General features: G+C 32.2%; 2 protein-coding genes and 2 long non-coding RNA genes across 16 annotated transcripts in view; 1 reads left to right on the top strand and 3 right to left on the bottom strand.

Moving 5' to 3' along the window:
• The window catches only part of LOC139516161 (uncharacterized), a 2,381-nt gene extending 773 nt beyond the window's left edge, over positions 1-1,608 (bottom strand). The window contains exons 1-3 of one of the 2 annotated variants that reach the window (XR_011662922.1): positions 1,500-1,608; positions 953-1,019; positions 565-636 (exon numbers count right to left, since the gene is read on the bottom strand). This is a non-coding gene — a long non-coding RNA (uncharacterized lncRNA). Of the gene's footprint in view, positions 1-219; positions 637-952; positions 1,020-1,499 lie in introns of those variants that run through there. The other variant, XR_011662921.1, reaches the window with a different exon arrangement.
• Positions 1,609-26,628: 25,020 nt separating this feature from the next.
• On the bottom strand, positions 26,629-27,710 carry LOC139514826 (uncharacterized). The gene is made up of 2 exons (XR_011662717.1): positions 27,545-27,710; positions 26,629-26,780 (listed from the first exon to the last, which is right to left on the bottom strand). It is a non-coding gene; the product is annotated as an uncharacterized lncRNA (long non-coding RNA).
• A 34,476-nt stretch (positions 27,711-62,186) lies between these two features.
• Positions 62,187-108,241, top strand: LOC139516189 (sodium/calcium exchanger 3-like). Of its 12 annotated transcripts, none has more exons than XM_071306099.1 (10): positions 62,187-62,313; positions 65,172-66,977; positions 86,360-86,460; positions 88,732-88,773; positions 89,934-89,951; positions 92,384-92,499; positions 97,522-97,621; positions 103,749-103,859; positions 105,252-105,410; positions 106,247-107,323. In XM_071306099.1, the coding sequence occupies exons 2-10, from the start codon at positions 65,218-65,220 to the stop codon at positions 106,612-106,614; spliced, it is 2,775 nt and encodes a 924-aa protein (XP_071162200.1). In that variant the 5' UTR covers positions 62,187-62,313; positions 65,172-65,217; the 3' UTR covers positions 106,615-107,323. The 12 variants fall into 12 exon arrangements, with proteins under 12 accessions (XP_071162200.1, XP_071162201.1, XP_071162206.1 ...); XM_071306100.1 differs by having other exon boundaries at positions 62,187-62,551; XM_071306102.1 differs by lacking the exon at positions 62,187-62,313 and adding an exon at positions 62,645-62,946.
• A 10,160-nt stretch (positions 108,242-118,401) lies between these two features.
• Positions 118,402-136,111, bottom strand: LOC139516196 (blastula protease 10-like). Its single transcript, XM_071306123.1, has 10 exons — positions 135,970-136,111; positions 133,642-133,876; positions 130,302-130,455; positions 128,235-128,307; positions 127,363-127,572; positions 122,576-122,696; positions 121,712-121,831; positions 120,649-120,746; positions 119,149-119,267; positions 118,402-118,601 (listed from the first exon to the last, which is right to left on the bottom strand). The coding sequence occupies exons 1-10, from the start codon at positions 136,027-136,029 to the stop codon at positions 118,481-118,483; spliced, it is 1,311 nt and encodes a 436-aa protein (XP_071162224.1). The 5' UTR covers positions 136,030-136,111; the 3' UTR covers positions 118,402-118,480.
• Positions 136,112-144,179: the final 8,068 nt, after the last annotated feature.

Here is a 144,179-nt window from a genome sequence, read left to right as displayed (position 1 = left end):
CTTAAATCAAAACAGTTGAACTGTTCTTTTTGGTAAAACATTTACATATATACAGCATGTGACCAAGTTTGAAATAAACATAAGTTATCTACATCACATAGTTATCTTCATTGTCAGAATTGTGGCACATAAGAACCAGTGGCAGTCTTGATAATATACTTTGTATTTAAATTATAAAATAAAGTACAAATCAATAGTGTAAAATGTGGATAACTGTGACCTTCTTTTGCCTGGAAGCTGAGTTACTTACTGAGACTCTGAGAGTGTATATATAAGTTTGCATGATCTGACACCTTTTAGTTGCTGAGATATACATTTGTTGTATATGAAATTGGATGTTTAATGTAACCAAAGTCAGTGAAGTGGAAAATGTAGGTCAGTGACATCTGTGTACAAGTTTACATGATCCTACATTTTATAGTTGAATCTACTAAATATATTGTCCAAAAAGAAATGTTATAAATGCCTGCAAAACACCATTATCAGATTAAAAAGTCTCAAATGGAACCTAAGTTTTTTTTCAAAGGTAACTACATGTAATTATCCTAAAATGTATGTATTTACCATTGACAGTCATCCTTCATTTTTCTACAAAACTGCTGCTAATAACCTGCTGTTAAATGATGACCATGAGACCTACAATTGATAACAAATATAACAAAAATTAAATAAGTAAATTAATATAATCAGATAATATAGGATTCATAAAAAGTGAGAGTTTTATATTACTTTTTATCAATGTTGGTTGTTCAATATCAAAATAGTGAAAATAATGATAAAAAAAGCCATATTCCATATAATAACAAGAGCATTGCTAAGTATGGCATCCTCTCACCATAGAAGACTGTTGCTTTCACATGGGTGTTTAGAATCTACAATGTCCACTTTCACTTTGACATTTGGGAATATCTTTTCTATTAATAAAGTTAAAGTCTAAATTCTTTAAATTTACCTGTATTACTTTCATAGTTTCAACCAGTACCAAACATTTGCAATTCTGCAACATAACTAGCTTCAACCTAATGAAAAAAAGTGATAACAAATACATATAAATGAAAGTGCATGCAGTGTTCAAATACTATAGCTAAAACATATTACATTTAAAATTAACTGGAAACTCAGGCTGTTAACAATGAAATTTGTAATAATAATATGTATAAAGGCTTTCAAAACCAAATAGGTTTCATTAAATTTGTTGAAATTATACATTAATATAGATTTCATTTAATAAATTATACATATGTAACTAATTTTAGTTCAATATTTTTGTTGAAACAAATTCTGTCATGTTCTATACATGAAAGTCTTCAAGTATACATAACAATGCTTTACCACAAAATTGATTTGAAATATTGACCCTAAACTTGAAATTATTACCAAGATCTGTTAATTCATTTTTATGACTGCTTAAGTGCAAATATGAATATAATTATGGTCCTCATTATACTTTATATCTACTTAGGAAAACTTATGAATTATATGACTAAAGGTTTAATTACCTTCCAATTATTCATTAAATTAACCATGTTTAAAACTGTTTCTTCTTTTGAATTTATTTACAGGATTATTTTGCAACTGCAAATATTTTCTTTCCAGTTTTATTCTCCTTTTTCTTTAAGTATGGCTGATGAATTCACAGACAGTACATTCAATCCATTAGGGAAATTGTTGAAATGTGTGGCACAAATTCCTGCATGTATCATTCATGAAAAATATGATATGAAATGTCAGTCTGCACATGTATTGGTTAATTAGATAAACTATAAACTATTTAGACTTGAGTTCATAATTTTATTTGGAATATACAATTGATTTTTTCAATTTATATTTATATAATATGATTGTGAATTCATGTTTACCTTTATTCTTATAGATCACAGACTCACATTTATTTCTAATAATGTGGAATGAGGGTGGGTGCCCCCCTTCTTAATTTTCTTTTTTGCCTTCATGCATTATACTGCATTCTACACATCATTCTAAATGACTAAATATGTAAGGTTTCCGACCACTTGGTCTCTGATCACATGCAAAAGATGACTTAATATGAAAATTCTGATTATAAAATAAAGAAAACTAATATGTTGAGTTTGTAAAACATTATTTTTGTGAATGAATCATTGTGACTGCAATTGTTTACTTTTTCAATTCTAATTTTATTTATGGTTATATAATTGCTACCAAATAAGTATTTACAAAATAATCCTCTCCTTTTGGATGCAAAACTAAAAAGCCCCTTATGTATAGATGTCTTTGTGTACAGTACGGGTAGGGACTTATTTTTATGGATGTCTTAATCCGTCTAGTCGGATATGAATAATCGGACATTTTTATGGTAGGTAGTATGTTCATTAAACAACAGATCCAGGTGTGAATGGTCCTTTCATCTTAATCCGTGTTGCTAAAATTACGGTTCACTGATTTCAGAATCAGGTTACCTGTAATTTTAACCTCTCAGTCACTTTATTGATTATATTAGTTCTACATCGTATTTGACATAAAATATTTTTACAGGTGAAGTAATGGAGAAAACTTTGTTTAATAAAAATAGCCTATTTTTGTTAATTATGGTTTTGATATTTCAACTGTTAATATTTATTTTCTTTGTTCCTAAAAATTATTTTTATTTTATGTTCCTTTTTGTTTTTTTGTTTTTTTTTTGTATCTTTTTGTTATTTGTTTGCATAAATTGTTTAAACATATATATTTTTACATGTATTCTATTTCTTAAAGCTTACGGTTATTTTTATTTTACTGATTTATTTTCCACGTAAATCCATTGATTAGCAGAATGCTATCTCAAGTGCTGCTGCATACATTTTAGTTTGACGCGGTCACATGCAAAATATTTCTAAAATTTGTATTTAATATTCAGTCTGTTGTGTCAGTTCCGAGATAAAAATAATTACAGTGAGCAACACTTGTATATTATTAGTAGCTTGATGATTCTTTGTAGTTTTTACTTTTTACTGTAAACAAATATTGTCCGAAAGTTGGAGATGTATGACTAAAATAGAACGCAAATAATAACACTAGAAGAAAATATTGATTCTTCCCGGGCATAAGTTTATTTTAAGATTTCCGTGTTTGTTCATTATGCTAAATTAATATAATTGATCTGCATTTGGGGGTTGGGGGTAAAAGGGGTCCGGATCTCGAAATCCCGGGCTTAAAAACACGAAGTCACAAGGTCCCGAATTTAAATAAATTTAAATCCCGACATCGCGAAAAAAGAATTCCCAGATCCCGAAAGGGTTAATCCCGAAATCCCGAACTTATTTGCATAATATTAATTTACGCACAATCCATGTAACAAAGGAAACTTGTATGTTATATTTTTTATAGCAATCTAAAAGAAAAAATTCCATGATACACATATCAGTGATCAACAGCGTGTGCACGTGGTTGAACTTTAACTTGACTCCACTCACAATAATATTGAATGCTAATAAAAGATATTAAAGATCGATTTTGTCCACTGCACGAGATTTTTATATGGCGGGAAATTTCGTAACAGTAAACACAGGTGACCTTACTGACCGACCGTGGGAAAATTCATTCATGATTAAATTTGATGTGGAATGATTGACAGTATTGTGTTTTAGTTTTGAGGCTCTTGATCGATTTACCAGAATAGAAATTTAATCGATTTACATACATGTATAATAAAAACACGATTTAGTCTTCTTTAACTATTTTTTTGTTTTATTTTTATCAGTCATTACCCGGATTCCCATTGAAATAATCTATTTGGACACCTCCTTTAAACTTCGGAAATAATACAACATCGATTTAAAAAATCAAACTGACTGCGCGAGCTTTAAAATGACTAGAAGTACGACGAAAAAGTAAAGACAGCTGATCAGGACTAGTAGGACTAGCGTTCAACCCCATTGGGGTATAAATGTGCATTTAGTCAATAAACTATATAAGGTTAAACTTTGATTTTCGTGTATCGATTTGATACAATTTGTAAAATATATTTATAACACCCGCGATTTTCATAAAATATTTTAGACATGAAAATAGAAAGGCATATTATCTCGAGTGTCAACAATTTTAAATAAAATAAAAAAAATAGGAATCGAAATATGATCTCGGCGTTATAAATATTGTAGTAAAGGAAACCAATTGTTTGACTTTCAAAGAGATTAACGAGTGATCTGTCTGACCAAAATGTTTCACTTGCGAGAAATGATTGACAGGTGTGAATAGATGTAGAGGCTCCGACGGGGAAAGTTGTATCAAAAGGAAAATAACTTAATTCACAATGCCTATATATATTTCATAAATACGATATGTTGGCCTTATACTTAAAATTGAGTTTCTTATAATAACATATAAAGGAACAGGACGTTAAAAGCGGGAAATAATATAACCATCAACGAAAACTCGTATAATTTACGGGATTGAAGTCTCAACAATTTGATTTAACTTTTAACAGTCTTGGTTGTTATTAGGCTTATTATTTTGAATTAGATGAAATATTTACGGTTTACAAATACAAATACAAAATAGTTTATTGGCACAAAACTATTGAAATAATTGGCAACACAATATATTGTTAAAAATCGTCTTTATTTCATTTTCAAATTATAAAAAAAAAAAAAAATTATATTTAATTTTAATTTTTATTCTTATATTTAATTTTAATTTTATTTCTTATATTTAATTTTAATTTTAATTCTTTCTCTTTGAATACAAAACAATATTTTACATTTATCTATCCTCCATAAATACTAATATATCTGTACAGGTAAAATTTAATTGTAATCAAGCTGGTACAGATTGATTTACGACCTTCCACTTGGATATTGCACAGCAGGTGTTTATTACACTGGGACAACTGTCCGACCAGTCTGACATCTAGACGGATTAAGGCATCCATAAAAATAAGTCCCTACCTGTACTGTACATTGCAAAAATGATTAATAACTTCCAGGGGCAAAATTCCAGAAAAATTACGAAGTCCAGCTTCATAAAAAATTTGGGCAGCACTTCCCCTCAAAATAAAGCTTTTTACCCTCAAACCACATAAACCCCAGACCATAATAGAGGGGAATTAAAGAAAGAAAAAGAGAGGTGTGGGGCAGGTTCATTTATTCAAGACATGAAACCATACACCTTCTCCAACCAGTAAAATGTGTAAAGAGAATATATAATAAAGAGAAAATTGAACTCTCTTACCATGTCCAGCTTTTGAATTGATAACAAATCCACCAGTCCCATTTTCCCCCTCGTTTCTACACTGTCACACATGATATGCAGGTTACATGCACTGCAGCTACAACGATATGGTATGGACAAAATGCTCCACGGCCTCCACCTCCTGGTCCAAGCCTTGAAGGTCGTATTTCCGTTCACAGACAGTATCCGCAGGGGACAGTTTTGCATCTTAACGAACATATTCTGCGCTAGGTGATCATCAGAGCTAGCCGTCGACCTTCTTTCCAGGTTCCGTCAAACGAAACATCACTGTCTGTGATCGGACGCCGAATTTCTCCAACTCTCAAAAACTTATATCATATGATATTATAAGTTGAGAATCATTTAAGACTGTGTGAACTTTCAGGCTGAAGCTATTCATATTCTTTATTTTTAAAGAACGCATGCATTTATCCTTTATGATAAACCTTCCTTTCTTCTGAGCGATGAGCTGTAACTTGGAAGTTGTTTACACACGTTGACAACAGACGACATCGGAACTGTTACCGTGACCTAGATATACAGGCGATATATCCTAAATTTTTAAACGGGAACCAGTTTTACATCAGTAAAATGTTGTTATCTCCCTTAGTATCGGAAGTCACCTTAATTGTCTGCTTATTCTTTATAGCATATGATTTGATAAAATTAATTGAATTGACAAAAAAATGATTTCAGTGTTCTTCTTCTTGTGTTCTGGTTACATGTCAATTGTTTGGATATGTCCTGGCTGTCATCAACACATTTGATATTTCATGAGGAAGTCAAAGGGGTAGTCTCAGTTCCTGTATTTTTATATTCACACTAAACAGACTCCATTTAAAGATTTGTATTTTAACAGAGTTATGTGAAAAAATCGAAATTGATGTACTGAAAACTTTCGACGGGCATAACAAAAATTGGTTGACCGCTGCGATGTGTTTGTTTCTCAACTCACCAGCAACATGCTTTTGTGATATAAAATCTTTAGATACAAATTAGTTGTTCCGATCTGTAACTTTACCGATTGTGTCCTATTCTCGATGTTACATTTTTACTGAGTGTTAGATTGCATGGCGGTCGATGCATACATAGCGGGCTACGCTTAACCTGCCGAAGCACACGATCTTGCTCCTTATGAGTTCATGCAATTGCTCCAGTTTCTATTTATTACCTTTATCTGTTTCTTTCTAATCTATTAAAGAGATTTGAACATTCTCGGTATACTTATATCGTCTTGATTTTTATTTGACCTCCATGTTGTAATTTCCAAGAAATACTTCCTTTATGAATTGCGTGTTTGCAAACCAACAGTTCATTATAAAATATTCTACTCTCATAACATATAATCAAGATGTCAAAACTTTATGCTTATTAACTATCCATTTTTATAATCAAGAAATATGACTAAGTTCAGGGTAGCTCAGGTAGATAATATGAACGTACTATATGACTTAGGTTTTAAATCAATTGCAAAATGGATACTAGTTTTTCGCTTCCAAAGATAAAAGGTAGTTCTTTTGTTTCATAAAATGTATAACGCTATCAGATGAAATGCTTCCGCTGTCCATGTTTAAAAACTTGAATATTACAAAAGAGCATTTCTTTTACACGTTCATGCCGTAACAGTGTGAATACAGTTCGCAGCTATGATGTAAAAGTAAAGAGGACAACTTCTGGATAAAAGGAAGTTTTATCCTGTTGCTCAAAACTATATACATCCTTTTTTTCATTTCAAAAGAAGATTAATATCAATCAATATATATAAACAGGAACAAAGCGCAAGGTACATCAAGGTATACCATAAGTTTTGAAATCATCACTTCATTATTACTATCAGTTCCTAATTGGATACCTTATCATATATGTTGAAAACATATGGTTGATACTATGAAAGATTTGCTCAATGTATCAAGATAACGAAAGGCTTACAAATCATATATATCACTGGTATTAATGAGATAATCGTAACTGGAATTACGACTATCCCAATATGGCGACGGCAGATATAGGGAAAACCTTTACAGTCATTTTTCTCAAATGTAGCATGTTTTGTCAATAGTTACTCAGCTGCAAGGTTTCTCTATACCATTACATCATATTTGAATCGTAACGGTGTACTGGCATTGTCTAGGCGCTTTGAAAATTAACGTTGAAAAATTCGGGATGATAATCGTAACTCGGAAACAATAATCGTAATTATGGTATTAAAAAGTAAGAAGATAATCGTAACTGGATAGTGTTTTATTGATATTGCCACTAAAAAGTATATCTGATAACTGAAAAATGTTATGTGTTGGTGTATTTACGAAAAACTAAAACGAATGTCCAAATTAAGTACTTTCAAGGCTCATGGTGAATACGTATGAACACTTACATTTTACAAACAAGTATCGTTCATTTGTATATATTGTTGTTTCTCACATCTTACAAATTGTATGGACAGTAGACATTCGTGATGTCAACAATCTTATGTAAGCATAGACAATTCGGATTGAGACGTATATACATATATTGTGTAAGGTGAGAGGTGTGGAGCTGGCATCTCAGAAACTGCAAGTAGTCCTTTGTTTATACATGTATATCTCGTCATTTTGTTTGGTTTCTTTTGTTACTTATTCTGACAACAGACTCGGACTTGTTCTTAAAGAGGGGCGATTGAAACCAAACTCATAAATTGAAAATAAATTGACAACGCCATGGCTAAAAAGTAAAAAGACAAGCAAAGTTTGAAATGAGTTTTACTGTGCTTGTTGTTGTGGGTTTTTTTCTACATGTATGTTAAGTATGGTTGTAAAACGACACTTTTTCAACCGGGGATAGATAAGACTATTTAATTTGTAAGCTTTACTTGCATCCCTGAAATACAACTTTTACTCGTCATACTAGCCTGTTGTCAGAAAAACTAAACCTGCAACGTGAATTGTTGTGGAGAAACATATTAGAAATGTTCCTTGGGTGAACCCCAACGAAAACTTTTTGGCATTTTAAAGCATAAGGATATTAGTAAAGAGTATACACCTAAATGTAGTAAGTTATCAGGTCAAATGAATGCATGTACATGTCAGCATGTTGAATATTCGGACGATCAGACAAAACAACACAAAAAAGAATTACAGACGAGTAAAAAACATAGAAAGACATGTTGGCACCGTATGGTATAAATATATACCGGCTGGAAGGGTAGACATGTAGACAGATTGATGGACACATACACAGACTGGTGGAAATGTTTTCAGACTGTTGGAAATGTAAAATGACTGGTAAACATGTAGATAGATTATTGAGCACGGAGAAGAACTGGTGGACATGTAGACAGAATAGTAGACAGAATTGTGAATATGAAGTCAAACTATTAAACATGAATAAAGACTAATGGATACATAGACAGACCGTTGAAGATATTGACGGACTAGTGGACATATACATACTGATAAGCATATAGACAGACTTGTGGACACATAGCCAGACTGTGGAGAATGTAAACAATCTAGGAGACTATTAGAAAAACTGGTGAAAATAAAGACAGACTAGTAGACACATAGACAGATGACGAACAATTTTGTAAATTAAATGTAAATTGACAATAAATATTTGTCAGCAAAAAAAATCTAAATCTAACTCTATTGGATTTAATTTTCAGACTTATTCAGAAACTTATAATATATACTGAAATCTATCATATGGGGGTTAGATTTGCAGGGGGGGGGGGGTGGGGGATGACTATATGTAAACGTATTACCAAATTGAGTAAAACATGTATAATATTCAATAAAAGATGAATAGTAATGTAAAGACCTATTATTACTACGAAAAAGAAGTTAATTGAACTTATCGCATGTTTTAAAATTGTCCGTTTCTAAATTTTGAAATTATTAAGAAACTCAGGTTCCAACGCCCTCAGGCAAAGTTGGCTTTAGATAGATTTGGCTATTTATTTTAGGTAATTTTGACAGATAGCTCTTCAACGGTTTCGGTACTTATACATCTTCGGATTTCAAATGTTTGGCTATGAGCGTTCCCGGTGAAGGTAAATCCAGAAAAGCTCTTCGGACGCAAGAAATTATTAAACGTGTTGTTTTCAATTTTTAATCACTCGAACAAAACACGATCCTAGCCGCACACTATACCTACCGTCTAACAGACAAACACACCCCGCGATGTATATGTACACTATCAATGTATATAAATGTGGGTAAATTCAAACGTTCAAATGTTTAGTTAATGTCAGTGGTACGATTTGTTCAATGAAGTTAAAAGGATGGTTTGAAATTGAAAAAAAAAATTGTTTATAAATATAAGCCCCAATGATTGTAAAAACTTACAGGCTTGTAACTTGGTACGCATAACACACATTTTGCCTACACTTGATTTTAAATGATGTTAAACAAAACCACTGAAAAGAAGTAAAAACACACTCCTTGAAAATTTTCCGTCTTTGACTTTTTAACACCAAGACATTGAAAGGTATGAATTTTTGACAACCAGACAAAATGATTAAGCTGACTGCTGCTATGCTTTGTAATGCTATATTATATTGTTGTATGTGAGTACCAGGAAAGGTGGATGCATCAATGACTGCATTGTATACGCAATTCCATTATAATGTAAAGTAAATATATTTATTATTTCGTGTATGCTGGTTAGATTTTGATTCATTTACAACAACATAAACATAACATATTTGTAGTCATCAGCGATATAAGATTTATAATTTGATACACCGGAGGTTCGTTTTGTTTACTTTTTCATCATCAGTTGTGCTAGAAGGTAGGTTACAACTTTTCTAAAGATCAGGTGCAGAATTTTTTATTAATATACAACTTGAAGTATTTTTTTTGATTCTAATATCCTCAGCATTGTTATTTTTAAGGATATGGTAATGTTGTAAACGTTCGCTTGTTGAGTTTCTGTTTTGTGTCGATCTGACATTGATCTTGAAATTTTCAATCAAGTTTTGATGAATTTATACTTTTTACTATGAATACCGAATGGTTAGATTTGACATAATAACGATATTATTCTAGAAAAAAAGTAATTAAATTACTTTCAGAATCAATAGAATCATCTAAGACAAGTGTCTCATCTTTTCCTGTTGTTGCCGTAATTGTCTGTTTATATTTAAGAACATATGATTTGGGATTTATTAAATACGAAAAATGAGATGAAATTAAACAAAATAAATTTCAAAGTTCTCCTACCAGTGTTCTGGTGACTCGTAAATTGTTTTGATATGTCCTGACAGGCAGCAACAAATTTAAAATTCCAAGGGCAGGTCAAAGGGGTAGTCTCAGTTTCTGTATTTTTATGACATCTTTAAGCTACTCTTATTTAGTTTAAATATATTTATTTATAGTGGATTGGGAAACAAGTTTTGCAAATTATATTAATCCCTTACCACTTTGCGGGTTCGAGTGCTGCATTGTAGCGGCATTAGCCTGCTCTTTTTCGAAATCTACAAGGGTGTCTTTAACGTGCAAGAGATATTGCTCTCTCTTAAGACGGGTCAGCCATTTATCGTCCCCTTCCGAGGGACTATCATCGTTTTCTCGAGACCATACTCGCAAATGGTGTCAAGGGAGAGCCGAAAATTCAGTTCCTGAAATTTTCATCCCACACGGGAATCGAACCAAAAACCTTTGTGTTAGTAGTCCGAAGCACTAACCACTACACCATGGATCTCTTATTTGAGTTATGTGTCATGGAACTAGGCATTTTTTACTTCACAAATATTTCAATTTTTTTTTTCTCTTAAATGTCAAGATTTTCTCGATTTCATCAGTCATAATTGTAATACTAAATACCATTTAATTGATCTAATACCGGCGTCACATATCAGCGTATAGCTCCGACGTACGCCGGCGTGTTAAAAAATCATGTACGCTGCCAATACGCTAGTAACTTTGGATGCAATCAACCTGTCAATAATATCTGTAACGTGTGCACAACAAGCTTTGAGCGTGAATTGGGCGTACCAGAAGCGTACCAAAACGTTTATCGGACGTTCAAGTAGCGTATGTTGGCGTATGCCTGGCGTTTGTCTCACGTAGATGGAATGCACTCTACGAAGGAAAAAAGTTTCTTAAACGTATTTGAGACGCGTCCAGGTCGTATTTTGGGCGTTCTATTATGGGGTGTTTGTTACAAACACGCCCGCGTACGTTTAAGTTAAAGTCGAACGAGCTTGAAGCGTATACATCGTGCCTTAAACGTGTCTCAAACTTATCTGTAGCGCGTTAAACGCGCTTGTATCGTATGTATAACGTAGGTGTAGCGTACAGGTATACGCTAGACATACGCTTGAGCTGGATGGAAATTTGCAATGCTGCATAAAAATATCTTCGAGTTGTAGCGTTCACCAAGCGTATGTCTTTATATTTCGACGTACTTCAAACTTATGCAACGCGCGTTTAACGATTGCTTAGCGTTCCTCTGGCGTGCAACTAGGGTATACCGACTTTGTCAATTGTCTGTGTATGTTGGTGCAGGCCGGTCTATACGCCAATGAGTGACGCCGGCATAATACACCGTGTTTTAACGTACCATAATGATTGCTTCTTTTTGTTTATATCGATCTTAATATCGATACAAAAATGTCCGTTGTAATACAGATGTATGTTCCATTTACTCATATCAAGCAATATTCAAACGGAACCTACAATAAAAAAAAGTCTTCCACTTTCAGATATGTGGATGAATTTCTGTCACTCAACAATCCATCTTGCAATGAGGGTCTACATCTGATGTATTCATATGTATTTGAATTGAACTATTCTATCGAAAGTAGATGCGCTGCTACAAATTATAATATTTTTCATGATGATATTGACACTCATGGACGACAACAAACTAAAATCAATGACAATCGTGATGATTTCAAATTTTCAATTGTTAACTTCTCATTTCTTAGCTGTAACATACCTTCTGCTCTGTCGTTACGATGTTTATCTTAACTCACTAGCGACATGTTTTTGTGGTTTTATATCTTTAGATACAATCATAGTGGTCTGATCGGTAATTTTGCCGATTTTGTGACACTGTGACATATTTGCTGCATGGCGGGGAATTGCATGGCGGTTGATGCATACATAGCGGAAGACACCTTACTTGTCGAAACACATGATATCGCTTCTTTGGAGATCACGCGATCCTCCCAGATTCAATTTGTTACATTGATTTGTTTCTCCTGTATCGATGTAAGATATTTGAATTTCAGTTAAGTTTTGTCGCCTTAATCTTTATTCGACCTCTATCTTTATTTCTAAGAAATGCTGTCTTTATTAATTGCGTGTTTGAAAACCAACAGCTCATTATGAAATATTGTACTCTCATAACATATAATCAAGATGTCAACACCTTATTATTATACGGAAACATCCATTCTTTATAATCAAGAAATATGAACTAAATTCAGGCTAGCTCAGGTAGTTATGATTCGTGTACTGTATGACTCTGCTTCAAAAGAAATTTGCAAAATTAAAACTAGTTTTTCGCGTTCCAAAGATAAAAAGAAGTTGTATTGTATAAGGCAACCAGACTTAATGCTTCCGCTTTCCATGCTAAAGAATGTGTTAGACAATGAAGATTACTTAAGATCGTTTCTTTTTACGCTTTCATGACGTTACATTGTGAATAGATGAATACAGTTTCATCGGTGTGATGTAAAAGTTGATAGGAAAACTTCATCCTATTGAAAGGAATTTCAAAACTGTTGCTCAAATCCTTTATCCCTCCTTTGTGTTTTTTATTATTTCAAAAGAAGATTGATATCAATCAATATTCGAAGGAACAATGGGCGAGGTAGATCAAGGTATACCGTAAACTTTTAAATCACCATTCCATGTAAACTGTCAACATTAAAGTAGATGCCTTATCATATAGGATCAAGACAGAGCAGACAAACACACATGTGCGATGTATGTGTACACTATCAAGGTATATACTACTCGTTTAAACATCAACCCAACAATGTTAGATCTGTAAATTTGATTTCGCAAATTTTTTGTTCTTCCCTCGCCGGGATTCGAACCCATGCTACTGAGATATCGTGACACCAAATCGCCTGCACTGTAGCCGTCCCGCTAGACCACACGACCACCTTGGCTTCACAAATAATAAAGCTTTCGGTGGCCGTGTGTTACCTTTCCTCGTCATTTTTAATCTAGCGGCGTACTACAGTACATGATATATAAGGCATGGAGATGTGTTGATGAATTTATTATTTTTCCTCTGAATTCTGAAAAGAAACATTTTGACATTTATATGATATTATTCTAAGAGAACTAATACAATTACGTTCAAAATCAATGGAACAACCTAAGACAAATAAATTCCATTTTCCGTTGTTGTCTTAATTGTTTTTTTTTAAATTTCAAATAACATATAATTTGAGATTTATTGATAGAGAGAAAACTAATGCATTAATGGAATATGCTAAAATTGAACAACAGTTAAAGAGTTTTGTTTCAACTGAGATATTAGGAAAAAAACGAAGGATATTGACACTGAATAAGTTTCATGGTCGCGTCAAAAGTTGGTTGTCGGTTCCGATGTGATGGTTTCTCAGTTCACTAACGACATGTCTTTAGATACAAGAAAGGTGTTTTATCTTTAATTTTATCTATTGTGTCCTATTCTCGATGTGACAGTAATACTGAATGTGAAATTGCATGGCGGTTGATTCATTCATAGCAGGAGACGCTTAACCTTTCGACACAGACACTATCGTTTCTTTGGAGTTCAAGCGATTGTCCCAGTTTATTTTTCTTACCACGATTTGTTTCTTATCTATCGATGCAAGAGATTTGAATGTCAGTATAGTACTGTGACCTGAATTTTTATTTGACCTCCATCGTTATTTCCAAGAAACACTGTCTTTATAAATGACGTGTTCGTAATCAAACAGTTCATTATAAAATATTATACACTCATAACATATAACCAAGAGGTCAACACTTCATAACTATCCATTTTTATAATCAAGAAATGTGAGCTAAATTCTGGCTAGCTTAGGTAGAAGTAATGAACGTACTACCGGTATATGACTTTGTTTCTAAATCAATTGCAAAATGGATACTCTCTTTTATGTATTATATCAATGATCCAAACTAAATGTTGCCGCTTTTAATACATGCTTAAGAAAGTGTTTGGTATAGAATATTACGTAAGATAGGTAGATATTTAATGAACGTACTATATATGACTCTGAATCGAATTGTACTAGTTTTATCGCGTTCCAAAAATAAAAAGTAGTTCTTTTGCATTATATAAGGGAACCAGGTGTAATGCTTCCGCTTTCCATTTTTAAGAATGTGCTAGATTATGTAAGATCATTTCTTTTTACACTTTCAAGGCAGTACAGTGTAAATAGATGAATACAATTTAGCAAGTATAATGTAAAAGTAGACGGGGAACCTTCCTGTTAAAAGGAAGTTTTAAACTGTTGCTCAAAACCTATATTCCTCCTTTGTTTTTTGTTTTAATTTAAAAAAAAAATCAATATTCTATAGAGCAATGCACATGGTACATCAAGGTATACCATAATCTTTGAAATCACCACTCCATGTAAAAGAGGGACGAAAGATACTAGAGGGACAATCAAACTCATTAATTTGAAAATAAACTGACAACGCCATGGCTAAAAATGAAAAAAAGACAAACAGACCAAACAATAGTACACATGACATAACAAAGAAAAATAAATAATAAGCAACACGAAACCTACCAAAAACTAGAGTTGCTCTCAGGTGCTCCGGAAGGGTAAGCAGATCCTTCTCCACATGTGGCATCCGTCATATTGCCCATATTATGTAAACTGTCAACATCAAATTAGCTGTCTTATCATATACGATCAAGACTATATTACTTATATACTAAGATTTATACCATGAAAGATTGAATGTAAATTTTTAATGTATCAAACTCACGAAAGGTGTAAAAAGATCAGATGTGTATATAAAAAGCACATACATACAAACACACACGTGCGATAAAAAAAAAAACACTATCAAAGTATATTTATGTGTGTAAGGCCAAGCTTTTCAATTTTTATTTCAAGTCAATGTCAGTGTTACAATTTTAAGATTAAAAGTTAAAGATATTCCTTGTCAAAGACTCACTTAAATTTTTATTGTTAAAACTTATCAGATATCAAGATGGTAATTTGGTACGATAAACGCACATTTAGTCTACATAAGAATCAAAATTAAAACAGTAAGGAGCATTGAAATTCAAAAAACCCGTTGTTTGTCTTTCCCCTTTGACTTTGATCTCGTAGACATTGCACGGTCTGAATATTTGACGTCAAGTCAAAAAGCATGATCATGCTGACTGATGTTGTGCTTTGGAATGCCGTATGTAAGGTGGTTACATCATTTATTGAATTATATGCATTATGCATCCCACTACACAGTGAATATATCTATTTTTTTTGTATGTTGGTAAGATGTTGATTCATCAAAACAGCATTAATAATCGATATTGATAGAAAGTCAGCAGCGATACAAGATTGATTATTTAATACATCAAACGTGCGTTTTGTCTAAATTTTAATCATCAGTGGCGCAAAAATGAAGGTAACAACATTTGTTGATTTTCAAATGCAGAATTTCTAATTGAAATCACGTGAATAAACTCATCATAGATACCACGACTATTGTTTACTCATCTAATACTCACTACTGCTGTAGGATATGATAATGTTGTCAATGTTTGCCTATAATAGTTTTTCTGTTATGCGTCGATATGACATTGACCTTCAACATATCTCCAAGACTTTCTTGGCCTTCGTTCTTTTTTTATGAAATTATATTATTTCCTTTCAATATTGAATGGGTTTTTTTTAACATTAATAAGAATATGATCCTAAAGAAAAATGAATCATTTAAAACAAGTGTATCTCCTGTTCCAACATTGTTTCTGTTTATTCTTAAAAACTCAATATTTGAGATTTATTAAAAGAGGGAAAAGTAAAGGAATCGAAAAAAAATGGTGTTCTATTTGTGCTCACACATGTGATCTGGTGACATGTAAATTGTAATGATATGTTTTGAATTTAAAGAAGCAAAATTTTTTGAATTTCAGAGTTGTTTAAGTTTTTGTTTTTTTTATTACATCTTTAGGGATTACTTTTTTTGTCTTTGTGTGTTGTAATATTGTAAATTTGTAGTTTTTACTTTAAGTATATTTCGGTACTTAGTTTTTAAGTTTCGATGTACGTTTGATTTCAACGGCCAAACTTACCACAACTTTACTGAATAAATTTACTGGAATCAAAATATTGATATATGTATATCGAAATCCGTTGAAATATTTACACTGTTCCATGTACTCATATAGAGCAAAATCTAAACATAACATTCTCAAATACAAAAAGAAAAAAAGCTTTTCCACTTTCAAATGTATGGATGATGTTCTGTCCTCCTGCAATCCATCTTGCAATGAGGGCCTACATCTCACATATCCCAATGAACTTGAATCAAATGATACTACCAAAAGAAGACGTTCTGTTTCATATCTTGCTATTTTTCTCGATATTGACACGAATGGAAAACCATAAACTATAATTTTTGACAAGTATAATGCTTTCAAATTTCCAATTGTTAACTTCTCATTTCTCAGTAGGAGCATACCATTTGCTCCGTCGTATGGAATTTCAATATCTCAGTTAAGTTAATACTTTACGCTGGTGCATATTCACACAATACGGACTTCATTGAAGAAGTTGTGCTTCAACAGAGTTATGAGGAAAAACGACAGAAATCGAGACTGAATAAGTTTTACATACTAGTACATATTAAAATGGATCCAACTCACCAGCGACATGTGTTTGTGGTCTTAGATCTTTAGAAACTAGTAAAGTGTTCCGATTTGTAAATTTGCCCATTGCGTCCTATTCTCGATGTGACATTTTTAGTGATTATAAAACTGCATGTTGGTTGCTGATTACATACCAGGAGATGTTTAACCTTTCGACACAGGAAATATCGTTTCTTTGGAGTTCAAGAGATTGCCCCAGTTTATTTTTGTTACCTGGATTTGTTTTTTTCTAATGGATTAAGACATATAAAGATCCTCTGTAAAATTATATTACCTGATTTTTGTTTACCTCTATTGTAATTTCCAAGAAATACAATCTTTATAAACTGCGTGTTAGTATTCAAACAGTTCATTATCAAATATTCTACTCTAATAACATATAATCAAGAGGTCAATACTTTATATTTATATAAAAAAAAGAAATGTGAACTAGATTCTGGCTAGCTCAGGTAGTTTTAATAAACTTACTATATGACTCTATTTCAAAATCAATTGCAAATTTCCAAAGATAAAAAAAGTTCTTTTGTATAATATAAGGGTATTATATGCAATACTTCTGCTTTCCATGTTTTAGAATGTGTTAGATATTTAGGATTACGTAAGATCGCGTTACATTGTGATTAGATGAATAAAGTTCTGTCGGTGTGATAAGTAGACAGGAAAACTTCTTCCTGTTAAAAGGAACTTCAAATATTCATCCTTTGAATTTTGTTTGTTTCTAAAGAAGAATAATATCAATCAATATTCGAAGGAACAATGCGCGAGATAGATCAAGGTATATCATAATTTTGTTATGTGTTTGAGGCCGTTGAAATTATCATTTCCTGTAAATGTGAATGTTAAAATGTGTTCAATCAAATTCAAGAGGATGCCTTTGTTTAAAAAATATTGTATATTAAATAATACCCAATAATTGTAAAAACTCATCAAATAACCTGGCTTGTAACTTGGTATGCAAAACGCAAATTTCGTCTACACTTCATCTTCTAATCTGCTCATATGAACAGTAAAAATTCAAATCCAAACACTCCGAGGAAATCGTTTGCCCTTGACCTTTGACTTTATAACATACATACATTACACGGTATGAATATCTGAAGACTAGTCAAAATAATTATACTGACTGATGCTATGCATTGGAATGCTGCATGATAGAGTCGAATTTGATTTGAGGTGGGTGCATCAATGATTGCATTAGATACTTATTGTCATTCTAATATGAAGTGAATAGAATTTATTATTTCGTGTAAACTAGTAAGATGTTGATTCATAAAAAACGACATAACCATGATATATTTTAGTCATCAGAGAAACAAGACTAATAATTTGATACACCGAATGTGAGTTTTGTCTACATTTTAATCATCAGTTGTGCTAGAAGGTAGGTAACAAAATCCGTCGATGTTCAGGTGCAGTATTTCTGATTAATATGTAACTTGAAGTATTGTTTTTTTCAAACTAATATCCTCACCACTGTTGTTTTCAATGATATCACAATGTTGTCAACGTTTGCTTGTAAAGTTTCTGTTTTGTGTCGATCTCACATTGACCTTGAGCATATCTACAATGTATCTAGATTTTAATCCAGTTTTGATGAATTCATAGTTTTTCCTTTGAATACTGAAAAAGTAAATTTTGACATTAATATGATATCATTCTTGAGAGAACTTATATAATTACAAAATCTATGGAACAATCTAGGACAGATAAATCTTTTTTTTTAAATTACATATGATTTGAGATTTATTGAAAGAGAGAAAACTAATGGAATTTGCTAAAGGAGTAGGTCCAGTAAGACCCCTTTTTGGCCCCAAAATATAGCAGTTTTACAAAATTGTTAAAATGTAAACTTTTAGTCATTTATTGGATAGTAGAAAGGTTCTGTTACATAAATATGGGCTCTTTTTGACTATACAATGCACATATATTGAGAACTAGCACCATTAATTCATGCTAAATTACTGAAATCTTCACAATTCCAGCATTTTAGTTAAATTTTAGACGGTTTCCGTGTAAAACGAAAGTGGCCGCATTCGTGTTCATCCAAAATATTGAAATGGAAGTTGTATTTGATGATAATACATATCATATATAAAGATTGAGGATGAACACGGATGCGGCCACTTTCGTTTTTGACAAAAACCATCTGAAAAGTGAAATTTTTTCCCATATTTGGTAGATTTCTCATATTTGAGCCTGAATCGGATCGTTTTTAATGAGTAAATAAGTTAAAATCTTTCACATAAACTAATTGCATCATATGAAATAGACACTTAAGTGCTTAAAAAGTGGTCAAAATCTTTCGTCAGATGAAACTGAAATTTGAGGCCAAAATCGGTCCTTACCGGACCTACTCCTTTGAACATTATTAAAATTACGCCATTGCAAATTGCATTTCAACTTTTTTTGTATTTGCTGTTTCAAAGTTCATCGGAAGGTACCAAGACCTTGTTGATAAATATTCCGTATCAACTTCTCAAATAATACACGATGGTCTTGATGTATAGATTCTGCGTACTGATGTTGTTTATCATCTTAACAACGTGTTTTATAGTTCTTTCAATTGTCTTTGTTCTATTATTAATATTACTTTTACTGTTAAATGGTTTCATGTGATATTCGTTTCACGTGGCTCGGTACTTATACATCTCGTCAATGTGTTTGTATTGGCTTTAATTTTTTTGTGGTTTGTTTTGTATTTCTTTTGTTCTTATAACGTGACTCTGTACTTTAAAAGATCCCGTCAGTATGATATTGTTCTATTATATGTCATTATGATATATTTCTATTATGAATTACAATATACGTTGAACCACAAACGTCAAAATCATTCAATCGCGTAGTGGTATTAACTATTTTTGGATTCTTATAAATTCTATATATAACTTTTGGACTAGTTTAAATCTCGGTCTAATTCTTAAATTTATTCTTACATACTTTTGATTTTTTAACCCTGTATGCTAACATTCCCATGAAAATTTTAAAATTGTTTGTACGCACATTGAACGACAAATTTATGTGACGTATAAAATTTTCTGACGTCAGACACTCAATAAATGTGTTCGTAGATAGTAGATGTTTTTGTGTTCTGTTAAATTGTTCCTTTTAAAATTGTTAAACGATGATGACTGATGTACCCATATTTTGACTATTATATTTATTGTGTCTGTTTATTTAACGCATCAATGTAAAAATATCGGAAATTGATGAGACTGTCATTACAAAAGTGAGAGGGTTAGCGCTATAGAACCAGGTTTAATCCACCATTTTCTACATTTGAAAATGCCTGTACCAAGTCAGGAATATGACAGTTCTTGTCCATTCGTTTTTGATGCGTTTTGTTATTTGATTTTGCCATGTGATTATGGACTTTCCCAATTGATCTTCCTCTAAGTTCAGTATTTTTGTGATTTTACTTTTTTCATGTGTTTTGATGGCATGTAAATTGTAAGAAAATGTCATTCTTTTTCTCCTTCTTCGATGTCTGATTTCTTGTTGAAGTTTTTTTTCAATAAAGAGTTTACCTCCGCAAGTGAAACCGCAATTATCAAGTACGTTATATTACTCGAAATTAGTATTTTCCGTTGACTGGAGCAAATTGCATATAACTATCGTCGACAATGTCGTCTATAACAGGAAAAGTGAAGTCATCGAGTATGTCATACATCCTGGTTTTATTCGTTCATTATCGGCACTACCATATAATCGGGAGCTTTGGCTAGCCGTAAAACCAGGTTCAACCCACCATTTTTCTTAAAATGTCCTGTACTAAGTCAGGAATATGCCAGTTGTTATTAAACAGTCCGTTTCTATGTATGTTACCGTTTGTGTTTGTTGCATTTCGGTGTTTCCGTTCCATTTTTATCATCTTATAGTTGATGTCTTCCCCTCGGTTTTAGTTTGTTACCCGAATTTGTTAAGTTTTTATTAGTGACTTTTGAACAGCAGTATACTAGTGTTGCTTAATTTGACAATAGAGCATAGATATGGAGCATACCATCTTCTTCCCATTGCATCCTTTATTTCAAATTCATTTGGATATATGAGATGAAAATACTAACTGTAGTTAGGATTATTGAGTGAAATAATATACTATAGAATGGAAATGGGGAAAGTGTCAAAGGAAACAACCCGATTAAAAGAGCAGCCCCTCAGCAAAAATGTATACAGAATAGAAGTATGCAATACAGGGCAATACAGTCTGTGTGTAAGCCTGTTATTCTGTGTTCAACACAATGATTCAATGTTGCTCTGACGAGAAGCAGCAAATGATACACTCACCTGATCAGAGATGCGATAAACTACGCTACAATGAAATGGGGAGGGAGTTTTCAATATATATTTGCAGTTTCATTATTCCGCTTACTTGATAATTCCATTGCTATTTACTCTCTTATTGATCTCTTGACAAGTCTCCTTTTGTTTATGCCCAGCTTGTAATAAATATTGTTCTTAATTAGATGACTTGCACATTCTACAGGAGATTTAAAACATTTTAGGAAAGACCTGTAGTCTTCATTTGGTACAATTAATCTCATCATAGATACTCGGATTGAAATTTTATATTTACGCCAGACGCGCGTTTCATCTAAAAAAGACTTACCAGTGACGCTCGAATAAAAACAATGTTTAAAAGGCCAAATAAAGTACAACGTTAAAGAGCATCGAGGACCAAAAATTCATAAAGGTTTTACCAAATACAGCTAAGGTAATCTATTCCTGAGGTAGAAAAGCCTTAGTATTTCAAAAATTCAAAGTTTTGTTAACAGTTGATTTATAATTATGAACATGTCAATGATAACTCATGTCAACACAGAAGTGCTAACTACTGGGCTGGTTATACCCTCGGGGAATTCATACTCCACCAGCAATGACAACAGGTCTTTATTAATGTGTGTCATACACCATTGAAGTATCAGTATCGGGTTTAAGACTGACCTATTATATGATTGTAAGCATTTTTCTAACGTTAAGTTTATTTCGTCCTTAAATAATTCCAGGATGCTCCGACAACTCTATTCAGCCAATGAATTAAAACAGTACTTTAAACCCAATGAATGTGTATTGAAGAAAATTAACAACGTTCGCAGATCTGTATTTTTCTGCATAGCAAAAACACATATTACGATCGAATAGTTTCTGACAAATTTAGATACCCGGTATATTATAGTTTATTTATGCTGCAATGATAAGCTTATAACTTTCTTAACAAATGAGTTCTATTTTGACATAACTCAGAAGCGGACTACAAAGAGGACAGCAAACTGAATTATAATGTAACCAATCTTTCACAAAAGAAACAAGAAATAAAAGAGAATCTAGAAAATTGCTAATTGTAGAGTTCAGACACATCTATCGTCTCTATTTGCATGACGTTTTAAAAGACCAACAAATTAAACATTTCAATCCTTTTACTTTCATGTTAACATTTATTGTCGATGTCTTAATTTGTTTTGCCAGTATTCTGAGTGTTATTTTCCGTTTCTGGGGAAAAGAAAGAAATAATTCATTGTTTTGTGAAACTTGTTTGCTTCGTCTTTTTCCAACTTTCCAGTCAATTTCAATTAAAATCTACACTTTAGTCAGATATACCACGCTTCTCCTATAGTTTGATTGAAACCTTGCAAGTTAATCTATTTAAAAAGGAAATGAAAATGAAATGAAAAATACAAATCATTGCTGAAAACATCGATTTTTTTATGATTAAAAGAATTGCCTATCCTATTTGACTGAAAGAACAAATTTCTACTCTCGGGATGACACGAGTGACCTGCCTTAAAGTTTGTCTATATAATTACGAATATCAGTTCCAAGACTCAAATAGTCGTTCATTTCATCAAAACCAATTCAGCACGAGACATGATTATCAAGTTTGAAGGTTTAACTATAGAAAAGATTTAATTTGTCTCCGAAACTAATTCGATAAAGCGTAGGGATACAATTAGAAAGAGAGAACAATAACATGGCGAAATAACACTACATTTGCTTAAATTAGACCCTATATAATGGTTATTACTGATAAAATACGTCACATATTAGCTTCGGACGAATAATCAACGTTAGCATAGGTACACTCAGATAGATTAAACCAGTATTAATTGATATATAGATACCACAAATTCTTGTAATTATTTATACCAGATGCCTATATCTATATATATTGAATTGAAGTCTCATAGTATTGAAAAGCCACTTCAACTATAACCTCATTAATGTCCCAACGTACAATACCTGGAAGAATGAAAACCACACAAAAGCCTCATTGTGAGACAACCTAGGATGACCGGCATCGATTCATACAGCAATAAGGAAATGAAGTATGATTCCCAAATGAGGAAATTATCATTTAAAAAAAAGATCCAGGATATAAACAACTACAGGTCACCAAAAGGTAACCAACAATAAACGAAACATATAACTTATAGTCTATAAAATGACCCGGGATAACAATGTTTTAAGTAATTAAAAAATGAGGATTTGTTTTCGTTTTGCCATGTCGTAGCCTTTTATAGTTAACAATGTATCTACATATACGTTACATTGCGTTAGCTCATTGTTGAAGGCTGTACAGTTGTTTACATCCTCTTCTTTTGGTCTCTGGAGTCTTATTGGCAATCATAGATTATATGATTAGCTTGGTAATAGCTTTAAATGAAACCATCTATGACCGACGATCAATCATTAGTCTACTCTCTCCTTACATAATAAAAGACTGCACTTCGTGATCAATGCTTTGACGAGCACACATGATGAAAGTACTCGCTAATTATCTGCTGACACCATTAACATTGCAACACAAATGTCGACTAATTATTGCAAAGGAACTGGTAAATATGTAATTGTGGGCCCAGTTTTTCCTACGCTTATGCGTTATCGGTTGTGCAATATATATCAAATTCAGATACCCTATTTTGAGATAGATCTTAGCTCGTCGCTCGTAAACGAAACTCTTATGCGGCAACATATTTAATTTGGTACAGTTATACTTTTTTCTTTGATAGGATATTAAAATCATATCACGAATGCTTCATTCATCACCAATATATGGAGTTATCATGTGGAAATTATGAAGAAAATAATAACAAACTACATTTCACCACAGGCTCTTATGGTTTTATTAATAAAGCAAACAAATTGAAAATAATTTCCTTTTATCTTTCTTTTTGACAAATGAGACTTATGCCGCTTTAATATTGCAGAATCACTATAAGTCCTTTGTTGGTGTTGTTTACATTATTACGGTATCACTGATTAATATATCGAATCGCTTTGCATGTTTCGAAAATTGACTTTAATTGTACCCTGTTAATTTAAACTTTGTGATTGAAATGTGTGCACACGTCTCCTATGACGATGGCATGTGAGATCATGTGATACTACAAAATTGATGACGTTTATAGCTTTCTCGGAAAATTTCAAATGAAGATCACCGTCAATTTGGGCAAAGGTAGACTTATCTCGCAGTCTGGTTGTACACCTCAATTTGACCGAATTGGTCTATTGTTAGAGTTCTCGCAAACAAACAAAACACAGGAAAATAAAAGTTTTGGAAATGCAGCAGACACATTCAAAATTTTTCGACTCTCATATGTATTTTTCACTGCACACAAAGCCGCTAAATTAAAAGAATCTTTTACAAATTGCAACACGAATGTTTAAAGAAAATCCCAACAAACTAATTCTGCATTGCAACAATAATAACATATTGACGGAGTACATATGACCTCTTTTAAAATACTAAAAGGCTATATTTTTAAATGTTGTCAAAAAAATGCGGTCACAGTTTTGCATTAAAACATGGTCGAAGATCAAGCACTTTCTTTTTCAGATTTGGCTTTTTTTTCAAAATTTGAAGACAAGTGAAGCATTTCACAATCATTCTTCTCGAAAACATAAAATATCTTCACAGGCGTCGAATTCCTTTTACGATTTTTTGGGCAAAACTTCTTTATGTAATACTTTTAAATAATTTATAGCAAAACAACTTAAATAAAGCTTATTACGCTGAAGAGGTCCAAACTAAAGCGTCCTCTGTTTTATTTGTTAAGGAATTTATATATAATAGGATTGAAAAGCTTAATTTTAAATCAGTTATCGTGTGCTCATGCCACCGTGTCCGTAATAATTTACCAATAATCCGACTTTTGACATTTGGGAAAAGCAGACGCATTTTTAGCCATAGATAATATTTTCATCATAACCCGCCCACCCTCCCTTAATTCTGTTAATAATGCAATTTCTACGGAAGATACTACTGTTTGATTTTGTTTATTTATTTCAGGTTTGCATTGTCTAGATAGATGAAATCATCGCTCTGTGCTAAAAGCTGTACATAAGTTAAAACGTCAAGACTGTCATTCCAGGAAAAATAGATCAAACGTGGACAAGGAGTGAACATATACAGAAAATGAATGGATAACAAGGAAGTGATTTTAATAACAGATTTTAAAACACTCTAAGTAAAACATGAATAATTTGTTGCAGTTTAATAATTATCGTTGTTAGTCTGATTTCGAGGGTAAATAGCTTACCTTGAAGTTTCTGTTTTCAGATATGGTTTGCCACCTCGAAAATATTCGGCGATCATTATATAACGTGTTCAAAGACAAATCTTCATTTTTATCAGTAATTTTTAGTTGATATCACAAATTGCGTTTCACATAATAGTACATATATAATTATATCTGTTAATGAATGCTGTGGTCATTTCCTTCAAACTATAATCTTGTTATTTTTCTAATGAGCATCTTAGATACTCAATAAGAACAGTGGCAGGAGCACAAGCAAATGACTTTTTACACTTATATAATGATTTTCCCTTAGATTAACACGCAAGATCCTGCAACAATTCTGCTCACATATGTCCTTTATAATACATTAGTTGCATGCAATCTACCATTAATCACTCGACATTCATACCCTAATAGTGACGGAAGTGCGTTGTATATAGGTGTAGTACAATTTAAGTCTGTCAATTTGCACTTTAGAAAAGATATGCACTGAAAATCTAAATTAGTCAATTTGACCAATTTAATTAGTCATTTTGACTGTCCTCTAGATGACAATGCACTTTAATCATTTTGACTATGCTCTTAGTCGTTTGACTAGATGGTTAGTCACATTTGACTGAGTAGGGTGGTCATTATGACTATGTCAGGAAGTCAAAATGACTATATGTCATACTCGTTATGACGAATTGGATTGTTCAATTGACTATGCACATTTGTTAGTTTGACAATTGAATGCAGTCCATATGACTGATTGAAATAGTCGGAAGTGACCATGTTGGTTAGTCAACATGATTACTGTGAATAGTCACGACTGTTAGACTGTTATTTTAATTTGTGTTGTGTTTTTTGGTTCTACCATTTAATTTGTGTGCGTTTCATTCCGTTTCGTTCTGTTATGGTTCATTTCTTCTGTTATTATACTTTTTGTTGTTTCTCTTCCATAGGATTGACAAATACATCTGGAATATAATATCATTAAAAATACCACAACAGCAATACTAACAATGACAATAGTATAGGACCACAAAGTGCTCAATGTTCAAAACCTTCCTATATCTTTAAAAGTTTCCATGTGTAACCATTACTCAGTGACATATATTAAAGTCTAAAAATCAAATAAAGAAAATAAATTTATTATAAACTCATTGTTAATTTGAAGTGTTTATTTCAGATATTTTGTCGGTATCAACTCTGCATGTGTCAGTGTGGTATTCTCTATGGTAAAAAATCTCTCAGCTGTGTTCATACAAATAGCAATGTCTTCATTTGCTGAAAAATATAATTGTATCATTTTAGAAGCTAAAATATAACAATAAACAAGTATATCAGTCATGTTAAAAGTTAAAAAAAACTAATTTTAAAATCTTTGATCTAGTGATTTAATCACTCATCTTATACCATTAATTTTTAATGTAAGCACCGGGATCTCGACAGCAACGCATTCTATATCACAACATTGTAACATTGTACATCTTATACCACAACATTGTAATGTAAGCACCGGGATCTTGCCAGCCACCCATCTTATACCACAACATTGTAATGTAAGCACCGGGATCTTGCCAGCCACCCATCTTATACCACAACATTGTGATATAAGCACCGGGATCTTGACAGCCACCCATCTTATAACACAACATTGTAATATAAGCACCAGGATCTTGACAGCCACCCATCTTATAACACAACATTGTAATATAAGCACCAGGATCTTGACAGCCACCCATCCTATATCACAGCATTGTAATGTAAGCACCAGGATCTTGACAGCCACCCAGAATTTTTAATTCATTGTTGTGAATATCGATTGCAGTTATTTTTAACAGTTTTTGCTCAGGTGAAAAAAAAGATATCGCTAAATACTCTTTTCAATCGACAATACGTTGTATGTGTATCAAAATTGATATCCCGTATACATATCCCCCTTTTTTTATTTTCCGGTTATGTAAACATGTACCGATATTACTTTCATTTATACACTTCTTTTTCTTAAATTCAATTTTTGTAAGTTAAAATTAAAACATCATACTTACTTTAAACAATTGGTTTATTTGACAAAATAACAGTTTCCGTGCCTTCTGGTTTGTTTACATCTACACAATCTATGGAACAAAGGGAACGCGAAAGAGTGCGCGTGAAAACCGATACTCTACACCACGTGGTGCTGTGACCACTAACATAGTCAATTGACCATGCAGATAGTCATAATGACTTGGTGGGTAGTCATATATGCTTTTGACTACCTTTCGGCTGATATTTGACTAACTGAATAGTCATCGTGACTAATTAAGATATTCAGTGTGTTACTTCAAACGGAGCAACGTAATAAGACTTAATTCTTCGGAAAGAAGTAATACTCTTCCCGCAAGCTCTTGTGCACTCATTTCTTTCCCTTTCAAGGCACAGATGATGTTGTGTGGTATCCTTTTGTGTACAGCAGGCAAAACTTTTAAAAAAATTGACGAACGACAGACGGAAAATAAGTAAATAATTTTCCCCGTCAATAACACCAATACTGTTTCCCATTTACAGTACTCGAAACTCTTATAAGTTCCGAATGTGACTTGTTGCCCGGTAGACGCTCATATCGAATATTCTCTTCCAGTGGCCATTTAAATTGTCGCCCTTCTCGACGCATTTGCCTTTGTTATACATATGTATTAGTTCTCATCCCATACATGCCAGAAATATATAACAAAACTAATAAACAATTCAAAGAAGAAAATTTAAAAGGCACATTTATATAGAAAGTGGAAATGGATGCATAACTTCCTTTAAGTCATATAATGGAATTTAATCTTGAACAGACTTCCATTTTCTTTGTTAACATGTCGTTCTGTATCTCTCATTTTGGTTTATAATCAAACCTAATAAAAAGATCTAACGTCTGATACCTTAATCTCATTTTCGATACAGCAAATGATGTACTTTTACTAAGTAACAAATTCAAAGTTTGGTGCATTTTTTTTAAGCATCTATCATGAAAATACAACTGCGAGTGGCCATTTAAGATACAGTGTCTGGTTAAATCTGGTTTATGCAGCGGTCACATAAAATAAACCTCGAGATAGTTCTATCATTACAGATGAATCAAGTTTTCGAAGTATTCACTTTCTAATCATACGTATGTAGCATCAACATTTCGACATCTGTATATATATATATATATATATATATATAACTCGTCTAAACATCAACCCAACAATGTTAGATTTCCCATGCTACTGTGATATCGTGACACCAAATCGCCTGCACTGCAGCCGTCCCGCTAGACCACACGACCACCTGGGCTCTCAAAAAAAATAGCTTTCGCTGGCATATAGAATAACTATATTTCAGTTGGTAAAGTTATGCTTGTTTCTTTGATAGGATATGAAGTTCATGAACGCATAATTTTATCACTAATATAGGTGGTTATTATGTTGAAGTTATGAAGAAATTAATTATAAACTGGATTTCACCACAGGCTCTAATGGTTTTATAAATAAAGCAAACAAATTGAAAAAAAAATCCTTTCATCTTTTTTTTTTTTGACAAATGATACTTATGCCAGTTATTGCAGAATCGCAATAAGTCATTTATTGTTGTTTACTTAAAACGATATTACTGATTAATGTATCGAATCGCTTTTCATTTTTCGAAAATTGACTATAATGATACCCTATTTACGCTTAACCTTTGGGATTGAAATTTGTGCACACGTCATCTATAACGATGGCATTTGAGGTCATGTGATACTACAAAATTGGTGACGTTTAGGGTTTTTCTCGGAAAAGGAGTAGGTCCGGTAAGGGCCAATTTTGGCCTCAAATTCCTGGTTCATCTGACGAAAGATTTGGACTCTTTTTAAACTCTTAAGTGTCTATTTAGGTTCATTCAATTAGTTTATGTGAAAGATTTTAACTGATTTAGTCATCAAAAACGCTCCGATTCAAACTTAAATATGAAAATCTATCAAGTATGCAAAAAAATGACACTTTTCAGATTGTTTTTGTCAAAAATAAAAGTGGCCGCATCCGTGTTCGTCCTCAACCTTTATGTTATGTATGATTATCAAATACAGCTTACATCTCAATATTAAGAATGCACACAAATGCGGCTACATATTTAAGACGGAAACTTGAAGAATCGGTTCAATTTACAAAAGTAATTAGTTTTGATTGAAACTGTCCCATTTTTATATGACATTGAACTTAGTGACGAAAATGAGTATCAATTAATTGTCGGAATTGCAGGTCAGTGGCAAATTAAATGTTTAATACGTTGGAAGATGTCTACAAATAAAACGTTTTTGCAATGCATTTTGAGATTTTGTTTACGAGGACTAACACTCACCTATGTCAGCTTTATTAACAATTGGGTATTACTCTTCGGATTTACAAACGTAACAACCTTTATTTACTGAATTAATAAAACTAGAATTATTCAACGAAATATTATTAAAGCTAGTTTTCTCCCCTCATTTACATTCATGGATTTTGAATTGATTCATGATATTGAATTAAATAGCATAAAGCAGCGAAATTAAAACAATCTTTTTCAAATTACAACAATCGAGTTTTTGAAGAAAATCTCAATATATGACAGAAGAAAAAAAATGCATTGCAACAATAATAGAATGTTCAAGGTGTTTATATGAGCTTTTTGAGCATACTAATGGCTAATTTTTTGCTAACTGTTTCATCATTATATGTAGTTTATAAAATATTAATGTCGACAAAAAGAAATACGGTCACAGTTGTGCATTAAATAAGGTCGAAGATAAAGCACTTTCATTTTCAGATTTTGCTATAAATAGATACTAGGATTGAAATTTTATATTTGCGCCAGACGCGCGTTTTGTCTACAAAAGACTCATTATTGACGCTCGATTTAAAAAAAATAATAAGGCCAAATAAAGTACGAAGTTGGAAAGCATTGAGAATTAAAAAGTTCTTAAAGTTTTGCCAAATACAGTTATGGTAAACTATTCCTTATGCCCGCGTCACACTGTCCCGATTTTTACGCCGATGGCAACACGATTATGGAAATTTTCAAAATCGGGACTGATCGTATCAAGATCGGGCTATTCGTGGTGCCATCTTTAACCATCGTAGAACCATCGGCCTTTTTTTCTAGCCTTCGGGGACAACTTCGGGAAGGGTTCTAAATTTTTTAACATGTTAAAAAATCCCCGAAGGTGCGTCCGATGTTGAGGGTTCGTATTGAGTTCGTATCACCATCCTCACCATCGTAATGTCACCGGAAATGCATCTTTGAACATCGTATTGCATTCGTGTTTCCATCGTTTCCATCGGGCAGTTTTGACATTACGATGTCTACACGAATGAATCACGAAGCCACCCGAAGGTCTTACGATGGCAACACGACTTCGTGAAGACCTCGTAATCCCGTCGTGTTGCCATCGAATAAAAGTACGAAGGCGACAAGATGGAACTACGACGGCAATAAATCCAGCTAAATGTAAGTTAATTTTCGCGCTAAAATACATTTAAAGTGCCATGCGCGATATGCACTGGTCAGTCTAATACGACTGTTAAGGAAGACATTCACAAAACATGGAGCTAATATCATATGATTCTATGAGAACAAGAAAGGGACAGCGTTGTTTCTATTAATTCAAATGGAACAAGAAGAGCAGCTATTACAGGCTCAGGATTTACTTTTACAAGTAAAATATTATTTTTTGTCAATTTTTCATATCAAGTAACATAATGAATCATAAACGCGCCTCGTACACCAACACTGCAGGTACACGTATATAGGGAAATCAACTTTTTCTTCATTATTCTGATTTTTTATGTATCGTCTGAGTTGTTGTCACACGAATGTTTACTCCATGACCATTTTGTTTTCTATATGTCATATTTTGACGCATTTGTTGCTTTCCCCACATCCTTCCTTTTGTCTATATTATTATGACATTCTCCTGGAAAGAGCTCTTTTTGAATAAAAGGGATCAACGAACCCATTACCTTACCTTTAAGATAGATCAGTATACATGGGCATAATTATGGGTGATTATTCAGACTAGTGCACACATTTTACAGTTCAAACAAGGCAATGCCGAGCGTGGCATCCCCTCGTATGTAACATATTGGGGACAAATATGGACACTTTATTTGTATATGACACATGCAGAAAATGGTAAATTGAATATGCATATTTGATACATAAACTATTTTTTTAGAAATCAACCAAAACATTCAGTAACTGGAAATACCTTTAATATTGTCTTTAGAACCAGCAGGTAAAAAATGAGCAACCGATTTCCTGTGTATTATGCTATTTCAAGGAGGAAAACAAGTCCATCTGCATGACCTTGACCTTTTGGCCTTGAACGTAAAAAATGTCAGATCATTACAAGGAGGAACAATATACCAAATGTGGTTAAAATCTTTTGAAACATATTGGTTTTAGAGTGTACACAAGGGTGATATTGCCTTGTATTTCAAGTGCCACTGTGACCTTGACCTTTGAACTTTAAAGTCAAGAGCGCTTAATATATTCGTAACGAGTAACACCATACCAAGTTTTGAGCATTTTGGTTCTAGAGTGTCCATAACAATTTTATCTACACGCAAGTTACATGTAGTAGGCGAGGGTATAATAAACTAAGTTTTATAAGAATTAGACAAAAAGATCGATTTCCCGCCATGCATGGCAGACTTGTACAGAAACGATATGTTTTCGAAATTCTGTTCGTATCATAAAAAAGTTCAAAACAGGTAGAACGCATTTTTAGATCGTTTGTACACTTGTATTATGAACATACATGTACTTACAATTTAAAACGCGTGATGCCTTCGGTATATAATTTAAATGCATGGTAAGCTGTACACGACGTCTTTTAGACATCGTATGGCCATCGCGCCATCATCGTAATCCATCGTGTAGCCTTCGTAATCCATCGTGTAGGCTTTGGCTGAGATATGAAGCTTAAATACCCGTCTTCCGTTAACTTTCGTATGTCCATCTTTTGCTATCGTATATAATTTCGGCACCATCGTATAGACTTCGTTATTCATCGTACTTGCTTCGGTCACTTTTTGGTATTTTAACGCGATCTGGACCAACTTCGTACGAACTTACAATTTTCGCATTCGGGTGTCCATCGTATATAAAAATCGGGACAGTGTGACGCGGGCATTAGGGAGAAAAATTAAAGATTTATTATTTCAAAAATTCAAAGTTTTGTAAACAGTTAGATAATAATTATGACCGTATCAATGATGTTTTAAAAATGAGAAGATAAAGGAAGCATTTCAACAGTCCCTCTTTTCGAAAACATTAAATATATTCCCGGAAATGGATTCTCTTTTTACATGCTTGTTCTGTTTTTTCCGAAATCTACCATTTCAGCAATGACCTAGACAAAACAAATCCAAAATACTAAAAACTATAATTAATAAATGTTTATTCTTACATGAAGCGTATTACTATAATTGTTATTCGACAAAACGTCATTCGTGTATTACTACAAAATTTTTTACTGAATTGCTTGCAAAACAACTAAAATAAAGTTTATAACGCTGAAGAGGTCCAAACTACAGCTTCCTCTGTTTCATTGGTCAAGTTCTATTTGGGAATCTCTACATAACTAAGAACAAGGACAGTAACACAAACACATGAGTTTTACATTGCGATTGTTCTTTAGATGAACACAGAAGATTCTGAAAGAATTCGATGTACATATGCCAATCAAAATACACTTGTTGCATTCAATTTGCCACTAATTGCTCGCCATCCATATACTCTTAGTGACGGAAGTGAGTTTTATCTAGGTATCATGCAATCTGAATTTGTATCTGGACTGCTGCACTACAGAGGGAGCAACGTGACCAGACTTGCACACTTACCGGTGGCAAGTTTTACAATAATTTATTCATGTTAAGATGTAAAAAGTAAAATCACAAATACTGAACTCCGAGGAAAATTCTTAACGGAATTCCCAAATCAACTGGCAAAATCAAAAGCTGAAACACATCAAACGAATGGATGACAACTTTAATATAATCTTGACTTGGTAAAGGCTTTTCTTGTGCAGAAAAAAGGCTGAATTCAACCAGGTTTTATAGCTAACTAAACATCTTATCAATGTTCATTAAATTGACAACGATGTGTGAAAAAAAACCTAACAGGCATAAAGGTAAAAATGTCACAAATAGGGTACAGCAGTCAACATTGTGGTATAATCTTAATCATTATAAAGACAAACATAAATGTAACAAAGAAGCAAAAAAGGCATGAAGACAAAGCACATTAGCAAAAATAAAGACAAGAATACATGAAAATTACAATTGCACAATAACACAATAACGGAATAAGTACAGAGCCACGACAAATGAATGTCACAAAAAAAAAGACAAACAGTAAAATTTAAATTCAACAAGACAAGTCTTGGTACCTTCCGGTGAACTTTTTTTTAGAAAAAGGACGAGACGTTTTTTGGCATACTACTGGTTCATCAACTTGCTGCTCAGGCACACATGACGTTTTACAAAGTCTGAGTAGGAGCGTGGCGCAGAAAGCTGTGTCTGTTTGTTTGAATTCTAGTTCTGGGGGATATATTGATGGAACCCAATTAGAAATTTTTTGACTATAAATGGAAAGAACATCGATATATCTGAATGAGTAAATCAAATGACCTGGCTTTTTGATCTTCTTGTTTTTGACAAATGTCTGGAGGAACTCAGAAACATATAAAATGAGAAGAGGTCGGCAAGGAGAGGCACACAGTTCGTTCCCATAGGAATGCCGACAATTTGTTGAAAAGTCTACCTCCAAATTCAACAAATATGTTGTCAATAAGAAACTCAGGCATTCTGATCACTTGTTTCAAAGTGGTTTCTCTTTTCATAAAACTTATCGACGAACTCTCTATCGAAAGAAGTAGCACTTCTTGACAGGGCTTGTCAGGCAGAAATCATTGGCTTTTTCCAGCAATACTCTGTGCACTTATTTTCTTTCCAATTCAGAGCACAGATGATGTTGCGTCACTTACTTTATGTGTAGCAGGCAAAACTTGACAAAGAATTGTCGAAAAAAACAGGCATATATCTGGTAAATAAGTAATGAAAACACTTCCCAATCAGTTACACAATTGGTGTTTCCTTTTTCCAACAACAATCACTAGAATTGGTCATCTGCTTGAAGCAGTGCAAATACAGAACAAACACGCCCGCGTAATGACTATTATCCTACTTGTTGTTTTTTCAAAAAAAAAAATAACTGGAAGATTCAATGTCAAAGAGTAGAAAATATGAAGTAGCATACTTCGTAACTGTTAAAAAAAAGTCATGAAATTTATGTACGGCGTGTTGTAACCCAAAACATTTTGTGCAGCGTTCCGTTTCAGCAGAAGCATGTTTAGAGTTTATTATATGGGAGCATTCAAGAACCTCTGATGCTGTTGCGAAAGAGTGAAGTATTGAGAATTATATTTAATACAGTCAGCGGTAAGATCACTTAAATTTTGATGAGGTTTCTTAGCATCCATACATTTGTAGTAATGCCATATTATCTCTGGTGTTTGTTTCAGATGGCTTAACCAAATCACACTTGCAAGATTTTCTCATCCTTTGCTGTGACGCCTTCCTAGGAAGACGTCATAATTATATGGACTAGGTACACTAAAGAGATAGATGAAGTGTATTATTTAATTTTCTTGTAGCCATTATGAATTCAATTTTGATTAATGTTTCCATTAATTGATATACTTTTCACGTTTCACGTCTGTTATCCATAAATACTTGATATGTATTCTCATAGGTGTGTGTAGTTTTGTCACAAGTCAAATTAGAACGATCCAATATCATTTAAAACAATCAGTTTATGAAAATAACGTCATGTTCCATTTGCTCTTTTGTATCAAGGGTACATTTGCCTATTGCTCAGTAGATTCGATAAACGTGCATGCATGTTTGCTTTGACGTTACAGATTTTAATAAACGTAATATTTTAGTAACTCAACTGTGCTACAAACATATAGGCAATGGTATTCCACAGTAAGTTTTTTTTCATATTAGGCCTAATATAATATTTATAAAACTTGTATATTTCTCTTTTTTAATTTGATATAAAAAAAAAATGAAATTATTCTTCGGGTGGTGGTATTTTCAAGGTATCATTTTATTTAGTACAATATCGAAACCCAACAGTTCATCTACATTATATTAAGAAACTTTGCAGACGCCAATGGTTTCTGAGTCGCAGATTTGGAGACATAAAATTCAAGTTATAGGATAAAAACTACTTTTTGACGACATATTTCCGTGTTTTTTTTTATATTGAAATGAACCCATATCATTGAATAAAACGTTTTAATTTTTTTTTCTCTCCAAAACTTGAAGTGTCGTAGGAGTTTCAGATTTTGCATCTAACAGGATGAGTCATTCATTAAACAGGAATAATTTTGCCTTTTAATAATATGGTATTTTTTTCTGCAATTATATATATATCAAATATCAGGAACCTCATATTCCGTGGTTGTCGTTTTTCGACGTGATTCGTTATAGTGTTTCTCGTTTTTATACAGACTAGACTATTGGTTTTCCTGTTGTTTGAATGGTATTACTATGCATTGTTTTTGCCCTCTACAGCTTGCTGTTCGGAGTGAGCCAAGGCTCCGTCTTGAAACCGTACTTTGACCTATAATGGTTCACTCTTTCCAAATATGACTTGGATGGACAGTTGTCTTATTGGAAATCATCCCACATCTTCTAATATCGTTCAACACCACGAATGTGGCGTTTTATACGGTGATGGTGTGGTTTCAATCAAATCTGTGTTTTCTATATACACATGTTTGTTTTTATAATAATCATATGCATGTTTTGTGTATATGCTGGTCAAGATTGGATAATATATCTCCGCAATTGGAATTGTAGTGCAAGACGACGTGTAGAGAATTAATTTTTATGTGTGTATTTGTGTTCTTATTCATTAATTTATGCTGAGTTCACACGTAATTCGAATTCGATTAGCATTAACTAATTCGAATTAGTTTTATTCGCATTCGAAACTTAATTAATTAACTGTCGAAACGACGTTAACTTTTAATTCGTATTACCAAAAGCGTATTTCTAATGCGAATTGGATAATTCGAATTAGCTAATTCGAATCAATTCGAATCAATTCGAATTAAAATAGAAGAGTGTGTGAACGCGATTAGCGAATTCAATTCGCATTCGATTCGAATTAAATGAACGTGTGAACGAGGCATTATATTCATTTGAGCTTTTAATACCCATCTTTACCCTCGTGTATAAGTATGTTAGCAAACTGAGCGCTAGTATCGCAACAGTTTTTTTAAATTTCGTTTTCATTTAGTTTTGCAACGCATTTTTTTCTGGCGAAGTCCCGAACATAGTAACATGTTTATGCCTAATTTTAAACTCTACTGCAAAAAGAATTTGTTTTATGGTCATAATCTTATCTAGCGCAGTCTACATATCTGGTAAAAGCTAGACTGAACATAATTGCTAATTTGTTTAACATTGAGTTTTGTGCAATAGGTGATAAGCAGCATTCCTGTAATTATCTTTTAGAATGTCTCAATAGAAAAGATTGATAAAGTACTCGTAGCTAAATGATATAGATTTTTGTGATTTATTTTTGTTAAAAATCGGTGATATGTGTTATCTAGTCTCGCCGATGCCATTATAATAATGTTCATAACTGAAAAACTAATAACCACCCATGCATTTAAGTTTTTATGGGATTTAGTATTTGCTAGTTCTACAAATAAGGTCGTCTTGATATTAATTACTACTATAATTGCTGAATTTACTAATGCTCAGTGATGCACTGCGGTAGATAATCAGAACTTACAACTAGTGCTATATGGATAATTACAATATTGATAAAACAAATAAACTCATAAACAACAACATACAAAAATGTTAATGACGGCAAAATTCAGATCTTCTTTAATTTGATAATCTTTATTCCAAGGCTTGTGATAAACGGGACGTCTTTCCTTTTCCTATTGTTAATTTTCTTTTCTTTGATATGTATTTACATTCGTATGGAGTGAACATTTCTCAGCTTTCTCGATACGCACGTCTTCGGAGTTTCCGCTTCCCCATAACGCATAGTCAGCTATGAAAGGCCCCGAGTTGACAAATATAAAACAATTCAAACGAGCAAACCAACGGAATAATTTGATGTAAAAAATAATAAACGAGAAATATGTATATTAACAACAACAAACGGAAACCTCTGAATTACAAGCTTCTGGCCTGTGACAGGCACAAACAAAATGTGGCAGGGTATAACTTGTGTCTATCCCAAGTCAAAACCTTGTCAGTCTGTCTTTGGTATATCTTCATGATAATGTGTTGGTTATATCCGAAATCTGGTATTGCGGGATATACTCCGAGCAATTTAGAACTTTACAAATTCAAATATCACATTACTATTGTGGGAAATCATTTATTGCATTTCAGATTTGAACTCATCTTTATCACTGATATAAATGTGGTAAATTGTGCAAGTGGAATCCACAGTACTTTACTTTTTTTTTTTATTAAAAAAAACTATTGTGTTAAGAAAAATGATGTTCTCTAGATTGTTTAGATATGTTGTTGGGTTGCTGTCTCGGGGCAGGTTGAACTACATATATATCTTTATTCTCATAAACCAAAGTACAATGGTACAGAGACATATACAAATAAATTAACATAGTATAAAGTTGATGAACTTTTGAATCTCTATCTTTAACCATTTTTTAATAGGAGCTCGGAATAGCTTGTCATTGACACCATTTTGTATTTCCGAATTTGTGTCTAGTATTAGAGTAAAATTCATTGCAAAACAATCTTTTGAACGCAGCAAATTCCATAGAATTGCTTTTATCGGCAAATTGACAGGTTATTATGATTGTTCATTGCTAAATACCAATTTCTTCTAAAAAGTGATGACAAAGTTAAAAAATAACCGAAAATATTTCAAATTCTTACAGGGAGGTAAGTTAACGTTTGCATACAAGTGGTTCAGACAACGATTGCACAATTTCAAACGAGAACTGTCGAGACTGTTTTAATGCACAATTAGCCTTGATTTGTTAAAATAAAGAAAACAACTTTATCACCTATATCTTAAACTCAGTAAAAAACAATGTATATAGTTTTTAAAGCAAATATCTTCAATATATATATAATATACATAATTTATGGCTAGTATCTTATAACGAAGACAAAAAACACAAAGTGTTGTGAACTAGCACGTTACAAGTTCGACATAGCTTTTGGTTTAATACAAACACATATCATTTCAGAACTGTTATTGCTTGCTATGCGGTACATGTATATGTTTTGATCATTGATGAAGGCCGTGCGATGACCTATTGTTGTTAAATTCTATGTCATTTGTTCTCTAATGGAAAGTTGTCTCATTGACAATCATATTACAGTTTCTTATCTCTATAAAGCAGGGTTAATATTCATTTAAGATTAACATGTTCTCGCCCTGAATATGGATTTAATTTGACATGGGACGTTAAGCAGCCATCCATTCATGAACATCCATAAATAGGTGTGCAATGATTGGATAACATCTGCATTGTAATGATTCAGTTCGATTGAGAGCTTCGCATATAGTGAAAACCATTGTCTAATGTGGAATACCGTATCTTGACATCTAGAGGTTCTTGTGTTAGTAGGTTGCTGTCTCATTGACCTACACCCCTCTCCTTTTATCCGTGCAAATACGTCACACTTAAGTAATTGTAACATGTTCTTGACAGTACAGCAAAACATTCAATTCTAAATATATTTTTGTGTATTGAATATAGATCACATGATGAAGTACACGTGGTGAAAGAAAGTCCCATAAGGCCTATGATATATTGTTATTGCCGATATGTCTATCGAGCTGATATAATACAGCACCATCTAGGGGGTATTTCATATGCTCTTTTTATTTATATGGGTTATTTCGTCAGATTATCATAGCTCTGAAGTCATGTATAATTAATGTAGGAAGTGCGGATATTTTTTTTAGAAATAGCATTTATTTCTTTTTTATTTAAAATAGGCATTTGAAAGTGTGTAGGCCGCATATTCTTTTTGCATTAAACATTGATTTGTTGGGTTTTTTGAATTCGTCTGACAGCATGGAGTAATTTGTATTCAGGAATAACGATTAAAACTAAAAACCAAAGTAGTCCGTAGTCAAATCTACGGAATAAAATTTAGTGCATGTACGTATGAAATTAATAGCATGTTCCAGGTTGAAAGATTCAAGACAACTTTTCGTCAAAAGTGTTGCTACAATTCTAAAGTGTTCTTTTTCTTTTTACATACATGTTGTGTTCTTGCAAACCTCCAAGCTTCAAACTGCATCAAAAGTGGAACAAACATGCGAGCCATGATTTCACGTGATGATGATAAAGAATTAAGTGGAAAACACCAAAGGAACATTCGAACTCATAAGATATGTCGAAAATAAAGCGACACCGCCATAGCCAAAAAATCATGAAAAGGGCCACAGGACGAACAACAATATACATAGCACAACATAGATAATGAAAGTGGCGAACTGCTAGATGGTGCACGGTTTAAAAGTTATCAAAGGTACCAGGATTAAAATTTAGTACGCAAGACGCGCGTTTCGTCTACCTAAGACTTATCAGTGACGCTCATATCAAAATATTTATAAAGCCAAACAAGTACAAAGTTGAAGAGCTACGACAAAGAAGAGGCAAAGGGACCTATATTGTCATCGATAGTACTATGATTGCTCGTTTATATCAATACTTGAATATACAAATTTCATTTCCGCGCAAAATAATTGATTATTTTTGGTCAATTAATATAAGCAAACGCAATATTGGGACACATGAATTCTAGCACAATTTAACAACAAACTGGAGCAAACGTAAAATGCAACGTCTTTTCAACTTATTTACTCTACAAAAAGTAAAATAACAAAAATACTGAACCCTAAGGAAATTTTAAATCGGAAAGTCACCAATCAAATGACAAATTCTAAAGCTCAAACACATTAAACGAATGGAAAACAACTGTCCAATTCCTGACTTGGTACAGGTATTTCCTTTTGTAGAAAATCGGGGATTAAACCTTGTTTTATAGCTTGCTAAACCTCTCACGTTTATGACAGTCGCATTAAATTTCATTATTTTGACAGTACTGCGGGAACAAAACAAACAGACCTATAAATAGGTAAAATTTCAAAAATAGGAGTACAGTAGTCAATATTAAACAAATGTGTCAACAAAGCAAAACGAAACGGCAAAGAAACATAGCACGCAAGCAAAAATAAGAGACAAGAATACAAAAAATGATCACATCACAACAACACATTGGCGGAATACATAAGTACCGTGCCACGCTTACTGGATATTACCCAAGATGGACTAAACAGTCAATGTTATTTTTCACAAAGACAAATAAAGAACACTATATGTTATATATATATTATAAAGATGATAAACAACATCAGTACCTAGAATAGTATCATATTCAAAACAGTGTGGCTGTGGCCATTGATTGACAACCTAAATTATCCAATTGACTGGGACAGATTAGGTGAACGTTTGTCTGTAACAACCACTGCTCACTATGTACTTGTTAAAGATACTTTCAGCATGTACTACTGGTAAAGTACTATATTCGCGTGTATCACTTTTAATGGTTTCAGCAAAAGTTACATGTTCGTGAGTTCTTAAAACTCGTGGATGTACATAAATATGTCACTTTATGAATACGGTTACATATATTAAGAAAATTCTATAAGTGAACTTTGAATTGTAGAATTAAATTTTATGAAATAGAAAAGCAAGCCCGAAATAAAAGCATTGTTTTCGTTTACGAATGAGAATTATGAAAAAAATGAACACTTTATAATCGCATGTCATCGCCGGAAATCTGACTTATTGATCAAAATGTGTTTCTCATGAGAATTAAATGATGAACAGTCGCACATTTTAGATTGTTTAAAGATTAAATGGATAAAATCCGGTATGAAGTTGTAAAAAACTTAATGTATATTTAGCTTTTAATGCGTTGTTTCGTGTAGTCTATCTTACACTGGTGGTCATTCCATGTCTGGAATTAGACAACAGTAGTTACAATTAGTTGGACACTTAAATTCGTGCATGAAGCCATCCACGAAAGCCACGAAAATTGGAACCCCACGAATAAAGGTACATTCACGGAATTTGAGAAGTTGATATGGCTGAATATTTATCACCACGGCCTTTCTTTGACACAACCCTGGTTATCAAATTTCCGCTTAGACACTAGAGACGTTTTATAAAGTCTGAGTAGCAGCTGCTGAATATCGTATGAGCTGGGAAGTGTATATCCCATATGCAAGTGAAGTTGGTACAGGGCTACAAAGGTGAGGAAAATGGATAATATCAAAATTTAAATCGTCATAGATTCTGGTACTGAGATTACTTCTTATGTCAAAATCGAGGTATACGTCTAAAATTGATGCGGAAGAGGCCGTGTCTGTTGTTTCTTTGATTCCTAGTTCTAAGTGATATACTAACGGAACCCAATCAGAAAAGTTGGCCGTTATTAATGGAAAGAATATATTCAATATATCTAAATCCGAAATTAAATGATCTGGCTTCTTTGATCTTCTTGTTTTTGACAAGTATCTGAAGGTACTCCGACTCATATGAAAAGAGGTCAGCAAGGAGTGGCGCACAGTTCGTTCCCATAGGTATGCCGACTATATACTTTTTGAAAAGTCTACCTCCAAATTCAACAACTATGTCCATATAAAGAAACTTCAGCAAACTGATGTCTTGTTCCTCTGTGTAACATGTTTTACCTTTTTTGTTCACTATTACCAAAATATGTCGTATGATATCCAAAAAGTTATAGCGTATGCTACAAATAATCCAGTCGAGCAACACATATTGGTAACCCTAGTTTTAAGAAGATAACTTTACTTCTCAACCTTACAAGAATTTTACAGTTTAGTTAATGAGCTATTGCCATAGACAAAAATAATCATAAGTGCCATTGATACTAGATAACACTCGACTATAAAATTTGAAAATTTTCAATTGGATTTTTATCAAGATGTATGCTGCTTCACTTATTGCACCTTGGTAAATTATTAATTGTAGTTCATATGCTAATGAATTGTAGTTCATTAATTTACCACCTGAGATCACCCCCGCTTTTTATGAGATTCGTGTTACGCAATCTTTTATTGTTATAATATAATACATGTAGTTGTCTGAGAAATCAGGGTGCTGTCAGTTTTTCTTCTACTTATATATATATGTGTGTGTGTTTTAATTACCTCCTTATTAGCGTCTCCCTCTTTTCCTTTAATAAGTGCAAGCTAAATATGGAAATGACTGTTTGAGGTTAAGAATATCCATGTGCACCCAGGCAGATGACAGTTTTACATTGTCAATTTTAATAGTTAAAAGATGCTCTGCATATGTCATTGCTATAAATATTATAATTGTCATGGAAATAAAACGTCTCGCAACAGATGATAAATCATTATTATCAAGAGATAATCATGACGTAGAATTACCACTTTAAACATTTATAGAAGACAGATTTTATATCTCGCTCAGCACAGCGGGATTTATAGTGATCGTCATATCCGTCTGTTCGTCCGTTCACAGTTTTATATCAGCATTGAGCGCCGCCTACTTCATTTCAATTTTGTTTGTTTGTTTGGTTTACTATAGAATTACAAGTGGTGGGGTAAGGGGGTAAGTTTTTATAAACTGCTCTCGTCGTTTTTCTTCTTCAATAAAATAATGGATAATGGGATAATTCATGACAAAAAAAATCAGAAAATGCACACAAAAAGCAAAGGAACAGCTAGCGAATATTTTGCCTTTATTCAAATTTTGTAGATTGAATTCTCTGATTCTCTGATTACATTATTGTACTGCATTGAGAACAAATATGATTATCAACATTCAATAACAGGTTGAACAAGAATGTGTCACAAGTACACGGATGCCCCATCCGCACTATCATTTTATATATGTTCAGTGGACCGTGAAAATTGGGTAAAATCTCTAATTTGGCATTAAAATTAGAAAGATCATATCATAGGAAACATGTTTACTAAGTTTCAAATTGATTGGACCTCAACTTCATCAAAAACTACCCAGCTCGACCAAAAACTTAAACCTGAAGCGGGACAGACGGACGGACGGACGGACGAACGAACGAACGAATGAACGAATGGAAGGAATCACAGACCAGAAAATGTAATGCCCATAAAAATGGGGCATAAAAGGTGTGTGTAAAGCAGGTCTACCAAACTATAGGGATTACATTTTCTGGATCATGAAGTCTACCTGAAGAATGGGCGTCAAGTTGGTTACCTATTCCCTATTCCCTATTCGTTACCTATTCCCTATTCCCTATTCGTTGCCTATTCGTTACCTATTCCCTATTCCCTATTCGTTGCCTATTCGTTACCTATTCCCTATTCCCTATTCGTTACCTATTCGTTACCTATTCCCTATTCCCTATTCGTTACCTATTCGTTACCTATTCCCTTTTCCCTATTCGTTGCCTATTCGTTACCTATTCCCTATTCCCTATTCGTTACCTATTCGTTACCTATTCCCTATTCCCTATTCGTTACCTATTCGTTACTTATTTGATTTTTAATATCCTTCCCCCTTTTTAATTATGGCATGGAATAGTTTAATATGGCTGCCGTTACCATGGAAACGGCACAATTGTGAAAAAAATGAGCTTTTGGTTTTTGGTGAACTGTTTGGATATGCTTCAACTCAGAATCATCATATTTTAAAACAATGTAGGTGCCCACTATATACAGGTGTTGGATGATTTTGGCGATCATTGGAACTACTATGTTGCCATGGAAACTACACCAAAATTTTCAAAATTCTCAAAATGCTCAAAACTTCATGAAACTTCACAGTAATGATGAGCAACATTGGAGTTGGGATTTCCAAAATAGGTCTTGTTACCATGGAAACAATGCAAAAAGGTCAAAAATTTCAAAAATAAGAATTTTCCGCAAACTGGATGAAACTTTACAGGAATGGTAACTGGCATAGGCAGAGTTGGATTTTGAAGTTAGAATTTTCAAAATGGCCGCCGTAACCATGGAAACAGCAAAAATATCAAAAATTCAAAATGTTCAAACTTAATGAAACTTTGCAAAAATGTTACTAGACATCTGTAGATGCTCTCTTTGACTTTGGAATTGTCAAAATGGCTGTCGCTCACCTGGTAATAGGGGGAAGGGGTGCCTTCCGTTATTGCTAGCAATTACAAATCTAGTTGTTAATAGTCTTACATATGGTAATAGTTCTGAATTGGTTGAGGTAAAATGATCTTTTTATGACCTATTTATATGTGTTTGTGCTCAACCGATCCTTTTACTTCATGTTCGATACGCATTTGTTCCTTACTTGTTTTTTATACGTTCTACCTTTTAACTGCTTTATGTCCGTATGTTTGAAGATGGATCTTGGTTCGACGGGATGAAATCACCGTGTTAGCGCTTGCGTAAAAACGAAGATGTGGTATGATTACCAATGAGACAACACTCCACATTAGACCAAAATGACACAGAAATTATCAACTATAGTTCACTGTACGGCCTTCAACAATGAGCATAGCCCAAACCGTGTAGTCACCTATAAAAGGCCCAGACATGACAACCTCATACAATTCAAACAACAAAACTGACGGCCGTATTTCATATACAAAAAAATAAACGGAAATATGTAACACAAAAACAAACGATAACTACTTAATTTCAGGCTCTTGTCTAGGGACAGGCACATACTTACATAATGTGGTAGAGTTAAACATGTAAGCAGGGTGTACATCGTTTCGGAGCATGCTATTACCTTGTTTAATTCGTTCCATCACTCGCTTATAATTCGCTTATAATACGTGTATCTTACGTTGCACCTTTTAAAACATGATTTTCAATTGTTTTGTTGTCTCTGGTGGAAGATTTGGGCTCTTAGAGGTGATATAACTCTATAAGTGCATTTGTATCCGTTCCAGCGGTCGGATAATACCCTGTTAAATATTCGTTACTAATTCGCTTTTAAAAAGTTTGTTGTACGTTGCACCTTTTAGAAAAGGATTTCCAATTGTGTTCATATCTCTGGTGGTAATAATGTGTTCTTATAGATGAAATACCCCTATAAGCGCATATGTACTCGTTCCAGCGATCGGTTAATACCCTGTTACCTATTCGTTACCTATTCGTTACCTATTCACTTATAGTACGTTTGTTGTACGTTGCACCTTTTAGAAAAGGATTTTTCATTCAGTTCATATCTCTGGTGGTAATAATGTGTTCTTTTAGATGAAATACCCCTATTAGCGCGTATGTACTCGTTCCAGCGCTCAGTTAATACCCTGCTTCTTATTCGTTCCTTATTTGCTTTTAATGCACGAGGTATACGTTGCACCTTGAAATAAATCGTTTTTTTAATTGTGTTCATGTCTCTGGTGGTAACAATGTGTTCTTAGAGATGAAATGACCCTATTAGAGCGCATGAACCCGTTTCAGCGCTCGTTTAATACCCTATTACCTATTCGTTACCTATTCGTTACCTATTCACTTATAATACGTTTATTGTATGTTGCACCTTTTAGAAAAGGATTTTTAATTGTCTCCATGTCTCTTGTGGTAACAATGTGTTCTTAGAGATGAAATTACCCTATTAGCGCGCATGTACCCGTTCCAGCGCTCGGTGAATACCCTGTTACCTATTCGTTACCTATTCACTTATAATACGTTTGTTGTATGTTGCACCTTTTAGAAAAGGATTTTTAATTGTCTCCATGTCTCTTGTGGTAACAATGTGTTCTTAGAGATGAAATTACCCTATTAGCGCGCATGTACCCGTTCCAGCGCTCGGTGAATACCCTGTTACCTATTCGTTACCTATTCACTTATAATACTTTTGTTGTTTGTTGCACCTTTTAGAAAAGGATTTTTAATTGTCTCCATGTCTCTGGTGGTAACAATGTGTTCTTAGAGATGAAATGACCCTATTAGCGTGCATGTACCCGTTCCAGCGCTCGATAAATACCCTGTTACCTATTCGTTACCTATTCACTTATATTACGTTTGTTGTACGTTGCATCTTTTAGAAAAGGATTTTTAATTCAGTTCATATCTCTGGTGGTAATAATGTGTTCTTTTAGATGAAATACCCCTATTAGCGCATATGTACTCGTTCCAGCGCTCAGTTTATACCCTGCTTCTTATTCGTTCCTTATTTGCTTTGAATGCACGAGGTATACGTTGCACCTTGAAATAAATCGTTTTTTAATTGTGTTCATGTCTCTGGTGGAACGGGTACATGAGCGCTAATAGGGTAATTTCATCTCCAAGAACACATTGTTACCACCTGAGACATGGACATAATTGAAAATCCTTTTCTAACAGGTGAAACGTATAAAAAAATGTATTATAAGCGAATAGGTAACGAATAGGTAACAGGGCATTAACCGAGCGCTGGAACGGGTACATGCGCGCTAATAGGGTAATTTCATCTCTAAGAACACATTCTTACCACCAGAGACCTGAACACAATTAAAAAACGATTTATTTCAAGGTGCAGCGTATACCCCGCGCATTAAAAGCGAATAAGTAACGAATAGGTAACAGGTTATTTACCGAGCGCTGGAACGGGTACATGCGCTCTAATGGGGTCATTTCATCTCTAAGAACACATTGTTACCACCTGAGACATGGACATAATTGAAAATCCTTTTCTAACAGGTGAAACGTATAAAAAAATGTATTATAAGCGAATAGGTAACGAATAGGTAACAGGGTATTAACCGAGCGCTGGAACGGGTACATGCGCGCTAATAGGGTCATTTCATCTCTAAGAACACATTCTTACCACCAGAGACCTGAACACAATTAAAAAACGATTTATTTCAAGGTGCACCGTATACCCCGCGCATTAAAAGCGAATAAGTAACGAATAGGTAACAGGTTATTTACCGAGCGCTGGAACGGGTACATGCGCTCTAATGGGGTCATTTCATCTCTAAGAACACATTGTTACTACCAGACATGAACACAATGTAAACACGATTTATTTCAAGGTGCAGCGTATACCCCGCGCATTAAAAGCGAATAGGTAACGAATAGGTAACAGGTTATTTACCGAGCGCTGGAACGGGTACATGCGCTCTAATGGGGTCATTTCATCTCTAAGAACACATTGTTACCACCTGAGACATGGACATAATTGAAAATCCTTTTCTAACAGGTGAAACGTATAAAAAAATGTATTATAAGCGAATAGGTAACGAATAGGTAACGAATAGGTAACAGGGTATTAACCGAGCGCTGGAACGGGTACATGCGCGCTAATAGGGTCATTTCATCTCTAAGAACACATTCTTACCACCAGAGACCTGAACACAATTAAAAAACGATTTATTTCAAGGTGCACCGTATACCCCGCGCATTAAAAGCGAATAGGTAACGAATAGGTAACAGGTTATTTACCGAGCGCTGGAACGGGTACATGCGCTCTAATGGGGTCATTTCATCTCTAAGAACACATTGTTACCGTCTGAGACTTGGACATAATTGAAAATCCTTTTCTAACAGGTAAAACGTATAAAAAAAATGTATTTTAAGCGAATAGGTAACGAATAGGTAACGAATAGGTAACAGGGTATTAACCGAGCGCTGGAACGGGTACATGCGCGCTAATAGGGTCATTGCATCTCTAAGAACACATTCTTACCACCAGAGACCTGAACACAATTAAAAAACGATTTATTTCAAGGTGCACCGTATACCCCGCGCATTAAAAGCGAATAAGTAACGAATAGGTAACAGGTTATTTACCGAGCGCTGGAACGGGTACATGCGCTCTAATGGGGTCATTTCATCTCTAAGAACACATTGTTACCACCAGACATGAACACAATTAAAACACGATTTATTTCAAGTTGCAGCGTATACCCCGCGCATTAAAAGCGAATAGGTAACGAATAGGTAACAGGTTATTTACCGAGCGCTGGAACGGGTACATGCGCTCTAATGGGGTCATTTCATCTCTAAGAACACATTGTTACCGTCTGAGACCTGGACATAATTGAAAATCATTTTCTAACAGGTGAAACGTATAAAAAAATGTATTATAAGCGAATAGGTAACGAATAGGTAACGAATAGGTAACAGGGTATTAACCGAGCGCTGGAACGGGTACATGCGCGCTAATAGGGTCATTTCATCTCTAAGAACACATTCTTACCACCAGAGACCTGAACACAATTAAAAAACGATTTATTTCAAGGTGCACCGTATACCCCGCGCATTAAAAGCGAATAAGTAACGAATAGGTAACAGGTTATTTACCGAGCGCTGGAACGGGTACATGCGCTCTAATGGGGTCATTTCATCTCTAAGAACACATTGTTACCATCAGAGATATGAATTTAATTGAAAATCCTTTTCTAAAAGGTGCAACGTACAACAAACGTACTATAAGTGAATAGGTAACGAATAGGTAACGAATAGGTAACAGGGTATTAACCGATCGCTGGAACGAGTACATATGCGCTTATAGGGGTATTTCATCTATAAGAACACATTATTACCACCAGAGATATGAACACAATTGGAAATCCTTTTCTAAAAGGTGCAACGTACAACAAACTTTTTAAAAGCGAATTAGTAACGAATATTTAACAGGGTATTATCCGACCGCTGGAACGGATACAAATGCACTTATAGAGTTATATCACCTCTAAGAGCCCAAATCTTCCACCAGAGACAACAAAACAATTGAAAATCATGTTTTAAAAGGTGCAACGTAAGATACACGTTTTATAAGCGAATTATAAGCGAGTGATGGAACGAATTAAACAAGGTAATAGCATGCTCCGAAACGATGTACACCCTGCTTACAAGTTTAACTCTACCACATTATGTAAGTATGTGCCTGTCCCTAGACAAGAGCCTGAAATTAAGTAGTTATCGTTTGTTTTTGTGTTACATATTTCCGTTTATTTTTTTGTATATGAAATACGGCCGTCAGTTTTGTTGTTTGAATTGTATGAGGTTGTCATGTCTGGGCCTTTTAAAGGTGACTACACGGTTTGGGCTATGCTCATTGTTGAAGGCCGTACAGTGAACTATAGTTGATAATTTCTGTGTAATTTTGGTCTAATGTGGAGTGTTGTCTCATTGGTAATCATACCACATCTTCGTTTTTACGCAAGCGCTAACACGGTGATTTCATCCCGTCGAACCAAGATCCATCTTCAAACATACGGACATAAAGCAGTTAAAAGGTAGAACGTATAAAAAACAAGTAAGGAACAAATGCGTATCGAACATGAAGTAAAAGGATCGGTTGAGCACAAACACATATAAATAGGTCATAAAAAGATCATTTTACCTCAACCAATTCAGAACTATTACCATATGTAAGACTATTAACAACTAGATTTGTAATTGCTAGCAATAACGGAAGGCACCCCTTCCCCCTATTACCAGGTGAGCGACAGCCATTTTGACAATTCCAAAGTCAAAGAGAGCATCTACAGATGTCTAGTAACATTTTTGCAAAGTTTCATTAAGTTTGAACATTTTGAATTTTTGATATTTTTGCTGTTTCCATGGTTACGGCGGCCATTTTGAAAATTCTAACTTCAAAATCCAACTCTGCCTATGCCAGTTCCCATTCCTGTAAAGTTTCATCCAGTTTGCGGAAAATTCTTATTTTTGAAATTTTTGACCTTTTTGCATTGTTTCCATGGTAACAAGACCTATTTTGGAAATCCCAACTCCAATGTTGCTCATCATTACTGTGAAGTTTCATGAAGTTTTGAGCATTTTGAGAATTTTGAAAATTTTGGTGTAGTTTCCATGGCAACATAGTAGTTCCAATGATCGCCAAAATCATCCAACACCTGTATATAGTGGGCACCTACATTGTTTTAAAATATGATGATTCTGAGTTGAAGCATATCCAAACAGTTCACCAAAAACCAAAAGCTCATTTTTTTCACAATTGTGCCGTTTCCATGGTAACGGCAGCCATATTAAACTATTCCATGCCATAATTAAAAAGGGGGAAGGATATTTAAAATCAAATAAGTAACGAATAGGTAACGAATAGGGAATAGGGAATAGGTAACGAATAGGTAACGAATAGGGAATAGGGAATAGGTAACGAATAGGCAACGAATAGGGAATAGGGAATAGGTAACGAATAGGTAACGAATAGGGAATAGGGAATAGGTAACGAATAGGTAACGAATAGGGAATAGGGAATAGGTAACGAATAGGCAACGAATAGGGAATAGGGAATAGGTAACGAATAGGGAATAGGGAATAGGTAACATACTTGACGCCCATACCTGAAGAAGGCTCTACAATAAAATCGTAATACCTACGGTACTGTACGGATGTGAGCTTTGGAATGGGTTAAAAATGAAAGACATAACGTCCCTTGAAACTTTCCAACATTTCATTGTGAAACATATTCAAGGCCTTCCTAGACGAACACGGTCAGATATGTGCGAATCGATGATCAACCTCGAGAGACTACCAGTACTAGTTGAAAAACGGAAACTGATGTTCTTATGTAAACTATGTGAAATGAAGGCGGAATCTCTTACAAAACAATTTTTCATCTACAGACTATACCAGTTTTTCGGAGATACATGTAGAAAACAATATGGATTCATCCCAGATGTGATTAACATTTTAACAAAGTTTTCCCTTTTGAAATATTTGACAAACTATATGTTCACAGGCACATTCCCAACCAAGTTTCAGTGGAAAAACATTGTCAGTAGTGCTGTTAACCCAATTGAAAGACTTCAAAAGGAAGAGCGAATGCGCAGGGACAACGATTTCGTCAAATCCTTAAGATTATCTGAAAACAATAACTATGATTTCCTGTGGCAATATGCAAAAATTAGTGGCAGACTTTTAACCGCGAAACATATAGCTAAACTCTGGACTACTCCTCCTACTAGCGGAAATTGCAAACTGTGTGGACACTTTGTTCTAGATATACTAAACCACCAAATATGCATGTGCACAGAACTTCAATCACAGAGACTTTCACTTTATAACAGATTAACTGAATTAACTAGTTTCAATTTCATGTACACAACGGTTTCAAAATCGGATGAGAGCTTCTCGGATCTTTTGCTTGGCAACCATGAAGATCTCTGTGACATTTTAATACCGGAACATCGTTTGGAAGTCCTTAACGAGGGATTTTCCTTCCTAAAATACTGTAGACTGTAAATACTTTTCCATTCAAAATATTAAGTTATTGACATTTCTAATTATGTGATTTCAAAACTTTTCTAATTGTACATAATATTTGTATTTTGTCTTATGTCAATCTCCTATAGGAGGAAATAAAGTATGATGATAGTTTTATATTAAATGAACCAGTTTTTCAAGTCAAAAACTAGAGGTGAAAAACGAATACAAAACAATTAAAATTAAATATATCATTTGAATCAATACATAGTTCTTAAAATATATTTTTGTAATTCAAACCTTATTTCTGTCTCGAATTTCTGTTTTTAATCTGCTTTGGTGATTTTTAAAGGACACGATGACCCGTCAGGTTTACAATGTAAGTTATTTATATTTAGAAATACTTTGAATAAATTCCCAAAAGCGCAATTGACGTCACGCACCATGCACTGAAGAGCGGTCAGTTTTTCAAAATTAAATTTTAGTTTAAGAATTCTTTAAAGTGCACTTTCCATTTTCAGGTTAGAGAGGATTTTTTATTTATAAAAAGAGGTAACAAGTCTCTGCCTGAAGCATTGTTTGCTTTAAGGTGGTACCTAACACTACAGGGAGATAACTCTGTAAAATCAGCTAAACGTTTTTAATTACGTTGTGTTGTAAATGGAATATTAAACTTCTCAATGATCAAACTTAGTGTTTGTCAAACTGCTATATAACCAGTGTAATTTTTCTGATAAATTGGTTGATTCAATTTTATGGAAATTTTTATAATTTTGTCAAACTTTAAGGATCAAAGTAAATATTTTGTCAAAATTTTATGAAAATTAAACGAGCCAAATAAATTTTAGTCAAGGTGTTGGGTACCACCTTAATTAGGAAATGCAGTATAATAATTTAAAGTACAATGCATATAGAAATATGTATAAAAGAGAAGACTATATAAGTATGACTTGCGTCAACTCAGGCTTACTTTGAGTCCAAGCCAGTTTACTTTGTGTCAATTCCAGTTTACTATGAAGAAAATATTTTAAAACTAAATGCAAAAAAGGATGCATGTTCTTTTTACCCGTCACTGCTTTTTTTCTTTTTCATCCAACTCAATATATATAAAAGAAATATGTACTAGACCAAAAGAATAAAGATATAAATTGAGAATCTGTCTATGGACCACAGATGCCCCCACTTGAAAATATGCATGATCCAACTTCCACATGCAGATGCAGGATTCACGTAATCAAGACCGGTAGGTGATTGTGAGCATTTTTATAAGTTTTATAAAAAAAAATGTGGAGGCAAACTAAATTGAGATAACGGAAACAAATTTTGAGGACCGACGAGGTGGGAGGACGGGCGGATGGACAAAAGTAACACGTAATGTCCCCTCCGCCATTACGGAGGCATAACAATGGGCTCAAAAATAAAATAAAAACTCCAAAAAGGGTCCAAAAATAAAGAATAGAGAAAATGAAGAAAAAGACTAAAGGCTAGAGATTTATCTGCGGTTATTTTTTTTTAAAGAACACAGAAAATGGACAACCTGAGTAAAGGATAGTGAAGAATCATATATGGCTGCCATTTTGTGATTGGTCGATGTTTTGTGTCTCCGAGAAAAAAAATCGACTTTCCGTTGAGATTCATAGTTTTCAAAATATTCTGGACTAATCTTGATTAACATTGGACTAGTCTTTCGAGTCTATCATTGACATGAGAGAAAACTACTCACAAAATATCATGTTTAACCAGAGAAATACCACTCTAGGGCTCTAGGTCACTAATTTGGACTTTCGTTCATAGATTTTTACAATGGAAACGAATTGGAAAAATCTGCTGTAGTGGCTGTGCCATTATGGTAACACCCTCTGTCATATATGTGGGTCTGGATAAGGGGTCTTAATATTTCAAAGGAAGACCCCGATGCAGACCTGACACTATCGCAGGTTCTTTTAGTTTGTACACATATTGTATTCAGTAACGTAAATTACCTGAAAATTAAGAATTTATATTATTATTTTAATTATTATTAATAATATCACGGCTGTCTCTCGCACTTGCGTTGTACGGTCCTCCCGAAGTTCTTACAAGAGGTCTCGTATTTGAGGTCAATGCAAACGGGAAAATATGGGCTAACTATTGCACAGACTATGATGACAGTAATTAATCAAAGTCCTAAAGTACTGAACATCGGATGACCGCAAGTTCTTGTGAATGGTCCGACAAGCACTTGTCTCTGAAAAAAAATCACATCTCTGTACCTGAAAGTGAGGTTAATGTACAGATATATTTTTTTCTGGGACAAGTTCGTGCTACGGATGATAAATTAATGACACAACCTCACTGTAATGACTATTATATTCTAGTGATACAAATCATTATACTCTGGTTTATTGTTACATATTATTTAGTAAACTTGTATATTACAGTTACATGCATATATAATTTTCATGCATTTGTATATATATATATATATATATATATATATATATCTTTCTATTCTAATATGTGAATAATAGTGCAATGCAAGTGGTGGACACTCTTCTGTATTATTTCGATTTTTCTAATAGAATGGATTTGAGTAGTCATTCGTATTTTCTCGCAAAAAAAGTTTAGTCATCCATATAGAGTTATCGTTCCATAAGATTGCAAAAGTTCTTTGGATATTCTTCCGCATGCGTGTGCATAGATATTTATGATTTTTTTTACTTATGTGTATATATGTATATATGTTTCATTTCTTTAACGAATACTCATCAAATACTTTCATTTCTTTATGTATTAATATTATTAATTTATCTTCTTTTAAAAGTATTTGATGAGTATTCGTTGAAGAAATGAACAAGCGATAAGGGGTGTTAGTTTGCACTTGATGATGTCTACGTATTAATCATGTTTATAGATTGGTTAAAAACCCAAAACGAAAGTTACGTAATAGAAATCTAGGCGATAGCAATACACCGGAATGCCCTCATGGTCATCCGCTGTAAATAGCAGTACAATGTATATTTACAAAGATTTTGGTAATATAAAAGATTTTCTTTGCTAGAAAGTTCAATTAAACATGTTTTATAGTAAAAGGTAGCCATTCTAATAAATAAAGTATTCCAAGTTTTATATGACTGTAAGCAAACAACAAATGATTGAATACGTTTCTATAAATACAATTCTTTTAAATAATTTACCTATATTTCTGAAAATAACGAAAATTATCTATAATTGCATTTAAAAAAACGATTTGTCTCCGGTTTTGAAAACGGTCATGACAATTGCTGTTTTCTCTGCACAGGAAAGTCTAGTCTTACGCAAACGGTATATCAAATTATAATGATAAAACAACACAGTATTTATTTATATGGTTTTTTTTCCACAGTTGATGACGTATTGGGTTAATATTTATACCTAAAGCTTTCTATTGTTTCAAAATCTTCAGTATATCACGTACTTGACCTGGGGTTATATGAAAAATATTAATATACAATAATAGGTCAATGTCAGAATCTCAGCTATTGTATAAGGCTTAGCAACTTGGGAAGATCTAAATTTTCATATATATTCAAATGTTTCGTGTCGAATAACCGATTCCATTTTTTTTCTACCTTGACCTTTTACTGCAGCGAACAACCGATGCAATTTAAATTATGAAAAAGTTCGAACAAAATATTTCCGATACCTCAAAGAGCACAATATTTTAAAGAAAGTTACGTGACAGAAATTGACATTGCACGAAATACCTCTTTGTTACTATATTTGGCAAATAAAGAAATAGAAAGTGTTGTATAGCTATACAGAAGCATAAGTAGTTGTAGTTGATCAAGCCGATAGTTCTGGAGAACTGTGCAAAAGAATATTAAAATAAACGTGTTTTATCATTGAATTAAAATTGTCAGTGACTTTTTCTTTTTAGATTGAGTGTTAAGAAGTACATTGCCATCGTGAAAAGTAAAATCACAAAAATACTTAACTCCGAGGAAAATTCAAAATGAAAAGTCCCTAATCAAACGTCAAAATCAAATGATAAACACATCAAATTGACGGAAAACAACTGTCATTTTCCTGACTTGGTACAGGCATTTTCAAATATAGTAAATGGTGGATTAAACCTGGTTTTATAGCGCTAAACCTCTCACTTGTACGACAGTCGCATCAAATTCCATTATATTGACAATGATGCTTAGATGCATGATTTTTTTATTAGTTGTTAGTGGCTTTGAACTAGTTAGTAACTGCAAGTACTCTCAGATCTTTATTTAGTGTCTTTTTGTTGTTGGGATGTGGCCACGTCCACTTGTATTTGTAGTATTTTTATCCATTTGATGAGTTAAGCCTTTTTAAACTGATTTTTGTAGTTCGTTCTTCTGTAGTACTGTTTCACCACTGTCCCAGGTTAGGGAGTGGGTTTGGGTCCCGCTAACATGTTTAACCCCGACACATTCTGTATGTATGTGCCTGTCCCTAGCCAGAAGCCTGTAATTCAGTGGTTGTCGTTTGTGTATGTGTTACACGTTTGTTTTTCGTTAGTTTTTTGTACATAAGTTAAACCACTAGTTTTTCGTTTGAATTGTTTTACATTGTCATTTCAGTGCCTTCTACAGCTGACCATGCGGTATCGGCTTTGTCCATTGATGAAGGCCGTACGATGACCTATAGACTTTAGTTGTTAATATCTGTGTCATTTGGTCTCTTGTGGAGAATTGTCTCATTGGCAATCATACTACATCTTCTCTTTTATATTCGGTAATATGGATGTTGCCACGGTACCCCTTACCTTCATCCCCCGGCCTTCCCCAAAAAATAAATAAAGTTATCAGTGGGTTTGTATAAATTTCATTACTAAAATTACTTAAACTATTCAATATCCATCACAATTTTTTAAAACTCGGGACGACTACGAGCTTGTGATGTTTTAAATACACACATGGCTGATATCCTTAGTTACTTGCGTTGTTGGGTTTCTGTCTTGTTGATGTATATCTTCCTTTTATTTACATATACCCATCACTATTAACATCAATGTATTGCGTTTCTGAAAAACAAAATGAAGTATACAAATGTATGAATGGGATCTATTTCTTTTCATTCTATTCATATTTTTATACACACCTCGTTATTCTCTTTTAGTTTATTGGACCCTTTTTCTGTCACATTCTTGCATATAGCTATTTATAGCCAATCACAATAATACGTTTAATGACAATGTTGATATATCGAGCGAATATATGACAGATTTTGTCTATTTCTATTGCTTACATGTTTCCTTTGGTTTCGGAATTTCCGACTGTGAGACTTTCTGGTCAGTAATAAACTAAATGTAGGCGGAGGAAATTTCTTAGGATGATTCTACTGCGTCAAACGCAATTATTTCCTTTCTAGATGTTTAATAGCGATCAATTTTAAAAGCTTCATAAGAAAAGAAAATCAGACGCCGGTTTATAACGAGTTCATAAGTCTAAAATTGCGACCAAAATGTACTGGTATATATGCCTACTCAAGTTATAATTTAAATTATAAAAAAAAAACAGGAAAATGTAATTCGTTTAATCATATGCATTATGATTAACATTAAGTATCTATGGTATCAGTTTTCAGCAATTACCATTAAAAAAAAGTAATATTCTTTTTATCAAATAGACTTTTGTTTCCCCGGCGTAATGAAGATTTACTTAGTATACTTTTACTATGTTGCCTAGTGAGACAAAAACAAGATTTTTGTGTCCCATTTTTAGCTCAACTGACCCAGGCGAATGATCATACGAGGTATTCATATCACTTGGCGACCTTCGTCCGTTAACTTTTACTCACATGAGCAACACGACGGGTGCCACGTGTGGAGCAGGATCTGCGCACTCTTCCGGAGCACGTTAGATCTCCTACAGTATATTGGTGGGGTTGGTGTTGCTTATTCTTTAGTTTTAGTATGTTGTGTTTTGTGTACTATTGTTTGTCAGTATGTCTTTTTTTTTAGCCATGACATTGTCGATTGTTTTCGATTTATGAATCTGAATGTCCCTCTGGTATCTTTCGCCCCTCTTTTACTAAAACCGTTCCCTCTAAAACCAATGATTCAATAGCAATCAATCTTGACCACATTCAACATTTGGGTTTCGAGTTTGGAAAAAAATGTCAGAGGACTCTACCTACCGACCATTACGGCCGACATGACAAAAATTACAACAGAGGGGTAACATGCAATTTTTGTCTACAATATTGAAAACCACTATAGATAAGGAAAATCTGCCTGAGGCAAAACAATTTCAATATGTTGAGATCTATATCTATACCATGCACCCGTCTATTTACATCATCACTTCCATGCTATTTCTGATAGGAGTTACTGACCTTAAATAACAAGTTTTACCATTTTTCCATCATCACCATTTATTTTGAAAACTAAGTTATAGAGAGAAACTTCTTGAGAAAAAAATTTCAGCAGAACACAATTAACATTATTATCAACATTATCAAAATCGTTAGATAACTTAAAGAAGTTTCTTAAAATGACGATTTTTACCGTTTATTGAGATTTTGTCCATTATCTTGAAAACAATAATAATCAGAATTCAATATCTACAAATAAGTTTAATGACGGAATTCGTCAGACGACTCCTCATATATGAGTTATTATCCTTGAATGATGGGGTTTCTATTTGAATTTAACATTTTAACTTGAAGGCAATATCCTCAAATTTCGTCTTCTTTTTTCTTAACTATGAAATAAAGAAAATGTATTTTTCTTGTCTTTATAGATCCATTTTGATTGCCATTTCTCGTGACCTAGCACGACACTATAACCATGCACCAATCGTATAGACATTCGATATTAACTAAGGAGTTTATAGATATAAAAAGGATATGTGCATGGTATGATTGTCAATGAGACAACTCTTCACAAGAGACCAAATGACACAGAAACTATATAGATCAACGTACGACCTCCAAGAGCAAAGCTTATATACCGCATAGTCAGCTATATAGGCCACGCAATGACAAATATAAAACAATTCAAACGAGAAAACTAACGGCCTAATTTATGTACAAAAAAAATGAATACAAGTTCTACTAGTGTGAATGAAAAGTAGATCATTTCAATATCTGATCATCAAAAGGGTTCAAATTCAATTGTGACATTTTTCTCAGCTTTGACATCAATTAGTCGTAATTAATTCATAGCATGGCATGTTATCACACTGGGTACTAATAAACTCATACAACCTCATTGGTACTAATCAACTGATAAAGCCATATGAGGGTCTGGATGGGGGTATACAGAATAGGAAGTAATGGACAGCAAAGCCGGTGCAGAATAAAGAGAGAGAGAGAGAGAGAGAAAATAAAGAAACGAGAAGAAGAGGCAAAAAAAAAGAAAAAAAAAAGAAGAGAGGATAAAGACTAATGGGGTATAAAAATATAAAGAATAGATCTAGAGAACTCAATAATATTAAAAAAAGAAATAAAAGACTTAACTACAATAACGTATTTTTACGATTTATCACATTCTAAAAGTGTTTAAATTAAAATACAAATCTTTCCTTTAAATGGGCCTAGTGCAGTCACTTACATGTAGGCAAAGATTGGGGACAATATCTCTAATTGCATGTCCGTTTTTATATTGGCACCAACCCTCTTGCAGTGCTTGGCCAAAGACATATATTATCCCCTCTATACCACCGTGTATCATCAGTACACCGGATAAAGGTACTAAGCAATACAATAAACATAAAGCTAATTGTTCGTCGAAAAGTATATATATATATAAATATATCATAATCTATTTTTGCAATGATTACAGTCCTAAATATATATAGTACATGTATATTACAATTATAATAGTATTATATATTCTCTACCTGTAACTTAGTGGCAACTTAACATTATATTGTTGGACTATTTTTATATAAGCTAATGACATCAATGTATATGTCTCTTCATACAAAGCACACAATGCGATTCAAATGGAACAGCTGTATGTGCTGAGGGATTCGATTCCTGTGAAAACGGAGATTGAAGCCCAAGGTGAAACAGGGGGTGTTTGGATATACGCCTGAGGCGCCCTATGGTTACCCATGGGTACCTATGGTTTGATATTTTATACACAAAATATCAAACCATAGGTACCTATGGGTAACCATAGGCCACCTCAGGCGTATATCCAAACACACCCATAGTTACACTCTGAATATACACTCATGTTTATAAGACGAATCTCGCACACGTGCATCTTCCGATGTCAAAATACTCAATATGTTATTAGACAACAACAATTTAAGGTGTGTTTACAGTCGATTTTTAATCCGATTCGACACCGCACGGTCGCCTAGGTAAATCGTTTTCACACTACGATTTTACAAACGGCATACGGTGCAGTTTTAGTCAATATCAGGTGCACAGGTAAAAATCGAATTATAATCGAATGTAAATCGTATCTTGTATCGTCAATTATAGCCTCAATGACGCCACTTACGGTCAACCAGCGTAACTCGATTGTTTTTTTTTAATCCCTCTGCTTTTAATTTTTACATATTTTACAATTCAATATAATATATAAGAGAACGTGGTATGAGACAACTTTTCATCCAAGTCACAATAAGTAAAAGTAAATCATTATAGGTCTTCAACGCGGAGCCTTGGCTCACAACGAACAGCAAGCTATAAAGGGTCCAACAAATGAATAGTGTAAAACCATTCAAACAGGAAAACCAACGGTATAATCAATAACTTTTTTTTGTTGGAGAAACACTTATGAACCACTTCAACAAACGACAAACACTGAACATGAAGTTCCGCTGACTTAGAAAGGTGTAAGCAGCGGGTTTAAACTGTTTTTTTTTTAAATAGGTACCAATTTTCACCCTTACCTGAAACAATAGTCACGGTAACATCACAACAATCGAAAGAAACTCTATTAAATATCAATTAAAATGGCTTAACTAAATCAAAAGACATGCATATATAATGTATATTAATAAGAGAATCCATAAATAAAATCTTATGTCAACATTTATAATTTGATGTAGAAATTGAAGAAAAAAGAGGAAAACTTTTCAGAAGAAAAGCAGGCTTCCCCGGCTGAATTTTGTATAATTCTCTTAGTTTGCAAGTTCAGGTTTAAAGATTGCCACGGGCAACATACAAGTTCAGCAAATCTGAACCAAGGACGTATATATGTTAGTTATACGTCCTTGTCTGTCTGAACTAACAATTAACATAGTAGTAGGGTCACGGGTCTGTTTGAATTAGACATCAGATCGCAAGGATGCCGGCCAAATTTCACACTGGCCATGCATGCAAAGATTGCACAGGTCGGATTTGACCATGCTGAAACCACAAACGAATATAAGAACAACAAAAGTCTTATTAAGTTACACGACGATGTGTGTGGTTATGTATCACTATCTGACAATTAAGAACTTGTTTGTCGTTACAGTTTAAGAAAATGAATTTTTCAAATATGCCGATTCATTATTTTATTAAACACTTGAATATATATATCTTTAATATCTCTCTTTTTTAGCCGTTTCCCCACACAAGTTCTTTGTAATATACCTTTAAAAAGGTTTTGTAAATATATTTAAAAAAAACCGGGTTACTAGCAGCTTGAAGTTGACATGTATTAAATGTTTATGTCTTGTAGATCTATGTCATGTCTCGAGGCTCATGTAGGAGGATAGTAATTTAATGCCTTTTACCGTCAGTCGTCAAACGGTCATTTCCGACTACCGTAACGGGCCGTCAAATTGGTTAATCATGATTTTTCGGCCGTGATTTCGGTCAACATAATCTTATCGTGATTCGTCAGAGGTCTCAAATAATTAGCGTTAGCGTCATTTTTGGAAATAAAATTAACATGATGCGTCAAAACCAGTCGATTTTTTATCGTCTAAAAGAAAGTGTACATTTTATCGTCATGCACCAACTGTTACCGTTAACGTCATTTGGCAAGAATTGTTACCGTTAAGATCGCCATGAAGGGGGTCTCATTGGGGGTTCTGATCCCGGATCCCGCTTACTGTTTGTCAGATTCCCGTATCCCGCTTACACTATATCATGTATACATGCACGCAATTATTCTCATTTTTTTGTAATTTCTGTGTAATAGTGTGCGCCAAGTCAGTTGAGAGCTTCAAAACAGCTCTCCAATGCCGTCAATAGGCGCTCTCTCTCCCGTCGAGTAAAAGCCATTATTGGTACCTTCGACGTAACGATACAGATACAGATACAGACAGAATGATGTCACACGGGCGGGCGTAATTGACGATATATTCTTTTAAAAACATGGGATTAATAGGAATGATTTCGTTTTTATTTGTTCCAGTAAAATGTTAATATATATAACCCACAACAAAGCCATGTCACCCCATGACATGAGCATTCGCAGATTGAGAACCGATAAAAAACACCGACATAATGAATTAAAAAATACTTTTGAGACGTGCCCTCGTAACAATAGAATTATCTCCCCTTAGTTCACTGCACTCGCACTGTCGTACCCACAATGCCATATATAGCGTAACTGACGACCATGAAGTAATGATCCCTTGTAGCGATATGTAATGATGCTGAATGGCAACCGGTCAGTGGATAGAACGGGGTATATACTTTGTAAAATTATACAAATACGTCACAACATAAAAAAAATGTAATACTAAGGCGATTTACAATTAACACGGATTATGCATTTCATAAAATTTACATGTTTTCTCGTCTGCTAACGATATTCATCATATTCACAACACGATTTGTTCAGCATTGTGAAGCTCATGATATGTAATATATAGTTTCTATGGATTTTATTTTAATGCATGTTACATCAGCACATTGTTTCAAAGGTAGGGAAGTGATAACTATTTATTTATTTGTAAGTTTTTTTTTATCCTAATCCTACAGGCACCAGCAGTGTAATCATTGATTGATCACTGATCAAATGAGATGCTGATGAAAAGCTGTTGGCATTGAATGATTCTACTCAAAGTCATGCTTATGATTGACCAATAATAAAATTGTAGTAATTTGTATAGGTTGAATAGGATAAAATTGCGTTGACATTCAAAATATGTGTTGAGGATTATCTTTCCTTTTTATCAGTCTAACAAATTAAAAGTAAACAGTGACTTTAAATGTTAAAAAACAACAATTTTAACCGCAAATGGAATGGAAGCAGGAAGATAAAATATCTTATCAATGTGAAAGTTCAATCAAAGCATGTGATATCTTCGGTTTTTAGGTAAATTAATTTTGATGTAAATTGAAAACTTGACTATGACTGAATTTTACTGAATTTTACTATTCAATTCATTAATGAGGTGGACCTAAGTTCTAACTAGAAATTACATTTGGAATATACAAACCAATTTTGGTAAGTGACTTCAGATGTGTTGTGAGGATCGTAAATGATGTGTATTGACGCCTCAGAAATGACAAACAATTTTGTTTTTTTTAGTACATGTAAGTGTAATTAAGCTACACATAATATACGTCATAATTATTTTGACTTCAAACTGTATGTGTAGCTTAATTAGACTTATTACAACAAAAAAAAAGAAATTTCTGTGATGCCTAAATCCTACATCATTTTACATCGTTGTAAAGCTGAAGTCAATTTTTTCGGTCTGGACTTGGAGAGAGAATTTTGGTGGGAACTTTGGGACCCAATTTTTGCATGAAATGTACATTGGCGGCTAGAAAGCGTCGCAGAAAATAAATTGAAAAAGCCTTTCAAGACGTCAGAATTATTTGGATTAAGCTACACATAGATGTCAAAGCTGAACCGACAGTTCACAATTACCTTTTCTAATTTGCCGCTATGGAGGTGCTTCCCCAGACTTGAATGCCTGATACTGTAAATTTTGTAACAATACAAGAATTTGATTTCACATTTGTCAATAATTTTATCAATTTGTGTTATAACTTATATTGACCAATATACATTGTACATTTGTACTCATTGATGAAATATTACAAACTTTAACTCATCTATTATAAGACACCAAATTACAATTGTCTTCATTATGTTCATAGTGTTTCAAATTTTCATTTATAATAATAACTAATTATTATTATTTTTTAAGGCTCTCACAAGCACATGATGCTCATGAACTCTTCCCTTGATCAAATATTAAACTGCGGGACATTTTATTGAAAATTGATGTTCAAAATGCTAAAAAATCTATTCATTAACTTTTCACCAAGGCAGTCTTAACGCTGAGTGGCAGCCCAGGCTGTGAAATTGCTCTCGGGCCTGTAAAAATCATATCTACAGGCCAACAGAATCTAACTAAAAATTTTCAAAAATTGAGCTCTGGACCTGTAGATTTAGCAGTTCATAGTGAAGACTGCCAAGGCCATATATTTTTTTTGTGATGTTCCAGTTATCCAACTGGCCCTAATTAAAACCCCTGCCTAGAAATTTTCAATTATATCAAAAATATTTATTTTGGCTTGTTCTGATTTCATTTAGGCTCTTGAATGTATCAAATGTGATCACACACTTCTAACAAATGTAAATGTACATGTTATTTGGGCCCGTTACATATGCAGTGGTCAACATAGCTATTTATTTACTAGTCAGCATATTTCTGCAAGTGTGTTCATGTGTACATGTAGAAGACCAGCAGAGATAACAATCATAAGGAAAGAAATTAAAATGTAAATGTAATCATCCTCAGCTTAATTTGCATATGAAAACATGAATAGTTCAGACCTGTGAAAAACACATCCTTGTTAATTCTTTTCTTTTGTCATACATTTTTGTGTAAATGTGTACTGTAAATGTACTGCACCTATGTTTTTCTTCTTCCAAAACAAATTCTATTCTTTCGTCATATAATATACTCAGTATAGTATTGCACCTACATGTATATCTTTTTATCTTATAAAACACGTCATACTTTGTTGTGATGTCATAAACTGTATATAAGCATTGATAAGTCATACAATATATACATATCAACACAACAGATAAAGATCCTTTAAATAGTAAACCATGTAAATTGATCTTGATTAGATATAGTTCATGGGTGCTACAACATAATAGTTCCAGTTGGTGGTCTAAGCCTTATCACTCAAGCTAATCAATAACAAAAAATAGAAGGCAGACAAAAATCATTAAAGGCTATACCCATCAGATAGATATTAGATTTGTGATGTATTTATATTGGGTTAAACACTAAGTATTTTATACAAAGATCCAAATAAGGATCAGCTTACCACATTTAAAGGTACACCATTATTTATATAGCTGAATGGTCAACATAAAACAGTAAAATAAATGTAGGTTATTGTTAAAGTCAACTATTATATTGACTTCTTCATAACTTCTAGTAAACATTCGTGGGAGAAGTGTTTTCAATAGAAATAGGGTGTTTAATAGATGTACATGTTTACTCGTTTAAGCCTTTAATTTTTAAGCAATGTTGATGTGTTTTCAGTGTATTGAATTCTTCATTACAGGAGCTACATGACAGATTGTTCCAGATTGTAGAGAAAAAATATCAAAATGAAGAGGCTCCACTTAAAAATGACCAAAGAAGCTAAAATGGCAACAATACTTTTAGGAGTATTCTGTATTATAGAATATCTTCCGGTAACTTCAGCTACCAATATAACAACCACAACAGAAGTGTGTTCCAGAAATTCTACACCCTGTCAGGATGGGACTTTATTCAAAGCGTGGTCACCAATTCATAATCTCAGCGTAGGGGATCAGGTGGCAAGGGCTATAGTATACTTTGTTTCTATGATTTATTTGTTTCTTGGAGTGTCAATCGTAGCTGATCGCTTTATGGCTGCTATTGAGGTAATTACTTCAAAAGAAAAAGAGATCGTTGTAAAACGTGCTGATGGAACTTCAACTACTGTTAACGTTCGTGTCTGGAACGAAACAGTGTCAAATCTAACCTTAATGGCTTTGGGATCTTCCGCTCCTGAAATTCTTTTATCCGTTATTGAAATTTGTTTGAAAAACAATTTTATGGCGGGAGAGTTAGGCCCAAGTACAATTGTAGGTAGTGCTGCTTTTAATTTGTTTGTTATTATTGCAATATGTGTGTATTGTATTCCAAATGGAGAGTCCCGCACGATAAAACATTTACGAGTGTTTCTCCTGACAGCAACATGGAGTATATTTGCTTATTTATGGTTGTATTTTATTCTTGTGGTGATATCACCTGGAGTCATACAAATATGGGAAGCTCTTTTAACTCTTGCGTTTTTTCCAATTACAGTTTTGACTGCTTATATTGCTGACAAAAAATTATTTCCTTACCGATTTCTAACAAAGCGGTATAGGTCAGGTAAACATAAACCTGTTATGATTAGTAGTGAAGGTGACGGCCATGAAATGCAAGGTGGAAAGATGAATAATGTTGACGAAATTGTTTTCAAAGGTTTGGATGGTAATGAGTCCGATATGAAAGAAATCAAAGAATTTGAACAGCATAGAAAAGATTATATGGACATAATCAGAGAACTACGTAAAAAACATCCTAATGCTGATATGAAACAACTAGAAGAAATGGCGGAATTAGAGGCTATTAATAGAGGTCCAAAAAGTCGGGCTTTTTATAGAATTCAGGCCACACGAAAACTTACAGGAGGAGGTAATGTCATTAAAAAAGCAAAAATAGAAAGACGAGCCAGTGTAGAAGATGTGAAAGTGGAAATTGCCGAAGACAATATCACAAGGGTATTCTTTGATCCTGGACATTATACAGTGATGGAAAATGTAGGGTCTTTTGCTCTTACTGTGACGCGAGCTGGAGGGGATCTTAACAAATCACTCTATGTAGACTTCAAAACTGAAGACGGAACAGCAAATGCTGGTTCCGATTATGAACATTCTGAAGGAACCATTGTGTTTTATCCTCTGGAAACTCATAAACAATGTGAAGTTACCATAATAGATGATGAACTTTTTGAAGAAGACGAACACTTCTATGTTCGGTTGAGTAATCTTAGATTAGGGGATTCCCAAGGAATGTTTGAAAGTGGCCAGAATACCAATGAGGCTAAGCTTGGGACCCCACATGTTGCAACAGTGATGATTTTAGACGACGATCACCCAGGAATCTTCCATTTTGAGGAAAAAGAAATGTCGGTCCCAGAAGCAATTGGAGAAATGGAAGTTAAAGTTACAAGATCATCTGGTGCTAGAGGCATGGTGAGGATTCCATACCACACAATGGATGCATCTGCCAAATGTGGAAAAGACTTTGAGTTGGTTGAACATGAGATTGTTTTTGAAAATAATGAGACTGAGTGAGTATTAACATTAACTTTTTCTAAATTTTCTGTTTAGCTTTAATTAATTTAAGCCTTTGGCTTTGCATGAACACGGTTCTTAACTGTTTCTTGACTGATTAAATTTTTCACTGTGATTGGTTTTTTTTAAACAAAAATGCAAAATCTTGTCAATACTTTTGTTAAATCTAAAGCTTTAATAAAAGAAAAAGTAAAAAATTAACACAATTTTAACACAATTTTTCATCACTTCTAGTCAATGCACAGTCATTATGCACATGATGCATGAAATGAAAAAAACAATATATATATATATATATGTATAAAATGTAACAGGAGGAAAACCCATTGATTCTGACCTGCTTGCTAGAACCATCTGTGTTTATACTGGAGATGTACTTGACTGGGCAATACAATATATTACTACTTCATGTTTGAATAATTTTGAACTTCATAATTTTGATGGGCTGATAACCATCATCTAGATCTGGATGGCCATGATGGCCTTGTATTTTACTAGAAGAAACCATCCATGTGATGGGACATGCAGTAACATTATACACGACAAGATGTGATCTCCATGAACATATTACACCAGGGCAGACGCAATGTATTTAAAGAAAAACATAAGATTCGCTAGAATTAACTTAAAATCTCCTGGATTTAGCAGTAAAATGTAATGCTTCAGCCTTCTTTTCCTGCAGTTTAATTATATTAAGGGTTGTGAAAGAAAGTGTTGAACATCTTTAGTGTTTCCGCATTTTCATACAAAATGTGTTTCGTTCAACGGTTTAACGCCTCACATAAACCTACACAAAGAAGCATTCAAATCTTAAATTAAGATTTCAAGGAGTATATTATTCTATATACATTGTAAACAACTTCTGTCAGTGTTGTCCTTAATTCTTCCATTTGTATACGATATTGATTTTCCATTTATTATAAGAGGAATAGAGTAAATATATATAATTGCTGATATTCTAGCTCCAATATCCAAGTACAATTTTTTAGTTTTCTATAGACTGGTGTAAACAACTTAAACTTATTAATTTCAATGACCAAATTAAGTAAGCATGCAATTATTGTGTCAATATTGTAAAAAAATATATTGAAAAATCCTGTATCAGTGTTGAAGTTGTGTTCAATCAATGATTCAATCTGACAATTTTTATCGCTATTTTCTTAAATTTTACTTTGATGTTTTTTGGGGAAAATTTTCAATATATATGCTACTCAATTCACAATTGACATGGGTTTTGCTCAGTTGAGTAGAAGAAATTAATAGAGAATGTATCTAGATCTATGATCATTGATGTCATGAGTCTAGATGTACGTCATTGACCATGTTGACATTGGTGTTTCAAACTTGAGGTTGTATAGTAGCTACATACATGTATCATCCCAGAGCTGTGGCCCTTTCAGTGAGGTCATATAAGAGAAACACCTTTTTGGCAGAAGATTATGATATGAAATAAAATTTTTGGAGTTGAACAATCAGTTACAGTACCAAAAGGCCTATACATTTGCCCACATTTGTAAGTTGTCCTAAAATTGGCCACATTAGAATTTCGATAATCGATATATGTATTGGAAGGATGCAATTGTATCTTTGCAGGCCTCTTTCACACGAAAACAGTAAACTAATTTTGATAATCGATATATGTATTGGAAGGATGCATTGTATCTTTGCAGGCCTCTTTCACACGAAAACAGTGAACTAATTTTGATAATCGATATATGTATTGGAAGGATGCATTGTATCTTTGCAGGCCTCTTTCACATGAAAACAGTGAACAAATTTTGATAATCGATATATATGTATTGGAAGGATGCATTGTATCCTTGCAGGCCTCTTTCACAAGAAAACAGTGAACTGAAACAGCTTACTTGTAATTTAATCATTAATGGCTGGCACACAACACAAGTGCTGCACCGCCTTTATACAGAATAGAATTTGTTCTCTCATCTGGAAGTACTTAAATAACACTACATCTGGTTATTGTTAGTAATTGCCTGTGTGAAGCTTTTTTGGATCATGTTGATTTTTTTTTTGCAGTGATTTTTTTCTGGAAAATGTGTCCATTTACGTCAAGCTGTAATATATACCCATTATAAAAATCCATTAATGGCTCGCTTCAGTTTTTTTGTTTTGATTCATACCTTTCGCAACCAATTTACTCCTAACAAGTAGCAAGTGTTTAATATTTATAAACCTGTCTTCACACTAAAAAGCTTTGCATGAATTTTTTATTAATTGTTGCAGTTTGGCGGGTTTGAAATGAAGTTATTACATGTGTAAACTGGAATTGATTGAACAGTTGAAATTCATTTCAGCATGGCAATTGGCCAAATATTTTGATCAGTCCTGACACCTTTTATTAGAGTTAAGTATCGATTGTCTCTGCATTGTTCTGCAAGATCAATTACTGCCCTCTTATGATAGCAGAGAATATGAACAATCGTTGAAGAGAAAACAGTGATCTATCGAGACTAGACATCACGCCTTTTATCCTTTTAATAAGTGCTGGACATTCCACCTTGAACCATTAATATCAAACCTGATTCTATGAAAGCTACACTGTATCTAATAATTATATGGCATTATGGTCATTTTAATAAGTGCTGGACATTCCACCTTGAACCATTAATATCAAACCTGATTCTATGAAATCTACACTGTATCTAATAATTATATGGCATTATGGTCATTTTAATAAGTGCTGGACATTCCACCTTGAACCATTAATATCAAACCTGATTCTATGAAATCTACACTGTATCTAATAATTATATGGCATTATGGTCATTTTAATAAGTGCTGGACATTCCACCTTGAACCATTAATATCAAAACTGATTCTGCGAAAGCTTACTCGTAATTATATGGCATTATCATTTTAATAAATGCTGGACATCAAATAATATCTGTTATATATAATATGTGGAGCCTTTAGTTGACCTAAAGGCCACTTAGACAGAAATGATAAACGATTGAGACATCCAATATAAAATTATTGATAATTATTGATGACATTTGACTGATCCATCAACTCGTAAGTTTTTATGGGCACCGATTGGTGTCCTGTTTGTTTGAGTTCTCAAGAATTGGACTTTTTGTATACATCCTGGAAGGCATTCTCTAGCTATTGACCTTGAAGTTAGATAATATTGTATTAGGGTTATACCATCATTAAAGCAATATTTGATAATGACTATTGTTCTGACTATTCAGAATAATTTATTGCAGCAGCTTGCCGGAAAAGTTGGGTGAAAGTTGTTCCATTAGTAACATATTTTTGTATTGAAAGAGATTCAGAGCTTGACAGGAAACTTAACTTATTTACTTTTTAGGCCTCATGCATCATTCCATGCCCTTGTATTCTCTCTTGAAAAAAGCAAAAATATTTTCTCTGAGTAATTTTTGATTTTAAATGGAGATTTAACTCCCTTGGTAAAGTTTTCTTTATTGGAGTTTTTCAAAGTGTAATCTCACTGTACATGTCAAAGTTGTAAAATTATTCAGATACATGTATGAAATAATCTCCAACAGTGGTTCCCAAGGATTTGAAAAATCAACTGGACCAGACTTTTTTTTCTGGACATCTACATACATGTATATGATATACATGTATATGAACAAAATAGTTGTATTTTTTTGTACTGGTGATCATTTGGTCTTTAATAAATAGCACTTTGCCAGGACCAAACTATTTTACTGGACTTTGCCTGAATGTCAGGTCATGACCTTAGGAATGACTGGAGCCAATATATACATGTTCCCATTTCCTTTCTCAATTTTATGTATTTATATATATGTCCAACAAACTTCTGATTTTTTGAAAGCCTGTTACTTGTATTAATAGGCATTTTATAGTTCTTGCATGTACAATGTATTTTATTATTGCAAAATGTCCTGGCATTGATTCAGATTGAAAATATACACTGAAATATACTTGATGTTTTGGTTTTCATGGATGTATGACTCAACATGCTGAAATTGATGGCAACAAATTGTTTGATAACTACTGTATTGAGATCTTCCAAATGACAAAAATCCATTACATGAATCGAGGTTTTGAAGAGTAGACAGTAGGGTTTCCGAATCTTTTTCGCATTAAATACATCTTAAAAGGCTTCTAAACTCTTACAAGAATCGTTTATTTTAAACAACTGAAGGATCAGGTTCCATTTTCTGTAGGTTTCTTTCCACTATCCCATTTACTGGCTTTCTCACTAATACATTTAAAAGCTAAAGTACAAATTGAGTTCTTATTGCATAATGTTGATGCAGCCATCATGCTCAGCTGGTTGGTATTTCTGTTTTTCCTACAAGTCTGTTTGTTTCATGTTACATCAACAAGATGCAAGGACTTCCTGCGGTGTCTTGACAAATTAAAATTACAACAAGATTACGTACTGAGATGTTGAAAAATTAGTAGGGGTCTGGCCAATGATTAAGTAATAAAATTGAGAATGGAAATGGGGAATGTGCCAAAGAGACAACAACCCCGATCATAGAAAAAAACACAACAGCAGAAGGTCACCAACAGGTCTATCTATTGTGGATTCATTTATTTACATGGGTACCAAATTTTGTTGTTTGAGAAAAACTTGCATGTTTTTGAATAAACATAAATTTGATGGTTTTGGCAAAGTTTGCTTACATTCCTTTGGAAAATTTGCAATACGTTGAATATTTAAATTCGTGGTTCCCCCGTAACAACGAAATCAATGAAAATTGGAATCCAACAAATATTAATGAATCCACAGTACTTCTTGTTGTGTTGCGCTAAAGTCCTTTTATTAGTCTTGTTTTTATTTACATTGAATGTGTATATATATGAAAAAAATACTAGTAGGCAATTTCAGACAAATTGAAATTCCTAGTTTGTATATTTTACTGCCAATCAGAGTCCTATAGATACATTTATGAATAGTTGGTTCAAAGAGGCCTGCCTAAATTACATAGTTGTTCAACTTATTGGCAGTTTGGGATATTGTCTGTCACACTTTTAGTCAGACAAATTGCTAAAGGCTGACTGAATCATTCAATCAGAATGAACAAGATGTCAGAGGGTCAGACTGATTTCAAGACCTCAGGATTTTTTTTTATGTCTTTTTCTCTGATATAATGTAAAACCATGAACTTAGAAAAAAACGAAAAAACAATTCTACTTGATAGACAGATTCTAGTTGAATTCTTTTCAATAATTATGTCTGCCGGAATTTCGAAGCTTTGGAATGTATTGAGAATATTTAAACAAATAGAAAAAAATTAAGTCCCAAAAATTTAAATCTACTGTTATTTTCAAATTAGAAGGGGTGCAAATGTTTTGAAAGAAAAACTGATTTCAACTAGGTCAAATTGTATGTTTCAATAATGAATTAGGTTTACTTATAATAAGAACCTATGCCTATGGACAATTCCAAATTATTCTCAGACTTGTAAACTAAATTTCACAGAACTTGGTTAAATTGAAAGTAAAGTCACCTTAACCAGACAGTTTTACCTTAAACAATTTTAAACATAAACAGATTATATTTTTCTGAAAAGCTCTCTGATTAAATTTAAAGCAAAAGTTGCAAAGAAAATAAGGATTAATATTTAAGTTGAGCCTTTTTTACAAAAATATTTGCACTTTCCCTTCTGTTCACCATTTGATAAACAAAATAATCTTTATACAAATATTGTCTTAATTGGTTCTTGTTCTGGCTGAGATAGAATAGAATTAATTTTATAAAGCTTCATAGGTACTCAATCTCATCATATTGTTAGCGTTTCTATTTTTACATAACAGTATAGATTGTTTTATTGTACATGTACTTGTAACATTGGATTAAAAATAAAATCCATTAGACAATCGGAAAACACCAAACACTTCTACCTTTCGGTAGCCTTTTCTTTATATCTATTAATGGGATGCATATTTTGAATAATCGTTTTCCGTAACAATGGTATAAAGATTTTTGTGTTAATGTAGGATTAAGAGCTTTGGTTTTTTATTCGATCACTCTGAAGTTTTTGTTATTGATATTTATATGAGCTGAAATGACAGAAACCAGAGTTTTTCAATCAATAGCTTTCCCATTATAAGTTTAATCAATGAAAACAATATTGCTACCAGTGTCTTTGATATTTGTTTACTTCTAGTGACATACAGGAAGACTTGGCAGGGAGGGGTGTGGTGAATTGATTTTATATCTGGGTTTTTTTTTGATTGATTGTGGCATCTCTTGTATAACTTGAATTAATTAACACCAGGCAGTCAGTAGGAGGATAAAAGGTAAAATGGAGCTTTATTTCATGTCAATATTTTTCACACTTATTAACTTAATAATGAATTATGGTTGTCATATTTCACGTTTGGAAATACTATGACAGCACTAAATATGTATATATGACCATGATCCTGTTTGTGTTTTTCTCTATTCCATATAAGGCCAAAAAAATATATAAAGTATGGATACATTTTATAGTATCGATCAAGATGAAGACAAGTCGAAATAAGTCAAACACTGATGATCTTAAGTTGATGATGGAGCTCTATATTGTGTTTACTTCAATCTTTCAGATCTAGGGTCTGTTGTGATAGGAACAGAATATTAATCCACCAAAAGTATCCCTTTCTTTATTTTTCAAGTTGATAATTCAATAATAGCAGAAATTTATTCAATTGCAACATGTAAAATTTTGAAAAAAGAATACATGTGTTGGTACAATTGTACTTGTATTTAAAGTGTTTCAAATTTCATTTGTATATCACCTCTAATTGTTTCAACTTGATTTGATGTACAGGGAAGGGTTCCTTTCATCCATTGTTGAAGGATAAAATGTGACAGTAATGAAATTGAGAATGGAAATTGGGAATATGTCAAAGAGACAGAAATCAAATAAAGAGCCGAAAACAGCCTAAGGCTTTTTTAAGTTGTCTTTTTGGTGGTACATCTCCTCAAAAATTGTATCTTGTTGACATTCTCTTTCACATATAAATAGAATATAAGATTAAAAATAAATATGAGTGTCAAATTTATGATACAATGAAGATAAAATTTCAATTCAAATATTGTTTAATCATACCTGTAAAAGAGGGACGAAAGATACCAAAGGGACAGTCAAACTCATAAATCTAAAATAAACTGACAACGCCATGGCTAAAAAATGTAACAGTGTTATAGGCAAGAAGTATATATCTTATATATATGTGGTCTGTAATTTGTAAAATAAGACTTTTCAATGATACTCATGAATAGGAATGTTATACTTCAATCTTCTAACTGACTGCAACAACACTAATCTTTCCTTAATTTTTATTTACAAATGATTTTTCGTTACTTAAACTTTATAAACCTTATAAAAGGAAAGTTTGGTGTTATTTTTTTTGGGGGGGGGGGGGGATTGAAAGCTCACAAATGCGTTTAACGCCAGAACATTCTTTAAATTTTCATGTGCTTGTCCAAAGACAAAGTCTGTGAAACTATAATACTGTGGTTGTTGTTTATTGGTGTCTGCTCATTATTTTGAACATTTATAAATCAGGCAAATGGTTTTGTTGAATTGTTTCACATTTTGTCTTTCTTTATAAATAAGAAGATGTGGTATGATTGCCAATGAGACAACTATCCACAAAAGACCAAAATGACACAGACATTAACAACTATAAGTCACCATACGGTTTTCAACAATGAGCAAAGCCCATACCGCATAGTCAGCTATAATAGGCCCCAATAAGACAATGTAAAACAATTCAAACGAGAAAACTAACAGCCTTATTTATGTAAAAATAGTCTTTAACTTGAATGTGAAAAAGAAGTTTTTAGAAACCAACATGTCATAAAAATGGTCCAAATTATTAATTATATTTGTATGCAGATCCATATGATGCATTTTGCACATATACCATCTAGGCAAGCCAAGGGTATGATCTGGTCCCCTCTTCTCCTTAGGATCCTAACCCTTGATGCTAGTGAAGATGTATGCAAATTGACCAGTAACTCTCTCAATTCTCTGGATTCTTTAGCCTGTAATTACTTTTAAGTGCAAATAGGCACCTACTTTTCAAAAGGGTTAATTATAGCTACTGTATAATTGCATATGTATGCAATGTCAATGAGTTTAATTGCCATGTGCAATGTTCATCCTAATTGTGACAATCACATGTGCATGAAATTAGGAGGTCTTGTAGGGTTCTAATATTGATCCTGCACACATATTGCTGACTATTTAAAAACAAAAATGAATTGCAACCAGTTTGTATAAAGACTAAAAGACTATTTGTTCTGCCAGTTACAAAATCTGAACTACATGTACATGTAAGAAGACATTAGAAGGTCTTCAAGGAGAAAAGCATTAATTTTCCTGTTTTGGCAATTCAGTGATACACCATTAATATTAATATTGTTATTGAAAGATATTTGGGAGTGCAGAAGTCCTGTGTTATTACAATGCTTGTGAAAACAAATACATTATGCAAAGTTGGATAGCTCGTCATGGTTTTTGGCATCTTTTCATGAGAGAGAATATGATGTTAAGACATACTGATTGATGCTAATTAGGGTTATTAGACATGGAAGTCAACCTATATTTATACATATTGGAATGACTTGTATTAATTAGTACCAGGTTTCTATCATAGTTTTGAGAGCTATTATTTTGAATCTATTCTCTCGAGACGTTTGATTAGTTCTTTTTAGTTAGATGCCTCATAAGAGTATTGTTATTTAGTGTTATATGTCTCTCACAGATCTATAGAAAAAGATTTCCAGACTGATTTTATAGTCAACATGGTGCATTCACCATATTAAAGTACATACTATTACTAACATAGTATAACACTTTTATTCAAATATTTATTTATTGCATTTTTCTACAGCGATTCAATTTGTAGGGATTAAAATCATTGATATTTTCCTATATAAAGGTGAACTGAGCGGTGAACTTGACTAGTTCAAAAATCCCATTCATGTTCTAACTGGATACTTTTACCTTGAACATTTTTATGCCCCATTTATGGGCATTATGTTTTCTGGTCTGTGCGTCCCTTTGTTCATTCGTCCATTCGTCCCACTTTAGATTAAAGTTTTTGTCGAGGTAGTTTTTGAAGAAGTTGAAGTCTAATCTACTTGACACTTAGTACACATGTTCCCTATGATATGATCTTTCTAATTTTAATGCCAAATTAGAGATTTTTCCACATTTTCACGGTCCATTGAACATAGAAAATGATAGTGCGGTTGGGGCGGGGCATCCATGTTCTTTGGACACATTCTTGTTATTTCAAGTCTTCGCCTTCGGTGAACATAATTCATATTGATCTGTTAGGTGTACTTGACTTCTAAAAGTCAAATTCATCTACTACTGTATTTTGTTTCTTGGAACAAACTGAAGTCAAGACACTTTCTAAGCAATGAAAACCTTAAATATATGGTTGCTTGCAACAACAGACTGGGCTTTCAGATTGAGAAAAGACTTAAGCTTAAGACTGGTCTCTTGAATTTCAAATAAATTAGAAAATAGGCTTTTGATTTAAATAAAAATAAAATTGATATGAACAAAGATATTACATTGTGAAGATATTACATTGAACATTGTAAGGTACCAGTTAAAGTAAGCTAAGGGTCACAGCAATATGACTGAAGTACCCCCATTAATGTAGAAGTCACCATGATACTAGACTTTCAACAATTGGTAGGCTCTGAATTGCTCAGAGCCAAGTCACATGCATATGTTAATAAATTCAACAAAGATAATGAAATTGTTTGTTGACTAACAATGACATTCCTTACTCAGGGACAGGCACATACCAAGTATGTAATCATGGACTGAACTCCATGGCAATCTGTAAATAATTTGATCTGATTATCATGATTATGTGGTGATAATTTTGTCTTCACTTTCCCCATTAATATTGTATTGTCTGTTCATTAACACATTTGCATAAATTAGTTATACAGTCTGCATTCTTTCAGATCCTGCAGAAAAATACTAATAATTCAGGTTGATCAGATAGCTAGAAAAAGTGCCATAAGATAAAAAGAATATCTATAAATAGAAACTGCATTCTTTTCAGATTCTGCAAAAAAAAAAAACGTTCTGAGGGATCAGATAGCTAGAATCAGAAGTGCTATTAATTAAAAAGAGAGTCTATAGATAGTAACTGCATTCTTTCAGATTCTACAGGAAAAAAAAAACTTATAGTTCAGCATGATCAGATAGCTATAAAATGAGTGCTATGAATTAAAAATAAAGTCTATAAATAATAACTGCATTCTTTCACATTCTGCTGAAAAATGCTTATTATTCAGAATAATCAGATAGCTAGAAAAAGAAGTGCTATAAATTAAAAAGAAAATCTCTAAATATATAGTAACTGCATATTCTTTCAGATTCTGCAGAATTCAGAAGGATCAGATAGCTAGAAAAAGTGCTATAAATTAAAAAGAAAGTCTATTAATAGTAACCGTCTGAACCAAAGCGTTTTATTATTCTTGTAAATCTTGAGTCTTGATCAGATTAATTGAGAAACAGTAGTTATGCATATGTTTAATGAGGTATCTAGTGTAAATGTAAGAATTTGGATGGCATTTGGCAAGATCACAAACACTGCAGCATCATCATTGTCATTCTGATGAAACATCTAAAGCAGTTTGTAATCTTCTTTAGCATATGGTCTTCATTCTCTGACTTGGTAAATTTACAAAGAGGGTGATGATCATAATTTGCAATATGTCATGTCAACACTTTTGAGATAAATAGTTGCACAATGATTTAATAATTATACAATGTAAATATTAGAAGATGTGGTATGTTTGCCATTGAGACAATTTTCACCATTCCATGAGAGACCAAATGAGGTAGAAGGTTAGCAATTAAAAGTCACTGTACAGCCTTGAAGTTGAACTTTGTTTTTTTTGTAATTCAGAATGCCAAGAAGTGACAACCTTTTACTTGAAAGCCAAAATCTAATTTAGGTTAAGTTTGTAACAGACTGGTTATTTATTATTTATTTTGAAAAGTGAAGGATTACTACCTTTTCGATTAAAAAACCTCCACCCCCTTTTTAACACCTACTCAAAAATTGTACATAAAATTGTATTGCATTAATTTGGACAGGTAGTTGTTGTTTTTTCTTACATTCAAACCTACATAGAAGAGATTAAATCAAAGTCATGCAAAATAACAATCCGTTTTATTGAAAACTTCCCAATTTGTATGAATAATGAATATTGTAATTAACGGCTTTCAATCAAAATAGCTTTAGAAGTCAAGGGGGTATTTTTAGAAACCTTTCCAAATTAAGTATGATTATAACCTAGAGAATGCTACAAAGATGTCAGTTTCTATTATGTTGAACAGTAGCTTATAGCATTTGTCCGGTTTAAAAATAGTCATTGTAATTTGTATAGAAATGTTATGTAAATAGAGATTTAAATTATTGAAGATCTATTCTTTGCACTTCATAATCTTCAGTGTCTTTGAAAGGAACTTTGCTTTTTAGTTGTACCTTATTAGATTTTACTTATGATATCTTACATTGAAAAGATGTCTGCTTGATTGAATATAATGTAGAAAAAATAGTCATATATTATAAACTGCCTACATAATTTATGTACGAGTTTTCACTTTTGTAGATATTGAATATAATGTTGTCTTAAGTATCTATCAGCCGATTGCAGCCAACTTCTAGTAATGGTATGTCTTGGGAATACTTAAGTTTACTCTGGCTTAATGTTATTTTACATAATATTTATTGATGTTCTCAATGGATCTACCATTCTTTCTGGATACATGTGTCTCATTACGATTTATACACTCAGTACATAGACAGATAGTATACTGTGAAATCGTGTTAATGGAATTAATGAATTAGATTGGATTGTCCAGTTGACCAGTCTAGCTCATGAATTTTTAAATATGGAGTGATCTATAGTTCATTTATTTAACAATAACATGCAATGCTAGAAAGTTAGGACCCATAGAGCCTCAATTTACTAAATTAGTGGTAATAGAATTAAAGGTACTAATTTTTCTGCATTAGACATGTTAATCTGATAGATGCACATTTCAACAATAAATGTTTCTTTAGTGATGTTCATAGCCAAAATATTTGTAAATCCAAAACATCACACAATGTATAACCAAAGCCTGGCATCTTAGGAATCCTAGCTTTGCTTAAGAGAGATTATTTTTTTAATTTAAATAGTTTCCACAATTTGTAACAGCCTTGAACTTGAATAGTGATACTCTCAAGGACTTGCAGTCCATCAGCAGAGGTATTGACCAAAGTGGTAGTAATATCAGTTCTCAGGTACCAGTTTTACTGCTCAAAATGCAGTGTAAATTATGTATTGATCTTGAAACTACCAATTTTTTTTTATTTGACTACTGAAGCTTTTATAGTTGCACATTGCCGTATATGTAATATATATTTAAAAATACTGAAAGATCTCCCAAAATGACCAGTGTCAATTGGGCAGTGTAAAATTCAACACTAGACTTGATGTTATGCATTGCTGAATAGCCTAGCGATGGCATAAACAAGCAAAGATGATCTCCCATCCAAATCTCCTTGTATAATTATAAAAAGTAGACAATCCTGTTTTTTTCCCTGTGTAATTAGCGGTTGATGTAAATTTTAACCTGTTTAATTGCCAGGTGATGTAAAATTTTAACTCATTAAATTGTTCATTGACATTTATTTTCAACATCACGCTAAGATTAATATATGTACAATAAAATATTACTTAAGTTTCCAGTTTCATTAACCGTTTTTCTTGTTGATAATTTTTCTACATTATTATAATTTTCTATTTGAACAGAAACCATTTGAGAATTATAAATGACAGCAAAGATAGTTTATAGTTCTATACACAGTCCTGTTGTCATAAGTTTTCCGATGACATTTTCAATGAATTCAATTCCCAGCAGTGAACCTATAAATAATTGAAGATGAAAAATTCATGATCACTCTGTTAGGCTATTGTACATGAAGTTATTCTAGTGAACTTATAATAAAAAATTTAATATGTACTGAAGTTAAACTGCTTTATTGGGTTTATATACTTTTTTGTTGTAATCTTTCATGTAATTTGTTTACTCTTCAGTTTACATCAGACGCATTTTGTTATCTTACAATTTACATGGAACTAAGAAATCGGCAATAAATAAAGTTTATGTTTGGGATGAGTGTGCCAGGCATAAACGATTTACTAAATAGGTTGTTAATTAGCGTTTATGTAACATCTTAGCAGTGTGTCTGAGGTGGTCCTGATGGGATATCACACAATTTGGGGATCTCAAAGTCTTGAGCCAAACATCACATCAAATACTGAGTACATGTATCTGTGTACAGAATTATTCCAGTTAATTATCCTTTATCATGTTTATATAACATTTTAGCAACTTGTCTGAGGTGGTCCTGATGGGAAATCACACAATTTGGGGATCTCGAAAGTCTGACAGGGCAGGATCCAACCATTTTAAAAGGGAGGGGGTCCAACTATATGTCCCCATTCAAATGCTTTGATTGTCCAAAAAAAGGGGTAATTCTATAAGAAATCGTCCCCACATTTATGGTGCCGTGACCAGGTCACTGTCTGAGCCTGACATTTATACATCAAGTACTCAGTACATGTATCTGTGTCCAGAAAGTTTCATAGAATTATTCCAATTTAGAGGAATTCATATTTGGCTGCCAATATAATATACTGTTCGTAATGAGACCTTTAAAAGCTTGCTATGAGGTATTGGATAAGCTCATATTTGAAGGCTGTACTGTTGATCTACAGTTGACAACCTCTACGTGGTTTGATCTATGAAAGAAAGTTGCCTCATTGACAATCAAACCATATCTTCTTCATATTTAGGGCCAAGTGGTCTAAGTAGTTATACTGTAATCACCAGCCAGGCAACATTGAGGTTGTGAGTTCAAACCCACTTGCAAAGGTGCACTTGACTCCAATCTTAATTGACTAGGAATTTCAGATTTCCTATTGAAGGTCTGGTCATGGTTTTTTCGGGGCACTTTGGCTTCCTCCATCTGTAAAACTTGACCGCCACAAAATAGCCTAAAAGTGGTGTTAAAACACCAACAGTCAAACAATCAATCTCCTTTATAATATTATTGTATTCTTGTCGAACAGCAAAACTAGTGAATTAAGTTAAATTTTTTATTCACAATTGTGAAATAAACTTTAAAATTTTGAAAAATAAGTTGATCTTTTAAAAGTGATATTTTCATTTCACATCCCCAATGCAAGTATACAATTTTCACATTTTACATTTATTGTGTAATTTAATTTTGCTGAAGGGATAAATACTTTGACTCTTGTATTTGATAACTATAATTGCATGTCAAGAACTATTGATTTTTAATAGCTGCTAGATTTTCAACAATTTGAAATGAGGTCTGAAAATCTTTATATAAACTTGTTACGCATAAAATTTTGTTTTTCAGTGAAAAAGATATAAATATGGCCTTCGTTTTTCAATTTGTTATATATCATGATATATACATTTGTTGATTTCGTGCCTCACAGTCACTTCTAGAATTTAATAAATGGTTGTCTTAGACTTAGTTTTTAAGAGAATTTTTCCTTGATTAGGTTGCATTCCAAGTTTAGTAGATATTCTATAAAACTAAAAGATTTTTTTAAGAAAAGTCAACTGCACTAATAACAAATGTTCTTTGTACTTTACAACAGACAGATTACTATTTTAATGTGTTATTATGATACCTCTGGAACCAAACATGCATGCAGAATAATGCACTTTATTTGAAAATAAAGGAATTTATTGAGGATTTTATGATGTTCAAAGGTTAATTCTTTAAGATTTAACGTAAGCATCGTGATTTTTAAGACACGACTTTGATTTTGCAGGGCATATTGCGTAAACAGTTATTTCCGCTTGCCTAACAATAGCACAATATTTTTTTATTTTCACTTCTGGTAATAATTTGTTGTATGCAGATGGCTATATGCATGTGCAATTATAAAATTTTATAAATCTGTGAAATTTGTAGTTTTTACTAAACTTCCATTCCAACTCTTAATAGCAAGTAAGGTTAGTGGCATTGCCAATTTTCTTTTTTTATTATGTGGACTTTTTTGTTTTACTGTTCTCAATGAACTAGATTCATAACTTATTAGTGCTCAAGGATTTCAATAGATACAGATTTTCACCTACATGTTTAAAAAACTTGTTTTGGACACAAAATCAACTGCATATCAGCATGACTATCAACAAAAGTACAATTGTTCCTCAATCTACAAATTCTGTCCTCCTAAAAATAAAAGAGTCCACTGTAATTACGCATCTGATTTCATCTTTGACTCTGAAAAGACTAAGGAAATGAATTATATAGACTTCAATGCAGAAAAGACCTATCTATGGCTTTAAATTTAATTATGCTTTGAAGTAAAAACAAGGCATATTTTCCTTTCTTGGAGCCCAATAAGACATATTTTACTAAAAAAAAAATTTCCTTGTAAACAAATATTCTTAAATGAGCCATGTATATCTTTCGAAAGTATTTGGGTTGCATGCTTATCTTTTTAGTGTCTTTTCCTGTCTATTATATTGTTAATTTTTGTCCTTTTTTGTAACAAGACCTATTTACCCAAAATCATTTGTACAAAGTCAAAGACAAAGTATATGGTATGCGTTAAAAGTATTAAATTTTCCCGTCTTTTATATTTTTAATTTTTGTCATTTCTCTTCAACAAGACCTGTAATTTACCCCAAATCATTTGTACAAAGACAAAGTATATGGTATGCATTAAAAGTATTAAATGTTGACTTCTTGTATACATTTATTTTAAATATATTTATAATACTAGTCTACTTGGATGTTTTCCAAATTAAAAGGGCAGAGGTGGTTTTTAAAAAATGATAACAAAAATGCAATCTTTAAATGGCCTTCTTTGTTGAAAGTTAATAAGATATAAACAATGTCTATCTTTTTCTGCATCCTTTTAGAATCCTCATTAGATCTGTTATCCACCTACATGTATAATTAAACATGTGTAACCGATTCTCGTTTGTTCATACATAGTGTAGATACCTTATAATCATTATAGCCTTAGGCCCCAAAAAATATAAGTGTGGTTCCCGTTACCCTACCTACCCTACTTTTTAGTCTAAAAAATAGCCTACCCTAAAGATTTTTTTGTCATTTTCATTAAGCCCTGTTAAGGTCAGAATGTTGCTCCCATAAACAAATTAACAAAAGACTCAATGAAAAAAAAACAACAATAAAATTAAATAAAAATCCCTATCCGGTTGGATGTAGCTGGAACCACACATACTATTTTATTTGGCCTTATATATATTACTTGCTCAGATTTGCTTTTGTTTGTCCTTGCTCTTGATATATAATACGTGTAATACCCTTGGGTGGCTGACATGATTGATTTCACAGCTGACGATGTGATTATTCCTTCCGATCATTGTATACATTTACTGCAAAGACTGTTTTCCTTAATGATGACTCCATTTGAAATATCTATCTGAGGTCAGGTCAGTGACTGAGGATAGATGAGAAAGCCGATGTAGTCAGATTGCCAAAGAAGTAATAATGAATTATCATTTTCATCTTTTCTTTGGTCATGAAATATATCAAACCAAAAGGTCAGACAGAAACAGTGTCATTTACGTAAACTATTGTAAAGTGTAGTTTGTGATATGGAAACCAGACACTATTATGTCACATTTTTTTGGAAATGAGTTATTGATAATATACTAGAAATGCATAATTTCACTATTAAAAAAGAAGATTTCTACCATTTGTAAGTACAAATGTACTTATATATATAAAAAAAATGAGAATGGAAATGGGGAATGTGTCAAAGTGACAAAAATATATATATTATGACTTTGTATTTAAGAAATAGTCAGTCAGTTGACATAAGCAAGTTCTCACTCACAAAATGTCGTATTGCTTCAACTCAAATCGATATTTATCAAAAAAATATTTAAACAAGTAACTACATGAATGATTTTTAACATAAATATTTATTTCATTTGTAAAGATGTACATGTGTATATCTCTTTCATTTTGCAATCCAAATAAAATACAGATCATTTGTCAAAACTTTGGATAAATAATTTGGACATTTGTCGATTTGATCTGTTTTTTTTTTTTAATCAGATTTAGGACTTATAAAAAGTTTTAACAATCATATACATTGACTCTAAAAAAATCTTCAGAAAAATAATTTGGACATATGATCTGTTTTGTAATCAGATTGAGGATTTATGAACAATTGTATACATTGACCCTGAATAAATTTTTGACACAAAATTTGATATTGAAAATTGAAGACTAATTAATACTGTAACTTAAACTGTCCTGTATAATTTTTGGATCAAAAAGCCTCCCTCTATACACCCTTGTTAATGATCATCAGGCTGTTGTCTGCTTGGGTTTCTTTCCAAGTCTGAAGACAACTCAAACATTACCCTTAAATACATCAAGGCATAGATTCGGCAGCGGAATGTGCACACAATGTATTCATTGCCAAGGATAAGTAGTCTTTTATCATATGACCTTCATCCTGGCAGTTAAAACATAGATTCCGACAGCGTTTTAGTTTCTGCAGGCATATGTTTTTGTTCTGACAGTAATGATGTTTTATCTTAATTTGTCAATTATTATGCATGTAGTTGATATACAGATTGACGGTGTGGCTATTAATTCGATACTGGTAACATTTTGGACAAGAGTTTGGATCTATCTCAAAATTCGGCTTTATAGAAATGTCCCGAGTTAAATAGATTTTCTGTTGTATTATGTCTGAAAAGTTTTGAGATAAGAAACTGATGAGTTATAAGTCTATGGTGGGACATGCTAAATAACAGTGAAGAAAAAAAGATCTGATTAAAATCAGATTGGTTAGTACATGTTTTGTATTGTAATCCCTGAATTGGCAGACACTGTCTTTTCATTAGTGTTGCAGACACAGACAGTTGATATAACTTGTATCATTTTATTGAAGAAAAAATGTACAATGACAAGATAGAGAAGAATACAAATCACTAAAAGCAATTTTAAATAACTTGCTGATTTAACAAAGCTGTCTCACAGTCAAGTTAAAAAAATTGCCTGAGTTTCATGAAGAGATATTTTTTTTTCAAGACTGATAATTAAACACAATGAGTCTACATTTGTTACAGAGATGAGATACAAATTGACTTTTGTAATTCATCATGATGTACATAAAGACTGTCTGGCTTTTAATTTTTAGCAGCAAAAGAGAAGTTTCTCACTCAAATTTAATTCTCAGACTAATTCCTTTTCAAATCAAGAAACTCATTTGTTTTACACGTTTGAGGAGACAAGTGTTTCATTAAATTCTTTGCAATTTAAAAAATGAAACAAGAAACAAAGGGGAAGTAATTTTTATTAAAACTAAGGAGGTAACAATTTGTTTGCATGTATGTCAACAAAGACATTAATATTAAATCTAAGTTACATGTGCATAGAAGTGTGAACAAATTTCCTGGCAACTGGTTTATTCAATTATAATTTTTAGACATTAGATTAGTATTGAAATTAATTATAAGATTCAGATGAAACAGCTTGCTGCTGATGACTCTACAACAGATTAACCTTAGTTCCCACCTGAGTAATTTTGGTTTTAATAAAAAAAAAAAAGAAAAAAACTTCTTAAAATTGGATCTGAGCTCCATGTCATGAAACTTGGTACTTGTAGTACGAAATTTGTGCTTGAAACACCAAATTCTGTTTTTTGATTGGTCAATTTTTAAGTCTGAGAGTGAATCTGATAATCATGCTAAAAATTTGTATGACCTCAAGACCTGACCACTTGCAAAACAATTTAACACTTGTCTGAATATTGTCAAAAAAATTAATCTCACATAGTCATAAGACAATTAGAATGTATTCTTATGGTGAAGACTTCAAGTTAGAACAATTATCATGCAAGATTATGTTTGATTTCTGTGAATTAATCTGATTTTAGCCTTTGGACTTATAAAGAAGTGGTCTCAATATGATCTGATTGTCAACATTTCATTGCATTGTGATCAGTAGACTGATTAGCTTCTTCATGACAAATTACTTCAGCTTCCTAGTCCTAGAGGCAAAGAATGTCACGTATCTTATCAATATATATATATAAAAAATAAAATGGCTGAAGTAACGCATCCTTCAATTTCTTCAACAAATATTTATCTTACTATTTACCAATATCTCCAAACGTGTTCTTATTCTTAATGACAAAAACATTGTTGTAAGACATACAACAGTATTTAAAACACAACATAGTAAGACGCAACTAAAAACCCGGTATGACACATCAATAACCATTTATTTAACATTTTTTTTTACATCTTTGCTGGATGCATTGTTTCATGAAGCTCTCTGTTTTTATTTTTTTTAGGAAAGTTATCATCATCAAAATATTTGACGATGAAGAATATGAAAAGAATGAAGAGTTCTATTTAGTGCTTGATGAACCATGTCTTTTGAGAAAAGGATCAGGTACTTATATATTTATATGTTTTTTAAAATTCATAAGATTTATACTCAGAATTCCTTGTTTTAGTGTTGAATTTATATATCTCCCAGAGGATGCAATTATATGTTGCTGATGTCTGCAATCCAGCTTCTATGGAATTGGAAATTAATACAACCTTTTCCACTCCTAACACTTTATGTCAGATTAACGGAAATGTGTTTTTGTGAAATGAAAAACAAATATGCAGATGTTGTTCTATAAATGAAATGTTAAGTTGATTGGAACTGTGAAATCTGGTTTCAGGAATAATTTGCCAAATGTTAAAACTAATTTCTGGTATCAGGAATTGCAAAATGTTCAAACTAATTTCTGGTATCAGGAATTGCAAAACATTAAAGTCATAATTTGAATTTTAAGGTTGAATAACTTTTCAAACCCTGGATTACTTTTAGATCATGAGCTTAAGGTTTAAAATTGCTTCTGCTTGATTTTAAAATGTCGAATTAATTTGTCTTTTTAAATTTGTCAATTAAACTACACTGTAATAATTGGTATTCATTAGGATAACATTTCTCTGCAAAATTTATCAACGATGACCCACTTTGAATGAACCCTGACTTAGTTAAAATTGCAGCAATGCTGTAAAGGAAAAGATTGAACATGGTTAGTTAAACTGCTGTAAACGAAAAGATTGAAAAAACAGCACACATCTGATACATTTTAAATGAACCTAGTTAGTTCAAATTGCTGTAAACATTGTAAAGGAAACGATTGAAAAAACAGCATATTGATACATAAGAAATGAACCCTGAGTTAGTTAAATCTGCTGTAATGGAAAAGAATGGGGAAAAAAACCCCATTTATAAGATACATACTAAATGAACCTAGCTAGTTAAAACTGCTGCAACAGAAAAGAATGAAAAAAACCTTATGCAACATTTTGAGTGAACCTAGTTAGTTAAAACTGCTGTAACTTAAAAGAATGAAAAAAAACAAAAAAAACAAACAAGATTCATACTAAATGAACCCAGTTAATTAAAACTGCTGTAACAGAAAAGAATGGAAAAAAAATCAAGAAAGATACAAACTAGATGAAACCAGTTAAATAAAAGCTGCTGTATAGAAAAGAATGAAAAAAAGCATATCACCATATGATTTATTTCAAATGAACCCAGTTAGTTAAAACTGCTGCAACGGAAAAGAATGAAAAAAAAAAACCCCACATATGATTTATTTTGATTGAACCCAGGTAGTTAAAACTGCTGTAATTGAAAAAAAGACAAAACATAAGAAACAAAGTAACGTTCTAAATGAACCCAATCAATTAAAACTGCTGCAACAGAAAAGAATGAAAAAAAGCATATGATTCATTTTGAGTGAACCTATTTAGTTAAAACTGCTGTTACGGAAAGAAATGAAAAAAAACAACATAAGATATATTTTACAGATCAGTTAATACACATTAATGAATCACCAGATGAGATATAATGAGTTATTATAATTACAAATACTTTCAATTAATACTGGTGTACATGTATTTAGAACATCTGGTGTCTGGTTATGATAAATCGGTTAAAGATTAACAGATGTAAAACAGCATTTCTTATGTAACTAACATGTTATTGAAGCAGTGTTTTAATTAAAGCTGATTAGAAAAAAGATCTTGACTTCTTGAACATAAGCTGTGTTGCAACAGTTTTTAACAAATTTAATCTCCTTGATGTTGGTTTATGAAAATTTCATGGAATGTAAATTTGAAGCCATTTGGTATTTTTAACTTCTGAATTTCAAAAAAAATAAAAAATTAGTGAGCAAAATGTATGATATGATGTGGGATGTAGGAAGGCAAAACAGAGACATTGCAATATAATACAACATTTGAGTGGCCTGCAGTTAGGTTTTTACAAGTCAAAATGAAAATATGGACGTCTGTGTGTTTCTTTTATTTTGAGTTTTTAAAAAAAAACAACTTATTTGGTTCTAACATAATAGTTGCTTATGAGACAGCATATCTTTCTTTAGCAAGTATTAAAATCTTGAATTTTTAATTAGGTTTAGATCCGATTAATAATTAATATATATAATTGAACAAATTATGGACAAAAAAACCCCAACCTGGTTGCTAACACTAATAATTCTATATTCTCTGAAAACACAAATCTAACAGAACAAATTACTTTTATAAATGCAAATTCCCCCCAAAATTGTTATTCAGCCTTTCATGATCTAAATAAGTGTGATTATAAATGTAGTGTAGTGAAAAACTTTTAAAACTTGCATGGTAATTTTTCTAGACTCGGAGACAGAGGAGGGTGAAGAAGATAAGTATATTGAAAGTAAATTGACTATTTTTACATTTGCTTATAGATGTAGTGACATGGTGTTTATCGTTGATATTAAAAGTTACATAAAAAGTTCAGTTTAGCTTTAGGAACATTGGTCTGAAGTGAAGATTTTGCATGATGGTTAAATTATTTTTCCCGAACTAATTTGTTGTTTATCATTTTTATACCTTAGTCTATGTGGTATGATGTATTCTGGGGGTATAATGTAATATAAAATCAGACCACTTACATGTATTTTTTCCTCAACTAATTTGTTGTTTATCATTTTTATACCTTAGTCTATGTGGTATTATGTACACTGGGGGTATATTATGTAATATAAATCAGACCACTTATTTTCTCCAGAACTAATTTGTTGTTTATCATTTTTATACCCTCGTTATTGACTGAGATACAATGTATTGGGGGGATAAATTTACAATTTTTTTATTATTTTTTCAAAACTAATATGTTGTGTTGTTGTTAAATGTTTATCATTTGTATTACCTATTCATTCAAATTTCAATGAGGTATAATTCAAGGGATATGAATGTTATATAAATCAAAACAAGTTTGTTGTTTTTTATTTTTAGACCCTAGCCTATATATTAATATAAGCTTAGAGGTACAATGTATTCAGAGAAAGGGCATGTTTAATGAGATCTACCGTATATAGTTTTCAACTTATTATCTTACTTAAATTCTTTACAGTAAACATTAGTAATTTTCATCTAGACATTTTACAGTTGGGATACCAATTTTTAAATGGAGACTTAAGGTTGTACCTAACACTACAGGGAGATAACTCTGTAAAATCAGGAGAACGTTTTAATGACGTTGTGTTCTTAAGGGAATATTAAGCTTCTCAATGGTCAAAATGAGTGTTTGTCAAACTGCTATATAACCAGTGTAATTTTTCTGATTAAATGGTTGGTTCAATTTTTTGGATTTTTTTATATTTTTGTCAAAGGGTCAAAGTAAATACTTTGTCAAAATTTTAAGAAAATTAAACGAGCCAAATTAATTTTCGTTCAGGTGTTAGGTACCACCTTAAGGATCCACTCTTGGAAAGTAAGGGATGTGATGGCTAATTTGATCTTGCTCCTAAGGGTTCTTTTAATTTATGATGTATTACGGGTTATATATAACGCACTTGTATGTAAATTCCACAGGAAAAAGGAAAAGAAAAGGTAATTGGTTTCATACGTACCTGTTGGTATTATATGAATATTTACTTACCAAACTTGTTAGCTTATTATGCTTATTCTAATTACCGAATAAATTGATATGACCTCCAAGGGTTTTATATGAATCAATCATTTTATCGTCTTTCTACGAAATTCGTATGAAACCTTTAATATTTATCGGTAGTAGAGTTGATTGAGTTTTAAGTTAAATCAAATAAAGAATGGATATCAAATGTACAAATTTACAAAGCAGCGGTTTTTTTTAGTTTAGTTTCATGGAAAAACATTTAAATCACTTCTGTACAAAGAAAACAATAATATATTCATAATGAAATATTTTCTTTAAAATGGTTGTATCCTGGTTCGATATCTAAAAAAAACAAAACAATTTTGTAATACTATGCACAGGATGATCTTCTATGTTTGTTAAGCTTTTCATTTAAATTAAAACTTTGCCGTGATCAATGCATTGTGAGAAGAATAAATATTTGACCTCCAAATTTTTTTACCCATACCAAAATAAACACTCATCGGTGTCATAAATGTAGGTATAAAAAGATATTTAAAGCTGAGTTATTATATTCAATCAGATCTAGACAAAAATAGTGGGCGTTAGTTTATATTTAACCTTGGAATTTAAATGGACATTGAAATTTCAGTGTTGTTTATTATAATATAAGGTCATCCTGTGATTTCGATAGAATCTTCCTGAACTATTTACATTTTATAACTGTGAAATTAATAGGTTCCTGTTTGATTTATAATGTCAAAACTTGTTTTTCACTAGATTTCTTATTCAAGGAGCCTTTTTAAAACTCGCATCAGGAATACAATAAAATTTGGGTGCAAAGTTGCTGTTTTGCAAATGACTGGCTCATTCCCTGTTTTTAAGCATGAAACATCACATTCATAATAAACATATCCAAGTCCCTTACTGACTGATGCTGCAAAACTTTTTGCAGCTTTTTAAAAAATCAAACTTGTATGCAAGTCAAAACCTGTGTATGAATTCATCTATAAGGCATATTGTTTTCTTTCAATCCATACTGCGTTGTTATACCCCACTTCTTAAATTGGTATAGTCTGTTTGTTCGTTCCTTCATTCATGTACGTGTCTTTAATTTAGTTGTAACTACAACAGTTCTGAAACATTAGTGGATTTTAATCTTACATTTATAGAATTTTTGATATTCCATGGATTGTGGACTTTGTTTTTCATTCCAACTGATTTTGGGGATTTCGTATAACTGAAGTTCAGAACAAGACTTCACCATATATCTGACGAGTGTGGGGATGGGGTTACGACTGTGTGAGGTCTAATGTTACATTTTTGGGGTGTTTGTTTTATGATTGATTCTTTATTGTCTTTTATTTACAATATTTTACTGTGTAATTTTTGAATATCATCTGTATCGTCTTTCCTCCTTTTAAAATTTTCCAGATTTTTTGCTTATTTTCCAACATTATACCAATTTATGTATGTCCAACTTGTCTGAATGTTTCTCAAATCCATCATATGTATTTTTTTCTTGTATTGTTGTATAGTATAATGTATAAATGTCCGTTACTCCCTATGTAAAACCTTTCACACTGTTATTTCAAGTCTACCAGACCTTTTGTATATTTTCCCCGTCATGTTGTAATCATCGTCCATTTTCATGTTCATCCATTGGAAGCATGGGAATCTTTTGCATGAGATCACATGTTGTTGACCCTTTTTGGTTGGTGTTATGATGTATGTATAATTTGTGGAAATCCTATTTTTGATCTGGGCAGCGGAAATCAATCACTGTTCTGGATGTAACTTTGTTAATGTGTGCTAACGAGATAAATATATTATTTCTGATGTAATCTCTTCTTATTGAGCATGAAATAAATGGTTTTGTCTTTGTTGTCAAAGTTGGATGTAATTTATTAAATATTGGTGATAATTGTTGCTTGGAATTTCAGCAAAGCAATTGGTTTCGACACTTCAATATTAACTAAAATTCTTGAAGTATTTGTGAAATACAAGACCAACAGTACAGCTAGTGACATTTCAAAAATTGTCAAATTGTTAGTGAAGCAATCTCTATCAATTACTTGGTAAATTTATCAATTTTGAAATTTCTGAATAGTTGGGATTTATTAAATATCCTAGTGTACAAGTGGATTTCATTCATAAAAAAAAGTTAAATTATTTGACCTTTTTGTTCTTTTTGCCCTTATTTGAAGAAAAAATCAGATACATTCTCTTTATATATTTTTTAATGATTCAATATATATCTTGCTTTAATTAAAAAGATTGCTACTGTAATACAAACATTCAGTTTTTAGATGTGACTCAATAATGGGATTTTGGTCTGTCTGGTTATGTAATTGTCTGATGCAAGAAAAAGTCAGAATTATTAGAGAAAATGTAATAAGAAATTATATCAATATTATCTATTCAATAGGAAATACAGAACCTCTGCCAAATGAAGAAAACGAAGAACTAATGGAGATGGGAAAGCCTCGACTTGGAGATACGACAAAGATTAATATACATATTATAGAAAGCTATGAATTTAAGGTTTGATATGCATATCAATTTTTAACCAACAACACTCCACCACCGCCCACCACACATACAAACAAAACCTCATGTGCATTTTCAACTTATAAAATGTTAATATGATAATTTTTTTATGCAACCATAATCTAGGCACCGGTCAGTTCATTTACCAATTTTTCATTTCAAGTCTGCACCTACTGAACACAATTAAGACTTAAACATATTCAGTCTGCAACTTGCCAGTGTTTAGTTGCATTTCAGGTCCGTCAGAAACCTACATCATCTTTTCTGATGCTTCAAATTGCTAGTTGGTATTATGTTTAGCAGAATCACAGTTCATTGTGTTTATATATACAGAAATATGTTAGCTACGTTAATATCTACTACTGTTTGAAATGTGAGATTGCTTGAAGAAATGTAGCCTATTTGCAGTAAAAAACCCACATCCAGCAATTTATTTTGTTTGTTTAATGTTCGTGAGTTTCATTGACTGAACATGAAATGCAGGAATCCATGGATAATATTAAATTATCAGTTGGCTTCACAGTTACTAGTTAAAGGAATAATTTTTATTAAAGAATGTGTGTTTTTTATGTTCTTCCATCTAGAAAACTAAATATTTATGTTAGACAAAGTTTCATTGATATGGAAATCCCTCACAACGCGAGCAAGAAATCGGCTAATGGAACCAAACTTTGAAAGAAATCTCCGATAATGACATTAGCTGATTGATACGGAATCCAACCGAAAAAGACAGCTCATGTCCACTTTTGTAAACAATCTTTATCGACAGCACTGTTCTCTTGTATCGTGTTTCTGAATACAGATAAGGGTCTTTAGTTCACTATCGTTTAATAGAAAAAGTCTCTCAGACTTAATGAATTATGTACTGATTCAGTTAAAAGATAGGCCTTTCGTACTAGCAATATTCTCGCATTTTGGGTAAATGTAATGAGAAAGAATAACAAAAGAAATCTTGTGATGTTAAAGATTACTATACACAAAAACTTTTTTGGAAATTTGACTTGGGATAGAATAACAACAAGTTTTAACGCCGTGGATCCATCTTGATTGCTTGTGTGAGAATTAAACCTGTTAAATAGAAGCTTTCAAACATTGAACAATTACGTTAGATGATCAAAACCGAGTTTTTGTTCGGTTTCTTTGAGAAACATGTTATATTGATAAAATGAAAGCAATTAACATTTGATATAGTGGATAGAAATCAATAGGAAAATGATGGCATTATGATAAATGAAATATTTGTAATGACCTATATAACGAAAATTGATCACAATTATAAATGATTTTCACTAGTCAGATATATAGTGCAGATAATTAATGATAATTGTAGCAGTTTAATATGGAGGCTTGAACACGAGTCATGAAAACCTGATCTTTTGAACCTTACTTTCAATTTTTTTGCACCAATTTTCACTAGTCAGATATATAGTGTAGATAATTAGATTAATGATAATTGTAGCAGTTTAATATGGCTGCTTGAACACAAGTAAAAAAACCCTGATATTTTGAACCTTTTGAAATTTCTTTACCATATGTTTTATGTTTTTTTGGAAAACAAAACCGTAAACCTCTATGATTTCTATATTAAACTAGATATCATCTTGTTCTATGATTTTTTGTGTGTATGGGTTGAAAGTACTGACTGGATTTTTTAGCCTCTTGATAAATTTCCAATTCAGGGGGTTGGGGTATACGCTTCTTTTTGAAAACATTTTTCTTCTTGAATAATAAGCCATCACTGTAATTAACCTACCTTCATCTTAATGAATACAAAATGAGAAAAAAACGGTATTTTAGATTAAATACACGAAAGTGGAGATAATAAATTCTCTTAAACTTGCTGCAAAACCTAATGTGTCTGATTTCTTTATCATCTTCTTTAGTTTCAATATTGAATAGATGCAGCCTTGCATTGTCTATATGTCTATAATTGTAAGTTGACTAGCCGTACATAGAATCTGCTCATTTCAGTCTGTCGCATTTGTTAAATCCTTTTCACCTATGAATTCATTTTTCTGTAAGTTTAAAAGCATAAATTGATAATGGTTTATCGGAAGAAAAAATTGTTAGTCATTGGTAATCTGCTGGTTTAGAGATTATTCATTCTCACCTGAATTCGTTTCCTTGTAATTTTCCTGTGCCTTTTCATGAGGAAAAAGTCACTTTAGTGAGTCATTTTGAAGTCTTGGAGTCTAATTGTATAGATATATGAAGAGTTTTTTCTAAATCATGTTCCTGAAAGGGAAGTTCTATGGATTCAATTAATTGCTTTTTGAAATGTTCATGTACCATTACATTATTTTATGTTAGATTAACCTTTGCAAACTCCGGGTATTAATAGAAAGCTCTTCAGAATTAATAGTTCAATTTGAACTCTTTGATCTTGTAAAAAAAACAAATTGATTTTTTTACAAATGCATCTTTTTATATATTAGTATGTACTTTTACTTTTACGTCATAAAATTGGGTGTTAGCTTTTAATAAGTACGTGAAGAATACTAGTTCGCATACCCGTGTATTATAAATTGGTATTTAAATATTTGAAGTTACTTTATCAAATATTGATATGATATTTGTACTCTGTCCACAGTGACAGCTTGTCGCTAATCATAATTTCTGAATAAAATCAATTCCATTGATTATATAACTTAATTCAGGCTGTATTAATCAATTGTACAGTGAGTAACGATAAAAAGAAATCATTTTCACCATTCTTAGTTGACACAAACTATATATGAGAAATGATTGTACCTGCTATCATGGCTATCAACATATTTTCTCAATGATATTTTAATAAAATGGTCACATCTGCTTTGTTACATAAATTTCTTATTTTATTGCCTTTTTGTAAGATTTGAATCTAATTAATTATATTGAAGTTTATGATAAATTTCTAAGATTTTCATTGTTGAGTTCCTGCAGGATTCTATTTCCGTTGTTCAATCCCTGCAGGATTCTATTGCCATTGTTCAATTCCTGCAGGATTCTATTTCTGTCGTCAAATTTATGTCTACATGTATGTAGTGTACATCAATTTGCAGAAAAAAGTGCATAAATTTTGCAAATTAATGCACTGTAAGCTCAGACTATGCGAAATACGTCGGACCGTCGGACAAATCCGGTGAATAATGGATCGGTCTGGTAAAATTTTGTTGAATTCCGGTCCGAATGTCCGGTATTTTTTTTTATGGAACATTCTAGCAAAATTGCCAAACGATCTCAAATTCATTTTCATCTTTATTATTCACCACAGCGATGTTTGTTTTGTTCAACCGCTAGCTTTATGCCGAACATCGACAACCAGTAATGTGTAAATCCGGGTAAAAACATATCTGACTGTCAAAAACAACAATGGATGCCATCATTGGCACAACCGGAAATGTAAATAAAACCGGATTAGATTCTGGGAACGGATAAGGATAATTCCGGGTTTGCCGATTTAAATACAATAAATGAATAAAAATCCAAGCAGATCACAAAATTTAGCTATGAAATATAACCACAAGAATTGAAAACCAAAAGATATATGAAAAAGAAAGAAGAAACAGGAAATAATATTTTATACAGAAACTCTAAATTATATTTAGTTCACAAACATTGTCAAAATCCAATAAAATGGGACATTACTCTTCACTGAAATGCATTCAAGCAATTGTGCACAACTTTCATAACAATATCCCCTCTTGTTACATCATTTTGTTTTAATTTTTGCATTTCGGGGAGGAGTAGGGCACAACAAAGTCATACATATGTTTGTTGTTTTTTGTCGGTTAATATACAATTAGATGTAAAAAAAAATTGGTCTGGTAAAATTTCATTCGGTCTGGTAAAGCTAGGATGCTTACCAGACCGAATGTCCTGTAAAAATAAAATTCATTCGCATAGTCTGTAAGCTATCTTTTAGTGAACAAATCATACTTAAATTTGTTGTATTATATCTTAAGGTTATTTTTTATGACTTTGGTATCATGTTATACATGTAATAAAATAAGTTGTAATACAATGAAACTTCTACATAAAGTAAGGGCTTTATGTAATCCTTGTTATTGTAATAGAAAGTTATAGATATGAATATTTATAATAAAACTTTATTAAATACATTTACTACTTATGGCTGAATGCAATATTAGATATATATGACTAAAGAAGATTTAGTTCACTTTGACACATAATTGTGGAGTGAGCAATGGTGTTTCAAATACTGAAACTTGACTGTTACCTTCTGTTTATTTTATTCTCAGACTTAAAGATATAGGAAGATGTAGTATGAGTGCCAATCAGACAACTCTCCATCTAAGTAACAATTTATAAAAGTAAACCATTATAGGTCAAGGTACGGCCTTCAACAAGGAGCCTTGGCTCACACTGAACAGCAAGCTACAAAGGGCCACAAAAATTACTAGTGCGAAACCATTCAAACAGGAAAACCAACATTCTAATCTATATAAAAACGAGAAACGAGAAACACTTATGAACCACATAAACAGATGACAACCACTGAACATCAGATGTCTGCTATACAACACTGAAATTTGACTGTCACCATCTGTTTTCTTCCTTCTGTCAGCTATATAACAATATGAAATGTTGGTGTCACATTTTTCTTTTCCCATTTTCTGTAATATTCAGGATCACAGATGACAATTGCTGTGTTGAAAGTTAGCTCCTTTTGGTGGTGTTGCTGTCTCTTTGACAATTTTCCTGTTTCCATTTTCAATTTTATTTTCAATCTTTGAAATGTGCAAATATTTATAGATATAGGAAGATGTGGTATGAGTGCCAATGAGACAACTCTTCATCCAAGTAATTTATAAAAGTAAACCATTAAAGGTCAAGGTACGGCCTTCATATACACATTAAAATTACTCAAAATCTAATGGGTAATGAATGTACCACAAGTTAGAATAATGAGTTCTTTATACATTTATTGTAGTGAAAGCACTTGATAAATATTATACAAATGTTTTGTATATTAGGAGTTTAAAGTAATATGTTTTTATCATTATTCTTTTGTAGAATGTAGTTGACAAGCTTCTTAAGAAAGCCAATGTTTCATTGGTTGTTGGTACATCGTCATGGAGAGAACAGTTCACTGATGCCATAACAGTTAGTGCAGGTAGGTTATCATAATAGAAGATCTGTTATTGTGATGTTGTTTATTTTTCTACACCCCATTTCAGATAGTTGTTTATCAATTGCAGAGGGATGTAGATTTAAGAAATTTGTAAATAGAAACTTCAGTTTTGATAAAATAATGTGTTTGTACAAAAAAACAGCCTTGCTGGTGACCTACAGATGTTAATTCCTGTGTCATTTAGTCTCTTGTGGAAAGTTGTCTCATTGGCAATGCCACATCTTCTTTTTTATATTGCCAAATGTACTGATGATGAAATTATAAGAATGTCCATTTATTATAAAAAAAAGTTTATATATTATAGATGTATCATTTTATAAATTGGTCATTTCTATAGTTAATATATTTGTAACCATTCACATTTTTTCTATTGGCTACAATAATCCATTATCCTTTCTACATTCAGAAATGAGGTTTTTTTGTTCAATATTTCCTTGGGGTGGAAAAATTAATGTTCAGTTCATTGGAGTCAAAGTAGTGAAATGGTGTTACTTTTATCTCTATTAAAGAGGCCTCAGAGGAGTGACCAAATAATCAATGCATGGCTTTTTTCATGGATTATCACATATATATTTTTTTGTCTGTATGTCCATGAGTACATTCTAAATTGGTTAAATTTTTTGCAAGTAGTTCCTTTTCTCATAATCTTATGTTTTTCATTGAAATGATCTTGTTTGGTTATGTGTTTAAGTAAACATCTCAGAAATCTATGTTGATCCATCAGTGAAAATTCTCTGTATCATGACTTGTTGGAAAAAAATCTTCAGCAACATTTTGGATATAAAACCTGAAGATTTCATGCATACAGATTTGGTAAAGGTTTGGTTATCAAAAACCTATGTATTATTGATATCGACAATACAGGTTATTCTTTGTACATTTGAGTCATACATAATATAATGACCTATATTTCATGCTTGAGAGACTTCAGATATGTTTGATTTACATTTATTGGAAACTAAAATCATTCAAGTAAGAATTGACAATAAAATGTTGCAATTTATTAACAGTTTAATTAATATTTCAATAATTTAGATACTATTCATTAAAACACAATGTCACAGTTTTATTGAAAACATTTTAAATGGAATCTGTTTGCTTAAACAGAAGAAGGTAAAGATGGTTCGAAAAGCTTAATTATATTGCCGATTTGGTGCAGTCTGTTTGTTTACTTACTTAGCAATTGCATGACAAATGCAGAGCAAGATATTTAGATTATTTGAACAATTTTATTTTCATATGAATGATCAGTGGCTCTTAGGAATACATGGTTTAACCTAATTTAGTAACAAATTACAAAATTTTGCAACATCATCATTTGAGACACAGATTTATTGACATCAAATAATCTACATTGTAATAATAATGCTTATTGAAAATTGTTTGACATTGAAAAGATTCAGATATATGAGATGTTAGCTTACAATATAGGCCTTGTTATTCACCTTGTAAAGGTCAATAACTAATGGCATTCAACCAGAATTTACTTTGCCAAGATTTTCTGTTGAATTTTGATAAATAAATAGATCTTTACATATTTTGTCAAGTATTTGTTGATGTTGACATTTATCAATCATGACATGACATGGTGATCTCCCTTTATTAAGTCATTCCTTCAATGGATTTGAATTGAGAATTACAAAATTTTTTAAGAATTGAATGCTTCTTTTTATAACATTATTGGGATGTTAAAGCATTGACAGAAGTACATTTTATCACTTCATACTCTAGATGTATTCATGACCAGTGCTATTACAATACTATAAAATATAAAAAGAAGCATTCAATTCTTATAAGATTCTTAAAATACAACCAAAAAATAACGAGTTAAATCAAGCTTTTCGTTTGTATTTTATGCATTGTTTTAAAATTGTCAAAAATAGTATGTGCAGTACAAGTCATAGATGTTGCAGTTTATAGGAAAATAAAATATGATATTGGATTGCCTTATAAATTTTTCAGCCAAACAAAATTACGAATTCTGATGAAACATATATGTAACTTGTAATCATAGCTGTTCCATTTTATAGGAAAATAAAATATAATAATCTTAAGCATTTTGTCAGCCAAACCAAATTACGAATTCTGATGAAACCTATATGTAATTGTAATCATATATGGATGATACCTGTTATTGCGTTTACAATGTTTCAGATTCAGATTCATCCAAAGGTAAAATGATATTCAGTTATTTGTCATAGTAGATTTAACTTTGTTTAAATCGATCAGAGAAATCACAGTTTTTTATTTGTCATAATTCCGTTTCTATAGTTACCTGGCATAGTGTTTATTTTATACTTACTGGGGAAGGATTAAACATCTAAAATTTCTATAAATCCATGTTAATCTTGCAGTATAAATATATAAGTTCTAGTGAAATCAGTAATTGAAAATCTGAATTTGATATTCAAATTTTTTGTAAATTCATTGTTAATCTAGCAATATAGATATATAAGTTATAGTGAAATCAGTAATTGAAAATCAAAATTTGATATTTTAAATTTTTGGAAGTCCATGTTAATATTGCAATATAGATATATACTGAAATCAGTAATTGAAAATCAAAATTTGTTATGAATAATTTATGATTTGTTTATTTGGTGGGAGGATAATTATCAGTACTATAAAATTTAAGTACCTACTTTAAATGCTTTTAAACTGCTTGATATTTATTTATAGATAGGAGAAGGCTTATTAGTATTCAAGCTATATTTGTTTTTATACCCTATTAAAGGCTACCAAAATTATTTTATTCGCCACGCTTTAAAGAATCTGCATTAATTACTAATATTTATACCCCCGCTTTAAAAAAGGGGGGGTATACTGTTTTACCTCTGTCTGTCCGTCCGTCCGTCAGTCAGTCCGTCCCATGAAACTTTCGTCACATTTTTCTCAGGAACTACACATCCACCCTTTCTGTAATTTGGTATCAACATTTATATATGTCAGCCATACCGTGTGATGCGTTTTCAGATTCATCACTTGACAACTTCCTGTTTACCGAACACTTGTCTGATTTTACACATGATAGCCAAGTTGAAAATTTTCGTCACATTTTTCTCAGGAACTACAATACAAGGATTTCTGAAATTTGGTTTCAGGATTTATATAAGTCAGCTATACCGTGTGATGCGTTTTCAGATTCATCACTCGACAACTTCCTGTTTACCGAACACTTGCATATTTTTACACTATTGATATTATCCACTTGCGGCGGGGGTATCATCAGTGAGCAGTAGCTCGCAGTTTCACTTGTTAGGTTACAATTTTTATTTTTATAAACATAGTGAAACTTAGAGATGTTCAATGAAGAAATTGATGAGAAATATAATAGACTTTCAGGAGGTTATGATACTTTAACTTTAACATTATAAAGATTTGATAATCTGCTTCTGTGTTTTAAAATATAAAAAATGATTTTTATCTGCATTTCTTAATTTCTTTTAAAGAAATATCTTAATAGGTTAGAGAATAATAATGAAAAAAAAGGGCTTTTATTAATAACTTCTACCGGTAAATATGATGCTTCTCTTCATTGTTTTTAAAAACCCGGAATATTATATATATGCTTAGGGATTAACACACTCAAATTTCACATTTGATTGAAAAACACATGACATTACAATATTCACATTTACAGTTTGGAACATCAGTGAGTTACACTTTCTCACATTCACACTTGTTATGGCAAGAATATCATGTTCACAAATGATCATAACACTTCTATTGACAATGGAAGAATGAAGACCATTTATCACTATATACAGCTATCAATGAATGAGGTTTATTCTGATATTATTATGTTGAAAATAGATGGAAGAAGTACATTTCTATTCAACTAAAATGGAGGTGAAAGTTTAGAAAGAAAACTTCCAAAATACCTCCATCATCAACAATAAAATCATTCATAAATTACCAATAATTAATGTCCAAAAATAAAACATCCCTTCCAATGCCTCCAAAATTCATATAAATTCAATAGTCAGAATAGATACTTGTCTTATTAAAGATTTGAACTACGATTTTGAACTACTGTTTATTTCGGCCTAATGAAATGTTTTTTTCGTAATTACATATGATCTTTATATAAAGATGATAATAGATGCTCCCTTTCATTTATTTAATTCCTTTTGAAATGTGATAATTTAAAGAAGCATGTAAGGGAAGAAGAAGAATAATAGCTGCTTTTATACGACCACAAAAATTGAAAATTTTTTGGTCATATATTGTTTGTTTTATTGGCAATTTAAGACATCATTGCTTGTTATTTTCTTACTGATATCATTGTCAAGATAAGAATATGTCAAGATCAAAGTTTTTAATGAGAGTAAATAACCTTTCAAAAGATTTAACCTTTTCTCTTAGGCCAAATAAAAATATATGTGTGGTTCCAGTAACCCTACCATCCCTACTTTTTCTGCTTAAAAATAGCCTACCCTAAAGATTTTATTGTCATTTTTCATTAAGCACTCTTAAAGTCAGAATGTTGCTCCCATAGACTCAATGTAAAAAAAACCAACATAAAATTAAAAAAAATCCCTACCTACCTACCTACCTACCCTAACTTTTTTTCAGATATAACTGGAACCACACATACTTTTTTATTTGGCCTAAGTAAACTTATCAGTATAACCAAAGATTGAACTTGTTTTCGTATCCCTACTCCATAAATCCAAAGTGCTACTAACATTTACACAAGAATTCTTTTTTTAGACTATGTTTATTTTCATTATGAGTATTATAAAGATTTTTAGAAAAATCTTTACTATTAGAGAAAACAATAATTCTGTGTAAATATCTGCAATCTTAATTAGCATCTCTGTTATATAGAATATAAGTGCATTATCAATAAAGTTCCTGATGTTTTTATTTTAAAATCGAAATCTTGTATTCTTATAAAATAAACCCATTTGTCCCAAAATAAACATTTACTTGATTACCGTGAATAACTTGGTTTACGTAAAAAAATAATGGAAGATAGTTTTAATGTATGATAACAATCATTTATTTAATGTTTACTTTTGCTTTATAGAAAAAAAAGGTAGGCAACAATTAAAAATTTTGTATGCTTGCTTTTTATGAGTCAATAATGCAGTGTTAAGAGCAGGAAGTTTTATATAATGGAAAACAAAAGGGTTATACATTTGTTCTTGCAGTATTTACTAATCCATGTAATACTAGTACTATAGTACAACTATTAGTTTGATTTTAGTGCAATATGCCAGTAAAATATACAGAACTGCAATATACCAGAACAAACACATGGTTCCAAAAATGTTCTTTATCGGTACCTTAAATTTCAAAACATTTACATGTAAAAGTTTTAATTATGTGGCTGTTTTCATTTTCAATAAAATGCAATATAAAATTTAAAAAAAATCATGGTTGAATATTACTTAAAAAGGAATAAATAGTATCATGGCATAGAAATAAATAAATTAAGAGCTTTTCAGAATCAAATTTAATGCTTTTATACAATTGGCATCTTTTGCATTTAACTGATTGCTTCAAACTTAAGTTATAATAATGCTTTTTTCAGTGGTAATTGGGTTTATACCATAACTGGAAGGATTGTTTTGAATTTGGTAATATAACTCAATAAAAAAGATATTAAAGTTTGTCATTTCTTTTTTTAATTGTTCATATGGCTATAGTAAATATTGCCACAGGTAAAACAGTTGTAATGATGTGGCCGAGATTTATCTAAGGGAGATAATTTTTCAAATCTTATTGACCCATATTCAAAGATTGATTGCAGACAATATCCTGTTTTGACTGTTTGGTATTTTATGTTTAGTGCTTAAATTGTTCTTAAAAGTTTGAAATAAATCATTATCTATTTTAGAGAATAATTAAAAGATTTAAAAATGTATAATAGAAAAAGAGTTGAACTCAAATGTTAAGCATCCTTTAAGTAAAATTGCTTGAATGATGTTCCAAAATAAACTGAAGGCATCCAGTGAGTGCTTTTACCACAGTGTATATATGAAAATTTTATAGGTTTGTATGAACAATTTTAGATTTTTTTGACTATTTTCCATTATATAAAAGATACCAAATATATATAACTATTGAAAGACTGATATTCTAATGGACTATATTTTTGTAGGTGATGAGGAGGATGAAGAAAGTGAAGAGAAACTGCCATCATGTATGGATTATGTCATGCACTTCCTTACTCTCTTCTGGAAAGTTATGTTTGCTTTTATTCCACCAACTGGTAAGTGATGCAGTAGAAATAAAAAAAAAAGATGTGCTGTGATTGCCAATGAGACAACTCTTCACAAAAGACCAAATGACACAAAAATAATAGGTCACTGTATGGCCTTCAACAATTAGTAAAGCTCCTTACCACATAGTCAGCTTTAAAAGAATGTTTTTCATTATTTTACCAATGTATATAAAACATCACATGATTGAGGTCATAAGATCAAAATGATGGAGTCATTGTTTAACATTTTTGGAATGTAATTGAAAAATTTCAGCTCTTTCAACTCTGTGTTTGATTATCAAATACATGAGAAATGTGAAACCCCTTTTGTGAAAAGTATTGATATGAAATTTTTGGGTATTTGTCAGGAATATGTACTGACTTTGCAGATAGAGAGGCGAAAAATACCAAAGGCAAATTGAAAACAAACTGAAAATGCCATTGCAAATTTAAAAAAAAACCAAACACAAAACACAAAACACAAGACAAACTTCAGTACACAAAACACAATATAGAAAACTTATGACTGAGCAATATAAACCCCACCAAAAATCTGGGGTGATCTCAGGAACTCAAGAAGCTTTAGAAGATTCTGATCCACATGTGGCAACGGTCTTGTTGCTGATGTAAGTAGAAACCCAGTGAAGGAAAAAGGAGGGATTATGGTAAGACAAATGGAACTTAACTGTCTTTATCTCTAAAAACAGATATTACCTAAAGGGCAATTTAACTCTGATGTTGTCTGTAAAATTTTGATTTGATTTCACCACTTGGCTCCATAGCTTTCTTGTAAGTAGCAACCCTCTATCAAGGAATACAAGCTCTGGAATATCCTATCAACCAGGAGATATATACTCCATATGCAGGGGCTACTGGACCGTTGCTACATAGAAATGGAAAGCTCACATAGAAAAAGATACCAATTCAATTACATTTTATAAGTATAGAATTTTTTTTTTTAGTGTATATAAAGTTACCTTAAGCAGTTTGAAAGTCGACAAACTACAAATTATCACTCTCAAATATCACCACTATCATTAAAAAAATAGATAAAGGACTGAGGTCTATTCTATTAAAAAAAAAAAGGTTCCTAGGGAAGGCACTTTGAAAACAGAGTGACCACCCATAGAAGTGATTTAGAGTCCTGCATAATTGTTAACCTGTTCAACACAATATTTTGCATCCACCCATTGTGGCAAATCAAAGTTGCCTTCCCTGGGTCCCATGTATGTTTTTAACAGCCCTAAGAAAGATACACACAAAAAACATAGAATAACACCAAAACCAACATTAGTAAAAATGCCACATCTTAAAAATGTAATCCATTTTAGTATATTTAATCATAATTAATGTGTTTTTTTTACCAATTCTCCATGATTATGATTATGTTTAAATTTACAGATTACTTTGGAGGCTGGGCATGTTTTACTGTCTCCATCATTATGGTAGGATTACTGACTGCTGTTATTGGAGATTTGGCTTCAGGATTTGGTTGTACCATTGGTCTGAAAGATTCTGTAACTGCTATATCTTTTGTAGCTTTGGGTACCAGTGTTCCAGGTAAACAATGAAAAAAGTACTGCAAATTCAGAAATTATTGCGAAAAATGTGAAAAATATCAAAAAGGTCCACTTATGGTTCTTAAGTGGATCTTTTTTAAATGCTTAAATGTTATGTACTGAAAATCATTTCTTAGGAGTACGATTCTGATTCAAAGGCCGCATATTTTTAAAGATGTGAAAAATGATGAAAATTTCATAATTTGCATGCCTGTAACATTCTATATACTAACATAAACTCATCTTCGATACCAGGATTGAAATTTTGTATTAACGCCAGAGGCACGTTTTGTCTACAAAAGACTCATCAGTGACACTCGATCAAAAAATATTTAAAAGGCCATATAAAGTACAAAGTTGAAGAGCATTAAGGACCAAAAATTTCTAAAAGTTTTTATTTGATACTTTCTTGGCTTTAGTATTTAGGAATGGTTTTTCTTTTGATCTGAAACCATTTTATGTTGAATTGTATCTGATATGCAATTTTCATACTTCTTAGCAGGCACTTCAAGTTTGAAAATACTCCCAAATTTTTATTGTACCCTCTGAGCAATAGGCTTGTATGGAAGGTAGTGATTTTATATTTTGCCTGATTCTTATTATTGTTTAATTATATTTTGTCACCAATATCCAGCTGTACTGTAAGTGAGTGAAGGTGTTCTTTGCTCAAATCTTCTATATATAGAAATCAGTATTATTCAAAGGTCATTGGTTTTCTCCAGGCACTCCAGCTTCCTCAGCCAATAAAAAATGGCTTCCAAGAAAAAACAACCAAAAGCAGTGCCTAAAAGCGGCATTAAAACACCAAAAATATAATCAGTATTATTTTTATTACAGATACCTTTGCCAGTAAAGTAGCAGCTATAAATGATCAGTATGCTGATTCCTCGATAGGAAATGTGACCGGGAGCAACGCTGTAAATGTATTCTTAGGTATTGGTATTGCCTGGACTATTGCTGCCATTTACCATGCTGCCAATGGGGATATATTCGAAGTACCGCCAGGAGACTTAGCCTTGTCTGTTACAGTATTCTGCGTAGAAGCAGCTGTTGTTGTTTTTGTTATGCTGGTTAGACGACGTTATGGCGGAGAGTTGGGAGGACCTCAAAATACTAAAATAGCCACAAGTGTATTTTTCGTTATGTTATGGGTTATCTACCTTGTATTGTCATCTATGAGGTCATACTGTTATATAGATTATTAATAAGAGTATCCCCTCAGGAGGAAAATTTAAAATCAATTAAATGTCAAAATGCAAATCTATTTTATCTCTTAATTTATTTATTTGATTTTTTTTTTATTGATTTATTACGTCTGTTTAGTTCCAGAAGACAGTCTTTCAACTAATCGTGAAGATTTGTTGTGTTTAGCATATCTGTATCAAAATAACACTAAAATTTCCATGTTCTCTACGTAATTAATGTTGATTTGCTTGTTGTTTTGTTTGTTTTTGTCTCATTGTTTTAAATGACCAACTCATGTTTAACCGACTCATATGTTTATTTTGAATTTTTTTCCCTTTGAATATTTATGTTTTAAAAAAAGTGCATTTTTTCCTCTATTTATACATTGCAGCAAATATTGACTTTAGAATAGCTGAACAGAATACAATTATTACGAAAAAAAATGTAATAAATAATACGAGTGAAAAAAAGGTCAAGTTTCAGAAGAGTAAAACCCATGACCAACTAGACTGGTGTTGTTAGTAACTGTAAAGGTTTATTCCTTCCATTTATAAATTTATATAACAGAGATTTACCTTTGCTGGTTAGAAATTTAACTGGACCCCTGCTGTTGTTTCAATCTTATCTACACTCGAAGTATCAATCAGCGGGTGGCCAGTTAAGTTAGAAATAAGTGCTGCATTCTGTTGAAATATTAGTCTAGAGGATTTCAATCTGTTTGCTTCCCAATAAGCAAGAATGAAAACAGTTTTAATTGTTTGCAAGTGTATTGATAAACTAAATTTGTTCCTTAATTTGCAGTATTTTTTGCTTTTTTAACTGTATGAATCCTTTCTCCATTCCAGTAAAGAAATCATGCAACTTGTAAATACCATAAAGTATTCAGAATTAACTCTATATTATTCATCACTGAAATGGCTCAAAAAATATTGTGTTTCATTGTTGTTGAATCTCTTTTATTGTATTAATTTAGAATTTACAATTTGAATATACATATTGTTAAAAAAGCACTACTTTTTTTTCTTGATTTATATATTTCTTGTATATGTGAATATGTAAAATTTTGAAAATCGCTGCTATTTACTCAATATGGATTCAGTAATTAACTGGGGTCATATATAGCAAAGATTTTAAAGGTAGTAAGGAGTAAGTCAAATTATGAGCTGTCAAAATGCATCTTTTTAGTTAATAGAACAATAACAAGGGACTTTGAATTGTTTTATCTATTTAAGGTCTTTTTAAATGTGAAGTTTATATTTGAAAATTTGTATTTGGGTCAAGTATTTAAGTTCAGAGTTTTCCTTTACTTATATATTGAAATCCATGAAAATGAGTTTTCCTTTACTTATATATTGAAATCCATGAAAATTGTAGTAACCCCACAATTAATAAGAAATCCACAGTTTAGAAATTTTTGAAGAGACCAATTAATTGGTTGTTTGTTTACCTTTCTCTGCATTTTAAAAAGCTAGAAGAAACTAAATGCCTATAATTTTTGCTTGACATAGGTCAACAAATGTTTTTACCATGTTTGTTAGAATAACCATTGTCTCATATAATTATGAAGAATCTCCAAATGAATAAACAACATTTAAATTGTTAAAAAGGAAGTGTAGAATCTCCTAAAATTCATAATAGAACAAAAAAGTGTGTCAAAGTAAATAAATGTAATTTATGTAAATGTTGTTAATTTTATGTTAAAATGTTAATTATTATGCAAGAAAAGAATGAAAGTTACTGTCGATGAACTATTTATTGTCTCGCATATTAGAAATCCAAGATAATATTTGCATATTTTAAAGAAAATTGAATGTTTATTGATAAAACTTTTTTAGTTGTCTGAGAAATCCATGGTTGTTATATTTACATATGAGATAAATTGTTGTTCTCAGCTGTTTTTTGGTTACGATTCATGTCAGTATACAGAGATCTGTAATTGAACACACAATGTATCCATAGTTAACAAATTTCTAAATATAGAACAATGTTTGAATACAATATGCAGTATTGTTGTATATTACATGTGTAAAAAATACAAAACTTTTTTAATCTCATCCTAAGCATTATTGGATCTTACAGGCATTTTATAAGACAGGCATTTTATCTTATAAAATGTATATTGTTTGTCAACATTAGAAAATTTGTAAAGAATAATGAACTTACTTTTTAAATGCAGATTGATTCTATTTCACTTTTTTTCTCCCGAATATTAGGTTGATTGCTCTTGAAACTCAAAGTTTTATTAGACTGACAATATATCTTTTGTTGGCCAATTTCAAAGCTGGAAGGTATTAAATCAGAACCGTTATTTCTGTTGCAATGTAAACTGTAAGTTTTTGATATCAAGATATTGTATCATTATTAAAATTGCATTATTCAAAATGTAGACTATGCAATTTATAAGACCTTTTCTTTTTGAAGTAAAGTCTTTTATTTTGTTTACATATTAAATGTTTGTGCTTCATTATGGTCATACTGTCCTTCCGTAAGAAAAGGTAACTTCTTGTGTAGTTTGTATAAACTTTGGCGTAAAGTGATTTTTATTATTTATGTACAATGCTCCGTCAGATGTCGGCTTTAATTTATGTTTTATTCAGTTGCAATTTGTTTATTTCTATCTTTATTAATATTCACCATTTTTTTTTATACCTTAAGGTGGTAGACCTTTGTTCAGGGAGACAACTCTTTAAATCAGTTATGTGTTTGTTAAAGTCAAGTTTCATCAATGTTTTTTAAGCATTTACCTGAAACAGATTGGAAATAATCTATGTAACCTAGAAGCTTAGAATATATTTATGAAAATGGTTGACACAAACGTACTGATGATTTTAAGAGTTATTTCCCTTAACCTAGGTCTACCTCCATAAACATTCATACCATCACTTTGCAAAATTACACCCTTGTTTTTTATTATTCGTGTCCAAGCAATTTTTGGTCAGTTTGTTTTAAGACATATTATACACAAATGCCTTTGATTTGTGTATATTTGTGACAGTGTTCTGATAATACTCAGAGACATACTACTACTTTCAAAAATTCTTGTTTAAAGTATTTTTTTAAAAGTCCATAGCAAAATCATGCTGAGATTCATGACCACTTATCTAATTTATTAAAACTCGCCAAGTTGTCTTTCAATTTTCTTTTCTTTTTTTTTTATTAAGAAAATAATTTATGAAAATTAAAAAATGGATCATTTCACCATATGTAATTTTAAAGGATGCCTAAGCTGGCCAGCATACTTTATTAGAAATTGAATATTAAATTGCTCTTCTGTTTAAACAGAAACCATTAATGTTTTTTTTTTTTTTTTTATAAATGTAAATTTTGTGGAAAATGGATGAATCTAAATTTCTGCTTATTATTATTCTTTTTAAATCTTCTAGGAGCTTACGTTTTTTCAGGCATTAGATTTATGATCAGGGTATAAAGCCAGTTGTTTAAAATAAAGGTTGTATATTTGCAGATGTAGGGATATATGGATAAAAGTAAAGATGATCAAATAGCAAGGCATAAAAAAGTATTTCTCATACTTATCTTTCTACAAATCTAATAAATATTTTTTTCCCCGACTAGTGGACTATTTTCAGTATATTAATTGGACATGTTTTTCATTTAAGACTTTAAATTTAAATTCAATCATGCCCAAGTTTAATCAACATTGAAACATATTTTCATTTTCATTTTAAACACAAGACAAAATCATGGATCCATTTTTAACATTATTTAAATCAAAATGATACCTGTAGAAGAAAACGGAATTAAAGGATTTTTCTCGGTCTTTATAAGTGTAATGATGTTATTACATGTTTTTTCTCTTTTATATGGAAAAACCTTTATTATTTCTATTTATTTATTTCATATTTTGGAGCATTTTACATTAAATGAAATAAAAAAAAAAAAAAATCAAATGCATTGAAGCTACCTCTACATGAACAAATATTTGCAGCTAAAAGTTTTATTAGTTTATAAGCATCAGAAAAGATTTATAAACTTGTTGGTCTAAATGCTATGTCTGATATATTATGTAGGTTTAAATAATGAAAGAAAATTATTAAAAAGTAATACTCTTTTTTTTTTAATTCTTTTATATTATTACACACTTGTTAAAAACAGTTCAAGTGAAAATGGCTCAGTACTATGTGCAATCATATTTACAATTCATTATGATCTCATTTTTCTGCAGTGATGAATTTTCCCTACATTGTTGTGCAGATTTTGTCTATTCATCAACAGTTTATGTCATAGACAATGAATTTGGGGGCCTATCTTGAATTTGCTTGACTTGAGTTGGTTACCATATCTATGTATGTAAATGATTTTCTGAACATTCCCTTTGACATCCCTTGGTACCAGTTTAAGAGAGAACATGTGTATATTTATTTTTTTGTGTGAATGGTATAATGATAGTTCTATTACATTGCTTTTTCTTTTGAATCTCAAGATAGGTCCTATTAAAATAGCTATGCAGAAAATGTACTGGTCAGTGTGTAGATAAGTAAATTATTTCAGAGACCTAATACCTAATAATAGTAGCATTCAAAGAAAAATTAGATTTTTTAATTTGCTATTACTTCTTTACCTGCAATTTTGCTTGTAGATTTTTGGAAACAAATTTATATTTACCTATTTATGCAGATCTGTCACCCTGATAAACAAATTGTAATTCAAGTTAATATTTGTAAGATTGCTTATAACTTTTAGTAAAGTTTATTGATAGAGCCTTAGAATGTATAGATGTTTATATCTGTTAATGGATTTTTCCAAAAGTCAAATGTGTAATAGGGTAGAAAGGCACTTTAAGAAGCATTTGAATTGTGATGGAAAATGGCTTTCATAATGTTAGCCATATAAAAACATTTTTTTATTTTTTTTTAGATGAAATAAAAAGTGCCAACAGACCCCTGTCATACATTATTTGGAAATTTCATAGCAAATCAAAATATCCTGCTCCAGTAGGCTATCACAAAACTACAAATAAGAAATTCCTGATCAGCTTTTCCATTAAGATGATTTGTGGACAGTTAAAAGGGAAGTTTTATTATTGAATTTGATAGAGGGCTGTCTATTGTTTTGGTGAAAATAACATCAACACAATTTCCGAGTCTCTTTCTACTTTCGGACAAATTATATAAGAATATTATTTACTCAGCATAAAAGTGTAAGTAAACAAGTTCTTTCTAAATTTTGATCAGTGTCTTCTAATCTCCATTGTAAAGTTCTAATAATAAGAATTCTTAGTTTCAAGCCAACTTGGCTATGGGTTGTTTTCTGCACTTTGGTTGGTTACTTTATAAATTCTAATACTACAAAGTGAATTAACTGACTTTCGTTAAAAAGTTAACTAATTAATTTTCGCTGCTTTAGTATTTTTCACAATACCACTATTGCAGGATATTTTGAATTCTTGTTGAAATAGTATTCAGGGAGTATTTTGTGATTATTTTCTGTCCCTTTGTAGCAGCAGTAATACATTATGACCAGTATATTTACAGTTATAAGGGTATTGCAGTGTAAAATATAATGGTTTACAAGTTGTTAATTTATTTTTTAAGTTATTTCATCTGTGATTTATATTTATTACATTTGTTATATGACCAGTAGTTTGGCATTATATAAATAACCAAAGCTTTTCCTAGATGATTACACCATAGTTTTAATGTATATTTCGGTTGTAAATTAACATCATGTGTTGTGCTGGTAGGTTTTTCATTGTAAAATCATATCATTTAGATAGAAATGATTGTTTGAAATGCACAGAAGTATTACATAATTTTCAACTGTTGTTAAAATGTCATAAAATTGGACTAATTTAAATTTTTCTTCTGAAAATTAAACTTTTAAGGTGGTTTTCAGTTGATATTGTTAGGATATTTCCTTCTTGAAAGATTTTCTACATTGCTATGTGATTATAAATTTTCGTTACATATTGAATTTTCTGTTTTTAATCCTTTAAAATTAGAATCAATAAGTTATTAAATGTCTTTAAATATCATGTATATAAATTTTAATTTTTATTAATTGCTCTCAAGTAACCACGTTTTATGGTGTGCATAGTTCTGTAAATGTATTCTAGGAAACATAACAAAATGCTTGAAACAAGTATCAATGGTCTAGGGTTGATTTCATTTAAGCATACATAGTACACAAGGAAGGCACAACGAATGCTTAAATTTATGTTGAAGATGGAATACACATACAAATCCAAATCAGCCTATATGAGGATATTTGTTAAATTTATTTCTAAAGGCCTAGTGAAAATTGAAAAAATAGAGAAGAAATAAAAAAAAAAATATGTTTTTAAAAATCTGGATGTCCTGATTGTTTCAATTATTTTCTCAGCAAATGACAATTTTTTTTGCAAACCTTTAAAACCTTTAAAACTGCTTAATATTGCAATATATATTAAATAGATAAAACAGATTTACAATTGTAGGTTAATTCGGATGGTTAGGATAATAATGATAATAGTGGGTTAAAAATGAGATAACAAACATCCATGAAAACTTCTTCTGAAAAAAAAAATTCAATGTGCCTTCACTTAGTAACTTGTATATTTTATTGAAATTTTCCTTATTTTTGTTATTTGTTTCTTTTAATAACATCATGTAACATATGCATGGAATGACTGTGAGGCGATTGGTTTCATGTTTATATCATTCTGTAAATTATTCCAGTACAGAGAAGTGTTAACTACCTGTTGTGTGTTGATACCTACCAAATTCCATTCCACCATGTCATTTAGGTTAATCCATGAACAAAATTTAATTGTTGTTTTCAGTTTGTCATTAAAGGGTTGAAGTCATTATTAAATGTTTTATTTTTTTATTTCAAAACAACAAACTCCGAAGTTTCTAAGGAGTTCACGGATAGAAAACCACATGACTTATAGAACAAAACACAAAGACCAGTCCACAGTTTGACAAATTCCACATTAAACCTGAATTGGTCCTAGATCAGTAATGAATATATGCCCAACTACAGTTGAGTCTGGTTGATTTAGTCTACAAAATACTTCTAATCATGTCATTACTGTCCCTAGTCTAAAATGTTGTTTACCATATAAAAAAGGGAAGATTTGGTATGATTGCACAAGAGACAAATCTGCACAAGAGAGACACTATGGCTTCAAACAATGAGAAAAACAACCTGTACCAGATAGTCGGCTATAAAAGACTGCCCCAAAATGAAAATGCAATTGATAAATCTAACAGCCTGATTTATGTACAAAATAATAAATGTAAAACAAATATAATATTCAGCAACAATCAACAACCACTGAACTACAGGAACAGGCACATACAAAATGTGGCAGGGTTTAACATGTTTGATGGCGCCAACCCTCAAGCTAACCTAGGACAGTGGTGTAACAGTACAACTTAAGAAACAACTTAAAAATTCGGTTGAAAAGGTTTAACTCTTGAGATGGATACAAAGCAGAAACACATTTTACAAAAACACAGTGGACATGACAACAAAAAGACACCTAGGACAGATCTGAGCGTGCTTATAGTTACTGACAGCTAGTTCAAAACCAATAACAATAAATTTCTCTGTTTGCACTATAAAGGTAATAAAATTAAAATTAAAACATATTTCATGGAGTTAAATCTTGTACTAAACAATGAGCTAGCCGGAAATAAGGGACGACATCAAATGTTCAATGTAGGATAAACAAAAAAATTCACGGAAGGGTTTGCAGATCCTGCATCAAAAGAGACATCTACTTATATATACGCCTATGAAATACGCTGATAAGTTGTATATTAAGTGATAAAAACCACACACTAGGGAATTGGTAATTGACTCATCTAACCCTAAGACATTACCAAACTCGTAAACCATCAGTTGGGTCATCAAACTAGACCAAAGTGTGACATTTTGCAATTGAAAACTTTATCATGGAAAGGTAATAAACGACAGACATCGAACAAACAAAGAGCACAAAGAACAACACTTGAAACTAGAGCAAAACCACATTAAAACTAAACTATGAGTGATTTTAGGTGATCCGGAGGGGAATGGTGGCGACCGTCGTGATGTTATGAAGTACAAGCCCGGTGATAAAGTATAATTCGTTAGGTCATGGTTGAGAGGGCGGGATTGGTTTTACTAAAATTGGAATATATATCGTCGTCAACTGTAAAACAGATATTCAATAACGGTCATCCAACTGGCACTATCGTCACCAAAACTTTGATGAACTCAGCTTCACCATTTAGAAATCTTATTTCAATAGCGTCCTTGTAATCAGTCACCCTCTATCAATAAACTCATCATAGATACCAGGACTAAATTTTGTATATACGCCAGGCGCGTGTTTCGTCTACGAAAGACTCATCAGTGACGCTCGAATCCAAAAAAATTAAAAAGGCCAAATAAAGTAGGCAGTGTCTGCGCGTACCCGCATGTGGGTACGAATAGTCAAATTGACATTCGTAGGCTACGCGTACCCACATCCGGTTTTATAATAAAATGCAATCAAATCGGGAATTAAACGTGAAATATATACAGAAATTAACGATAATATGGGGATTTCGAGTAGAACGAGTGAAGGGTATGACAAATAATATTTTCGAATTGTATTTATAAGTTAATAATATATAATAAACCTTGCAAATAAAATGCACATGTACTGATTGAAAATGAAATATACAGTCCCTGTAAACTATAGTCCTATAATATATAATATCCGAATTTTAAGTTGCTTCCACGCCTCAGAGGAAAAATATTTTTTGATGCGCTGAAGGTTTAAATTACATTTTCGTTAAACATTTTGTTATCTATTAACGAAGCTTTCATAGAAGATTATTGGCATCGGCCTTTGTTTTTCAGAAATAATGTATTAGGCCTTTAAAATTTTTCCTGTCGAACTTGTTTAGAATTTTTTTGCCTCCGTGAATACAGGAAAAAAATATTCTGTAAAACTTGATTTCCTCTTTATTTTTTGTTTTTCCCGTTCTTCTTTTCTCTGCAGCTGCAATTGACTCCGAGTTTGTTTTTATATACAATTAATCGACTGATACTTTTGAACAAATTGTTCCAATTCATGATAACTTTGAAATGTCTGCCCCACATGTATATCACTCTTTTCCCATTTTAAGAATATTATAAAAATAAATATATATAAATGTTTACAAAACTTCTAAGTAGTTGATCAATTTTATTCACTAATTGCGATAATTTCTGTATATATTTTACGTTTAATTCCCGATCCGATGGCAATTTATTATAAAACCGGATGTGGGTACGCGTAGCCTACGAACGGCAATTTTGCTATTCGTACCCGCATGCGGGTACGCGCAGACACTGCCAATAAAGTATGAAGTTGAAGAGCATTGAGGACCAAAATTCCTAAAAGTTTTGCCAAATTCAGCTAAGGTAATCTATGCCTGAGGTAGAAAAGCCTTAGTATTTCAAGAAATCAATATTTTGTAAACAGTTAATTTATAAATAAAACCATATCAATGATAATTCATGTCAGAACAAAAAGTGCTGACTACTGGACTGGTGATACCCTCGGGGAAATTAATCTCCACCAGCAGTGGCATCGACCCAGTAGTTGTAAATAAACTCCTCATAGATACCAGGACTAAATTTTGTATATACGCCAGACGCGCGTTTCGTCTACAAAAGACTCATCAGTGACGCTCAAATCCAAAAAAGTTAAAAAGGCCAAATAAAGTATGAAGTTGAAGAGCATTGAGGACCAAAATTCCTAAAAGTTTTGCCAAATTCAGCTAAGGTAATCTATGCCTGAGGTAGAAAAGCCTTAGTATTTCAAAAATTCTATATTTTTCAAGGGAGTTTTCATATGAAATACAAGCTCTATAATATCGAATCATCTGGGGGCGCTGCTGGAACGTTGCTACATAAAAACAGGGTTCGTACGGGTCCTTGAATCCTGGAAAAGTCATGGATTTTTATTTTGGGGGAAAAAGGCCTTTAAAAGTCATGGAAAGCTATATTTTCGTGAAAAGTCCTTGAAAAGTCCTGGAAAGTTATTATTGCTTGAACTGTAAACTTTATTAGGTGTCTATAAACATTTTGCGTAGTTTTTGTCGAAACTGTTTCCTCAATAGAGCTACAAACAAGGTCCCAGTCTTGGTAAATGTAAAATAAGGATTTAAAAATTCGTTTCTTCATAATTTTAAGTGAAAATATATGACCGAATCTGGTTCCCTGTTATCCCATAATTTTTGCAGTTTGCTTCATTCAATAACATTATCAGTATAAGATACCAGTTATAGGAATATTTTTAAAAAATGGCTTGATTTGATCAGTTGATACGAGAAAAATGCCAGGTAACTGCCATTTTCAGTTAAAATGGTTGGAAAAACCAGAGTACAATTAATGGCTAGTGAGAGGGAGTAACGATTCAAAGGTAAAATGCAGCCTTTGTCTGAAAGAGTTTGACGTTTCAAACCTGGGAGAATCTGCCTTGAAAAGCCACTGTAAGAGCTCCAAACACATTGAGCTCTCAACTAAATCAAAAAGTTTGAACATATCTGAATGGTTTCAAAGTGGGTCTCCAGTTACCAGTAGTGTATCCAAACAGCTATCGAAAACTTTGGATGAATATTTCAAAACTTGAATAAATACTTTTATACTGATGTGTAGGTCATCCTCTTTCAAAGAATCTCTATTTTACCCTTTGGTTTCCTGTTTTTCTGGGTATGGAAATTTCATAAAACATCCTTGAAAAGTCATGGAAAAGTCCTTGAAAAATGGAACAAAAAAGGTGTATGAACCCTGTAAAAATGAAAAGTTCCCCATTGGAAAGCTGAAATCATCTCATTTGTGGTATTTTTTTCGTTTCCGCCGACCTTCATTGTAATGTTCTAGATACAAGTCCAGATAATAGACATGTTTAACTGTACGTTTAGTAACCTATGTCAATTGCGATGGGATAGATATAGTCATTAAACTTGATTTAGTAGTGAGAGGACATCATCTATATAGCGGGACGTGAAATTCAAGAATAATGCTAGAGCCTAGCATCTTGTCATTACATAAACTAGGAAATGTATTTCGAGGAGCCTACCAATCTCCACTGCGACAACACTTTAAATTATTCGAAAACCTAAGGAAATTTTACTCCAGGAAATATAACCATATCAGTATTCGGAAAAACCTTTCTGAAAAATTTGGTTCCACAACGCTCTTCAAAATATATGATAATAAGGTTCTTCATAAAGGTGTCATATTCTTTCTTCATAAAACAAAATTTGCAGGCTTTATTTTCGCTATTTTCAGATCCTAGCTACAATAAGATGATATTTACACATTGCGATAGTTTTTATTGTGATTTTATCTTAATTGCAAAGTCATTAAAAACAATTGAAACTGTAAGTTGTTGTTTGATAATGATACCATAGTTGCCTGCATTAGTTTTATTAAGGGAAGTTAGTTAATATTATATAAATCAACCTTGCACGGAATTCGAACCGTTGCCCGGTTTTATTGCATTGATATCAGGATCTTTTTTGCTGTTCCCAAATCGACGTCTAATTTTTCGGCTTCTCTTATCGGCGTCGTTTAATGGACTTCCCACAATGCAATCATATAATAACGTAAATTAAAACTTGGATGACGAAAGACAGGAGCAAGAACAGATTGAAGAACAAAACTGTTTAAACGTTTTTATATTATCTATGTTAAAACGGTTGTTAAAAAATTGAAAACAACACATTTAATAATTTCATGCGTCATAAGCGCTTTTCTGGAGTTGTCTTCATTGTTAACTTAGTTTTAGTAATAAAAATATGAATAATGAGATAGGGATTCAATAATGTTGACAAAACAGAAAACTGAGTCAATAATATATTTATTTGAGATATAAAATGTGTGTGTAAAATGATCTCAAAAGTCAAATGTTAATGACGGATACTAATGAATAGTATATTGAGCCTGAAATCCACGATTATCATAAAGGTGATCTGAATTAAAGTTCACAAGTAATGTGCTCCCATTATATCTGATTTCTTTAGGAGCGATGCTGCCGCAAAATCTGAAATTCCATAGTTAAATAGATTAATTATAACAATCTATATAGTAATAGTTGAAATATATCTGGTAACAAATAAGGAATGTCATGGCATTCGTTGTCCTACATCCTAATAAACAAACGTAATTTGATACACACTCCCTCAATTCAGGTGTTGCCAATACGGAAAATTGAATTATTATTAGCGTTGCACGTTTGGTTTAAATACAAATTATAGAAAAAAAGAAAATTGAAAAAAACCCCATAATTTTTGGGTGTAATGCTAACCTCACACCTGATTCAAATCTAAAATATTTCGAATTCAAATTTAATTGATAGATACAACGTAACCTATACCTAACTATTTTTTTAATGGTTTACAAGTCAACTTTCTTTATGATATTTAAGCCTCATTTTCAAGATGTCCTTTCAACAAAGTCAAATTAGAAATAGAACTTGCAAAACAAAACAAAAAACCATGAGTTTAAAAAAAAATTATAAACAGCGGTTACATTTTGTAATTATCAAAAAGATAAACAAATTTACATATTTGTATAAGAAATAGTCATACCTTGGTCCTTCTAAAGTCAGTCCGTATGTTTTTACTTCGAGGAAGTCATTATAACAGTTAGCATCGTCTCCAATTTCAAATGATGTAAAATTCAAGCTTATAGAAGATCCTGCAGTGCCCTGAAGATTATTAATATCTGCCGTCATATATCATATTCACATTATATCAGAAAATAGGAGTAAGTTGAGCATAATCTTGAAAATAAGACTTTTAAATTTGGAGCGTCCGTAGCGCTATTCTAGACTGGATTGACATTAATCAGACATGCTCTAACATAAATCAAATTTGGATTCTATGAAAAAATACTAAAAAGTAGTTTTTGAATCGATTGCGTTTTATGATAAAATAAAAACAGGAATAACAACCAACAGCTAAATCCACATGAAATTATCTTTGCCCACCGGAGTTCTATACCTCAGTTTCTGAATCTCTAAATACATCAACGGTAAATTTAACAAATGTATAATATACATCACGACAGTGCCTTATAACGCATCGACAAGGCTTATAAATTGGTATGCCCAGAACGCATTTTGTTTCGTACGAATCATCAGAAGCATTAGAATCAAACCAGTAAGATGGTCAACTCGAATACAAAGTTGATGAATATTAAAAGATGTGCCTGTGAATAAGGTACTGTGGATTCAATATCATTTGTTAAATACCTTTTTTATGGGTTTCGTGGGTACAGGTGAACCACGAATTCAAATGTTCAACGACTAACATATTTTCAATGGTTTTGTAAACTGAGATTTGCAAAACCACGAAATCAAATATCTACGAATATGCAAGTTTTCAGAATTCCACGAACATTGATACTCACGAAAACAAGTGATTGCACAGTAGATGAAATCTGCCTGTGGGTAGACACAACGAAAAACTAAACCTTCCTGAGATTATTTATTCACATATTGTATCAGTGATTTGCTTATCAGGTACAATCAATTGTATTTGCTATTTAGATATATTTATATGATTTTGATTTTTTTCCCTGGTGATATGAGGGGTCCCATATTATGATACCTGGGCTACATAGGTATTCATAAATCAGGAAATGATTAAATACAAGTATTGGTTATTGAAATAAAAAATAATTGTGGAAAAGTTTCAAATAAGAGGTACTGGGAGGGTTGAAATCGCACAGAACCAGTTAACCCCACCGCAATGTTGTTCCTGTCATAGGTCAGGAACCGCTGACCTTGTTTAGTCTTTGGTGTTTTATAAATTTGGGTTCATTTCAAAGTATATATTTCTATGTTTAGTGTGGCTTCAATTTTTGCTGAAAAGTATACATTCTTGTAAATGGATTTTCTAGCTGCGTTGAAGACCCATTGGCAGCATTGGACAATTTTCTGCTCTTTGACCAGGCTGTACTCTCTTTGACACATTCTCCGTCTCCATTCCCGAATCTGTATTAATGATATGTCATGTCAACACAAAGTTTTGAGCACTGTGCTTGTAAAAAAACACATCTACCATCGAATTTTTTTTTAAAGATACCTGTATCAGCCATGTGCATCTAGTTGAATTTTGGTATTTTTGTGAATAACCAGGAGATGAAAATGTTCCTGATGATCTCTTCAGAACGCCTCCACATCCTAGAAGAAAAAATCGGAACTGTTATTCATTGTTTAGACTTTCACATCCCTATGGCTCTTCCTCTTCCGTTATAAAAGAGGGACGAAAGATAACCGTCTCTTAAAATTTAGCTGAACTTTATCAGACAAAACTTTTAATTATTGCATAAAGATTTCGTTTAATGTTTTAATAATTTGATTTTGGATGTAACGCGTCTTTTGATTGGCTGACGTTGTTTTGTTTATCAATCCATAGACAAAATTTAGTCATTTGACCGTGACGTCATCAACGTTTTTTTTATGGTTTTCTCCGGTTTAAAAAGGATTTGGAATTAAATTATAAGAAATTACTGTTATATTTGTTCTGTCTATTCGAAATAACATAAAAAATGTGGGGCATACTTTAAAATAACCCGCTACGCAGGTTATTGAGTATGCACCACATTTTTGATGTTATTTCTTTATAGACAGAAAAAATATTACAGTCATTCCTTAACTAAATTTTTTAAAGATATATATATATGGTAAAGAAGTATGTCCAGAAAGGTTAAAAGGCCTCATAACACACCTTATAGATCCTTTAAATAATTTTACTTTTACAGGTTTTCAATTTTCGATCTTTACCTACCTTGATGTAGTTTTAATAGATTTAAACACTACTAAGTAAATATGTGTTCAGGGGCGGATGCAGGAATTTTCGAAAGGGGGGGTGCTAACCCATGCTAATCCAGGGCAAAGGGGGGGGGGGGGGTGCAAAACATATGTCCCGATACAAATGCATCGATCGGCAAAAATAAAGGGGGGGTGCGCACCCCCGGAACCCCCCCCCCCCCTGGATCCGCCACTGGTGTTGCTATTATTTATGTACAGTTATTTTCCTCCATAATGCAGATATTTTAGCATAGCACAAGGCCATGATGTTCTAAGATGGTTTGTTATTACTTTTTACCCTTAATCCGTTGGAAAAGTTTTTATATATCAAATACCCGAAAAACTCTGTACAACTTTTTGACACTTTCTTCCAGTTAAATCTAAAGGACAGGTACAAGAACAGTTTGGACCAATGTAACCCTCGTTTTTACACTTTGGACCTCGTGGACAGTTTCCTGAAACAAAACAGCATCATAATCAGTTTAGTAATGTTTATATACACACAATGACAATTGTTACTAATGCGATCTATTCACGCTCAAATCCGATTGCCTCTCATAACCAATACATGAAATATGATTATTAACTTCGATAAAAATGATAAATTAAGATAAGTTAATTCAACATACAGATGTTAATAAATCGAAATTGGATTAATTTCAATTGCTAACTGATATCTTCTTATTCAAGAGGGTCAGTTTGATTTTGATAGAGAAGGATGGGGAAAAAAGAACAGGGAAAATGTCCTTCTCAAGATGCTCATTCAATGGAACAATTCTTGAACTTGTTGTTAAGAAGTAATGAAATACACTTTCTTCTACACTTTTCAATTTTATTCTTTCTTTGTTATTAAGTAAAATAGTTAAAAATAACAAATTCCGAGGGAATTCTTTTATATATTAACGGAAAGTTCGTAATCAAATGGCAAAATCGAAGCCCAAACACATTCAAACGAATGGATAACAACTGTCATATTCCTGACTTGTCACAGGCATTTTATTTTGTAGAAAATGATGGATTAAACCTGGTTATAAAGCTAGCTAAACCACTCGCTTTTATGACAGTCGCAAAAAAAAAATCCATTATTATGAAATCAACGCACTGGTGACTATGAATGTTATTATGAATCGAGCAGAGAAAAGTTGCTTCCTTAGGTCTGAAATTGTTTTTTAAACATTGAACAAGAAACTAATACTTACTATTACAGGTATATAAATCATTAACTTTTTTTATATCCAGGAAGCTCAAATGTGTCCTTTGGCCCATTACTGCCATCAGTCTTTTATCCTTTGGTTGAATTGTCATGTTGTAATTGTAAAACTAAAAAAAAAACATAAAAAAGACGAATAAACTCATCATAGAAACAAAAAATAAACTTTTTTTACGACAGATGCGCTTCTCATCTACAAATCACTCAATATTGTCGCTCGAATTAAAAACGTAAAATAAATACGAAATCGAAGATCATGGAAGAATCATAGTTCTGAAAGTTTTCAAAAACACCTAAAGACCCAGTGTCACTAGACCACGATCGCACCACTCTCACTGTGACTCAGATCGCAGTATGAGCGGCAAGAAAATGTAAATTTTTATTCCAATCACGCTTCTACAACGATCCAGCTACGATTATACCACGTTCTCATCGCCTATTCTGCGATCTCACTAAGATGGTCACGATCCCTCTGCGCTCATCACGTCCTCACTACGACCATACAACGATTTATCCGATTGCATCACGATCTTATCACGCTTCTATTGCGATTATAGCACGCTCTTATCATGACCATACTACGATCATAACACGTTCATACCGCGATCTAACTACGCTCCCAGCAATAACGTCAATATCGTGTTCCATATAAATACTGTATTATTCCTTCTATTTTTGATTGATACGTGGAGTTTCTCGGAAACAACGCAGTCATGCTACCAAAAACTACGTAAGGGTAAGGGTGGAGGTAGGGGCAGAGGGAGATCTGATAGTAACGAATCTTGATCAAGAAAATATATGTCGGACCGACTAATCCAACCTGAATCACAACTTATTGCTGGTCCATCAAGATAAAAAAAAACAATGCTTTAGTGAACGAAACGAGGGATGACACAGATGAGTCAAGAATGATTGCGCCTTTGGTGATAAAGGACAAGAGTTCCGAATTACATACATACAAACAAAAGCTGGAGAGCTTTTATAAATTTTATATGACAATGACAACGAGCATGATGATGGTAGTATGAACGTAAGAACAGCGTGATGAAGACGTCATGGGCGTAGTAAAATCGTACGATGATCTTGAATAGCGTGATATAAGCGTGGTATAAACGTTGTATAGTCGTCGTGGAAGCGTGTTTGGGTCGCGATAAGAACGTGATGGTCGTAGTGAAGTCGCTGTGAGATCGTAGCACAGTATCCCCGACTAGAATTGCGCTTCCGCTACGCTGTCGGTACGATGGTTTAGCGACATTTGCGATCTTACCACGACCTTACTGCGCTCTCACTACGCTTCTACTACGACATGATTTCGCCACGACTGCACCACGATTGTTTTGAACATGTTTAAAGTTGGCCACGCTCATCACGATCATGAAGACCTCACCATGACCATACTACGACCTTACTGTGATCTGCACAATGCGATCGTCAATTTTTTTTCACAGATCGTAGTGTGATTGTGGCCCAGTGGGACTGCGGTATATTTTTTACTGTCAAAATTATAAGTCATTTAGAATGAAATTCAAAACAGTGTAGCTGTTGCCATTGATTGACACATTAAAATCATCCATTGACTGGGACAATTTAGGTGAACGTTTGTATGTAACGACCAATGCTCACTATGTACTTTTTAAAGACACTTAAACTATGGGGTCACCAAAGGTTCTCAACACCTAAATAAAGTAATTCGAAAAATCAATCAGATATAACACGATATTTTGATTTATATCAATTATATAAATCAAAACACAAAGGTTATTCCTGATTAATTTTTCGAATTATTTTATAATTAAAGGCGTTAAGAAACCTTTGGTGACCCCACAGTTTAAATGTCTATCGTAGGTACGTCGTGAACAGTGGTCGTTACAGACAAACGTTCACGTAAATTGTCCCAGTCAATGGATGAATTTAATGTGTCAATCAATGGCCACAGCTACACTGTTTTGAATTTCATTCTACTCTAAGTACATAACACTACAAGTTATAATACCTCAGTATGTTTTTTTTCTATATAAAAAACAATGAAATAGTTGTGCTATTTCATTCCACAGATTTTTTTGCCAGTCAATAGTTTTAAAGACTATTACCCACAGGCACTTGTCTCAGAAATTTGTTTTCCTATATACCTTAATATAACACTTGTCTCAGAAATTTGTTTTCCTATATACCTTAATATAACACAAGGTACTTAACTAAATTTTTTAAAAATGACCCCCAGTCCCGAATTCCCGTTATTTTTCTATTTCTCGGTTGTCAAGCCTACTTAAACTTAATATGCCGTAAATCTAAATTGATTTATCTACACAATGGTATATGACACGACTATCATTGTTGTCGGGATCATTACGGTAGCAGGTCTCAGAAGTCGGTCAACGGGATTTTTTTTGCATTCGTCTCAAACTTTGGCAACACCCAGCCCGCAGTGATTGAATTATTATAAAAATTATTAAAATAAAAACTGTCAGCTTACCTCTGACTATAAATTATTATCTTTATTGTAAATTCTTTACAGATTATGTGAAACAAACCCAAATAAGTGTTTTTTTAGGTCTGTCGAATGTGTCAGGAGTTTCTAATTTTAGAACTCAGATTTTCCCATTTTATTGACATCATTCAGACTCTCTCTGGACTTTACATAAGATATTGAGATAACTCCAAAAGGTTTGAAAAGCGAGAAATTTTGAAGTATCATGAAAAGATGTATTTACCTAATAATGCTATTTGTTCATGATATGTATATTTCTAATAACATTTTGATATCATTTTGAGTAGGGAAAACAAAACAAAAACATATGTCAATCCTTATTTGAATGGTAAATTGACATTTTTAAAATCCTAAACTTGCAGAACCCCTTGTATTTTCGAAAATATTCATCAATAGTCAATTTTTGTAATAGTTCGTCATTTGAAAAATGACCATCTGCTATACCGGAACAGGAATGGACAGTAATCCCACCTATATTCAATGAAGCCACTCCCGTTGTTCCTGTGACTGCGACCGTTTTCCCCCCTTTTTTAGTTCTTGTTCTATAGTACAGACCAAATTGCTCTTCCCCGTTCCACTTTGCCCCAGAAGCAAAAGGTTATGATCATTTTTTACCTGATTCAATGCTATAAGCTGTTTGACATTCATTTTGTTATGAAACACACGTGTACACAACGACACTAATGTAGAGTTATAAATTGACCAAAATTTCCCACATTTATTTTTAGCCAGACGATCGACCAATGAGAAACCAGTATAAAATTACATGCGGACTGGGTGTTGCCAAAGTTTGAGACGAATGCAAAAAAAATCCCGTTGACCGACTTCCGAGACCTGCTACTAATGATCCCGACAACAATGATAGTCGTGTCATATACCATTGTGTAGATAAATCAATTTAGATTTACGGCATATTAAGTTTAAGTAGATTTGACAACCGAGAAATCAAAAAATAACGGGAATTCGGGACTGGGGGTCATTTTTCAAAAAATTTAGTTAAGTACCTTGTGTTATATTAAGGTATATAGGGGGGAAAAAATCTGAGACAAGTGCCTGTGCTATTACCCCAGTTAATAGTTTTTTAAATATATCATATTTATCATTAATTATTCTGCCTGTATTTTTGCGCTTTGCAACGTCAAACTGATATCGTAAAGGGTTTAACGTGTAGTACAGTTTATGTACAGTACGTCAGCTAGTCTAGTAAAATAGATAATATTCACGGGAATTTTTACACAAGTATTCCTGATCTTCATTACAGTTACTTTAATGAAATATTAAAAATACAACACGACTATAAAAAAAAACCACTTGAAGTTCATCTTGTTTTTTCAGATGATGTATTTAGACTTTTTAGAAAGTTGTTTTTTTTCGGTATAAAAAACACATAATGAATGGCGATGAGGATAATATCAAGTGTTTTGTCCATTTGATACTTACTATAACCATCATAATAAGTGAATATGTGTATATTATCAGATTTCAGTACGTATTTTGTTTTCTAAATAAATGTACACTTTTTTCAAAATTTTCTGAAAAAGCCTATTCACTAGTAAAAAATAGTTTCAAAACTTATCTCCAAGTTATTGCATATTCACTGGAAGCACACATGTTTCCGTCAAGGACTATAAACCGCTTACTAGATTCGAAAACAAGCACTTGAAGCAAACACATTCCCTTCAAACGACTTTTAACTGGTTGTTGGTTTCAAAACACTATTCACTCGATCAAACATTTTCCCCTACTTTCTGATAACACATTTGTTTACTGGATATTCCGACAAAAGCAAGTGTAATGTCCCAAAAATACCAGCTATGTCCTCGTACCCAGGAAATACAAAATTAAATCTAAGACTTATGTTTAAGTATTGTACTAAACGACACGAGAGCGCACTTATATGCAATTGATATTTTAAAAAAGCTTCGCAATTATTTTCTGATTTTCTTCAAAACCATTGAACGAAAATACATTTTTAAATTTCTATTTTATTTTGATTATCATGACAAAATAAACGACATATGACCCAGCTCATCTCCATTTGATAATTCATTTTATGTTATAAAGCACATAATATGGTTTTCTGGACGTTGCGTTTTGCCTTGAATACGCTTATGTTTAAAAGATGAACATGATGATAAGATATAAATATGACTAGTTTCACTTGTTGTTTTGAAATAAGCAACAACAAAAAAAAGCAATAGATTTTAACACAAAGGTGTACTCGGTTTTGTTTCTTTTAAAACGCATATTGATTTATTTTTTACATATATATTAACAGAATAGTTTACCATGACGTGTCCACCAAGATGCATAATAGATCCAATATCATACGGTTTATTTAGTTGTTCTGTATGATTTTCATTTGCTTTAATAAAGAATTTCCAGGCGTCTTGCTTAAGAGCTTCAAACGTCACAGTGATGTACTTATCTCTGTCTGGTCGGTTATGTTGGTGGAATATACCTATTACGTGACCAAGTAGATGGGCCAACTTTCCAGGCTGTTAAATATAACGTTATACATGTACATTCATAAGCAAACAGATTTTTCTCTCATACATGAAAAGCACGTAGTAGCTCAATAACAGTATTTTTTTTGTATATATATATATAAACAAAGAGATGTGGTATTAGTCACAAAAAAGTCATATTAATCAATTAAAGCTGATTACCATAAGAATTGACACCTTTTTAAAGAAAGTTGTCAGATCTATCCTTCATTAAAGACTCTCTTACAGTATTACGTAAAAAGTAAGGAGACAACACGATTGGAGCCTCTATCCCCAGGTATAAACCCACCCGCCAATCCTAGCTATTTAAGCAAATATTATTAGTCAATGGTTGACCTGTAACTGTCTAAATACTTGCACTAACTTGTATTTCTATGACAATGATCACATTGTTTAGCTGTTATATATTAAACTGTCATTTATTTGAAGAATGTACAAACTTAAGGTAAATACACTGCAATTTTATTTAAATAAGTTAACTTTCTTTGTCGAGAGAGACAAGCATGTCGTTTTTAATGAGACTTATCTTTTATTTAATTATTCGCTCTCAATAGTAAACAACTTCCACAAAAAAAAAATTAAAAACAAATCAAGAAAAAAAACCGAAAGCAAAACTCAAAACTAGGACGAAAACAATAAAATAGTTTAAATACGTTTTCTGCACAGTTTCCAGCAACTTCAAGATCTCCAAATGCATATTCGAACCTACCAGCAACCGTCTGACACCTGGTTATATAATAAAAACAAAAGAAATTAACTTCTTGAAATTGAAAATTATTTTCCAGATAGAAATAATAGCTTGAATTATAATCTTATGATCAAGGTGGAATAATAAAAGAACAACAACACTGTCATATACTCGCTTTGGGGAATTTATAAGCACAATAAGTGGGGTAAAAAACAATAAAAGTATTGCTGTACATAGCATTAAATCACCATTTGACGTTCATGACAGTTCATCTTTGTTCACAAAATATTGTCAATTACATCTTTTGACTTGAATTGACAAATTATTTGTCAATCAATTAAGGACACAAGAAGCTCCTCGTATTATCTTACTGCATTAGGCAGTATGTAATCAGGAGTACACTCTAGTAATACATGTTCTGCATTGGTCAGTGAAGCAATGTATGAAACCTATGTATATATCATAATATAATAAATGCATGTTTCGATATTTTATTTAAATTTTCCTTTTAAAAGTAATTGAAGTAATTAATTACATTTGCCAAGTAATTGGAAAGTAATTAATTACATTGTCAAAAAAAGTCAAATGTAATGTGTAATTAAATTGAAGATTTTGTAATTGTAATTGAATGTAATTAATTACTCTCAAAAGTAATAGATCCTATGTCGGTAATTAATTTTATCAGTTTATTAGATAATGATCGAATTGTTTATTTTCAAATGCAGTAAAGGACAATGCTTTATGGTTCAATCCCTATATTAAAACAAAATGTTAACGACATTAATATATTTATTCATTAAATATGCTTATTACATAGTTACTTCAAGAAACCAAGGTTTTATTTTCTTGATGTATCCTGTAAGATTCCATTGACCTACTTAGGTAAGTAGTCAGCTGTTGATACATATGTATGAATTCATTTTTTGAAATACAATTCCTTAATTATTTATTTAGGTTTCCTTCATGACAAAAACTGCTTTTGATCATTGTAAATTGATGCTTCAACGCGATGTATGACGGTCATTTTTGATTTTAAAACAGTTATAGTATCAATATCTTAAATCGGTGCTTTTGCTTATGTTTGTTTCAATAGTGACAACCTGATCTGAAACTAATGTTGTTTTTGGCGCAGCTCTTGCTACTATAATTCTAACATATTTAAGACACAATGGTTAAAAACAGATATAAAATGTACGGATGAATCTTACACTTCGGAAGTGATTTTAAGAATGCAGATTTATACTTGGTATAGTGATTTTGATTTAAAAAAAGAGATTTCATAAAAATGACTCATATCTTCACCAATAATTTCTTTTTTTGTGTGCCATATATCCTTTAATGTATAAAGTCTAGTTGTTGGCATGACACGGGTTATGTTCTTCTCATATATTTTATGATGGAATTTAATACTAAACCCCTAACGGGAGGGATTGCGCTTGATCTTCATAATCTTTCAATCTGTATAATTGAGGTCTGAAGCTGTCATGTCAGTAACTGCTAGTAGTCCATTGTTAATGTATGTATAACTAATATTGTCATTTTGTTTATAATTAGTTTTTTTTTTGTTATATATTCTGACATCGGACTCGGACTTCTCTTAAAATGCGTTTTATCAATGCGTATTGTTGTTTTTTTTCTACATTGGCAAGAGGTAAAGGGGGAGGGTTGAGATATAAAAAAAACCATGTTTAACCCCGCCGCATTTTTGTGCCTGTCCCAAGTCAGGAGCCTTTGGCCTTTGTTAGTCTTGTTTGATTTTAAATTTATGTTTCTTATGTATAACTCGGAGTTTAGTATGGCGACCATTATCACTAGTAACATATTTGTTTAGGGGCCAACTGAAACACTTCTCCGGGTCCGGGAGTTTTTCGCTGCATTTAAGACCCATTGGTGGACTTCAGATGTTGTCTACTCTATGGTCGGGTTGTTGTCTCATTGACACATTCCCTATTTACATTCTCAATTTTAAATTCCCTTTAAAGTCAATCTAGAAAAATTGGCTTCCACTAAATTTATTATTAATTCTACATACATGTGTCCAAAAACAATGTTGACACCACTTCCGTACGAACCGATTCTAGGAGTTGTTGGTGTCTGCCGAATAAAAATCACGCATGTTTTGTCTTGCCACATCTTCATTGCCTTTTCCATACTTCTTTTTGAAAGATTACCAAGTTTGCTATTAGCTGTTCAAAGGAAATAAAGTTTTAATTAATTGCTGAATAAATGTACACTTTAATCAGCTGTTGAATGAGTTCTACTAACTGCTACAATTTCCTATCTGCTTTATTTAAATCTTAGATAATATAAAAACGCCCAAAAAATGCGTTGTCTGTCTTTGTTCAACTTATGAATTTTTACTGGTATATTAATGTGGTACCTAACACTACAGGGAGATAACTCTGTAAAATCAGCTAAACGTTTTAATTACGTTGTGTTGTAAATGGAATATTGAGCTTCTCAATGATCAAAATAAGTGTTTGTCAAACTGCTATATAACCAGTGTAATTTTTCTGATAAAACGGTTGGTTCAAATTTTTTGAAATTTTTGTATTTTTGTCAAAGGGTCAAAGTAAATACCTTGTCAAAATTTTATGAAAATTAAACGAGCCAAATTAATTTTAGTTAAAGTGTTGGGTACCACCTTAAAGTCCTTGTGGTTTATTCTTACTTATCCAGATAGAGCACTCGTATCTATGATGAGTTTATTTTCTTGTACTTTACACGGGGATTTTCAAAAAGTTCGTGCACATTTTCTATTAGAGGAAGTGGTTACATTTTTTTTAGCTCACCAGGCCCAAAGGGCCAAGTAAGCTTTTCTCATCACTTGGCGTCCGTCGTCCGTCGTCGTTAACTTTTACAATAATCTTCTCCTCTGAAGACTACTAGGCCAAATCAAACCAAACTTGACCACAATCATCATTGGGGTAAATAGTTAAAAAAAATGTGTGGGGTGACCCGGTCAACCAACCAAGATGGCCGCCATGATTAAAAATAAAACATAGGGGTAAAATGTAGATTTGGCTGATAACTTTTAAATCAAAGCATTTAGAGCAAATCTAACTGGGTTAAATTGTTAATCAAGTCAAGATATATCCGCCCTGAAATTTTCAGACAATTCAGACAACTGGTTATTGTATTGCTTTCCCTGAATTGGTAGTTTTAAAGGAATTTTTACCGTTTTTGGTTATATTCAGGAATATTTTTATAGATAGAGATGAACTGTAAACAGCAATAATGTTCAGCAAAGTAAGATCTACAAATAGTACAACATGAGCAAAATTGTCAGTTGACCCCTCAAGGAGTTATTGCCCTTTATAGTAAATTTTTAACAATTTTCATAAATTTTGTAAATTCCTTAAAATTTTTACAAAATATTTTCGTCTGTTACTAAAGGGACAAGTTCATTATAGATAGAGATAATTGTAAGTAGCAAGAACGTTCAGTAAAGTAAGAACTTCAAACACATCACCAACACCAAAACACAATTTTGTCATGAATTCATCTGTGTCCTTAATATGCACAAAGACCAAGGTGAGCGACACAAGCTCTTTATAGTCTCTAGTTTTTTTTACTTCTTAGTCATGCCATTTCCAGTTGGACTTTGACTCATGTTCTGAAAACACATGGGAGGCATTGCTCTAAGTAGTTTAAATACCACACCTACAGAAAGCTATTAAAACTAAAAAAAAAATACTTGATTTTTAAATGTATTCGCTATTTTTAATAGTTATCCCATAAGGACGCGGTATGTCAGTGTAAGATCATCCCGATGGCCGGAGGCCAGAGGGTGATCTTACACTGACACACCAAGTCCGAATGGGATAACTATTTTACATCCCAGCTGTTTTAGATTAGACGAAAAACCATTTACAATTCATAAAATCTAGTTTAGAACGCCACACAACCATTATAATATACTTTATATATTACTATATGATGTATACCCTTTATGACCCCCTAACACGATGAGTAGATATCAAACAATGTTAACTCGCCCCACTGGCCAATCGGCCCACACTATATCGCCACTTCATGAAAAAATCGCCCCACTCTTGAAACCGACTCGCCCAACTTTGAAAAAGTGTAAAATCAAATTGAACAATCAGTCTGACAACTCATTTATTTAACGAAAAGGGTTTAAACCCCACTGAGTAAAGGTCTGCCAACTCGTTCCAGTTATAAAAATATCTTGCTTCCTTTAAGTATGTTAAATTTCTGATAGTTCGTATCTAGTCGTCCTGGTGAAGTGGTATGTGTCGTGGCTTGATATGCTAAAGGTCTTGAGTTCGAATCCCAGCATATACGATGGATTTTTTCTACGTGAATTTTGATAGATAGTCTTCTCCGTATAATTAATTATAAGTTTTATACTGGATTTGACATTCCCGCCAAAATGTTACAGAACAAAGGAAAGCATGCATAACAAAGAAACTTAAACTAGGGTGATCTAGTAGGGGTGATCCGGCTCAGATCACCCCTGTTAGAACAAAGGAGCTGGGATGTAAATATAATGATCATGTGTTTCTGGAGCTGTTGAAAAATATTTGGATATCGAAAAGTAAGAAAGGGGTGATGAGTGCAGCAATGAGGACTGTAGACTACAATTAATAACAAATCAATTGTAACTGTACATGATTAGTGGTCTCGTCGTTCTGAATGTCTGATACAAAGAATTGTTGCATTTGATGGGTTTGGTACACGTGTACTGTGACAGCTTCCATTAAAAATTCAAATACATCCGTAAGTAACTACATATATCTTTATTCATCGCTATTCACTATTAGTGCATTTGGATAAGTACCTACGAAACACATATAAGTTCTAGTTCTTCACAATGACGATCACGAAGACGCTTGATTAACTTAATAGTGCAAGGATACAGGCGATCCCTAAATTACATCATAAAGACGCACATTATTAAAAAAACAGATCCGGTGAAGGACATAACTCGAAAGGTGTCTGTTACATAAGGTATTCATGAATAACATAACAAATATTTTTAAAACGTTTAACAGTCTTTCAAGGATGCCATTTAGCTGCAACTCCGGCAGTCATTTGAACTCTTGAATATTCAAAAAAGGTGTATGCTTCACAACGCTCCTATATGGACCAGAAAAGAAAGAAAAAAAGGTTATTTTGTCAAAGAAAATCGATGTAAATAAATGGTAAGATAATTGATTTAATAATTAGATTGCCAAAAATCGAAATTAGATTTGCAAAGTAGGTAATTGTATAACGACATGTAGAAAATGGTACTATAGTTAACAAAAAGTCAAACAACATTCAAATATATCACATGTAACAGCTTTTGATAAAATACTTGCTTGTTTGACCGATGCGTAATAATAGATCTTTAAATGTGTACTTACGCCAATTATCGTCATATTTATATACAATAATACCATTTGGCCAAATTTTGGTAGCTTGTACTGTCTGTCTTCGTTTCCTGTTTCCGCTCAGAATTTCTTTATCTAATTTGTTACCTTTTTCTGACGCCAAAATAATATCTGATTCAAATGCAGTGCTGTCTTCTGGTGGACGTTTTAAATTGAGTTCCTTTCTATGTTGTCTTGCATTTTTGGAATCACCAGGCAAAAAAGACGTCTGTAAAAATTCGATCAATATCAGCACTAAACTTAAGTTTAGAACAAAACACGAAGAAAGCAGGTATTCAAATAATTACAATTTCACGGAACATAATTTAGAAAACAGGATCAAATAAAGGCAACAGTAGTATACCGCTGTTCAAACTCATAAATCCATGGACAAAAAACAAAATCGGGGTATCAAACTGAAACTGAGGGAAACGCATTAAATATAAGAGGAGAACAACGACACAACACTACAATGTAACACACACAGAAACGGACCAAGCATCAGAAAAATCCCACGAGAATAACAAATATAACATCAAAACCAAATACATGAATTTGGGATAGACAAGTACCGTGACACGTCTTATCGCAATGTGAATTTACACTAAAATATAAGAGAAAACAAACGACGCAACGTTAAAATGTAACACATACAGAAATGAACTATAATATAACAATGGCCATATTCCTGACTTGGTACAGGACATTTTAAAAGGAAAAAATGGTGGGTTGAACCTGGTTTTGTGGCATGCCAAACCTCCCTCTTTTATAGCCATGTGAAATATAACATTAAAATGACAACTCAACACCACAGGACTACAATATAAATAAATTGGAGAACACAATTGACAAAGAAATACACGAACAACAGCCAACAAAATGCAACAAGTTCAAAATTTTAATACGCCAGAAGTGCATTTTGTCCACACAAGATCTACTAGTGACGTAACGCCGAGATACAAAAGTTTGAAAGCCGAAACAAGCACAAAGTCGACCAGCATGGAGGACCAAACGATCAAAAAAGTTGTGCCAAAAACGGCCAGGGTTTTCTGTTAGTTACCAGAACATCCCTATTATTTAGAAGAATTTATACTTTTGCAAACATTAAATTTATAAAATTATTATACAAAAGATGTACATGATAAAACTGAGTATTAACTAATTACAGGAAACAAATGAAATACATTACATAACCAGACATTTGCAACACGAAATGTAGACACATCCGAATAAGTTTAAACTTCAACGCCGAGTGACGTCATATTTGAAATTGTAAAAAATGACAAAAAAATGACGTCATTTGAATTTGTAAAACAGATCATCAAAAAATGAAAAATGACGTCACATTAGAATGACTAAGATAGAATTAGGATTGATTTAAGATTATATTTGAACTAAATACTGATATTACATTTAATAACAATGCACATTTTAATACTTATTAATAGCAAACTAAGGTTGCAATTAACTTTATTATAAAGCTATGTCCGGTTAGTTTTGAATCTAACTTCAAACGTAAAATATCGTACTGATGGTTTCTATGTTTCTAACTTCAAACGTAAAATATCGTACTGATGGTTTCTATATTTCTAACTCATCATTGCAAATTATTTGCTTTCTCCAAATGACGGAACACATGAACTTAAGTGCATGTCTTTGTAAGAATCTTGCAATTCAAAATAGAAATTCAAAACATGGCCTAAAAAACCCTCAGACCTACCCATCGTTTTTACCCTTATACTGAGTTAGAAATGATTAAACACATCAAACGAATGGACAACAACTGTCATATTCCTGATTTAGTGCAGGCATTTAGAAAATGGTGGATTGAACCTAATCTTATAGCGCTTAACCTCTCACTTGTATGACAGTCGCATCGAATTCCATTATATTTACAACGATGTGTGAACAAAACAGACAGAATAGGCAAAATTGCCAAAATAGGGGTACAACAGTCATCACCGTGTCACAATCTCAAACAGAACAAAAGCAGACAAATGTTTAAGAAAGAAGCACAAAACAGCATTTATCAAATTTGACAACCACGTTCGTTGCTTACTTATTTTTTTATTTCAATCAACCCATAAAAGAAACGAATGTTATATTACTGCATCATTTTACATTTGAACAGAATATAATGTCAACTTGAAGGGTTTTTTGATAGTCATGTTTTCATCACTGTGTGTTTCAGACAGATTGACACTAGACATTTAAATGAGTTACAGAGCAATAACATAGGCAACATAAAGCACCACTGAAAAATAAAGAAAATTGTATATTTTATCATTATAAATATTTGTTGTCTAATGGTAATGTACTCACATGTGATGTCGACAATGATAAACATAAAAGAAAGTCTAGAATCAACAAAAGCTTTCTCATGTTAAGGGCTTTGGAGTGTATAATGTCCAACTCTTTCCCGCACTTATTTATATATCATGTAGAAATATACCCCTTTCCTTGTTCAAAATAAAAATAAAAAAAAATTAAATAAAAGTTTGTTACTAGGATGACAAATCAAATGTAATATTACATAATCTCAAGTTTTACGATGACGAATTTGTTAGTTATGCTCTTTAAAATGCAGAAAATATTCCCATGAGGGTGAAATAAGAAAATTAATTAGCCTTGGGTCACGATGAAAAGCAAATACGAGATTGTTACGGGGATTCCTTTCTTCAAATAAACTATTTAGAATCTTCACTCAAGGAAATTTCAATGTCAACCCTGTAAACAAATAATATTAATTATCAACTAAATCTTTCGATATAGGAATATCTTCTATTTTACAAACTATTAGTTTAGAAATGTGTTCTGACGAAAATGCATAAATATAAATTTCTCTTTTCACTATTCGAATAAGTGAGAAGTTTTTAAAGTCCTTAATGCGGGGTTCACACATTGCCGATTATTACTCCCGTTTGAGATCAGACAGCGATACGACACGAAAAGTGAAAAAGTCGGATTAGTATCGTCAATTATCTGGAATGTCCTATTATTGTCTGAACGCAGTCGTTTTAGTTCGTAACAGATTCCTACTGGTCGGGAAGGGTTCGAATAGTTCGGCAAAGCACCCCGACAGTTAGGTGCGTCCCGTAACATTCGGGGAAACTCAGCCGATTTTGTCTAGTCGTATTACAATCGTGCCTATGTCGTGACAGATTCTGCTGTATCGGATCGAATTCCTAACAATGTTCTGTGTATTCGGGACGGTGTCCTGTGGAACGGGAATGATCTGGAGAAATTTGTTCGAACGGATAACTTCCGTCAGCGTCGGTTCACTGTCTTGTCACTATCTGATCTCTGTCGGATTACATTCGGTAGAATCGGGACGCAGTCGTGACAGACTCGGTCGAATTTTACCTGGCGAAAGATAAAAATCGGATTAGAAGCGGATTAAGAACGGGATTATCGGGATAAATTCGCTTGGAAACGGTTCAATATCGACGCTTCCTGAACAATATCTGATTGTTGTCGTGATTAAATTTTTAAAGTTTGAATTTACATCCACGATTCATAGGATCTTGATCAGACTTTTGATAAATTTTAATCGGGAATGGTCCTGTCAAGGACGGCAGTAAAAATCGTGAATGTGTGACCCCAGCTTTACACATTGACAATTAGTTGTTGAACATGTATATTGACAGAGATGGGAAATATGGCGTTTGTAGAAAAGGTTCCAGTAAGCATAGCATTCGACAATTTCTTTCAGCCCTTTGTTGTGCCCAAAATTTAGCAATGTGTTTTTTTTTCTTTTCTTTGCAGCATGCTAAACAAATTAATATTCAGCTGTAAACTAATAGTCCTATATTTTAAACAACCATCTCTGATGAGGGAATTTCTCTGTTATTTTACTTCAACATGTTCAGAATATTACTAAAATCATGTTCCTTTTTTTTTTACCAACAAAGACATATATTAATTCTGGTAGAATACAATTTTAAATCAAAAGACTGTCTGTTCATGTTTTCGAGATTATGAGCTTTTCCAAATACCGTGTGTATTGTGTTATGTTTATATTAAGTTTGACATTTGCATGTTACCATTTTTCATTAAAAAATAAAGGCAACAGTAGTAAACCGATATTCAAAACTCATAAATCGATAGAAAAAAACCCAAATCCGGGTCACAAACCAAAACCGAGGGAAATGCATTAACTATAAGAGAATGACGACAAAACATTAAAATGTAACGCACACATAAACGAACTAAGCATAAGGGAAAACGGTACTATTTTTTCTGCCATAGGCGACAATATTAACATTTTCTGAATTTATCACTTTTTATGATAAAAACCTGGATAAAACAGTTAAATGTGGTGTTAGTACTTTATTCTTCTGTTTTAAAAATTAAAGCCAAATAGTATCATGACCAACTTCCAACGGAGCTTGTTTATGTTATTCATGCCCACCGTCATTTTGCATCAAATTTATCAAATTTTGGAAGTCTATTCTAATAATTCTCTAGAAAATATTTCAATAGTTTTCAAAATTTATATTGTAAATATACACACTGCAATTATTCATAAATAAATTAAAAAAATATACTATACCCTTACATCCAATCACAGCGCTACTTATTTGACTTCCTTCACCTGCCTTGGGTACACAAAAGGGGCAACCTAATGCTGGGAAAATGTAATAGTACCGTTTTCCCATTAGACAAAATCCGATGAGAATAACAAATATAACATTAAAACTAAATACATGAATTTGGGAAAGTACCGTGACACGTCTTATGATAATGTGAATTCACACTCAAATATAAGAGGAAACAAACGACACAAAAGAAACACAACGTTAAAATGTAACACACACAGAAACGAACTATAATATAACAATGACCATATTCCTGACTTGGTACAGGACATATTTTAAAGAAACAAATGGTGGGTTGAAACTGGTTTTGTGGCATGCCAAACCTCCCACTTTTATGGCCATGTTAAATAAAACATTAAAATGACAACGCAACATTACAGGACTACAATATAAATAAATAGGAGAACACAATTGACAAAGAAACACACGAATTATAGCTAACAAAAGCACCAGGTTTAAAATTTAATACGCCAGAAGTACGTTTTGTCTACACAAGACTTACTAGTGACGCCCAGATACAAAAGTTTTAAAGCCAAAAAAAGTACAAAGTTGAACAACATCGAGACCAAAAGTTCAAAAAAGTGTGCCAAAAACGACCAGAGTTTTCTGTTAGGTACCAGAACATCCCTATTATTTAGAATAATTTATACTTTTGCAAACAGTAAATTTTATAAAATGACTATATTAAAGATATACATGATAAAACTGAAGTATGAACTAATTACAAAAAAACAACCGGATACATTACATAACCCGACAAAATCCAACACAATCCAACACAAAAAATAGACACACCCGAATTTGTCAAGGCCTCAACGCAAAGTGACGTCACATTTGAAATTGTATAAAGGACAAAAAAAGGACAACAAAATGACGTCACATCGGAATTTGTAACAAAAATGAAAAAGGACGTCACATTGGAATGAATAAAACTATCTGTCAAAAATAAGATTTAATATTATATTTGTACTAAATACTGATATTATGGGGTTCGTGTTGTTTATTCTTTAGTTTTCTATGTTGTGTCGTGTGTACTATTGTTTTTCTGTTTGTCTTTTTTATTTTTAGCCATGGCGTTGTCAGTTTGTTTTAGATTTATGAGTTTGACTGTCCCTTTGGTATCTTTCGTCCCTCTTTTGATATTAGATTTATAACAATGAAAATTGCAATACTTATTAGTATCAAACTGAGGTAGCAATTAGACAATTGGTATTTATTTCACTGGGAAATATATGTCATTAATTGCAACGACATACTTATGTAATGAAAAACTACTGAACAGTCAGAGTTGACTGAAAGCGAACTTTCTGAACAGTACTGAATTTACTGCAATCATTAAATTTGAAAATTGACTGAAAGACGGAACATGACTTGATATTTTTTTTCATTCGTTTCAGTTGATGCTTAGATCAAAATGACAGTTTTAGATATGCAACAGTAGTATACCGCTGTTCGAAATTTATAAATAGATTGAGAAAAAAACAAACTAAAACTGAGGGAAATTCATCAAATATAGGAGGATAACTACGACACAACAGAAACACAACGTTAAAATGTTACACACACAGAAACAAATTACGATATAACAATGGCCATTTTTCTGACTTGGTATAGGACATTTCAAGAACAAATGGTGGGTTAAACCTGGTTTTGTGGCATGCCAAACCTCTCGTTTTTATGGCAATGTTAAATACAACATTCAAATGATAGCGTTACATGACAGGAATACAATACTAATAAATGGGAGAACATATAGGATAGAGAAACACACGAATAATAGATAACAAAAGGTACCCAGTTCAAAAATCAATACGCCATACGTGCGTTTTGTCCATTTAAGACCAACAACGACGCCCAGATGAAAATAATTTACTAGTTAGAGATTCCCGAAAAAAAACGCTTCCAGATGCATGCAGTTCATAAAATGTTGTAGTAAATTTATTTGTAATTTCAGGTTTCCTACTGTTCCACTTATTGAATTATAGAATTATATACATACAAAGAAATGTATGTTATATTTTGAACTGACCATATTATGACATAAAATATCTTCTATAAACATGAAAAGCAGAACGAAATGTAAAAACGGAGTATTATTTTTTTTCTTTTTTTTCCCTACGAAATAGCAGACATACTCGAATAATATTATGGACAAAAAGTAATTTCATACTGTTATCTTGGTAAAGTTTGAAACATTTATTTTTTTTTATTTTTTATTGATCTTTTTGGTGTTCAAGCTACAGTGCATACATACATACATTTTTTTCAATATATAAGTGATTGACATATGGCATAGTCATACTATTGATATTTTACGAATAAGACATAGTAAAAACAAATACAAGTAAATGATGTGAATAATCGGTATATGATACAAGTAAAAGATACTTTGGAATACATTAAATATACATGATCATATCGAGAATAAAATTTAATTAATAACTTCCATAAATTCCCCCCATCTGTCGACAAATGACTCGTGCTTGTCTTTAGAAAGATATAAATATTCTAATATCTCCAGACGTCTTTTCAAAAATTTGAGAAAAGATTGCACAGATATAAACAATCTGTCTAATTGTGTGTACTTTACATAATGAATGTAATATTTTGCCTGTAAAATACAATAGTTTAACACTAAGTTATCAGAATTCAATATACCAAAAATGACACTGTCTTTATTTAAAAAAAATTTTACTCCAAAAACTAAATGCCACCAATTAGAAAATTCTCTCCAAAATCGTTTTATTTCTATACATTCAAAAAATTTATGCTCTATAGTTTCTATTTCTTTACAACTGGCACACTCATTAGTTAAAGAAAGTTTACATTTTTCAAGGAGATAATTATGTGAGACTATTCTGTGTAACACTTTATATTGAAAAGCTTGTAGTTTGCTTTCAATAGTACATTTAAAAGCTAGTGAATAAATATTGTTCCACTTTTCGTCACTAATTTCTATATTAAAACTTTCTTCCCACCTTTGTTGTGAAATAGGAGAAACACTTACCCGATCGATAAAAAGTGAATATACATCTTTAGTATATAATTTGCTAATAGGCATTTTTTTATTCTCATGCTCAAAAACGAATCCAAAAGAGTTGCTCTTAGGTGACATGTGTTGTTGTAATAACAAATCTTTCCAGTCACGTGGTATAGCAAGTTTAATAGAAAGAATGTCTACAAAAGTAACATTCAAATTATATTTTTTGTTAATAGCGTCATGAGACAAAAATTCGCCTTTATCATCTACAATATCATTAATGAACCTTATGCCTTTCGTGTACCAAGATCTGTAAAAAATACTCGTTCTGTTAACCTTGATAAACGGATTGAACCAAATAAATTCTTTTCTAACATGAAATGCATTTAACGGGATGAAAATACCCTTGAAACGTTTCCAAGCAGATAGCACTTCTATATAAAAAAGAGGTGCTTTTAAATTTAAAAACTCAAATTCACATCTGCTCATAAATAAGTCCTCTAAATCAAAAAGGGAGAAGAATGCTTTGGAAACATGTTTCCATTTAGAGTCATGTTCTGACAAAAATCGTTTTACCCACATGATACGAAAGGATAACAGCTGTACTTCAAAATTTGGTGCTTTCAGTCCCCCCTCGCTAGGAGACTTTTGAATAACTTCCGATTTAACTTTCGGAGTACTATCATTCCATAAAAAGTTATTAATGTCCCTTTGTATTTTAATTACATAAGATCTTGGTACATGTGTAGATGAAATGACATAAATAAGCTTCGATATTGCAAGTGATTTAAGAATTACGATTTTACCGATCAAGGAAAGGTTTCTGATCCTCCACATTTTAATAATTGATTCCATTTTTTCTATGCATGTATCTAAGTTAGAACAAACCATTTCATCAAAAGCGTTAAATTTTAAACCTAAGGTTTTAAAACCATCTGTCCATTTAATAGGAAGGGAACCTTCTTTGTTAAATTTATTTCTTCCAATCCATGTTGCTTCGGTTTTCGAAAAATTGACTTTTAACCCTGAACACTTCTCAAAATCATTAAAGGAATCTAATAAAATTTGCGCAGAAAATACATCTTTCAAAAAACAAGTGGTATCATCAGCCAACTGTGAAATTTTTATTTCAGTATCCCCAATTTTTATACCTGATATATGGTTGTTCTTACGAATATTTATTGCCAGCAGTTCAACGGCCAAAATAAATAAAAAAGGAGACAAAGGACACCCTTGTCGAACACCTCTCTCAATTTTGAACGGACTAGAACTAAATCCATTATTAACGACAAGACTAGATATATTTGAGTATAAAGTTAAGACCCATTTCCGGAACTTGCTACCAAAATTAAAACAAGCCAATGCTTTTTGAATAAATTTCCATTCTAGCGTATCAAACGCCTTTTCGAAATCGACTAGTAATATAAGCCCTGGATAATTTTTTAAAGTAGTAAACAATATAATATCAGCAATTAGTCGTAGATTTTCACCAATATATCTACCAGCCACATATCCTGTCTGATCCGGATCTATAAGTTTCGGAAGAAATAATTTCATTCTTTCCGCAATAACTTTGGCTAATAATTTGTAATCAAAATTTAAGAGAGAAAGAGGTCGCCAGTTCGACAAGAGTGTTCTATCTTTATCTTTCTTTGGAATAAGAGTCAAAATACCCCGTCTTTGGTCTATTGAGAGGGTTCCGGTCTCGAAGGAATATTCATAGCTTTCCAAAACATATTTTTTTACATCAATCCAGAAAAATTTGTAAAACTCAGCGGTAAGCCCATCTGTACCAGGGCTTTTATTATTTTTAAATGTTTTTAAAACTTTAACGCACTCAGATTCTGAAATATCTGCATCGCATATATCCTTTTCCAGATCTGTTAGCTTAGGAATAAAATTTAAATCAAAAAAGTTAGAATCACCTGAATATTTATCAGGGTCTTCTTTTGATGAGTACAGATTTTCGTAGAAATTTCTCTCTTCGTTTAGAATTTTTTCTTGTGACAATATTTCAATGTCGTTTACAACTAATTTGTTAATACATTTATTTTTATAATTACGTTTTTCTAATGATAAGAAATATTTTGAATTTCTTTCATTGCCTTCGCAGTGCTCGGCATGTGATCGTATAATAGCCCCTCTTGTTTGATTATTTACTATTTGCTCTTTGAAACATTTATTGTAAGTAAAATCGAGAACACATCCAAATGTATCAATTGATCCGAATATCGAAAAAAAAATATGAAAAAAAATTAAACACTCAATACTGCTTTGGACATCACATTTGTTATCCATGAACTCATAAAAAATATACCCCTTTCAGTATACATAAACTAAAGACCAGTGCATTAGAATTGTGTTTTATTCACAAAGATTTTCAGACAGTTTGTTATTTAAAACTTGGTGCTATCTCAATATATGTTCGGCGCAATATTGACACTTAAATCACTTTCTTCCATAGACATTCAGACAGATTCTTCCTTTTAAATCTATTTTTAATATAGTCACGACAGCAATATGTCATTTCATTAACATTGTAATCTATTGACTGAATAAAAAGTTGTGCTGCCTTGAAGTATATGAGGCGCAAAATTGTCATACACTAGAATATGGAACATGTATCTTATAATAAAAATAACCATGTCTATGCACGTACATAATAGATATAAGAAGATGTGGTATGAGTGCCAAAAAGACAGCTCTTCATCCAATTCACAATTAATAAACGTAAACCATTATAGGTCAAGGTACGGCCTTCAACGCGAAGTCTTGGCTCTCACCGAACAGCAAGCTATAAAGGGACAAAAAAAATACTAGTGTTTGACCATTCAAACGGGAAAACCAACTGTCTAATCTTTATAAAAAACGAGAAACGAGAAACACTTATGAACAAAATAAACAGACCACAACCATTGAACATCAGATTCCTGACTTAGGAAAGGTGCAAACAA

The sequence above is a fragment of the Mytilus edulis genome, chromosome 3, assembly GCF_963676685.1.
Source record: "Mytilus edulis chromosome 3, xbMytEdul2.2, whole genome shotgun sequence".
NCBI classification, from domain to species: Eukaryota; Metazoa; Mollusca; class Bivalvia; order Mytilida; family Mytilidae; genus Mytilus; species Mytilus edulis.
Note: the sequence above shows the minus strand (reverse complement) of the source record. Positions and strands in the feature narration are given on the sequence as shown.

Excerpts from the sequence above, each read along its gene's own strand:
- LOC139516189 (XM_071306099.1), top strand. The coding sequence starts at position 65,218 with ATGAAGAGGCTCCACTTAAAAATGACCAAAGAAGCTAAAATGGCAACA. Across the intron at positions 66,978-86,359 it reads TTTGAAAATAATGAGACTGA|GAAAGTTATCATCATCAAAA; the intron begins GTGAGTATTAAC and ends TATTTTTTTTAG. Across the intron at positions 105,411-106,246 it reads TTTGGGTACCAGTGTTCCAG|ATACCTTTGCCAGTAAAGTA; the intron begins GTAAACAATGAA and ends TTTTTATTACAG.
- LOC139516196 (XM_071306123.1), bottom strand. The coding sequence starts at position 136,029 with ATGAGAAAGCTTTTGTTGATTCTAGACTTTCTTTTATGTTTATCATTG. Across the intron at positions 130,456-133,641 it reads TAAATATGACGATAATTGGC|CTAATAGCAAACTTGGTAAT; the intron begins GTAAGTACACAT and ends TCCTTTGAACAG. Across the intron at positions 120,747-121,711 it reads AGTTGTACAGAGTTTTTCGG|GATGTGGAGGCGTTCTGAAG; the intron begins GTATTTGATATA and ends TTTTTCTTCTAG.